This window comes from Amaranthus tricolor, chromosome 8 (assembly GCF_026212465.1).
Source record: "Amaranthus tricolor cultivar Red isolate AtriRed21 chromosome 8, ASM2621246v1, whole genome shotgun sequence".
In the NCBI taxonomy this organism is placed as follows: Eukaryota; Viridiplantae; Streptophyta; class Magnoliopsida; order Caryophyllales; family Amaranthaceae; genus Amaranthus; species Amaranthus tricolor.
In genome coordinates this window covers 23,527,862-23,672,040 of record NC_080054.1, presented here as the reverse complement: position 1 = coordinate 23,672,040, position 144,179 = coordinate 23,527,862, and the positions used below count along the sequence as shown (strand labels likewise).

The window sequence follows — 144,179 nt, the reverse complement described above, 5'->3', positions numbered from 1 at the left end:
TGAAACTTATAAGCAAAAAAAAAAAAAATCCAATAACAATCAACTTTTGAAAGTATTTCCCAAAGTAAGCAGTTTTTACACGAAATTGTGGTCAGGATAAGTTCGTTGTTAATAAGAGCGGGCAAATAAGTCAGGAAATTAATGGACCGCTGTTATTAACAGCGGGAGATTAGTTACACCGATTTTTCACTAGTCAGCATTCGCCCGCTGTTAATAACAACGGCTCATTAGTTGCATGACTTCCACTTTATTTTTGAACATATCCTCCATTGTTTATATATATATATATATATATATATATATATATATATATATATATATATATATATATATATATATATATATATATATATATATATATATATATATATATATATATATATATATATATATATATATATTATATATAAAAGTTAACATTTAAATTCATGTATGCAAGAAATTTATTAAACTAATTCAGAAATAATTAAATAAAATTGTAAAATCTTTAAAAACTATTAAATAAGTAAAATCTTTATAAACTATTAAAATATTAAATAATTACGTCATTAAAATCTAGGGGTGTTACACAGGCGTCGTAGGGACACCATTTGCCTGGTCGATCGAAATACTCTGTCGTAAGTACTCCTGTCTATGGTCCCATAGCGTGATGTGGCGCGCATTGATGTCGCTCCAATTCTTCAGCATTGGACCCATTTTGTTAGATCGATGAAGATGAGCATCCGTGTTGCACTCTGGAGGAATGCCCTGTACCATTTAATACTGGTGCAATACGCGCTTAGGTAGGTGTAGCTCGACAATGTCGAAGCATATTAGTGGTGCAACGCTCCTTCAAGTGCCCGTCAACATACCTGAATGCTCAGGTAATGCTGCGTATGCTGTAGCAGGGTACGGATCCCAAGAAAAATTTACAAATAATATTAATTACGGATATTTCATGATATACCACTGAGTTTCTACGAAATTCACCATATATCACACAAAATGTTTTAATTCACCATATACCATTGAGTTTTTGTCCGTTAGCACAGAATACCATTAATGGCAACTGCCGTTAGTGTGTCGTTTGTGGTAAATTATTAATTCACCATATACCATTAATTTTATTTTTTTTGCGTCAAATACCATTTTTTGCGTCAAATCTGATGATAGCTGATATCCGTATGTATCAAGAAACGGCACACTAAAATTACATTGGTAACAATATCTATGCTATAGAAAAAGGCAGATATCCGAAGATACTATATGAATGTTTCTAACTCATCATAACTCATCAAGGCAAACGCAAGTATACATGTTTGTGACATCGCGTGGCTAAAATAGGCTACATTTACAAGCAAATTCAAAAGAAGACATCACTTCAAGCAGGGAAACCCTAGATAAGTTGGTAGTTTACAAGCAATAAAGATGATTAGAAAAATTTAGTCTCTATGCCCAGCATATGAAACGCAAGTTTCAAGGTGTGCAACCATGGATGAGTTCGTCTACAGATCATGCCTATCCCTCACCAAATTTAAAAAACTAGTTCAGCCCACAAGTCATCAGAGAACATGCAACATGCCTCTTTAGCCGCAAGCTTAAAAGAGTCGTGACAAGCAGCTTTGAAGATTACAATCTTATTATTGATTAAGTTATCTTGATTAAGAATTTAAGATGAAGCATATTGAAAAACGCTGCAACCATGGGCACATTAAGGATTACGGAACATGTGCTCCTCTGTAAAAATGGGCAGTAGATGTCATGTTTTATCAAGATATGAACCAAGATCAAAGCTCATTCAAGTCAATTGCTCGTAAAGCACTCATTTATCCTACAGAGATGCCCTATTATACTAAAAGCCTTATTAAAGAGATAGTAGAAGAAAGGAAAACAACAAAGAAATCAACCAAAACGGATCACGTTCAACCCCATCACAGACTCGTGTTCCACCAAAATGGTATTTGACGCAAAAAAATAAAATTAATGGTATATGGTGAATTAATAATTTATCACAAACGACACACTAACGGCAGTTGCCATTAATGGTATTCTGTGCTAACGGAAGAAAACTCAATGGTATATGGTGAATTAAAACATTTTGTGTGGTATATGGTGAATTTTGAAGAAACTCAGTGGTATATCATGAAATATCCGTATTAATTAATTCATTAGAAGGCAAACACATATCTCAACAAAGTGTAAGGAGAGAATTGGATACCTGATCAGCTCAAAGCAGATCTAACTGATCGCGGTAAAAGCCCACACCACGTGTGTGTCCGCGTACGCTTGTTAAAAAACCATCTTGTTCCCCATGGAACATCTTCAATTGGCTTCTGGGGATGAGCAAAGACCACGACCAACAAACCGTAATGGCTGGACAACGCGTATATGTTCCCAAGCCAAAAACTGTTCACATATAAAGTAAAAAGTTAGAATAATAATCAATTATTTGACTTTAAGTAATTCAACGTGCTTACCTGAAGGAGTACTAGTGGTATAAAACATCTACACGTTCTTTCTCATGCACGGCATAGGCTTCTGTATAAGTATGCCAGTGTCCCAGATCCCTAACTATATGATCCAATCTGGATCTCGCCGCTACTCTTGTCGGCGAACAAAACAACACTAATCAAGTAGAATAGGTACGCCTTAGCGTACCTCTCAATAGAGACCTCATCCGTATCAACGGGAACCTCACAGAAATTGCCAATCAGCCACATAGCCCACAACGCACTACCTCGACTACGTGGAGGGAGTTGTCCCAATACCCGCTCAACTATGTCTTTCCAGCTATGCAGCTGGCGACCAACTGTGGACACAGCATGTCCCTCGATGGGAAGCCGTGACAGTACAACGATGTCCAATAAGGTGACCGTTGCCTCACCTAGGGGGAGATGGAAGGTATATGTCTCTTGGCGCCATCTCTTAACCAACGTCGTTATCATAGGTTGATCAACACGACCATAGGCAACTTGATGATAATCGTATAACCTAGCTCTACAAAGATATGGGATAATACGATCATCAATCTCCTATGGGGCTGAGTCAGAAAGCCTACAATACAGTGTATCAGTGTCTGAAACCTGGGCATTCCATAATAATGTGCTCCTATGGTCTGCCTGCAACGTGAGGATGTTAGGGTCACTAGGGCCTGGAGCTGCTAGATCCATCTCGAATAGCCTAGCTCTACGAAGATATGGGATGAATGGTTTTGATATAGCTTCAAAGATTACAAATGGATATGCACATTATAACCAACAAAAGCAATTATAACCAACGTAGCAATCAAGTGCTAGTTGCACATTACAAATGGATATGCACATTACAAATTGATATACATCAAGTGCTAGTTGAACAAAATCAATAATAATCAAATGTTGACTAGTGAAAATTATCCTAGATCAATTAAGAATCAATAACAATCAACAAATTCAGCACAGAGGGCACAATATCAACAAATTCAACACAATATCAACATCAAAATCAATAATAATCAACAAATTCAGCACAAAGGGCACAACTTCAACAAATTCAACATAACATCAACATCAAAAACATTATCATCCTTTGCCCTAAAATGTCGGAAAAAAATAAAAAGAAAAAGTTAAACCTTTACGCAATTCAAGTTTATCCTAGATCAATTAAGAAGCCTCCAATTGAAAGAAGGAGATGTTTGAGACCTTTGTGGGTTTTTAATGGAGGGAATGACGATTTTAAACTTGTGAAATTGGGGGAAAATGAACTGAGGAAGAGGACTGTGAATTTAAAATGCGAATGGGCCGCTGTTATTAACAGCGGGCAAATGCCGAGTGAAAAATCAGTGTAACTAATGCCCCGTTGTTAATAACAGCGGCCCATTAATTTCCTGACTTATTTGCCCGCTGTTATTAACAGGGAACTTACCTTGACCACAACTTTATGTAAAAACTACTTACTTTGAAAAATATTTATTTGCTTATATGTTTCAAATTTTCTCAATTTTCTTCATAATTGACCCATTAAAAAAATTAACAAGCCATAACCATTGAAATCGTGAAAATTTGAATAAAATGATTTTTTTTAAAAAAATTCTACAAAAAAGTTTCGGAAAATTTAAATTCTCAAAATATGCGTTTTTGCGTCTGAGCACTCTAAAGTCAGAATCTTTTCGATGTTACTAATAGCGAATAAGAGAAAAAAATTTACTTTGTACACTATTAGTCTGTTACTAACATTAAACAACAAAAGGAAGACAATATCATAACATTTGAAAAAAGGACAAAAAATAAATTACTTGTTCGCCATTAAACAACAAAAGGAAGACAATATCATAACATTGGTTGTTTTTTTCCGTCTTTTCAAAGGTTTTGACATTGTCTTTTTTCTTTTTCGTTGTTAGTAACAACGAACGAAGTCGTGACGCATGTTTTTTTCTCTTATTCGCTGATAATAGCAGCAAACATCATCATCATCATCCTACCCAGTATATCCCACTCATAGAAAAACTAAGGCCAGGGTCTGGGGAGGGAAAGATAGCGGCAACTCATACCCATAAAGGAGAGCGCGGCCAAAGGAGTCCCCCCGGCTCGAGGAAGATAACGAGACGTAATAACACGTGCAGGTAACTTAAAGGCTTATAAAAATAAAAGAAGGACCACTACAAAAAGAAAAAAAGAACTAATAGAAAGGAAACGATAAGAGCAAGAGGTTAAGGACACTAAAAGGTCAACTAAGAAGACATCAGTAATCTAAGACATGGATATGACATCTCCAACTGCTCCTATCCCTAGTCAGGTCCGCAGAGAGGTTTAACTCATGCAAGTCAACTCTTATTTGCTCATTCCAAGTTCCTGGGTCTTCCTCGACTCCTCTTACCCTCTACTATAATGCTTTCTACCCTCCTCATAGGGGCGTCGAAGGTCTTTCTCTGCACATGACCAAACCACCTCAATCTATTTTCGCGCATTTTTCCAAGATATAGGGGCTACCCCTAGTTTATCTCTAAACTCTTGGTTCTTAATTCTATCCATCAATGTGTGCCACACATCCACCTCAGCATATGCATTTCTGTAACTTCCATCATATGTTCGAAAATCTTTTTTACAGCCCAACATTCGGTCCCATATAGTAGAGCAGGTCTGATTGCTACCCGGTAGAATTTTTCTTTTAACTTACGTGGGAATTTCCTATCACATAGCACTGCGGTGGCTGCTCGCCACTTGAGCCAACCCACATGTATACGATGATTTACATCCCCATCAATCTCCCCATCCCTTTGAATGATCGATCCCAAATACTTGTACTTGGTTGTACTCTTAACAACTGTTTCATCTATGGACACCTCTGAAAGTAATCATTGATTGATTGAATTACTAGAAATGGAAGTAAACGCTATCACATGAACCTCGTCGTGAAAAAAAATACAAAATTTTTAACGTGGTTTTTCCTATCATAATTACATGGTTATGATCCACATAAGACCAGTTTGACAAATGACTATTAATTAGTGTTTTTGGCTAAAGTTATTGGCTGGTTTAAGCAAGTGAAAATATTAACTGATATCTTAGTTGTTTGAGCCAATTATTATGGTAACATTTGATAAAAATTATTTTTTGGCTCATGGTTGTTTATTAATTGTTTATTAAACCAAAAGTCATATGTCAAATGCTTTTTAATTGTTTAACTAATAAAAAGCCAAAATTTAAAATCCAAAGTCAATTTTAAAAAACTACTAAAATTCTACTTGTCAAGCATCCTATAGATAAGATGTAAGTTATTTGATCTATTAATCAATTAATCTTTCAACTATTTACATATAATAAAGTCTTAACAACCCGTTTGGTAGATAGTAATAAACGGTGGCAATGAAAATGAAAAACTAGTGTCATTTTAGTTGAAAAATCTCTTGGCTACCTTGATGGCCAAGGTTGTTCGACTCCAATCATCTCATTTTCTTCATAAAACTCATTCCAATGCATTACCATAGGGAGATGTGGTATTAGGTGGTAATGAAAATTTGTAAACGAAAAAACATTTTTGTGATCAACTTTCATTACCATAGGAATGATATGGAACTTTTGAATTTAACTCTATAAATCATTTTCATTACCATTATTTAGTATTACTAATCAAATGGACCGTAAAAGATTTTGAGAGCACTTAATGAGGGTAAAGAAAAAAAAAATGAATTGTGAACTTTTTTTTGGTACAAGTTTATAAATGAAATTAAAAATTACAAAGACCTAATTGAAAAGAATCATGCCATAATTAAATTTAAAACCCTTGTTAATTTGTAGACAAGAGAAGAGTGATATCAAAGTAGATATCCAAAAATAAGATCCAACAATCATTGGGAAAACACTATTGCTAAGATGGTGTTGTCCCTTAAAGCCCAGTAGCCCATCTGTGAAATTCAAATGATACCTATTGGTTAAAAAAAGGTAGAGACTGGAGAGAGAATTTAAGTAAGAATATCTAGTTCTTTACATGGAAGTCATTTAGGTTAGAAGTATGGATGCAACAAATTATCTCGGGGAATGAATTAGATTCGAACCCGTGACTTTCCGTCACATTGGCTTCTAATACTATATTAAGGAATTAACTCAACAAAAAATTTAAACTGATGGTTAAAGCCGTAGATCTCCAAGAATTAGCTAATAAGTTTAGCTTGACTTACTTCATAGGCCAAGAAAATATCATCCTAAAACCATATGGCGAGAAAGGACTTTAATGATTTATAAGTTATGGACACCAATATTTTAATTCAAGATAAATCATCCTAACAGTAACCACTAACACTAAGCTAATAACAAATCCCCCCCAAGAAAGAACTACTGATATTTCAGTGATAGAACAAATGCGCACGAGTTTCATCGTGAGCTAAGCAAAAGCAACAAGAAGTTCTATCATAGGTATATTGTTTATTTTTTGTAGACCTGATCATGGGCGGCCCGGCCCGAAAAAATGAGGGTTTGGATACCAAAATATGGTTCGAAGGGCGGGTTTGGGCAGAAAATAAGTGGCCTGAATTTTTTCGAGACGGATTTGAAATTGACGTTTAGCCCGCGGGCCGGCCCGAAAAGTCATATGGGTTTTGGCAGCTGCCTTGTCTCCTTGAGACTTCAGATACTCTTGAAATTCACACTTGGTAATTGGTATCGATAATGCCAACTCATGGGTAATGAGCACCCAGCTTTATTTTATCTAAACTATCTAATGTCCATATCTGATCATAAGCTTCTCAGTTTTGAAACATCAATTATGAGCTAGTGTACTTTCTATCAACAATTTTTAGAACAAATTATTTTAAAATGGAAATGGTATGAATAATGATAAGTTTATAAAAGAGTAGATGAAATTTAGAATAAGAATTTATAGCTATTTATTTTCGAGTATAATAAATTTATTAATTTTAGAATATTGTCTAAAATCATCATGTCTCTTATTTTGATGGGTTAGTAATTTATAAAAATTTTTACAAATTAATGAACTAATTAAAATGATTAATTAAATTATGTACACTTTTTATTTGACACTAGGATAATTATAACGGAGGGAGTATATAACATAGGCCCGCAAGCCCGCATATTATGAGTTTGGGCAGGAACTTTTAGGCCCGCATTTTGGGTCGGCCCGACCCGGCTCGCATCAACGGGCTGATCTTTCCTACCTAGCCCGGCCTAGCCCTGTGTTTGATCAGGTCTAATTTTTTGTTAATCCAAAAAAATTGTACTTGTTTGATAAAATTTTCACAAATTCTCTCAATTATATTGTTTCAATTTACATTCTCTTCTATCTATTTTACTTTAGCTTTTGGAATGAGCTTCTACCGAATAGAGTTGTATTATTAATAGTCATGTTCCTATGCGTCTACACTAGCACCTAAGTGTGTACAAAATAGATCCCACTAAAAGGTGCGTCAATCAATGAAATTATGTTCTTCAATGTGTAGCGATCAAATATCCAAATAGATCCTACTAAGATGTGCATTGGTAAATGTAATTTTGTAGCCTATGCTTCACTGTTGTAAGTGAGGTAGAGGATGAGAATGATTTCAACTCCTATTAGCTAGGAAGCAATGGGTTTGATAGAATTAAGTAAGTGTTTAGAGTCATGAAGTAAAAGATCAGTCTCTTATAAACAAGATTTGATTTATTGTGAAAACACCTAAAAACAAAAGGATTTGAGGGTGCAAACAAGTCTTCAAGAATAATGAAGGATCATCAAAAGATATTAGGCCCACCTACAAAGCTCGAATAATAGCAAAGGGTTACTCCAAAATTAAAGGCATTGATTTCCACGTGGTATTCTCTCTAATAGTAAAACACTCTCTAATTAAAGCCCTATCATCGGTGGCAATGGAGATTTTATTTGGTTTATAAGATCTATATGCGATTGACATCAAATAGGATCTATTTGTTTTATAAGACCAAATGCATTGAAATCAAATATCACTTCATTTGCAATTAAATAAGATCGAGTGGGACCGAATTTGAAGACCTCCATCTCCATTATATTATTGCCTTATTGGTAGTCATGTTTAAGTAAAGCACAATACAAGATATTACAACACTTATCTAAAATAAATTGTGGCTCAAAGCGAACCGCACATTGCATGTTTGCATCTTCATGGTAACTTGGTATATGGTACTTCTACTATTTATCATGCGCTCATTCCAAATTCATCCCTTTTGAGGCAGACATTCACACGTGTGATAGCTTTTCTAGTATTTTTTTTTTAATTTTGAAATTTTCACATTTTTCTATTTTTACCTTTACCCTCTTTTGTTATATTTTGCTCCTTTCAATTTCATATCTTCTTCTTAAATAAAATTTACGAATTTCAGTGTCAAACTTTGAATATAATTTCACATCGATCTATATGGAAAAACATATTCATGTGGGATCTTAAAAGATTCGTCCCCATATGTAATTTCTAAAAATCAACTTTTTAGAACTTTCAATAAATCACAATTAAAATTATTTGATTTTAGGTTTACATTGGAATCTGCGAAAAAAGTGAATTGGAAAAACAAATGAAAACAGAGGGAGTACTTTTATAAGGATCTTGCTATATGTACGTCTGTCTCAAGGCGAGAAACTCTTTAACCGCATCTTTTTTTATGAGTATGGGTATGAATTATCGTCTTTTATCCATTCCCAGAACCCGAGCATAATTTGATGAAAAAGATATAGTAAGTAATGATAATAATATCATAATTTTCTTTTATAAAATATTTCTATTACTTTCTTTAGTTATCATCTATGAAGTTAATGTATTTTCTCTTTTAATACTATATTATCCACAATTATTTTATCGATTCTTAATCTTAAGATAAATGTCTTTGGTGTAATTTTAATTTAACCTATTATCTATTTAACTTTTTAATATTATCTGCATAAATTAAATAACCTCATTAATTTTTATTCTTTATAATAAAATGTGAAGCTCATATTGGAATATAGGGTCTAATATTTTGATCAGCAAGTATGAAGGACATTAATTGTGCAAAAGTTAGTGTGAAGGTCAGTAGCAGTAGCTGTACAGCAGGTAGTGTGGAGGTCAGCAGCTCAATATAAGAATTCACTCAGAAGCATATTCATAGTGAGTGCAACAATGGATGAAGTTTTGTGCAGCCTGCAACCTATTAGCACATGCTTATTTTAGGTTATTATAGTATCAGTTAGTTGAGTTTGTCATAACTAACCGATTTCATATATCTAGGATAAGTTCTTGTAACTAGGATTAGTTCTTGTAATCATGGTTAGTCCCATTGGTGTTTTCTTTTCCTATATATATAGCTTGTACATTACTTAGTTGAATTAATAAAAAAAATATTCAATTCTTCATTACTATTTTGTAATCTTTGGAGTAACTTTTCACATGGTATCAGAGCAGTACCTTACTTGACCTGTGTTCATTCTTTTTTTTTCAAATCATTCTTTCCATATTGTTGCATGTTTAGAAGAGAAGTAAACATGGGAAATAAAGGAGAAAAGAATCAAGATCCTACAATGAATCCTTCATCTATCTATTATCTACATCCCACAGACACTAGTCTCAAACTAGTAACCAACATCTTTAAGGGAGTTAGTTTTAAGTGATGGAAAAGATTAATGTCCATAGCATTATCTGGAAAAAATTAAAATGGAATTTGTTGATGGTACGATCAAGAAACCCACCACCAATAGTTCTCTTGGAAAAGCCTGGGACCGTGTCAATGACACTGTGATAGGGTAGATTATGAATGTTGTGGATGAAAATATCACCAAAAACATCTTATGGTTAAGAACAGCCAAAGAAGTGTGGGATGAATTGGAGCATCGCTTTGGACAGTCTTCCTTAGCCTAGCTCTTTCACATTGAAGACGAACTGAGCAAAGTCACACAAACAAGTGACATGCGCATAGAAGAGTTCTATACTAAATTGAAAGGCATTTGGGATGAACTCGATGCCCTTGATCCTTATGAATTGCTTTATGGTGTCAAGCCAAATTATAATACCCTTAGAGCCTTTGGATGTCTTTGTTTTGTATCTTCCTCAAACAAGTCCAAAACAAAAATTGATCTAAGAGCTTCTTCATGTGTGTTCTTGGGATATTCACCTCATAAAAAGGGATATAAACTCTATGATATGCAAACCAAATTAGCGTTTGTTTAAAGGGATGTAAAATTTTTTGAAAGGTTCTTTCCTTATCACATTGACCTTAATCCTTCTGCATGTACAAAATAATTTTTTCTTCCTCTTTACAGTAGTGAGCAGATGCCATATATGCCTAACACACCTGATGGTTCCTCACTTACTGGTAACCCTATGGTACAACAAAATGCAGATACTACACAATATCCTAAAAGACAGAAATCATCTAGAGTGACTCAACAACCTATATACTTGCAGGACTATGTGTGCAATCATGCTTGCACTACACATTGGTGTAATATTGTTGACTTTAAAGCCTTAAGTGCTAATCATCATCAGTTAACAAAACCTTATGAAAACCACAATGAACCTAAAGATTATTATGAAGCCAGTCAACATCCCAATTGGATAGAAGCAATGAATAAAGAGCTACAAGCTTTAAAGGCTAGTCAAACTTGGGAAGTAGTTGATCTCTCTAAAGGCAAAAATGCCATAGGTTCAAAGTGGGTTTACCAAATTAAGTTCAAATCAGATGGTTCATTAGAAAGGTTTAAGGCAAGGCTTGTGGCCAAAGGTTACAATATAAAGCATAGAATTGATTATGAAGAAACTTTTTCACCAGTTGTAAAGATGAAAACTGTTAGATGTATGTTAGCTATCGCTGCAAATCACAAATGGATTATTCATCAATTGGATATTAATAATGTTTTCCTTCACGGTGATTTACATGAAGAAGTATACATGAAAATGCCAGAGGGCATTCCTAATCCTAATAACCAAGTGTGTTTGTTAAAAAAATCTTTAATATGGCTTGAAGCAAGCCTCAAGGCAATGGCTTGCTAAGTTAGTTGGTGAGCTAAAGAGTCTAGGGTTTGTTCAATCAAAAAATGATTATTCCCTTTTCACCAAAATTACGTCTCATCATACTACCTTAATAGTTGTCTATGTAGATGAAATTTTGATAACGGGTAATGATGATCATGAGATCACATTTCTCAAACAACATTTACATCATACCTTTACTATCAAGGACTTAGGGTCTTTACATTATTTTTTGGGGATAGAGATTAGTTACTCTCCTCAAGGTCTCAATCTTACTCAACACAAATATACAAGGAGCTTCTCAAAGACAGTGGCATCACATCATTCACCAAAGTGGTCACCCCCCTGCCTATGAACTTAAAGTTACTTGCCAATGAAGGGGCTTTGTTTGATGATCCTGCTTTATATAGAAAGCTTATTGGTAAGCTTAATTTCCTCACCCATACAAGACCTGATTTATCTTTTACTATACAGACCCTTAGTCAGTTTATGCAAACTCCAAGACAACCACATTGGAAGGCCTTACAACATACATTGAATTACATATATTCCATATGTGAGCAAGGGATTATTCTTAATGGCTTAAGTAAGCTTGTCTTACAAGCTTTTATAGATTCTGATTGGGCAGCTTGCCCAAATATAAGAAGGTCTGTTACTGGCTATATCCTCATGTTGGGAAATTCTCAAATCAGTTGAAAATCTAAAAAACAACAAACTGTCTCCATATTAAATTCTGAAGCAGAGTATATGGCCATTGCAAATGCTGCCTCAGAAGTTATTTGGCTCATCCGTTTACTCAAAGATCTTGGTCTTACTGATTTTCCTCCTGTTACTGTCCACTGTGATAACCATTTGCTATCCACATTGCCAAAAACCTTGTTCTCCTTGAGAGGACTAAATATATAGAAGTCAATCGTCATTTTACCAGGAAAAAAATTATTGAAGGGATTCTAAACCTGACTTATTTGCCTACCAAGAATCAGCTGGCAGATGTTCTTACTAAGATCCTACCCTCAGCTCAATTCAAAAATTTACTAAGCAAACTAGGTGTCTCTTATCCGAACTCCTAGTTTGAGGGGGGTATTGGAATATATGGTCTGATATTCTGATCAGCAAGTATGAAGAACAGCAGCTGTGCAAAGGTTAGTGTGAAGGTCAGTAGCAGTAGCTGTGCAGTAGGTAGTGTGGAGGTAAGTAACTCAATATAAGAAGATTCACTCGGAAGCACATTCATAGTAGGTGCAATAGTGGATGAAGTTTTGTGCAGCCTGCAACCTATTAACTCGTGCTTATTTTAGATTGTTATAACATCAATTAGTTGAGTTTGTTATAACATCAATTAGTTGAGTTTGTTATAACTAAATGATTTCATAAATCTAGCATAAGTTCTTATAACTAGGATTAGTTCTTGTAATCATGGTTAGTCTTATTAATGTTTTCTTTTCCTATATATATCTGAATTAATTACTATTTTGTAATCTTTGGAGTAACCTCCCTATAAGGTTATTCTAAGTGTCCATCATGGAGAATTTCATCGATTGAGAAAAACAGAGGAACTTCTGTTGCAGCACATGCGCCGACCCCTTCTACCATGTAAACCAGTTTTTGAGCGCACGTGTGCATCAACATCAGCTGTGGGGTCCACATGAACCGATGTTGGCGTCCACAAAGGTGGACCGTTCAATCTGTTATTATGACTACTCGTTACGTTTCAATGTTGAAATGGGCCTCCCATTAGTTGGACTAAAACACGTAGCTTATGACAATGGAGTGTTATTTATTCCAACAACGATTTCATAAATACTTTAATTGACAATGATGGCCTATCTTTACAATAAAATTTTGTATAAAGTTGGTTTATATTATTTGGAAAATTACTTAAAATAATTTAATTTTTTATTGACTTTTCTATTATAATTTCAATTATTTGTTACATATGAAGAATTTTAATTATAAGAAGTGTTTGATAAGATTGTATCAAAATAACTTCTTATCTATATAACATTTTGCATAAATAAAAAAGAAAATTCAAAATTAAATTATAAATAATTTAAAAAATAAAAAAATAAAAAAGAGAAATCAAGTATGTGTATTTTTTTATTATAACTTTTAACTTTTAATATTTTTGATATTTGATTTGATTTTTCTATTTTTAGTAAATAGCCTGTAAAAATCGGTAACTATTTGGGCAATAATATTCTTGGACAGGGGACCCTAAAATTGAGTATTTATGATTAATCAAAAGTTAAAATTATTGTACAAAAAGGATAGTATTAAAATTATAAGTATTTTTGTCTGATAAGTACAATTATTAAAAATACTTATTATTAGATTTATCTACACTAAAATAATGTGAACTAAGTTCATACAAAACTTTTATAGTATTCTATTTTTTAGTTTTTTTCTTAGTAGGTGGGCAATTAATAATCTCTCTTTCAAAATACTAAATAAATCATGTACACTAATAATTAAATTTTACAATTTTTATCACTTTTTAAGAGATTTTCTATAGGTCCCATTTAGGAAACACATATCCAACGAGTTATTACGATGAAAAAAATAGGAATTAAAAGGATATTCCAAGAAGCCAACCTTTTAAATAGGTTTGATTTACTAGCAAGAAGAGTTCGTGCGTGGGGGTACAACTCAAGAGTCAACAGAAATTTCGTGGAAACATGTTCGTTGTCTATTGACTAGTCTAAAACTCTAATTAGCTTTTATTATGTTCCATTATATTTATTATATATATAACTTTTTATTCAATTTAACTTGTTATCTAAATTATTTATATATTGAATTTTATATGACAAAAAATTCTAAAAAGTTAATATCATGAAAATATATGATTAGACAATTTAAATAAAATTTTACTTGATTATATTTTTCTTACGCATTAACTGCAATCTGAACGGTGATTTATATCAATAAGCAATATAGCATGTATTTCAAACCACAGAAATTATAATTATTACTCTTTCCGTCCTTTAAAGAAATTCTTATTTGCCATCTTGAGTGTTTCCATAGAGAATCTTTCTATTTTATTTCATAAATTTTAGATAAAATTAACATTATTCATCATCATTTTATATTTAAATATATTTTGTTATTCGTGGTCTCTATATTTTTTCCACCAATTTTCTTTTAATATTTTTTTAATACATTTATCAACATTTTTTTGTAGGAACTTCCTCATATAAATAAAAAAAAGTGATAGAAGTATAAATAAAAGAGTCTTTCAAGTAATCTTCTTGTTTGATTGAAACACTTCCCCACAATTTCCACAAAACCAAATACACAAAATAGCCATCTTAGATGTTACATATCTATATGTATATATAAAGTATAGATTAATTATAACAAAAATACATAAAAACAAATGGGATTTTCAGAATCAGATTCATCAGAGTGTAGAAGACATCTAAATCAAAGACAAATTCCAGGAGTTTGTTCATCATGTTTAAGGGAAAAGCTAACAAAGCTAAGCACATCTCCTTCTTTCAATAGAAGTTCTACTTTTATTTCTTATACTTCTTCTTTATCTTCTTCTCCTCCTTATTCAACTGCTTCATCTTCTTCAACCACCACTACCACCCGAACCCGGAAATCTTCGGGTCCACGTCATCGGAGAAACGGGTCGGAGGCGTATGTATCAGTTGGGATGGTGTTGAATAATGGGTTGAAAAAGAGTAGGTCTGTGAGTTGTGCTCCACTTTCTAAAAATAGAAACTTTGATTGTGTTAGTGATGAAAAGGGTATTATTGGTAAGAATAAGAATAAGAATTTGAATTTTGTGGATGGTCATGGTGGGAAGATTTTAGAAGATGGGGATATGAAAAAGAAAGGTGGGTTTTTGAAGAAATTGATTCATTCTACAAGTAGGAAGACTAAAGGGGTTTTAACGCATTCCAAGACCCTCAAAGAAACCCAAACTTCTCATAATATGATTACTAAAATTACAAAGACTAAGAATTAGGTATTCACATCATATCATAGGAGTTATGATCAACATTTAATAAGAGATATATGAAAGACGACAGTAAATTATATATACTTCTTAAGAAGGTTGCGGTTAAAAACCCTCAATCAAGAATCAGGTATTGTGATCATTATCATTATATCGGATGTACCTTATTCATAAAAGTTATGATCAGGATTTAAAGATGAATATAAGACGACAAATCATATATAACAAATAGGTATTTTGATTCCTATTAATATTGTTTCTTTTGGTTTATTACTTTGATTATTTATTATATGTACTATATCATAAGAAAAAAAATTGTACTAATCATGGAAAGTTCTTTTTTGGGTACATTTTCCATAAGCTTCACGCGGGGGATAAAAGGGGTAGGAAGATGATGAGTTATTGTGTGGTGTTCTTGAAGTTGTATAGATTTTTTTAATTATGTGTCATGATCATGACCAAAAATTTGGACCATTTGACATGTAGAGTTCGACTTTATCTCTTCATTGTTGTGATATTGCTTCTTATTTTTTTTCTTTGTCAAAATAATGTTTTTTTTCTTTTAATGGTAATTAATTAAGGTGACTATTTAGATATTCAATTGAATTTTTTTCGATTATTCTAGTGAATTTACTTTAATCTAATTAAATCTATAATTAGTGATAATATGAGTTTTAATAAGCAGTATAGTTTAAAAATACAGTTTTGATCACGGTCGTAGTAATAGTCACGAAATAGATTATATGGTCAATATGGATGATTTTGTAGTCAATAAAGTCTATATTTTGATACGATAAACTGAAAAATCTTTATTGTTTAATTTAATTCTATTATAATCAAGGAAAGCACAATTTTTAGTTGGGAGGGTTTAACTTCTAAGCAAATAAGAAAAGACATTAGTGAAAGAAATTAACTTTTTTTAAAATGAAAGTAGATGAAAACCTGGGAGACTCCAGAAAAAGAATTAGTAAAGCTGGTGACACCAACAGATTTATATAGTAAATCTAGGTTAAAAATGAAAAAACTAAACGTATATGAAAACGGATAAAATCTCCTAACGAGTCGCGATACATAGCTGTATAATATGTATGTACAAAAACATGGAGAAGACCAAGTCAGGAGATCAAGAATAGTTGGTTAGGTTTGATTTGATTTCTTCTACCAATTGCTGAATTAACCTTGAATTTTTATCTGTGCAAAAGTAATTGAGTACACCTGAAAAAAACAAGGTAAAAAAGAATGCACTCTGAGATGTATGGAAGCTGTTGAGTTCCATATTGTGCTTAGTACTGCTTAGCATCCTAGATCATCTTCAGTGATGTATACTTTAGCATATCTTATTGAATGACAATTATCTTAGGGACCTCATTTGGAAACCTACCTAATTGCTAGAATAACATGATTAATTAGCAAGTTTCTTATGGCTATCTTTTTCACTCATTATTAGTAGGGATGATAACAAGTAAAATCTAACCAGATCTAGATCTGTTTTATAAGGCTAGATACAAACCCATCTCGAATTTGCTGATCTAAAAAAGATGAGCCCCGATTTAGATATGTGGATTTTATGAATCTAAAATCAAACAAAAGTATGGTTCTAAATTAAATCTAAAACTGATCCTAATAGATAGAGCTTGTTTTTTATACGGTCATATAGTTGCTAGAATGTTATATATCGTTATAAATGGATGTGGTTCCTTTGTTCACTTATTTTTCTTAGCTTTCTTACCGAATACAAAAATTTGTAGAATAGCAGGAGGATTTTGTTGAGAAATTTGAGAATCAAATAGAAAGCTTTGTGTTCAAAGTAAATTTACATTAGACGTTAAGAGTGTTTGGTCTTTTGTGACAACAATTACTCAAGTTGAAATTTTATTTCCTTTGTCAACTTATAAACAAGTGTAGTTTAAGTAGTCGTCTGTTTATAGAGTTGCAATATTTTCAAATACACATCAAGTGTAACAACCTTTAGCGAGTGTTGAAACATATTATTACATCAACCCTTTTATCCTTTATTTGTTAATGATTAGCTCATTAAACCTTCCTAACTCAGAAAATTTGAATAAAATATGATATTTTAATAATTTAATTTCAAAAATAAACTTCGTGAAAACTTAATTCCCAAAATAAACATTCGTACATCTAAATTTAGCCTTGGAGTAAGTCGCTGTTACTAACAGCGACTTAAAATATATATATATATATATATATATATATATATATATATATATATATATATATATATATATATATATATATATATATATATATATATATATATATATTATTTTTAAGTCACTGTTAGTAACAACAACTTAATGAATTTTAAGTTTTCAAAGATCAGTTACTTCCTCATTCCAACCTACGAGATTAAGGGGTTGATCAGTTAACCTTAAAGTCGCTGTTACTAACAACGACTTACGAAGTTGACTGGTCAACTCACAGCGACTTATGACTTTTAATTTAATTTAATTTTTTTTTTGTCTTTCGCTGTTAGTAACAACGACTTACACCAAGGCTAGGTTTGGATGTACGGACGCTTATTTTGGGAATTAAGTTTTCACAAGGCTTATTTTTGAAATTAAGTTGTTAAATAATCTTATTTTATTCAAATTTTCCCTAACTCATCCCTAAACCATGCCCATCAACAACAAAGTTCCAAGTTATATACCTATTTTAATTCTTAAGAATTAGCTCACAAAGTGAATGTAGAGGGTAAAACATACTCCAAAGATTAACTCTCGCTTTGGAAAAATTGTCTAAATCCACACGAAGAGAAGAATTATTCAATTTATAGGAAATTGTGTTGAAATTTGTTCAAGAAATTTGCTACCTCTAAACCAACAAGATTCAAAGAGGTAAACTTCTCCAAAGAAGATCCCACTTCTATAAACAAAAGAAAACTAACGGTCCATCAAATGGTAAAAATAGTAATGAAAAGTTGGTGTAATTTAAGTACGTTTATCTTTTGACAAGTTTAATGCTCATGCTTATTTTTTTCAACAATATTATTTTCTTTACAAAATTTATTCCATTACATCATCATTTGAAAATATGATACTAGATGGTAATGAAAAATTGTGACAAAAAACTGTTTTATGATTAAACTTTCATTACCATAAGAATGATACATGGTATATATTATGAAAATTTACACTACAAATTATTCTCATTTCCACCAATAAGTACATATAACCAAACGGGCCATTAGGTTACAAATTGTCTTTGGTTCATAATTCAAGTTCAAACCTTGCAATGCTTACCAGTTCAACATGAAAATTCTAATCTCACAATGCAAAAGGTATGACAAAACCAAAAGTAAAAGATTCTCATACGAAAGGCCTCGAGAAATATCGACACTCCTCACTATAAAAAGAGCAAGAAAAACAAGCCAAATGAGGCAGAAACACGATGCTTTAGGGGCGACAACTAGATGCCTAGTGTAGGCAGCAACTCAGCCCTAAAATGCCAAGTTGTATTACAGCTTGACCAAGGCTCCTAAGCATTAATTTGTCGAATAACAGCAAACACAAACTAAATTACATTATTAAACAACGTACTAGTCAGTATTCCCCAAGATTAACACAACAAATTCGCTCGAGAGTCCATCCAAGATCACGTGTTTGCCCCATCGTCTTACAACCCTTCCTTGATTAAGCCGAGAATTTGGATCCACTCCACCATCAAAAAAATTCATTCATGTAGAAGAGAATCAAGGCATAATATAGACTCCAGCATACATACAGTAAAATAGATTCATAGTAATTCTTGTCAAGATACATGTTCAAAATTCACTAGACTTGACAAATGGCCCATGACCTAAACTTATACAGAAGTATACAAAAAGATTTTCTTGTGTGTCGGTTTTCTTTGTGGTAAGAATTAACTCATACATGTGTATATTGTGGCCTTACGAGTCCGTTTAAGTTGATTAGGAGCAAGGCAGGATCACAGGGTGCAAGGTGCGATCAAAGAATGCAGCAAAAGAATGTGCTCATCAGTGGACACTTGACCCTTTCTCTAGACCTATACAATCATATTAAGCACTCATACCTCCATTGTGGTTCCTGTACATCTCTATAATCAGACAGAAGTGTTATCTATTTGATTTTGAGTCTCTGGCTTCCGTATCATCATCATCATCAACATATGATGAACTGTCTGAAGGGCGTTTCAATCTCTGGAATATCTCATCTAGAGATTCAGAAGAGGAATCATGAGAGAGAAGTTTTGTTTCTTGTGATTGTCGCAATGGAAGAAATTTCTTTGACTCAAGATTTGTCTTGAAATTCTGAAAACCCGCTTTCATTGACTGCCATGTGGAAGACATACCAGATGATGTGCGTCCTTGGTCACTTGCAGAATTAGTAGTCTCGGTATTCAACAATGACACCTTAGCCGAAGCTATAGTATTCTCTGATGGTTTTGCGCTGGATGATTGCTTATTCTGCTCTCTCAACACAGCGTATTTGTGGCTTATCGCTTCCCTACTCCCACTATATTGACGAGTTTCAGACTTCGATGTTTTCACCAGACTACCTTTAATATCGTCCGTGGATGAAGACCCTTTCATCTCAACAGCATCCTAAAATAGGAATGAACAATTTTCCTTATAACGCAACGTAATCCAAAGGCATTGAAAACTATAACCCTACTTCCATAAAATATTCTATTGGAAATTCTACAAAAACAAAGTGTGAAAAAACAACTACCTTTCTGTTTATGCCAGACTCAACATCACCACTGACATTGTTAAAGTTCCTTGCAAGTGGTATAACTTGCTCGCCAACCTTGTGTCCTTGTTCAAGCCATGAGCGTTCTACACATGGGTATCATAAATCAGTTTTTAAAAATACAACAATTATTTAGTGCAACTAGAACTCTTAATTTTAGTCCAAGTATCCGTGTACACTCAGACAAGGGTAAGACACTGACAATTCATTTTGGACCAAAAATAGGAAATGTGTTTCAAAGAAAATCATTGTTTAATGAATGCACTATGTAGGATATGAGTTCCCGGTAACATTGTAAATGTCAGAGTGTGGCACCAATATAGCACCAATCTAGTTGACTATTTGACTTTGAAAACTAGTTCTTGTGCAATTGAACCATGCGATATGATAGCGAGTCGATGAATAAAAATTAAAAACTTAAGTTCTGCTATATTTACCTTTTTGCAAGATCATCATTCCAGATGGATCAAAACCATCCATATCGTCAGCTTCACTTTGGAACCTGAGTCTCTTCCAACTTCCAAAAAAATTCATCACCCGATCAAAGAAATTGCATGCAACCAGAATTGTATAGATAACCATAATAAGAGGGAAAATTTTGTTGAATCTCTTTCCGAAAAAGGGAACAGCATCATCAATGTTTCCCATTCGCTGTAAAATAATTCATAAGAAAATAATGGGTAACTCATGTTGATGCTGTAAGCGTATCACCAGTTGAGCAAAGTATGCAAAACGTGTTACGATACATGTCAATGAATAAGAAATAGCAAACAAGTCGTACGGGGTAACTCAGGCTAGACAATCAAATAAACAAATAGCATGTCAGAATGGTTTCATATGCTAGGAGAATCATGCATCCATTTTTCGTAATTACAGTAAACTCAAAATCTTTCTCCTATTCTCCATCAAAATTAATCTTTCTGCTATTGAAAGTGTATACAATACTACTACAATCAAACTTTAGAATTGCATCTCAACCATCAGAAAGCTTTAAGCTCCTAACACTAGATTTATAACCAATGCGAAATGTCTTGCATTATGACATCACAGGAAAACCAATGAAATCCTTATCTATGTCAGGGATCAAAGAGTGTAAGATGGTGCTCTCAGTGTAATGTCCTACCAAATGTATTCGCACATTAGATGAATCATAGGTGCCCCCACTGTATCCAGAATGCCATGGTCAATACACTGTGCCATTGTAATGTGAGGCAAAAGCAATACTTTCCCTTCTCCACCCCCTCCCAAAACCCAAAATAAAAAATGTATGACCTCATTATTGCCATGCAGGATCTCTTTGCTATGCAAGTTCATTGTGCTTTTAGTTAGAAAGAACCACAAGTCATGAATGTCAGAAAAGGCTACTAAATGACATTTACCTTCTCAAAGATAGTTTTAGCATTCCGATCAAGACGGATAAGGTTTAAAAAATTGTAGGAAATCGGAGGAGCATAACGAGCAACCATCCTGGAAAAAATAAAATCATTGTAAAGTTCACTGAAAAGGATACTTATTATGTAGCCATATCCTCATTAATAGTTTCCAATGCTCATGCTCGAGAAATAGAGAATGACTTACGAGCAAATCATAAGCAGGTTGACAGAGCTTGTTTGTCTTGGCGTCAGAGAGTAAAACATCAGCATTCCAATTTTTAACAGTGAATAATAAGTACATATACACATGTACATCAGAGGAATAAATGCAAAAACCTGCAAGCAAGCAAAGGATACAGTTAAATGCATAAATAAATTATCACGGCTACAACTAAACCTAATTCTCAAAACAAGTGAAGCCCAAAATAATTTCGGAAAAATTACTCGGAATAATCTCATCTTTCATCAGTTTTCCTACAATAATTTCACCTATTTATTAACCATGAATAATAACAGAACTATAGTGGTTGTTTACTCATAACATTCCAACCACATTTATCACATGCTATAACAACACAGCCACAGGAATTCATCCAAAAAAGGAAAAAGAAAAGTAAATGAGAATAAGGGGAAAAAAGGTGCTAGAAAATCAAAAACAAAAACAAAATCCCTTCCCAGCCTCCTCCCTGTCTTACCCCTCTTCATTCCTCCATTGAAAACCCCGAGCAGCTGAAGGTAGCATTTGATATTTATGTTTTTACACTTTCGTTTTTATGCTTTAGTTCGAATATATTTACTATTATTGTGATATTGTCTCATTCGATTTTCTTATACTATTCATCGGTTACTCTTAATTTGTATTATTTCTTATTTGTAAGTTAAATCACACATTTAAGTGGGATCTTACATTGATTCGTCTCAATGTAAATTTTATTAATATCAATTTTTAATAAAATCTCAATTGTACACTATTAGTGATATTTAAAATTGAATTTGTGTATAGGCAAACGTGCAAAAATCAAATGAGACATTAATAGTGAATAAGAGGGAGTATAAACTATTACTCGTATGAATATTCAGTATATCGACTTTGTATACAGATATAGTGTTCTATTTTTGTCTCATATCGCTGAGGAAATTAGTGAAATAAGAAAAGGGCAATTTTTTTACCCAAGAAGCAATAATCAGATTAGGGCTCTGTGTACATTATCACTATAACTGCTGATCAAATAGGAACACTAATACCTTAAGAGAAAGATGGGGAACAGGCAGCTAGGTGAAAAGATAGAAAATGAGATAAGCAAACATGAGCTGAGCAAAAAATTCCATAATAATTGTAAAGCAATCCAAAGAGGAAGGATATGTAGTGAATGAGAAATATAGTCAACAATGTGCTTCATCCTTATCATAATCATAGCAATATTTATCATTATTATCAACAACACTTTTCCCAAATTTTTAATAGCAGGGTAGGGAACAAGAACACTACATTATTATTGTTGCAAAAGCCAGGAAGAATTAAGAGGAATATTTTTGCTAAAATGATAGATTTAAGAGATTCAACAATGGCCAAAAAGGATGAGAATAATAAGGAAAGATGAACACAAATGTTTATGAGGGATCTTGGATACCTCCCCTCAAATGTAGTTTTATTTATAATTGGATTCAACAATACAAGTATAATTAAACCTCCCCTATCTTGAGACAATCCTCTCAAAATAACAAATACTAGAACAAAGTAAGAACACACTCAATTTTCTAACAATTGAACTAGCCCTCTCACAATATGTGTGTTTGTGTGGTGTGTAATTCTATGAATGATGTACCCTATTAATGGGCAAGGCATACATCATTCATAGAATTTCCTCATAAATTACCATAAACTCACATTTACATCTCACAATTGACTATGATAATATACATAGCAATTAATATAGCATTAAACAAGAATTGAGCAACCTTTCAATGCCTCACCAGAAACAGAATCCAATGTGCATGCTCGAACGAGCCAATCATTTGCTCGAACGAGCCATCAAAACAGAAGCTACTGCCTGCTGCAGCCTAGGCTGCTCGAACGAGCAGGGCAAGTGCTCGAACGAGCAGCAGCCTCTGAGTCCATCAAGCTTTTTCGTTGCCTTGTCCGAGCAACCATCAAGCCATGCCTTGACTCGTTCAAGGCATGGTTCCCACCTTTAGTGAAGCCTCATTGCCTCACATTAAGCACCTCATCGATCGTTCCAAACCTTAAACCAACACAACTCGACACATCTTCATCACTCTTCTTCAAGTACAAGACAAAGCATGTTCGATCAAGTGTTCAAAGTCATGAGTTTTGACACTTTCACTAACATGTGCGATTATCCGAAACTAGTTAAACGGTCATTTTTTATCAGAAGTGAGTAAAACTCCACCTTTTGGTCCCACCAACTCGCATTATTCCCACTGTTCTAATTTGTTATTCTTGCTTATATAACAAGCAATTCAAAAGTTGTTTTCATTTTGGATCTTCACTATGTTAAAAATATTTTTTGGACTATAATATGGTCATCAAATGCTTTTGGATACAATAATCCACATCACTTAGCATTATTTTCATCTTTAACCTCTTATTATTCCCCACTTGGTCCCTGTTGATAAATACGTATAAAATAATATTTCATTAACTAAATAATTATTACGCATTTACATTAAAATCCTTCAGATTCAATAAACCTTAATATTTCTGTAGATTCTAAGTGGGACAAGAATTTGGAACAGAGGTAGTAATAATTTATCTGTCTATGCCCTTTACCAAACTATATGAAAATTATATTACTAATACATCATCTTGCATGATTTGTGTGGCTGAGAGATGAGACGAAGGGACTAGCATTTTGCCTTTGTTCTTCACCGAAATCATAGATATTATAGAATATATAAGTGATAGCATCCCTCATTTAAGCATGGATATTACAGAATATACAAGTGAAAAACCAAATAGCGTCCCTCATTTAAGCATGGATATTATAGAATATACAAGTGAAATTAACCAAATAGCATCCCTCATTTTCACAGTCTAGAAACAGTTTCTAGTTATTGCGTGGATCTCATTCCTACTCAAGAGCTACAAAGTAATTGCACCAACCAAAAGCAACCCCAAATAGAATCTCCATCAAAACATATCAATTGACCTCCAAAATGATTGTACCTATGTAGTATAACGGGTTTCTTCGAACATCAATCAGAAAAATCATTGATTCCAAGAAATTAATTTTAAGAAACCTGATCCCCAAAATTCCAAATCCACCATTACGAATATTTTCAAAAAAAAAAAAGTCTTCCTACTTTTTGTCTCCTTGAGGGGAGATTAAATAGAAGACAGAAAAAGCAATGATGAAGAAAGGAAAAGCATAGTGAGGGTAGAAACATTTAACAACTACAATATCAGATTACCTGCACAAATAACTCTTGTCTTCCCACAGATTTGATGAGAATTGAAAAAAGAGATAGATCAACATTAGGAAGCAGCGTTGCTTCTGCCAAAAGAATTGCAACTGACATGCAACCAAGTACAATAGCCAAAAGTTTTTGTAGTTGCTTCCTCAAGATACAGCGCCATAATAACTCTGGAAAAAAGCACATTTTGCTTTTAGATTTCAATGCTTTGAACTATGAACAGCCAAAATAAACATAGCATGATGATATTATACAGTTTAAAATAAACACGGAAGAACCGTATTCAAAATACTAACACTTTACATCTTCAGCAGCATGAATCAATTGAGAATCATCAATGTTTTATATCACAATTAAAAATATGGCTCACATTGCCAGCTATAGCTATTCAAAAGTTAAAGGCGTCGGAAGTTCTAGATAGTACCAATAGTATCAAAGATGGAGCCAATTGTGCCAAGACGACTTCCGCGCAGGCTTGAAACATATTTCCTGCAGATATTAAGCCGATTGTTACTAATCTATCAATGAGAACTTGCCTAGATAACTAAACTTGTCACATCGATCGAATCGGTCCCAACAGATTGCAGATTTATTATTAATTTATGGGAAACTCCACATAGTAACCCTGAGGTTTTGGGTTTTCCGCGTGGTAACCAAAGCGCTAAAAAATCCACGTGATAACCCTGAGGTTTACCAAATTGTTCCACCGTGACCTTTTTGCACATAAAACGTTTGCAAATGTTGATTTCGAAGCTTTAAAGCTGTTGTACGCCTATTTATGCGACTCACCATTTCAAATGCCATCAGTCTCAACTTTTTCCCCCGAAACATAAACCCTAACTCTACCATCTTTGGGTTTGGGGGAAAAAAATAAGATTTAGATCAAGGATTGTATAGTTAGGATTTATGTTTTGTGGAAAAAGGTTGAAACTGATGGCATTTAAAATGGCGAGTCGCATAAATAGGCGTACAACAACCTTAAAGCTTCAAAATTAACATTTGCTAACGTTTTATGTGCAAAAAGGTCACTATGGAACAATTTGGTAAACTTCAGCGTTACCGCGTGGATTTTTTAAAAGTTTTGGTTACCACATGGAAAACCCAAAACCTTAGGGTTACCACGTGGAATTTCCCTTAATTTATTCTTATCACAATAGCATGTAATTTGTTTCGTTAAAATAGTTTTAAATGTTTGTCTTATTATGAAGGGCCAAAAACAACATTTCAAGTCATAGTAGTTGAATATTAACTCAAAAGATAAAAAATGACGAAATAATAGTAGGTGGTAACAAGAAAATATTAACGTAAAACTCAAATTTTCATCAAATTTTAGGAAAATGGATCGGGTTGGTTGGGTCGAGTTCGATTCTGGTTTTCGGGTTAGGTGTATAGAAAACCAATATACGAAAGCAATAATAATAATCAAACTTCATTAGACATCCGTAAATTAAAACCATTCTGGCGAGGAGAAAGACAATCTTTTCATTTATGAACTTTCCACAAGTTGCAGCTACACATCAGTCCCAAAACCAAGGAGGAAAAAAACGACTACCAACAAACAAGTAAAAAGAGTCCAGCAGATTAGAGCTAATCACCAGGCATATATGACACAGTCTAGTCTCAGACATACACAGAGCACAAAAAACTCAGTCTGGTCTTAGTATAGACCACCTTATATAAATGCATAGGTCATTTACTTCCGTCTTTGGCTTACCTTAAACTTACCATCAATACACGGGAATATGAACACTCAACTTTCAGCTCCAAATGCTCAATTCACATAAACATCTCCATTACCCCAATATTCACAGGACAAATACCACAGGATTTTCTCACTAATAGTCAACCTTGAGAACTGACCTCTTTTCTATAGCTCGCTTTTCTGTAAAAACATCTTGCTACATACTTCCTCTGTTCCATTATACTTGCTACATTTTCCATTTTTGGCAATTTCATATTACTTGCTACATTTCTATTTTTAGTAATAAAACAACGATAAAAATATCTACTTTACCCCTATTTTTATCCTACTCTATACTTCATTAACTTTAATATGTACTATATAAATATCTACTTTACCCCTATTTTTAGTACAAAAGTTGTTTTCCTTTTTTTTCATGTTCAATTTAGAATTAAAATGGAGGGTAATTGTCTTTTATATGTTGTAAATACTTTTTCTTAATTCTTGTGCCCATGCAAATGTAGCAACAAAAACAGAACAGAGGAAGTATTTCTTTTCTCGGAGTCCAATTAATTTTCACATACACCTTTTTGGAACACTCACTTCTGAAGTTCTCCCCTATTCACCCACCCACTTTATTCTATCTCATTTTTCACTTCCTTTAAACTTTTTTCGAAAAGAAAATGGAAAAATTCATTTAAGACAGCAGGAGTAATAAGTAATAGAGATATCAATTATTAGAAAGGAACCAATATACAAAAAGCATTAAGGAAAAAAAGAATCATGCATTCAAGCCACTATGAAGCAATTTATCTACAAAATCAAGATATGCCAAATGCCAAGTGTAGCTTAAAAGCTAAGATTGAACTTTAGCTATAAACCAATAACCTCAAAACAGAATTTTGAAAGCTTTTTCTGATCCGTTCATAATGATCTTTGCTTCATGAATTTCAAATCTTATAATCATCATGGAAAACTCCACATCTATAGAAAATCATGACAGCTGGAACCTCCTGGGCCATTCATATTTTAGACAATCTTAAACACGATTTTGGAAGAAGTAACCACAAAGACTTTAATAAAAGGGAGTTTAGGCAAATACAATTTAGACTAAAAAAAGTAGATTCAATCCTGGGTACTTTTACTAATTAGAGAGGCATATTGAAATTTACATTTTCCTTACAGAAAATAGAAACCCAGATACTCATTGTTATATTAACTATTAACTATATGATAAAAGAAACCTAATTATCTATAAAATAACAAACAGAGAGCTACTAATTTACAGAAAAACTTCTACTAATCAGCTATCCACTGTAAAATGCAATATGCCGTGATCAAATCTGCCAGAGTTTGATATCTACTAGCTCAGTAAGTAAGATATTACTAGTAAATTTATATCCTAAAGAAAGTATATCCTATTCAGATTGTTGTCCCTTGCATCAAAATCAGACAGGTTGCTGCCAAATCCAGAGTCATACTCATAACTCACAGAAAGCCATACAGCCTAAGCATCTACTCACAGTTACATTTCATGTTTCAACAATTTTTTTATCAGCACTAAAGACAAATTGGATAGATCAAGTTTATATGGAAAGATTAAGGTGACAACATACCATCCTGTAGCATGGCGTCGCTCAAAATTCTTAATGGTATCTTCCACCTCAAGGGCCTCCAAGACATACGTCATATATTCACTGCAAAAAAAAAAAGAAAAGAAAATATTATGGAGAAGCTGATGGAAGAGAACATTACATAATGACACTTATCAACCATACGTTACAACCTGAACAGTTCCAAAAACAGTTCAGGAGCTAAACCAAGCAAAGCTAAATTGTAATTCATTCATGTTTATATAAACTGACAACAGGCAAGAAATCAAGATTAAATACTGATTTAGTCTTAAAAAGGAAAATGATTGTATTCTACTCAAACTTGGACTAGCTTAATGACTGAAACAACCTCTTGCATGACTTCCACAATCTTAAAGTTCATAATATAACTGCACGCGTTAATATAAATTCCACCCAGAAACTATGAAATTAATCTTCAAGTTTATTGTCTGAAAGTATGATATCAAAACTCATAATGCAGAATCAAGTATAAAGGAATCATTGTCAAAGCTTATCATGAAGCACATCCACAACATAAGTTGATTTATGTTCTGCACCCTTGGCACAGGATAATATGTTCATGCAAAGATATGTTGCATTTGATGCGTTTGGAATAGGGACTCACACGTTCAGTCGATCATATACATCAAGTTAATAAAATGCAACGTTGGACTTCTAAGAAAAATTAAGCTCGGAAGTTAAAAAACATACAAAAGTGTTGAAGCAAGTCCCAAATCACCTTGTCATGGAGAAAACTTTGATCACATAATCGAACATGGTATGTCTTGTAGTTTGGAGAAGGAAGATGTGGATGTGTTGAATTCTGATCAGTAGAGGTTTGGATCACTACATGAGGGGATTGACGTGGAGCAAATAAGATGCATTGGACAAAGCAAGGAGGCTTTGATCAAGACATGAAGAGGCTTTACTAAGGGTGTTGGACCATGCCTTGAACGAGGCAAGGCATGGGGGAAAGGTTGCTCGATCCAGGCAACAAGGAAACAGCAAACAGGTAGCTGAAGCTGCTCGAACGAGCATGGTTATGGCATTCGAGCAGCATAGTGTGCAGCAGGCAGAAGCTGAGGACACAACTGCACGTTCGAGCAGCCAGTACAGAATGCCAACTGTTGTTTCTTACATTACTTTTTTCTTTAAGGCTGCATTATAGCTATGAGTTATTGTTGAGTTATTGTTGTATTATTCCTGAGTTATTGTATGGTTCTAGAATGTTGTATGCCCACTATTTAAAGGGCTTATGGCTTCATAGAATAATACAACACACAACAAAGAGTAAGAGCTAATACATAGAGAGGAGCTAGGGTGAATACCAAGAGAGGGTTCTTTCTTTTGCATTAGTATTGAGGTTCATCTACATTGTCTGTGAGATCTGTATCTTGAGAGTTTGTTTTCAAGAGAAAGGTTTATTTTATTAAGTGTATTGTTGAATCATTAATAAAATAAACATTTGAGGGGGAGGTATCCAAGATACTTCATTACATTGTGTGTTCTTTCTTCCATTGTTTTTTTCTTGTGTTTTCTATCTTGTTTCTCACTTGTGTGAGGTCTTAATAGCTTTCATTTCAAAAAGAAATGTGTTTATAGAAGTAGGTGAGTGCAAACAATATAATGCAAAACGAAAAAAATCACAATAGGGACTTAGGGTCTCAGTGGCTGTTATCAATGATACCATGCAAATAATCTCTGGTGGTATGGACATATCCAAACTCGCCCATCATCCAATACTTCAAGAAGAACCGATGAGAAAACTAAAGGATCGGGATGAAAGGGGTTTCGAAAAACGCAAGAAAAATGGAAGGTGACTTGTATGGAGGGTGTAAGAATGACAAAGGGAAAAGTTTGACATTCCATTTTACCCTTGGTAGCAAACATCATCGGCAACTTCACATCTATAAAGGTGCACATGATTTAATGAGTCGTTTTGCGTAGTCCATTATAATCTAAAACCAAAAAACTATAAATATTTTTCCCCACAAGATAAGGGACATTGTATAAAAGCGTAAGCCATGTCGATTATACAAAAGGAAGAGTAAAATGTTAATCATATCACCGCGTCGTGACCACCTTACAAAAGACTTTTGAGTAAGCCATGATCGCCGCAAAACCATAGCCTTGAATGTGGTTGCGTAACCATTATCATTATAGAGTTCACATCCATGATTTTGCATTAAGCTTAGTATTGATACTATTTATTCATACCAATGCCATCATCATACGGCTCTGATGGTGTAGAAGTTGCCTAAGTTACTCAAATACGAGTATGAATGTCGAGAATAGGAACATATTCAAGTGTTGACATGTCGATGTTGTAAACTTAAGACACAAAGACATTGTCCTAAATTTAAACACAACATATAAATCACATATTCCTATTTTGACATCTTTATTATGAACCCTTTACATTCATATACGTGTAACACCCTTCAGCTTAAATTGTTGCTAGTGTGTATCAAATTTCAACTTTTTAGCTTGCTGTGAGCACATATCACATAAAACATCTTCATATTTTCTTTTGTGCCTCAGAATATGTTTTCAAGATAATTGGAGTGTCAATTTGACAATTGAAGTGACGACTAGGGAGTCCCGATAGCAGTAAGGCAAGACGAAGAGTCAAACCAGCATAGGGTAGTTGCTAAAGTGTCTTCCTACATAAGGCTCTAACTCGACCTAACACTTTTACCTACTATGTTTCATCAAGCCTATTCTCATTCTTGTTATTTAATTTGTTGCTTTTCAAATTTTTTTCAATCTTCATATCTATAACATAGTAAATCTCTAAAGAAAGTTAAAATGCTTATAAAATCTCCACAAGTAATCTCGGTCTATCACCAGTGCAATTGTGTTTAAGAACCAAAGAATGGAGGCATCCAAAATTATGATAGTTGACAACAAAAACTAGCATACTACAATAATTATTACTATCACATAAAACATAGAACAGCAAAAAGAAGACCAGACAGAGACCAAAATTTATATATTGTCATATAAAAGACTCCTTTCTTTCTTAGGATAATCTACCTCTTGTATCGATAATACTCCTCGTAAGCTACTCTTAGCTGACGCCTAAGCTCAGCCATTGATTTATCATCTGCATCATAATCCATGTCATTTTCACCCAATCTCCCTCCTTGTGGTTTGAAAGATGGATCTTCTTTGAACTGAGCCAGATAATAGAAATCATGAGATACATCAAGATGTGTACTATCATGAGATAGTAATGAAAAAATAGTTTCTATACCATTTCAGCCAACATCTTATCAATGACGTCCATATAAGGCCTTAAAGGATCACGTTTTGACATTTGAGTAGATGTTGCTTGAGCAACCTAATAGAGAATAGTATCAATTAAAAAAGCAAAATGAGAAAACAATAAGGGTATTCTACACAACGAAATAATAGATTAAAGCATGAAAACACATTGCACTAAGAAAAAATCTCAGATTTTACTATCCCTCTTTAATAAGCTATCTAGAACAAATAAGATGTCAAAGATTGGGAGACAAAAAAAATATATATAACCTATCTACAAAAACAAAGGGGAGATTCAAGACTCTTCAAACTTCATGGGAATGAAACTTATCAACCACGCCATAAAGTTATGGAAAAGGGTGATTAAACAACGTCAAGCATTTTTGAAACCACTTTGGTTTTATGCCAAGAGTCAATACGATCCACCATGAAAGTTATTTAGTACTATATGATTAAACAATTTGCACATATTTTTCATTGTAATGGATAAGGCACATGAAAGCTTACAAACAGAATTACTTTTGTGGATTATTATATCAAAAGTGGTATGCCATGCAAGTATTTGGTAGTTCAAATCAATTAAACTACATCTGAAGGAACGATAGAAAATTTCCCAATCATGACTAGTCTACATCAAGCTTCTTATTTCTTTCCTAAGATCCTACTTGTGCATGAACTTAGTGGCCTTAATATTTTTGCCACCGCACGTCCATTTATTTACGCACAGGATCTACAACTAGACGATAGAGATCTTTCAAAGTGAATGATAAATATCTTGGGATACTAAAAACTTTGGGCAACTTTACGAGAACTAAGATATTGATCAAAATACTTAGATGTTAAATATCTTAAATGTGAGAAGTCTTTCCAAGTGAGTTTAAAATATATTGGATTTGTTAAGTATCTTAAATGTGATAGAGATCTTTCCAAGTGAATGTTAAATATCTTTCATCTATATTTTACGAGAACGAAGATTTTGATCAGAATACTAAGATGTTAAGCATAAGAATGAAGAATGAAGAACGATTGAAGAGTGAGATTAAAAATTGATATTTGTGTGAAAGTACGCACATATGTAAAGAATATTTTATGTAAATGACCATTGAAAAGATTTCTTAGCTACAATCCTATGGATTGGTAATAAATAAAGTTGAACAAAGTATTATATTTGTTAGCGATCCATGTTCATTTGTTTTGGTTCATGTAGTTGTTAGGATTAAAATTTTGGCATTGTTTTTTGAAAATTATCATATTAGATTCCATGATGGAAGAAATTAGCATTATTAACACTTTTTTAATCAACCCTAAATAAGAAATAGTTGTAGCAGTCATCATATTAACTTTGAAAACATTGTGTCTAAAGTGCAGAAAAGGATTTAGTTCACCTCATGAATGATTATAGAATTATAGATAGTGTTTCTCCAAACTTAAGCCTAAAGTGAAGAGCCTTGGAACACCCTTCGGGGTGGGGATCCCATCCCCTAAACACAAAGAGTGAGTTATATCCTTCTTCAATTCTCCATCCTTGGAATCAAGACACAAAATTTATCATAACCTAACTCTTAATCCCATTAGGTATAAGGGTTCCCATACCCTAAGCACAAAGGGTGAGTTTTGACTTTCTTGAATCCGCATCCTTGGAATCAAGAAAAAGAATTTCATCATAAACTTAAACTTGTAACTATCCATGTCATCATATTCCAACTTCAAAAATATAATGCCTAAAGTGCAGAAGGGAATTTAGTTCACCTCATGAGTGAATACAGAATTATAGATAGTGTTTTATCAAAGCTTAAGCCTAAAGTGAAGAGTCTTGGAACACCCTCAAGGGTGGGGTTCCATTCCCTAAACACAAAGAGTGAGTTATAATTCTCCATCCTTGGAACCAAGACACAAAATTAATCATAAACCTAACTCCTAAATCCCATTAGGTATAAGCGTTCCCATACCCTAAACACAAAGGCTGAGTTTTGACTTTCTTGAATGCCTATCCTTGGAATCTAGACAAAGAATTTCATCACAAATCTAAACCTGTAACTGTACGCACTCCCCTTCCCTGCTCCCCTCACTCAAGATTTGCATGTTACTCCCATTATGTGCTCCTCCTTAAAGATCTTAGGGATCATTTGATCTAGAGATAATTAAATTCAAAAAAAAAAAACTCATAATTGTCCTTTTGGAATCCTCTCAATACTATCAATATCAAGGCCCGATTATCTCTACATCAAGCTCTAATTGCCCCTTCATAAAGTCCTAATCTCTTCTAGGCCTCTACATCATCTCCTAACCCCATCCCTCCATGGAACTTGGCAATCCCCCAAAGTCGAAAGCAAAGGATATGATGTTAGCTAGAAACAACATTAAATAGATGCATGATCAACAAAATGAGGGACTTCGCTAAAGTAAGTGATTGGAAATTCACCGATGGTCCAAAGCATATAATATAGGAAAAGAAACTCAATAATAGATCTATCATAATTCATAAAGGCTCAAAAATTAATGATCTATAAGGGATATTTTGTATCTTAACAGCCCATGTCAAGTACTTACCCCTCCTACATGTGAATTATGTACTGATACCACATTGCGCCCACAAGGAGCTTTTTACACTCAATGGAAAAATGGCATAAACTAGAGAAGTTCGAACAACATTTATTCACATCATCATGTGTGAATAAAGTGTCAGTTCCAAGTAATGCAGTTTAAGCTTACCACAATTGCATTTGAGAAGTTCTGATGAGCATCGTCCAGTTTCACAGCCATTTTCGCAATCTTATGGGACAATTTTTTCTGCCGAAAAGTCCAGTCTGCATTTTTCCAGAGGCTGCGGGGAATTTCACTTAAACCAAAACCAAGTAAAAAGGCTCCTGTAACAAGTCCGAACGTATTGGAGCATGCCATCGCAAAACCAAGGACACCTCCTTCCCTGGTTCAGACACAGAGGAGTGTCGACCAAAAGTCATAACACTTTCGCATGAATTCAATGATGAAAGAAATGAACAAAAAAAGAACGCAAAAATATACAGAGGTCGCAACTGACAGGTTCCTGCGCATAGTGATAAGGAGTATGAGTCCAATAAGACCAATGGATCCGACGATTAGATAAAAGACAAGGTTCACATGCACACTGGTTTTCAATCTTTCTGTCATTGTAAAGTCCCCAGCATCTTCATAACCTTGAATAAGGGGGACCACAGCCCTGCTTAGCAGAATCATATAGCCCAAACATATAAGACTATTTGTATCACTTAGCTTCCACCAAAACTTTCCGCAACAACCATCATCAGAAATTAATATAACAGTCATACCATGTTAACAAAAACGTGCTCCAATATGACCAGCTCCAAAAGAACGAAATGACTTGATTGTAGTGACCAATAACAGTCTGCAGTAACATTATTATCAACTTCGAGTAAGTCCTCTACGAAGCTCTTATCCTATTTCACTCTACAAAAGCAGTTTAACAAGTCCAACACTAGAAACAAAGTCAAACAAAAACATCTAGGAGTATAAAGCACAATTTCAAGAAAGTCCTGATAGACAGGATGAGACTCCCATTTGCTGGTGTTGCCAACTTGAGTTATTGTGTACTAAAAAGGGTCAAAATAGCAATGTGATATATGAACAGCACAAGTAACTAATCTATAACTATTACTAAAATAAAACATGCTCACATCATGCACCTTAAAAAATGCATAGGTGTCATTTTATCATGAAAATATTTCCCTTCAATTTGATATAATGATGTAATCATGATCTTTTAAAGTTAAAAAAAATTAATATTTTCGTTTTATTAAAAAAAAAAAAAGAAATAATACATTTAATGATTTAATAGATATTTGAAAACTACAATTCAGTTACATCAATGAATTTAGAAGGTACTAACAATTTTTTCTAAAATTTTTATATTTTTTAATTTCCATAAATATGTCGGAAAAGATTAATAAATTTGTGCATCGCACAAATGATTTCCTAGTTCTAGATATAAAAGACAGAACAAAGCAGATATCAAACAAACGTTGTAAAGACCTTGACTTAAATATCTTGTAAGTCAGTACAATGAGGCGAGTAAGGTGGCATTGGAGAGCTAAAATCATAACGTTTAATATGACGATTGAATCACTGCATTATCATTTGTATATTGAATTTAACTTTGTGTTTTATATAATGAACATGTATTTCAAATAAACTACTAACTTACTCAATAGTTTCTCTAACTCTAATACTCCTAAATTTCTCTACAAATCATGAATATAGATGCTTAATTTAGAGAAGACTCAATTTAATCTAGTCAGTCACTATGATTATAGATGCTTAATCTTTTATTTTTTCTATTACACAGGACCTTACTTTCTCCAATTTAGACAAGACTCAATTTTCAAAGATGCGCAATCATCATCACAGCTTTAAATATACAAACATTAAACGGAATCGACATAACTTCAAAGTACAAATTAGACCATAGCCATTAAACAAGCCCAAAACGCATACAAATTATGCCAAAAGAGAATAATATAACCTAGAAGTGTTAGTATTTATCACCGATCAACTTACACATGTATATATCAAAGTAAAAGATAAAGAGAGGAATCGAGTGATCTTGTTCGTCATTTTGATCATCAACCTTTTTATATTTAGGGGGATCATAAGAACATAACCCATTCGACATCCACCATTTTCATCCAAAAATACATCTCACTCTCTTACCGTCACTCGTCTACCGGCCTGCCCTCCACCGGTCCGCTCAGCTGGTGACAGCCACAGCTGCCATCGACTCTTCAATTTCTAATCTTCATTGATGTCATAGACACATTGCATTTCTCTGAACTTAAAAGGTATTTATTTTGAACATCCATCGTAATTTGTATATGATTATTTACTTATTCATTCATCTTATTGATAATTTGTATTTGGTTATTCTGCTCATTTAGACTTTTCATTGAATTAGATTGACAATTGTGCAAGTTAAGGTTTTTTCAAAAAAAATAAGGGCTTTTTATGCTATTTTAATAATTATAGATACATTATTCAAATTAGATGATGGTGAATTAGAGTTACACAATTTATGAATGTGTAATTTCGAGCTAGTGAAATTTGCACGTGTTTGCTGTTGTATGAGATATTGATCATCTGATGAGGTGCTAAGGATTGGTGTGCACCTTGCACTGACAGATTGTTGCCTACTGTTTTTGATGTTGCTTATGGTGATGTGACATACTTGATCTGGTGCAGTGGATGGTGTGTCAAGTTCCAATATAGTGCATAGGTTTGCGTAGTTAGATGCTGAGATTGGGTTTGCTATTGCACTGAGTTGTTGGTGATTGGTACTTCGTTGCTTGGATATGCTAAATGTGTTGCAGATGATTATAGTTCTATACTTCTATTGAAGTTGCTGGTGTGTGGATAATCATGATCTATGCATATATGTCACTGGGCTTGTCATGCTTTTTGGCTCATAATGCTGATATAGGCATACAAAACTTTGTGCTTGTATATGCCTAACTTTGCTAGACTTTGTATAGGATAGTCTTAATTTTGTGATGTAAAGTCTTGTAGTTTTTAAACTCTCTTTTAGGTGTCCCTCTAAAGTTTTTAAGATAGCCCTGGCCTTGATCAAACGCTGGATGGAAGTTTTTTACGTTGTTGAATGTAATTTATTTTATTTAAATTATCGAAATCACTAGTTTTTTTCTTTTTTCTAGATCCTCCCTAGTCAAATCATCTCTATTCTAAGTTCACTATGCAAGTATAAGCATTCCCAACTATCCCCAACTAGCCATTTCAGACTTAAAACCCCACAAAATCCAAGACCTATGTTAATCAGAATTCTCACTTCACCCCTAGTACTCGTGTCATATGTTCGAGATCCAATTAACATATAAATCAACATGCAGATGCCCCAAGACTCTTGAATTGGCATTTTCCCCCATACCACATTTTTGGTGTAATTCAGATCAAAACATCAGCACAACACTATAATCAATTAAAAGCTAAATCCCTAAAAGATCAAACTTCTACACAAACTGCTACCCCCCCCCCCAAACTAACTCAATCGAGAGTTGGATCCCGGAATAGTTTCAATCCCAATCACACACAAAATAAAACCTAATTCGTGAAAATTTCAAAAAAATTCAGTAAAATCAAACAATCAATGAATCAAACAAAATCCAACAAAAAATCAAAATTGAGAAAGCAGATATAAAATTACCGTCCAGATGTCGGCAGGGACAAGAATAATAATAGAAAGCGAACAAAACCAAGCATAACCGACGGTAAAAAATACATAACGAGGAACATGAGGTCCTGCGAAGTATTTTAGGGTTATAACCACCATCCCCAATGTCATTGGCAATGATATCAAATAAAACACCCACATCTTCCTCTTCTTCTTATCCTCTTTGACAAATTGGAGATGAAAATTTGAGCTGAAATCGTGAAATTAAAGCTTAAAGAAGAAACAATCAATGGAGTTTACTTGTTCTTCGATCTTCGTTGTCGTGGACGTCGTCCTCTTGTATCACAGCAAATTGCAAGAAAAAAGAAAAAAAAAAAAAAAAAAAAAAAAGTGTATTCCTGCAAATTGGCGTGTTTTTGCGGATGTGTTCATTTTTTCTACTTAACGCGATGAATTAGTTGCGTCTAGTCAGCAGCACTTTGGACCCACTTAGGTTTCACCAGTCACCACGTTGTGTTAGTGGTCACTGCCTTACTAGACTAGTCTTCTTGCAAATCTAGCTTTGTTCATAGATTTAGTCCATATGATTAGTAGTAAAGAAAAGTAATTTGTTTTTCAAGAAAAATATAGATATTTGGTATTAATCGAAGAAAGAATAAATGGTGTAGAAGAGACTCAAAGAGAATTAAAATGTATAGATGAAATTAAGAGAAAGTGATATGCGATATCTAAAAATAAAAATGATGAAAATGAGTGAGTCGATCAAAATCAATAATCAATAAAATATACTAATGAAGAAACGACTTGAAACAAGTGTCACGCCGTCATTAAAAATTTTTCCAACTTTTTTCTATTACTAACAGGAAAACTTTTGATATTTGACTTGATATTTAAGGAAATAATTAACTCATTAAAACATGTAATATTTATTGATTGACTATAAATAATCTATTAAAATACTATATTTCCTTATATAAACCAATTTGGCTATTTTCTCAAGTAATCCTCCCAACTATCTATCATAGTTAAGACTTTTTAAATTTTATTTGTCTCAATTATCAATAATTACTATAAGTGTACGTTTTAATATTATTCTATTATAAATTATTTATTCCCTTTGATAATGATAATATCATAACAAATACAAACAATAAAATGATTAAGTTTATATTATAAATGAATTAATTTTATAAAATAACATCATTATTCATATCAGTAAATATTTATAACATCCGTATTTTACAAGAAAATTTATCTATTTACAAATAATGTTAAATGTATGAGACAAAGGGGATAAAACTTAGTTGTATCTAGTTAGAATAGGTATTTCTTCAAGAAAATTTTGCATCTTTTCATATGTACCAACTCTCGATCCTTAGACCTGATTTAAGAAAATTTTTCAAACCACAGAACCAAGGAAAGTTGGTAAATAAGGTTTATATTCAATTTTTATTACCCTTTTCTTTTTCATATTGAAAAAAGATAAAAATTTACTCCAAATTAACAACATATTTAATAGCACCAAAATGTTGGCGTTAAGAGAGAAATGTAATGAAGCAGGGGAGATTTGCTAAGAATCTTATCATCTTTGAAAAAAAAAATCTGACGATGCATCAATTTCAATTAGATCCAGAAAAGACGAGAATTTAAAGGCTTGATAGTTATTAAGTTTAATTAGCAGAGAGAAATGCACAACAATGGACATTAACCATTAAGATCACATACAGACATACTACAAGCTGCCCACAAAACTCGACCCTGTATTCAGTTATAATCAACAAAACTAAAGGGGTGTTAGCAGAATAAGTAGAGTCAATCTGCAAAGCTTGGTTGATCTACGAGACGCCATTCCATAAAAGGAGGAAAAAAAAGAGTAAACTATGCAGGACGTGGAGGAATAGGCTTAACAGAAGTATCTATTCGTCGAAATGCTGTTTTTACTCTTTCCTTGAGAGTTTCGTTTTCACTCTCCACGTCACCACTCTTTTTGTCGAGATAAGCTACATTGCTGTCAACGGTGATAACCAACCTCCCGTCTTCGCCTAGCTTCACGTCTCCAAACAAAGACACCAGTAGTGCATTAACAACCTTCTCCATCTTCTTCTGATTTTCTTCTTCGCTTTTTACATAATCCGAATCTGATTCTACTACAATCTTGGACATCTCTTTGTTCATATTCAGAACCATAGCCACTATAGAATCCGAGACCATGTCACTGATTGGATCAGCAGTCCAGTGTAATGATATATGCTTTTCTGATTCTTGCTTTATAGTGACCGAGTCGTGTACCCGTAAAGTTGGAATGTCGGAATCTGCATCGACCCCAGATTCAACACTCTCGTATATCTGCTTGAGTCGGTGCTTCAAAACAGCAAGAGCACCTGAGTAAGGAATAGTAATCCGTTGGTTAACGTTAGCTGTGCATAGCTGAGAGAATACATGAAGATCTTCAGGGGCCATGATCTGGTAAGTGAAACCTTTCTTCACCAATAAGCCACTCACGGTTTCACCGACTTCTGGGGTTTTTTCAGCAAGCCTTCCTATGGTTTTCGCCATTTTTTCAGAACTGAAATGCAGTTCAACGGACTGGCAGTTCTTAGGAGACATAATTTTAGTGTTCCCGTCAGAGAACATGCTGATTAGATTCTGCTTCAGTCTTCCCATTTCATTGGCTTCTCCATGAACAAGTATAATGTTGGGAGGCATAAGTTCCTTGAGGAAAGCACTTGTTTGGGCAAAATCAGCATGAGCAGAAAAGGATATGTAATGGACCTGCATATTGAGAGGAGCTGCAAGACCGTTCATAAGGGTAACTTCTTTTGGTTCGTTTATGATAGTTTTCGCTAGTGTTCCTTCAACAACATACCCAGGAATGACACATGCATTCTTCTTGTCAGAACACCACGCGTCAAATAGCTGTCTCGATAGCCCACTTTGAAGCCCACCAGGGCTGGCCATCACCACAGATGGACCAACATCCTCAAAGTTTTCGATGCTCTTGAGTGGAGATATGTGCTTGAAGTCAAAGGGGTTTGAGTTTGCAAATTGGCTGCGAATCCTATCATTCATCGCATTTATGTAGGTCTGATAGACAGCCATGCATCTTTTGGCAAGAGGAGAAGCATAATATATGGGGATGTTATGAAGTTCAGGGTGATTCGCCCAATACTCGTCAAGAATTAACAATAATTCTTGGGCTCGACCAAGAGCAAATGCTGGAATAAGGACACGACCCCCTTGGGCAACGGTTGAGTGTATAACATCAGTGAAACGTTTCTCTCTAATGTGCCTAGGTTGATGAAGCTGAACACCATAAGTGGATTCAATTATACAGATATCAGGAGAGAACTGCGGAGTCTCAGCAGTACGCAGATGTCTATCTTCTTCACGTGAATAGTCACCTGTATAAAGCACTCTCACTCCCGCAATGTCCACCATGAACATGGCTGCACCAAGGACATGGCCAGCGGTGTAACACCAGAAACGAATTCCATTTACTTCCAAAGTTTGATGAAAATCAATAACCTAGAATAGATGCATGTTAAGTTCATGTCAGACTGCATTTTCACAATAATATATGCTACAGAGGAATGAATAACAAGGCCTCGATCAAGTACACTACAATAGTCCAAGTTTGGAGTGCAAATAAAACCATGTAAATATTACCACTTGTTAACCACTTATTTCATCTCCAAATGATATAACTACACTTATTCAGGGTCCAACCTCTAGTAACATTAAGAACACTACTGGGAATAATGACAAAAGCGATGATAAAAGAGACAACAAAAATACCAAAAAATAATAATGATCGTGATATTATCCATGAAGAGATCACAAGCACGATGGTAATGATAATGATGGTAATTGAGCAGAACAACAGTGTTGAATAAATAATAGCAATATTCAGAAGCAATAATAAGGCAAGGTGAAAGGTCAAAAGAAGGTATAGGGTCGATGCAGGAAAATAGTCAAAAAAAAAAAGTTTTGTTTTCAATGGAATACAATCTGAAATACTCCACCCGTCCAAAACAATTTTATACGTTTCTTTTAAGGTCATCTCAATTAAATGATGCATTTCCTTTACGGGTGAGGACCTACGTAAGAGTCACTTAATGACAATTTCCATCTATTTTTCACCATCTTAAACCTAGATATTATCTTTGCTTAACTACTGCATTTCACTCATTAAGCCAATCAAGTTCATTCAACATAATTTAATACATTTACACCACATATTCTAATTAGGTACAGCAACTAAAATACAATTATAAGATACATCCCTAGAATTCAACCTCTAACCACAACATTTCACCGGCCAACCCTACAAATCTAAAATTAAGCCAAAACTATTATATGAATCAACTAATGTGGGACAGAATGAGTAAAAAGTAGACTCTATGCATCGTTAGATGTTCTAAAATGCAAACAGCACTTAATTCAGCCTCCATTTGCCATCAACCTAGGGTCAAACTCAGTCAAATACTTGATCAAATAAGCAGTGGCAGAAAATGTAGCCCAAAAGGCTATCACAATAACAGCATCAAAAATGCCTTTACAAACTCAATTCATTATTTCTGGCTAAGAATATAGAACTAAAGGAAACGATTTTTCTGGATAACACCAAGTGGCATTTTTTTGGAGAAACAATACTTCTTTTCTTTTGCACCCTTCGCATTTATTTTTGCATTGAAAGAACAGATAAAAATTTTAAAAAAATTACGCAGAATAATTCAACCTTTTACTGATTTCCCTACAATAATCCTAACTTTGGAGTAAACATGAATAATCTCAACTTTAGAGGGTGTTTGCTAAGAATGTACCAAGGTAACCTCTTACCTATAGAGCAAGTCATTTTGCATAAAAAAAAAAATAATTAAAAATTAAATTATAAAAAATTGTAGAATAAAAAAAATTAAAAATCAAGTAAGTTTATTCTATTGATTTTAACTTCTAATTTTTAGGAATTTTGATTTTTTATTTTATTTATCCTTTTTTTAGCAATTAATGGGATTACTCATGGTTAATCAAAAGTTGGGATAATAAAAGGTTAGATTATTCTTATTGTGGAAAAATGCGATTCAATTTTGCATTTATTTGTCTAATGTAGCAGACAAAAGCGAGGAGCTAGAATTGATTGTTTTCTATTTATAGGAGCCAGCAATCATCGATATGCTCATATTGGTGATGTTATTGTTTCTGTGATCAAAGAAGCTATCAAAGGCTTAAACACGATATAACCATATTAGTAGCCATTTATATTCAATCTATTCCTAAAAAGACTAACGTCAATTGAAACAGCATATACATGAAGATCAAGCCAAATGAAAAGGAGTTGCCGAACCGGAAGTAAGATGCACGTTAGGTACCGTACCAAAAAACACTGCAGAATTATATCACACAAAAGTAACATAATGGCAAACGCTAAATCATTTTGATAATTCCCAAAGATTATCAGATTGCAGTTTAAAGAGAAAACCAACCTCAATTCTGTCCATAGAGCGAAGAATATCTTGCTCATCAAACAACATATCTTCAACTGAAATTTTGCTGACTTTGATATAATCAGACAAAAGCAATCTGTAGATAGCTTTAGTTGCATGAGTCATGTAAACTTTGCCTTTGAATGTTGTCTGATAATAGGTCGAAAAACAGCAACTTAATACCAGTACAACAATATCTCAAGTAAAATAGTAGAGTTCACAATATACAGACCTTTTCTAAAAAATATGGAAGGGATGCCGCATGATCTAAGTGAAAACTGCAGAAGTGAAGTAGCAATGTTTATAAGAAATTAAATAAAAATCTAGTACCATAAAGAAAGAAACAACAAAAAAGCATGTATCTCCCTGACGGGCCCAAAGGCACCATGACACCATCTACCAAAACGAAACACAACCACAGTAGCTAAAAAAACTAGCAAAGAGAACATACTGTGTCACCAGAAGAACATCGATTGTTGAAGGATCAATCTCATCAAAGTAAGGCAAAGCGGACATGCCGGAATAAGCAGGGTGGATACCACAATCAAACTGGAACAGGGAATAATAGCAGGTATAAGAAACCATAAGAAAATAAATAGAGAAGGTAGAACCATCCAGTTCTTAAGATGGTATAAACTATTTAAGTAGCTCTTACCAAAACAGTCTTTCCCTTGTAGGACATATAAACACAAGAGCGCCCCACTTCATTGCCTGCACCTAGCGGAGTAATGATGAGTTGGTCCCCTTCTCTTGTGGCTGGAGCATCACGTTTCTTTACTGATGATGGTGGTTGACCAATTGACGCCATGAGTGATTAAAAGATGTCCTTCAACAACAAACAAGTAGTGTTTTCGGAAAAAAGTTTCAATTTTCATACTTTTCACGTGAAACTCAGATAACAAAATGTTATTAAATTCTTTAGGCTAGCAAATCGGCAGTGCAACAACATAACATTTCATTACTCCAATGTCATTTGATAATAGATCTTGTCATGCCCAAGATAGATTTCCAATAAAGATAAGTCCAAAGGTGTCTTAATTCAAGAACACCAGACTACATAAAAAGGGCAGCAAACATAAGAGACAATAGCATGGTTACATTACAAGTCCAAGAGGCATCAAGCACGACTCAAAGTAAATTCGACGTCCATAGAGATTGGTGCATCCAGAGGAAGAAAAAGGAGCTACAACCAGATACATAAGTTCGTCCAAATTGTTTGTTACCTAGGGAAGTTTTTTTTCCGATTATAATGGACTGTAGTAAAACGACTTATTAATTATGTGCACCTCTTATTTCTGCGAAGTTGAAAATGTTTGCTAAAAAATAACAAGGGTCAATCAAAAACAACCTTTTTGTTATCACTAACAAGTGTAATGTTGCATACATCCGACTCCTAAAAGCCCAAACTCCATCCTAGGTGAGAGCCAATTAATGGCATTGGGATAATCGAATGTTGTAAAAATAGAAGCTCTAGGGACTACAAGCATTGGGCAATTCATGGCAATACATAGCAACATTCAAATAAACATATCGTTTACAATCATCAAAAACAATAGGAGTTATAAATGATGCAATGCGCGTCATTATAGAAATAATTAAAAAGGTATTACAAGCTCTAAGGGTGCAACCATTTAGACGTCCAAAGAAGTTCAAAAGGGGACGTCTATTCACTCCTTACAAGAAGAAGAGACATGGTGTGATTTATCATCAATGTTGGATTTACTTGGGCGGTTATTTAATGGAAGAAGTCATCATGGTGTGGTCTTGAATAAAGGCGTCTAACTTTAAGATGGAAGAATGATTTTCACTTCCATGATGGGAATCATACTTGGTAATCGATCATCATTGAAGTCATTGATATGGTTGTTACTTCCTAGCTTGAATGAAGTGTTTAATTTCATATTTAATCCAATAACAATTCATGTAATAACTTGAAATATGTGGGTTGCTACAACTAGTTTTAGGCATCATTTAGGATGGCAATTAAGAGAGGCATTAAGGAAGTATTGAAGGGAGAGTTAAAGAGTTTGAAAAGCCTCCTTAGTGGATGACTCAATGCAATGCCTTATAGTTGTAATCTTCTCTTGATAAACTTATAAAAAAGGACAAGATACAAATTTGAATCATTAGTAATAAAATTTTAGTGTAATTTTGCAAAGAAAGTTACATATGAAAGTTCATGCTCATGCTTACCTAACTCCAAAGATTTCTTTTTCTTTACAATAAAAAATTTCATCCATTACCGTTTGTAGTATTTGATGAGAATTAAATATTGTGAAGAAAAGCACATTTTTAAAGATAGAGTTCTATTTCATGAGAACAACATGCTACTTTTCATGTAAACTTACACAAAAATTTAATCATTGCCACTGTTTATCACTTGTTACCAAACAAGCCACAAGGACTTTTAGACATTTTTCTCTAAAGTAGCTTTAAAATCCCATAGTTTTCTTGAGTATGTCTAAGGAAAATTGTAGACTAACCTTCTCTTTGTGTCTAATCAATGCTAAATAGGAGATATCATCTCTAACTTCACATAAAAAAGAAACGTTCATGATTAAAAAGTCATTATAATATCAAAAAACCAAACTAATATGAATTTTTGACAACATCAAAGTCAATAACTGAAAGTCTAGGACCAAGGTAAGGTAGACACATTATCTTTAATAATTCCTTCCTGGAGGTTGACCTTCTGCATGGTTCCTAAGCCACAACTTGTAAAGCAAAAAAGGCAAGGTACTTGCAATTGCAAACAATTGGTGATGTTACTTTGCAACACTTTTCGTCACAATGTCCTAACTCCTAAGTTTTAAAAGGACCAAGTCAAACAAGCCTACTATGCAAGAGGATGACTATAATTCACTTTTATTTATTCATCAAAACCAGATTTTATAATCAGTACGATGCCAAACTAATGATAACTTGAATTGTATCTCCAAAACTTTGTACTAGTTCATGAGCATTGGTGTTACTAGCAAACCAAGAAGCCTTAACCCGAACCATCCACTGATCCTAAGGCTCAAAATATTTGTATAGCTTGATAAACTCTTGCTATTCCAAACCTTACTTTTACAAAAAAAAACACAGAATGACAGAAGACAAGCTTAACTTAAGAAATTTCCATGTATGAATGTACTCAGTAGCAAATCCAGAAAAAATCAAGTGACGTCTACAATATAAATAAAAAAATTACCTACAATAACGTTTTATTTATGCTAATTTTTCACGCCCATTCTTCATATTTTGAAAATGGTGCATAATATATCATTTGCCAGTTTAATCCACTATTAAACTATTAGGCCTTCGAATTTATTCAAAATTCACCATTAATCCACAAATAACTACCCATTTTTTCAGTTCAATCAAATCAAAAAAAGAAAATAGACCCTACTGTTTCAAATTGATGATGCAATTAATTTACGCAGCACACCTTTCAATTAAATCAAATCAAATCAAAATTCATCATTATAGTTTTGCTACATTTTAGAATTCTAATACCTACTGAAACTATTATTACCAATTACCAAGAACTATTATATATCAAAAAAACAAATTGAAAGAAAATGGAACTAATTCAATATTAAAAAAAGATAAAAACGCATTACAATGTGGATTGAAACAAACTAAGAAATTGAACAAATTGAAAGATTTGAAATAGATGGAAAAGACTAGAAATTGAAACAAATTCAATCAATAGAATTGAGTATGAGTGAAAACACATATGGCCTGTTACCTGTACCCAGTGGCCCTGCAGGACGGAGAGCGGAGTCTGGAGACTGGAGTCTTTGCGAGTGGCTACCAATGAGGCGGTGACCGGAGCCTAGCCGTCTGCGGAAGAAGGGAGGAGATCAGTAGGAAGTTTGGGACTTCAGAGTCATGAGTCCGGGAGGGGGAAGTAGGCAAAATCTTAATGAGGAAATGTTAGGGTTTTACTCGTTTAGAAAATCAAAAAATAAAAAATAAAAAAAAAAACTCTGTGATAGACCGTCTCTTAAAGACACAACCGTAAAACGTAATTGGGCTATTTAACTCATAAATCTAATGTGTTTTTCGGAGAGATTGTCTGTCACAACAATTTGTGAAAAAAAAAGGCAAAAGTTGTCGTAAGTGGGATTAGATCTTAGTTGCTTTAGATAGCAATAGCATAAAAAAATTTAGCAACTCATCTAACTTATTCTCTTATTTTATATTATATCAGTTTTTCTAACAAACTTAAGTGTTGTGCAGTGCCTATCCGAATACCCTTAATTCCGCCTCTGAATATACTAAAGTTGTTTCCAAAACGGCAAAGAGCTCAATGCCCATTACCATGAGAATTACAATCATGATTTGATTACGACATACTATACATAATCACTTAATTAAAACACATACAATTAGCATCAAACGAACGAAGTAACCTTTGAAAATTATACTGATAACTGATACTAGTCCATTGCGCGAGAAAAATTAAATGACAGGAATTAGTTTGTCGAGCAGTTCTAGAGTGTTCGGCAGTCAAGACCAAACTAGAGTGCACTATATAATGGACCAGTCCCGTGCGCTAGGGTTAGCCAACTTAATAATAAAAGAAGCAACATAAAACGACAATGATTATCTTAAATTTAAAGTTTCTGTGTATTATGGCTTATGTTGTGCCACGTGCACACGCAATATTAGACATGAAAATTTTCCTATCAGCGAAAATGAGATGTCTGATGTATGCCTAGATGATAGAGAACAAGAACACCCTAATGATGGATGCTTTATAACAAGTTGGACATGGTCATCTCATCCTACCTTACACTTCATCTTCCCACGCATTTACTTCATCGAGAAGTATTCCTTCTCTTAGATTACGAGCTCCTTATCCACGCCCACAATTCTCATATGCTCTATCTCCATTCATTACACACGCATGTATCTCCTCCACCTCATCCATCAGCTATTGTACCACGCGCTTACTACCATATCGACATCAAGCACCATTACTTGATTCAATTAGGTAAGGATCTACATTGAGTTCCTTCTCCACTAGCCCAAGGAAATGAGGACGTCGACTTTCACTTTTAGGTTTCTATGTATTACTCGAAACTATAAACAATTTGTTTTTGGGTTATCTATATATAAACTTTTAATAATTTTTCTGTTGTATGAATTTATTTATAACTAGCTGATACTTTATCATTACGCTTTAAAATGAGGTGAAAATAAGATATTATTTTGGTTCTAATGTGTTGTAGGATCACCTACATCTAGTCCTGCTGAGCTAGCCAAGATCAATATAATGATGCATCAAATGGAAGACGCTCAAATTCAAGGTCCAAAACTGAAGTCCTTTAATTTCGTAGTCATAAACTAAGTCTTCTTATTTGGGTCGTTTTATTATTTAAGTCGTTTATTTTATTTCGAATATTTGGGGTCTTTTGTTTTCTTCGAGATGATTAAAGCCAGGTTTAGGATCAAGCTTAATCATCTCTCATGCTTAGTTAGTCGAGTTGTACTTTTCTTTTATTTGAGTTTAGTATTTAATTTTGCTCATGGGTCGAATATTATGCGATTGAAACGCAAGCAAGCAGCTGAAAATATCAAGCAAATTAACCAAGGAAATATGAAGAATATAAATATGAAAGTTCAGCAAGTGGATGATTAAAAAAATATATTTAGCAAAATTAAGACGTTGAGACACTACTTGCAGCTGAAATTTTCAGCATTATTTCTTGAAGATTGTGAGGGATATATCATGAAGATCTTATCTACTTGTCAGCCCCAAAATATCATTTGAAGATTAGTCAAACATATTGCAAATAATAGCTGATTTGTAGCTGTTGCAAGTGGGTGTATAGCTGATTTGTAGCTGTTGCAAGTGGGTGTATGGCTGATTTGTAGCCGTTGCAAGTGGATTCTTTGCTATTTTTTTTCTTGCTGGCTTATCTCCTTATAAGTATAAATAAGGCTTAGCTTGTTTCTGATAATATTCAACACTTTCAATACAAACTTCCTATTGAGCAATTTTCTTTGTTCTTATTTGCAATTTACTTTAACTTGGATTAGTTTAAGTAATTTGAAGTTCCTATGCTTTTCATTCTTTTGGCTAAAGTTTGAATGTGTTCTTAGGAGCCCTTAGATTTGTTTCGTGGTGTATCTGTATCGAAACAACCTTTGGCAAGCCATTTTCAGTTTGAAAAATCAGCACATACATTTCATTTTTCCCTTGTTATAAAACCACAAAAAAATCACAAAAACAAATTCATTAAACGAAAACAGCAAACTACGTGTGCTTATAGCTTGGTTTTGTTTTGAGGCATACCAATCTATATCATCTTGGTATCAGAGCCAAGGCTACGCTCCGAGCCTTAATTTCGTTCATTCACAAAGCATAACACCATGTCTCAAAGTGGTGAAGGAGAAACAAGTGATTTGAGCAGAATTGTTGAAGAGCAAAATGCCACCATTAAATACCTACAAACCCAACTTAAAGAGTATCTAGACCTAAAACGCACCTTAAGGGAAGGTGGGGATTATGAGTCTGAAAGTCCTAAAGTTAGTAGGCAAACAAGCCGTGGAGATGATCTTAGAGTCGACATTCCATAATTTGAAGGAAGATTAGATGGAGACGAGTTCCTTGAATGGGTAAGAACCGTTGAAAGAGTATTTGATTACAAGAATACGGATGAAGAAAAGAAGGTAAAGATAGTAGCATTAAAATTGCGCAAATATGCTTTTACTTGGTGGGCTAACAAATGTGCAAAACGAGAAAGAGAAGGGAAAGACAAGATTAGATCATGGGAAAAGATGAAGAAGCAAATGAAGGAAAAGTTTCTGCCTTCATACTACATGCAAGAGAATTTCACCAAACTTCAACATCTACAACAAGATGGCAGGAGTGTAGAAGAGTATGGTCGAGAGTTCGAGACAATGTTAATGAGGTGCGACCTTAAGGAGGATGATCATCAAACTTTGGTAAGATTTTTAAATGGTTTAGATTCAAAAATCAGAAACATTGTTGAATTACAACCTTATGCTTGCCTTGATGATTTAATTAACCTTGCACATAAAGTGGATAAACAACAAAGAACTAAAATGAAGGAAACCTCACGTTTCACTTCAGCAAGAACGACCAATTTCAATTCCTACCAAAAGAACACTTCCCATTCCTATTCTAAAGCCCATTCACAAGATTCAAAAGCTTTGCAAAACAATAACTCAAAGCAGCCCCTAAGCATGCCCAATACACCCAAACCAAACACCAATTCATTCACACCTAGGAGATGTTTTAAGTGTCAAGGCCTAGGACATATTTCTTCCGAATGCCCAAACCGAAAAATGGTGAACTTGGTTGAGTTTGAAGATTATCAAGAAGAAAACGAGGAGGATTTCGTTGACAATGAGGAACTTGATGAGGAAATGATATATCCGGATGAAGGAGAACTACTGGTCATGCGGAGAGCTCTTAGTGGGGTCAAAGCCAAAGATCCAAACCAACAAAGGGAAGCAATATTCCACACAAAATGTACGGTTAAAGGTAAGATCTGTTCGCTTATCATTGATGGAGGAAGTTGCACTAATGTCGCTTCAAAGACTATGGTGGACAAGCTTAATCTCACCACCACTCCACACCCCGAGCCATACATGATTCAATGGTTGAATCAAAACAAAGGTATTCCTGTAAACTCTCAAGTTTTACTATTGTTTTCAATAGGCAATAGTTATAAGGAGAGTCTTTTATTTGATGTTATACCTATGGATGCATGTCATGTTTTATTAGGAAGACCTTGGCAATATGATAGAAAAGTTATGCATGATGGCTTTAAAAATACACATACTTTTGTTTTAAATAAGAAAAAGATCACGTTAGCTCCATATGCACCTGGCCATAATTCTAAATTACAAGCAACTTTAACAAATTTTCATTCTTTGATTCCTATACTTAAAAGTGAACAACATGAATTTGTGGAACGAAAAGAATTGTTATTGCTAAATGATGAAACCGAATCTGTTTTGCATGATCACCCTTTGCTTGTGCCTTTACTTGATGAATTTGCGCATGTTTTTCCTATTGAGATACCTAATGGACTTCCACCAAAAAGGGACATACAACATAAGATTGATTTCATTCCCGGTTCCATATTACCTAACAAACCAGCCTATAGAACTAATCCTAAAGAGACCGAAGAAATTAGGAGACAAGTTGATGAATTGTTAGCTAAAGGTTTGATTAGAGAGTCCCTAAGTCCTTGTGCCGTCCCTACCTTACTTGTGCCTAAGAAAAATGGAGAAATGAGGATGTGCGTGGACAGTAGAGCCATTAATAGAATCACCATCAAATATAGATTTCCAATACCTAGACTCAATGACTTGTTAGATGATTTATATGGTTCGAAAGTTTTTTCTAAAATTGACCTTAGGAGTGGATATCACCAAGTTAGAATCCATGAGGGGGATGAGTGGAAAACCGCATTTAAGACTAAGGAAGGACTTTATGAATGGTTAGTTATGCCCTTTGGTTTATCTAATGCACCTTCTACCTTTATGAGACTTATGAACCAAACCCTGAAGCCTTTCTTAGGTAACTTTGTAGTGGTTTATTTTGATGATATTTTGGTATATAGTCAAAGTGAAGATGAACATGTTGATCATTTACGTCAAGTGTTTAGTGTGCTAGCTAAGGAGAAGTTATATGGTAACTTGGAGAAATGTCAATTCTTTTCGGAGTCAGTTAAGTTTCTTGGGTTTATTGTGTCAATTGAGGGGATAAAAGCGGATGAAAAGAAAGTTGAAGCTATTAGAGATTGGCCTGTTCCTACCACCATTCACCAAGTAAGATCATTTCATGGTTTAGCTTCTTTTTATAGGAGGTTTGTCCCAAACTTTAGTTCAATCATGGCCCCTATCACCGAACTCACAAAACATAAGACCATAGAATGGAATTCCAAAGCACAAGCAGCCTTTGACACCATCAAAGACAAACTTACCACCGCACCTGTTCTAGCTTTGCCTAATTTTGAGGATATCTTTGAAGTAGAATGTGACGCATCTGGGGTAGGTATTGGAGGTGTTCTTACTCAAAACAACAAACCCCTTGCTTACTTTAGTGAAAAACTCAATGATGCTAAAAGGAAGTATTCTACTTATGATAAAGAGTTTTATGCTATTATTAGGTGTTTAGAACATTGGAGACATTATTTGATTGCAAAAGAATTTGTGTTACATTCTGACCATGAGGCCTTAAAATTCATTCAAAGCCAACACAAACTTCAATCTAGACATGCTAAGTGGGTCGAGTTCCTACAAACCTTTCATTTCACCATTAAACACAAAGCGGGTAAATTAAACACCGGAGCTGATGCTTTATCTAGGAGATACTTGCTTTTGAGTACTTTGAATACTAAGGTTGTTGGGATGGAATTGTTAAAAGAATGTTATATTGATGATGTTGATTTTGGAGAAATATTTGAGAAATGTCATAACAAACCTCAAGGACTTTTTTACCTCTTTCAAGGATATCTCTTTCGAGGTAATCAATTATGTGTGCCCAGACATAGTGTTAGGGAGACCTTAATTAAGGAATATCATGAGGGAGGACTTGGAGGACATTTTGGGGAAGAAAAGACCATAGCTCTAGTGAGTGAGACCTTCTTTTGGCCGAAACTTGCTAAAGATGTCATTCATATTATTAAGAGGTGTGTGCAATGCCTAAAAGCCAAAGCCCACAAAACGTCTCAAGGTCTTTACCAACCTCTTCCTACACCACAAAACCCATGGGAAGATGTGAGCTTAGACTTCATAACTGGACTTCCTAGGACCTCTAACAATAAGGATTCCATTATGGTTGTTGTTGATAGGTTTTCTAAGATGGCCCATTTCATTCCTTGTCATACTACACATGATGCTGTTAACATTGCTAATCTTTATTTTAAAGAAATAGTAAGACTACATGGGATAGCAAGAAGTATGGTAAGTGATAGAGACTCAAAGTTTCTTAGTCATTTTTGGCTTACTTTGTGGAAAAAGATGGGAACCAAGCTTAACTTTAGTAGTTCTAGCCACCCCCAAACTGATGGACAAACCGAAGTGACCAATAGGACCTTAGGAACCTTGTTGCGTGCCCTCATTACTAAGAATCCTAAACAATGGGAACAATTGCTACCACATGCTGAATTTGCTTATAATCGAGTTCCTAGCAAGACAACCGGGTTTTCTCCTTTCTTTATAGTTTATGGCCTTAATCCTTTAACCCCTATAGATCTTACGCCTTTTCCTACACCTTTGAAGTTTAGTCATGATGCCGAGTCTAGAGCTAATGAGATCCAAAAGTTGCATAAACAAGTTGTGGAAAAGATTGAGAAAATGAATGAGAGGGTTAAGGAAAGAGTGGATCAAAAGAGAAAAGAAGTGATTTTCAAAGAAGGTGACTTAGTATGGATTTACTTGAGAAAGGATAGGTTTCCCACACAAAGGAAATCAAAGTTAAGTGCTAGAATTGATGGACCGTTCGAAATTTTGGAAAAAGTAAATGACAATGCTTACAAACTAGAGCTACCTAGTAGCTATGGTGTGTCTTCTACTTTCAATGTTGCAGATTTGATTCCATTTCATGAGGAGGACATGTTACCAAGCTTGAGGTCAAGCTTTTCCAAAGAAGGGGAGGATGTTGTAGGATCACCTACATCTAGTCCTGCTGAGCTAGCCAAGATCAATATAATGATGCATCAAATGGAAGACGCTCAAATTCAAGGTCCAAAACTGAAGTCCTTTAATTTCGTAGTCATAAACTAAGTCTTCTTATTTGGGTCGTTTTATTATTTAAGTCGTTTATTTTATTTCGAATATTTGGGGTCTTTTGTTTTCTTCGAGATGATTAAAGCCAGGTTTAGGATCAAGCTTAATCATCTCTCATGCTTAGTTAGTCGAGTTGTACTTTTCTTTTATTTGAGTTTAGTATTTAATTTTGCTCATGGGTCGAATATTATGCGATTGAAACGCAAGCAAGCAGCTGAAAATATCAAGCAAATTAACCAAGGAAATATGAAGAATATAAATATGAAAGTTCAGCAAGTGGATGATTAAAAAAATATATTTAGCAAAATTAAGACGTTGAGACACTACTTGCAGCTGAAATTTTCAGCATTATTTCTTGAAGATTGTGAGGGATATATCATGAAGATCTTATCTACTTGTCAGCCCCAAAATATCATTTGAAGATTAGTCAAACATATTGCAAATAATAGCTGATTTGTAGCTGTTGCAAGTGGGTGTATAGCTGATTTGTAGCTGTTGCAAGTGGGTGTATGGCTGATTTGTAGCCGTTGCAAGTGGATTCTTTGCTATTTTTTTTCTTGCTGGCTTATCTCCTTATAAGTATAAATAAGGCTTAGCTTGTTTCTGATAATATTCAACACTTTCAATACAAACTTCCTATTGAGCAATTTTCTTTGTTCTTATTTGCAATTTACTTTAACTTGGATTAGTTTAAGTAATTTGAAGTTCCTATGCTTTTCATTCTTTTGGCTAAAGTTTGAATGTGTTCTTAGGAGCCCTTAGATTTGTTTCGTGGTGTATCTGTATCGAAACAACCTTTGGCAAGCCATTTTCAGTTTGAAAAATCAGCACATACATTTCATTTTTCCCTTGTTATAAAACCACAAAAAAATCACAAAAACAAATTCATTAAACGAAAACAGCAAACTACGTGTGCTTATAGCTTGGTTTTGTTTTGAGGCATACCAATCTATATCATAATGCAAGATTTTTTACAACTTCAGCGAGATATTCTTATAACTTTTACGTCTCAATAACATGACATAAACCGCTATCTGACATAGCGAATTTGTTTCATAATGAACCGCTATGTCGGTTCAAATAAAGAAAATTTAATGTTAATCTTAGGTGAAAAATAAATCGTTGATCGAGTGGCGAGATCCCCACCTTTGAACTTCTACGGACTAGCTACTTAAAGCTCTTTTAAATAATCGTCAAATTTAAGAATTTTTTTTAAATTTTACATTAAATTAGTTATGTCAACATTTTTTATGTCAAATTTACTTTTTATATCGCTTTGAAATACAAATAAGTAGAGTTTAAATTGGGAGAGTTTATTTGAGTGAAGTTAAAGAGATAAAGTTCATATAAAAAAGGACAAAAGAAATAGCAACGCACTCAAAAGAATGACAATACTGTCTGCCCAATAAGTTCCGCCAAAATAGGGTATAGGGGGTGAAAAAAAGACACACTAATACCCTAATTAAATATAGGTCATAATTGAAAAAACTCACTCTAATATTGTATGACATATGAGGTTCCTGGAAAAAAAAATATTTATTAATATTTTTTATTGTTGACCTTATACTCTTCTTGTATTAGATGTACATGTATCGTTTATGATTTAGAAAATGTTGATGCAGTTGTTGGCCTCATGTCACCTGCCATTTCCATAGTAGTCTGACAGACGACCAACCACCTTAATTGCGTATTTTTTCGGAAAAATTAAGTGAAAGTAAGAATTTAGTTGTATAATTAAATAAAATATAAATAGCTGATGAAAATGAATAGTTAAAATGAAAAGAGATAATAGATTTATGAATAAAATTAAAAAAAGAAAAGTGAAATTATTCTAAATAAAATTAATTTAAAATAAGTTGGACAACTAAAATAAAAAATGATACAAATCGAAAAAAACAAAAGGAAATACTTTTTAGTACTAAAGACTAAAGTACTCCCTAACAAATTGGAGTAAATTCTACTACTTCCTCATCTATATTTGCACAAAAAAAAAATTATCAAGAAAAAAAAACTAAAATAGCCTCAATGATGAGATAGGTTTAAATGAATAAATAAAACAAATTTATAGATAAAAGAAAATGTAAGGGCAAAAAAGACTATTGTTATTTTTTTGCCAAATTTAGTAGTATAGCAAGTGAAAAAAGTATAGTAGCAATTAGCAAATAAGTATTGTGGGACTATGTTTTTGTTAATTAACACTATTTTCATTGTAGTAAGTTTTATTGATATTGGACTTTTTTTTTTTAGCAATGATTTTATTCTTATTCCATTAATGTTATGACAAACTTAATACTTTTTTTTTCTCACCAAATTTGCCTGTAAGTATTTGTTAGGAAAATTAAGAAAAAATGACAAATATAAATTATTCTGTGGTAGAGGATTTACATGTGAATGAGATGAAAATGTAACTTAAATATATGTAACCCGTCTTGTATGAGATCGTCTCACCATGACATGGGTCCATATAATTAGCCCATGATTTTAATTAATTACTTTAAGATCGTAAGTGATCGTTTTAAGATTATAAGTAATCACTTTGTAACTATAAAATTAATTATTTTAAAATTATAAGTAATCACTTTAACGTTATAAGTAATTATTTTAAGACAAAAAATGTATGAATGAGAATTAACGTAAAATTGTGGGTCATAACCAAAAATAAAAATAAGGCAAATTTAATGAGACGTATTAGAAGGAAAAATGAGACAAAATATATGGGACAAAGGGAGTATATCTCTTCATCTTAACATTTCATTTACAACATCCAATAACTTATTTTGTCTTACCATTTAACTCAATTTTCCTTTCTACTAATTAATTTTCACCCGAAAAACAAGTGAGACTAATTGAGAGTACAGAAAAGTTACGTTACAAAATATTTAATAATTAATTAAATAAACCAAGGTAAACAATTGTCTTCATTATTGTATTTTTTCCACTGTTTTCGTTTAATTTTTTGATTGGTCTGGTCTTTTACATTTGGTCCAAATGATATGATGATTTGTTATCAAGAGGACAACTCAACCCACCACATATTCCCAACTAAGATCCATGTGAAGTACAACGCTTATCGGCTAGAACAAGTCGACAACCAAACGAATTGATTTATTTACTTTCCTATTAATGATTCATATATTTTCAATTTTTAAGTTGGTTTTATCTAATAATTAACCTTGTCTTTTTATTAAATTTTTACTGTTTTAATTTTTCCAAGTGTATTTTTTATAGGCATTATTACATGTTGTCAGGTTTATTATAGATAAACAGTTCAAATCAGTATATAATTACATATTTGAACTAACGTGATAGTTAATCCCATTAGTCTTCATTGCACTTGTGCTTCTTATATGCAAAAGTACGGTCATTTTACAACATTGCTTGTATTTAGCAAATAAGCATAATTACGTGTTTGGACATAAGTAGATGTAGATGAATAGTTAACAAGACCCCATTCAGTTTGTGTGTACATTCAACCTCGAACGATAACATCTACAAGACCAACAACAAGAAGTGAATGCTACGTAAAATTGATGGTATAACACTAATAAATTACAAATTCTTGGAGTTTTTCTGCTTGATTGAAGATGAGGTTGCGGACTCTGACACTAGGGTGTTAGAGAGGTTCAAAGATTTGCGTAGGGATAGTCAAACTTAAGCTAATGGTGCCGCATTCGCTTCCTATACCAGATCAAGAAATCAACTCAACCAAAAGATTAATTTACAACTCGTCTTGTGTGAGATCGTCTTACCATAAGACAAACTCATATAATAAGTCTAATTTTATAATTTATCATCCTAAAATTATAAGTAATCACTTTAAAATAATAAATGTACATCCACCAGCTTAATAGAAGTGATCTCATCATGAAACCATAATATTTAAGAATTTTTGTGATTAATCAAATAATTAAGGTCTCGATATATGTTACTTGAAATGAACACCAATCATTAGTTTATAGTTGTTCGAAAAGAAATACTCCTATATTTTTCTTTAAAAATTTATTTTAAGCAAATATTTTAGTGTAGGTTGTTGTTGATAATTTATTTATTTTTTTATGTAATTTTGATAATTTTTGATTACTTAAATCATGGTAGATACAACACAACTTACACACACGAAAAGAGTGGTTCCTTTTCGTTGTCCTTAAGCCCTTTTTCAACTCCCTGAGAAACCTGACCAGCTTACCTCAAGAAGTCAAGTATCAACTCTAATCATCTTTTCTATACTCTTCTGTTCAACTATTTTTCTATGTGAATTCTCGAAAAAGCTTACGAACCTTCTAGAAATGACGGTCTAATGCCACGTGGCAGACCTCCATGGCGCTACTACATAACGGCGGACTTGAACATACTCACACTCAAGAAACAACCCGAATTTTCCGGACCTTGGTTGAAAAAGCTGACCGCAAATTCGCTAGGGTTCGAGACCTTCCGGCATTCGGACCCGGGTCTACCCCTGCCCGATACTTAAACAAGGTGTTTAAAGCTTACACTAAGCTGTGGGATTTCCAGCGAAGAAACCGGGCCAAGTTGGTGGAGTCGGGTCTACAAAGGTGGGAAATCGGGGAGATCGCTTCTCGGATCGGGCAATTGTATTTCGGGCAGTACATGAGGAGTAGTGAAGTTCGGTATTTATTGGAGTCATATGTATTTTACGAGGCAATTCTAAATCGTGGATATTTTCAAGAAAATGGTGGGATTAATGTCAGGTTTAAGGAATTAAGGTTTTATGCTCGATTTTTGTTGGTTGCTTTGATTTTGAATCGCCGTCATGTTGTTGCTTTGCTCATTGACCGTTTTAAAGCTCTTGTTGATGATAGCCGTTCTACATTTCGGGTATATCCTTCATCTTTTTCTTTTTTAATTATGTTAGGAAGAGGAAAGGGGAGCAATGATGAGAATCAATCCCATGATCTTACCCGAGAAATGTGTTAATCTGAGACAAGACCCTATTCTCGTCTTTATCTTATCCTTTTAGTTATGATTCATAATCAATAAAATTTGAAATTATGGGTTGAATCATATTAATTATTGGGATTATTAGTGTCTAAATTATAATGTTTATGTAATTGTGGTGGGTAATGGCTAATGGGACATGGGGTGTTATTGTTTTAGTTGATGGATTTAGCCTTTAGGAATTGTTTTTGGGCAATCGGCTTTTGATGTAAAAAGTAGCTAAAATCAAGTTTAATTATGGGTTATACAGTGGGTTTGTAATCATTTTTGTACTTGAAAGTTTTTTTTTTTAGTTTCTTTTTGTTCTTGTGTTTTTTTCCGAAGCTTCCAAGAACCGGAATATTAGCTTTAAATGTTTCATTGTAAGGTCAATTATGTTTGTAGTTCATGTGAGCTAGCTTCAATGGTAAAGTCTGTATGGATAGTTTTGAAGATTTGTGGGTGTTTGCATCATTTGTTGATGTTCATTGTTTGTTGTTTTAAAACATAGTCCCAATGTACAGTTTCGTTTGGTATCGGTTGCATAACAACTATCGCGGTCAATACCAACGATTTCTTGGTTGTCTAGGCCCACAAAGTAAAAATGTGGTAACGAAACAGTGATGCGGTAACAGGAGTGATGCGTTTATCGTAACGTCTAAATATTAGTTGAAATTACAACGTGGGAAATTTCGGTTTTTTTTTTTTTTTTTAAAAACCTTTACAACGCGGCCGACGCGATGCAATGCGGCCTTGTTTTTACACTATGTCTAGGCCTATATTCCGGTCGCAGTAAACTTTGTTTAGTATTTATCAATTTGTGGCGCTTTGTGGGGTTTGAATCTGTGAAATTTATTCAATTGAATTTCTTTTAAAAATGAAAATGATTTTTCAGGAAACTAGCTTCCGAGAATGGAGACAAGTGGTTCAAGAGATTGTTCGCTTTATAAATGCTGAAAAGTCATTTTCTAATGCGCGGCCTTTGCGGTACTGTGCTATGTTTGACACTCATCCGGACTCATTGCCGTATGTGGCTCGCTTCCATGCAAAGAAGATTCTTAAGTTGAAAGACGCAGTGTTAACTAGCTACCACCAGAATGAGGTGAATTATTTATTTGTGTCATTTCCGAGGATACTTGAGATTAGCTCATATGTTTATGTATGTGTTTCAGGTTAAGTTTGCAGAATTGACTTTAGACACCTACAGAATGCTGCAATGTTTAGAATGGGAGTCGAGTGGTTCTTTTTACCAAAAACATCAAAATGAACCACTTCAAAATGGTATTCATCACAAGGATTTTTCTGGGACTTCTGGTTTGATCGACATCAATTTGGCTGCTGATTTGACTGATCCTACGTTACCCCCAAATCCAAGGAAAGCCGTTATCTATCGCCCTACAGCAATGCACTTTGTTGCAGTGAGTACTGAATATTTGCCTTGACTTTTGTTTTTTCAAGTTCCTGAGAATTTATGACTGAACTGATGAGCATTATGTGAATTATCTATCCTAAGAAATCTATAACTTTGATTCAATGAAGGTATTAGAACCTGGTCTTTGACGTGAAAACCTTTTGTTATGAAGGCATTAAGTTTCATTGTCTTGGATTCAGAACAAATTACTTATGTTGTTCCATTTCAATACCTGTACTCATTCATTTAGCAAGGCACAGAAGCACAGTATCATTTCAGACCTCTTTACCGTTTGAAACTTTCTGTTAGGAACCCTCTTGATGACTATGCTTCTTCGGCAGGTGATTGCAACTATGTGTGAGGAGCTCCCGATGGATAGTATTATTCTGATATATGTGTCATCCTCCTTGGGTAAATTGGGTTCTTCTGTACATTCTTTGTCATGCATTTAGTGTATGTCACTTCTTAATGTTTTGTTGGCTCTTGACTTTCGCAGGAACCTCTAGTCCTGTTAGATCAGAAGTTTCTAGCGGTTCTAGAAGATATTCAGAGAATAAAGTGTTTCTTTCGGGTAACCATGATCAAAACATGTCTAAAAAGGGATACTTAAGCGGTTATTACGATAATTCTTTGTGTTTAAGTCCACGTGGAATCGGAGGTGGGCACCATGCAGATTATTTTTTACTTCATAAAATCTTAATGCTTTGGCTGGTTCAAAATTTTAGTACTTAGATATAACTGTAACTTATGAGTCCACTTTTCCTGTTTTTCCAGGTTCAAGTAATCTTTACCCTGGAGATTTACTACCGTTCACCAGAAGACCTCTCTTCTTTATTATTGATAGTGATAACAGCCATGCATTCAAGGCAGGTTTGTCAAAACTTTTTCTGATCAGATAAGCTAACTTCGCTGATTAAATGGTTAAACTTTTTCTGTTATAATGATCATCTAAAACGTGATTTATGCTACTCCTATGTTTTCTTGTACTTTTCCCTTTTAAATAGAATAGAAGAAACAAATTTCTATTTCATGACCTTGCTATTCAGATAAGTGGGTATAGTGGACACAAGTCTAGATTACAGATGCCTTTTAAGTCAGGAGACGTGAAAGAATGTTTTCGTATTCTCCTATCCGCGCTCACCCCCAACAAAAATTAACCTCGTGATTAAAGTTTGTAAATTGATATGGGGCACAAGTAGTTTATATGTTGAATCATCAAAGTTCTGAACTACTTTTCACAACCCATTTTTTTTTTTTGAAGAATTCATTTGTTGTAGACATTTGCAGATTATTCATGGTTCAGAAAGAGGGGAGCCTTCAGCACTGTTACTTTCTCCTTTAAGGCCATCATTCAAGAACCCTCCTAATGTTGATGCCATTGAAAATGGGAGTCAATTTACTCTGTTTCTGACATCTCCTTTGCTAGCTTTTTGCCAATTGGTTGGTCTCTCTGAGTCTGATAGAGAAACGGTAAGCTTTCAACTTATACATCAAACAAATTTTATTGTGTTTGGATTCTAAATAAAAACAAACATTTCTTCAGGACACTTACGATGAGGCTGAAAACATAATTGCGAATGCACTTGCTAAATGGGAGGTCATGTTATGCTCGTCCACAAAAATTGATCTTGTTTGGGCTCAAGTGCTTCCAGATCCGTTCCTTCGCCGTATTATTCTTAGGTATGCTCCCTGATATTTGCCATGAGGTGGAGGAACTATAATAGAGGCATTAGCCTGAATAAACTGTGCTAGTCCAAGCCATAGTTACACGTAACGTGGAACGTAGCCACATTCCACGATCCGGGTACGTTCGTCCCCAATCACCACAAAACGTGACCCAAATCGCTCAAGGTTATATCGCGGTGTGGAGACCTTTTTAAAAAGGAATTTTGGCCTTCGTTTATGAATCAAACAAAAAAGAGGGGAGGAAAAAATCAGACGAAACCTAGAAAGCTAAAAAACTTCCACTTCCCCGTTCCAAACCGAATGTCGTTCCCAAGTCAATCTAGGTTTGCTCCTTGTTCTAGTTTCCATTCCCCGTTCCAAACCGAATGTCGTTCTAGGTAACAACGTTCCAAGCCAACCTATTACTTAGCTGTTTAATTGTCATCTTGCAAAATGGAGCTGGTCTTTTACTGGTTTGATTACCATTCATCACAATATACCCACCACCAAAGAAGAATGCACACAGGTCTTAGATTTAAATACCGTGTAATGAAAGCAAATGAAATGAACTATGAAGAAAACTACTACAAACCCGTTTACCTCCTCTCATTTTAAGATTTTTTCTTCCTTGCCTTTAAAAAAAGTTGAAAAGGGCTAGTAAATGCAGATTAGTTTTAACTTTCAATAGATCACATATAAATTTAGAAAATTGTTTCAGTTGAGAAAGCTAGAACGAATCCAATAAGTTCATTTGCTAGTATTTTACTACACACCTGCATACTTTTCTATGAAGGGGAACTTTATAAGCTTATGCTGTTTTATCGCTCTGCTTGATGCCATTCAGATTCATCTTTTGCCGTGCTGTGCTCACTCTCTTCCACCCCGCTGAAACAAGAGAATCGTACATACCTGAATGCTTGCCACATCTTCCCGGTTTTGTATCACCCGATTCAGAAGCTGTTGGTTCTTATGTTCGACGACTTGCTGATCACCTCAAAGTTTCTAACTCTTTCATTTACTCGTAATCGAAACAAGGCTTCTCTTCAGGCCTACAAAAATTCGAGTTTTGTTCAATATCAGATGAATAGAGCTACCGAGGAAGATTTGTGCACCACAGACTATTCTTCCCTTTACTGTAGAGGATGTTTTGGGTTTTTTTTAAGGGTACCGGAACTTGATCCACATCGATCATCATGCTTTCTACTGATTGGGTCGTTGGGTGGCTCCTTGTTTTGGTATACCATGTGAAAATAGTGTGTAGGTTTTTTCTTAATACCCTTATTTTAAATAGAAATTTTTTTTTCTTGCAATTGTATTTAGTTAGCAAATTGTTGTGAGACTCATAGTGTTGTATTTCTGAATATTCACAATTACGCTATATTCCTTCACACTTATGTACCAAATAAGTTGTTCTTGCACCAATGTAGTGGAGCGGCTCAAAGATCATTGCTAAATATGCGTGTGTTGGGTCATTTAAATGTTTTTAAGCTCTAAAGTAGTTGTCTTTAGACCTCGTTAATGTTGTAATGACTACATGATAAACAAACCTAGCCCGAGGGTTATCGGGAATCCTCTTTCGGTGCCTTCGTCAGTATATGACAACAAAGAGGTGATTTGGTCTGTTCTACAAACCTCGAGCGAAGAATAAGTAATAATGGAGTGTTTATGTTGGATGTGAGTTGTGACTTGTGAGGTTCTTTTGTCTTAAAATTTAGAGTCTTTAAGTTTTGATAATGGCTGTCAGAGAAACTTAATATAGAGAATTAAATGTGATTCTCTTCTTCGTGGGTCAAAGGAAAGTATTTATAAGAAAATTCTAAAAGGTCAAGAGAAGGATTGGGCGTGTGATGCGGATTTTTTTTGAGGTGTTGGCTTCTTTTATGACATATCATGTTCACGAGCCAAATGTATGCAAGCTTGGTTAAGGAGTGTAAGCCTAATTTTAAGTTTGACAAGCATGATTAGGCCTCAATGTAAAGTTTAATTTTATGCCAGAGTTATGCCATACTAAACCCATTTCCTAATATATAAACGCCAAAATTTTGATTTCCACCCATAGTTCACATAAGATTGGATTTTTGGGAGAATAATGTTGCATACAATGTCAGATTGTTTGTAATTTTCTAAATGATAAATGTTGAGAACTTATGTGATTCTTTTTGGAATAATAAACCTTTTTATATTAGATGAGGTAAAATCGATAACATTATCAACATTTTTTAAAAAATTAAATTCAGTTTACTACGACAAAAACCGTTGAAATCTTTGATGATTCTTTGTCTTTAGAGAATTGGTAAAACCAGCAAGGCTCTTGGTAAGCTTCCTTAGATTAGTGGGAAAAGCAACTAAGTTGTTCTAGTAAGGTAATATTATTGAGGTTTTTAGTGTATACGAAAATAAAATTGTCAACGACTTCAACGGTATCATATTATTATAATAGGGTGTTTGGTAAAATAGATTATTAGACAATTTTATTTTATATTGACATCAAATGATCTAATGCTAATGTTTATAAAATTAGCTCGTTGAAACAATAAGATATTTTTTAACAAACTACCCTTAGTAGCGTCATCAAAATCATCCATTCAAGTCAGTTGACAAATTAAAATCAATCACTCCAGTCAACAAACAACTATGAGTATTTACCTCTCCGGTTCAACTAATGTCCAATTTGACATAGAAAGTATTTTTCAAAAACAATAAAATATAGGAAAAATGTTGAGAATAATCTCTATTTTTGAAATTTTGCTGTGAATAACCGTTACGTTTATTCATAAATAATCTAAACTTTTCACCTTAGTTGCTCACAACACCCCATTGAAAATGTAACCGGCTACAGCAGGTGATAGAGCCGTTTCTAACCTGTTCTCTTCCTTCTTAATGCTGCCATCATCTTCCCCCTTCTTACTTCATATCTCCATTGTTAAACCCAATTTTAGGAGAGAGAAAATTTATTTTATTCTTATTTTGTTTTTTTGTTTTTTTTTTTACAAAAATAAATTCTCATTGTTATTTAGCATACAGTAGAAGTTTAAATTTGAATAAGAATATGAAATGTAAGCATGAATTTGTTGCAAAATTGACAATCGGCTCATTAACAATCCACCATTATATACTTGGAAATTGTGAAATTCATTTTATGTTTATTAAACAATTGAAAGTACATATTTTTTTCTCAACCATTTTCGGCTTCTAAATTGAAAATTGAAATTAGTATTCTTTTGCGATGAAATCAATTTGCTATTGATCGACTAGTTTCTAGACCTAATGATGTTGATACCAAATTACCTAGTTATTTGGGGTTTGCATTTGAAAATCATGAATGTGGATAATGCTCTCAATTTTTGGTATGTTTCTGCTTGTTATTTTTGGATTTGGATTCTATTTTCAAAAGTTTGAATTGGTGAGATAAAAAAAAAATTTTAATTAGGTTTATGGTTTTGGATGTTGGTTTTGCAACAAATTTATGCTCACATTTCACACTCTTATTCAAATTTGAATCTCTATTGTATGCTGAAGAACAACGAGGATTTATTTTTACAAAAAAAAAAAATAAAAAGATGAAATAAATTTTTTCTCTCCTACAGTTGAGTTTAACAATGGATATATGTAGTAAGAAGGAGGAAGATGATGGAAAGAAGAGAACAGGTTAGAAATGATTCTATCACCTGCTGTAACAACCTAACAGGTTACATTTTTAATGGGGTTGCTATGAGCAACTAAGGTGAAAAGTTCGAATTATTCATGAATAATCAAAAATAAGGATTATTCACATCAAAACGTCAAAGCAGAGATTATTCTCAATAATTTTTCCTAAAATTTAGTGACATCATTTGGAGAATTCAAGTTAATTGGAGCATCATTCATTTTTAGAAAAGTAGAAGAGTACACAAATTTTTGTATGACACGGTTTCATTGTGAGACGTGTTTTCACTTAAGTTAAATAACCCAATAACAAAACTTTTAGCTTATGAATTTGGGTTGCCTCACCGTGAGATGGTATCTCACAAGAATAGGCGGATGCCGATGGGTTGATTTTTTTTTTTTTTTTTAGATTTGGAAGAGTATGGCCTTATGGGTTAATTTAGAAATAAATAGTGCCTCCAATTCACTGCACACTGTTCATCTCTTATTCTTAATTTGTATTTTATTATCAATCTATAAATTAAAATATAATCATGTGTGATCTTTTTTGATTCGTCTCAATGCAAGGATTATTTATATGAACTTTTTATAATTTTTAATTATGCACAATTAAAAATATTAAAAATTAAATAAATGTATTAGATAGAGTGTAAAAAGCAAATGGGATATTAATAGTAAATTCGCGACAGTAGCTATAAAAAAAGGGAGATGAATACTCCTATATTTGTTATCTGTCGGGTACCGATAAATGATAAGAAAGCAGGATAAGATGTGATTGTCCATTTGGACGAAGATTTAGAGATTACAAACCCAACCAACAACCTCACATACCTGTATTACTACTCAAAACCGCCATTGTTATTCATTTCTCTTCAAGTTCAAGGTATGCATTCTATCATCAAATTCTCAGTTCAATTCTTTACTAATTAGAGTACTGATTTTAATTTTATGGGTTTTTTAGGTTTTGGTTTATGCAAGTTATAAAGCAGTAAAAATGGTGGTTCTAGCAAGCAGCAGTGTTAGTATAAATTCATCCCCAATTATGGGGACGGGGGTTAACAATACCCTTTTTCATTCTCAAAAACCCCAAAAACCCTTAATTTTTATGCCAAATGCTAAACCCATTTCTCAATTTCTTTCTCTCCCCCCCTTATCGATTGATGCTGTTTCTCCTTCTTCCGCTAGAACTTCAGCTGTTGCTGTTGCTACCGATACCAATCAGCCCAGTTCTTCTTCTGATCAGGTTTGTTTTCATCATTTTCAATTAGAGCTTTATTATGATTTCAATGGTTTTAGGAACTAGGAAGAATTTGTTTTTAGTTCACTTTTTGCTGGGTTCTAGAATCATCACCATCATACCCGGTTCATAGAAACTATGATAAGGACTCAGGGTATGGGGAGGGATGGAAGACGGCACACCATACCTTACCCTTATACGAGGAGATAAGGAGGTTGCGGCCAAAGATGCCCTTGAGGCCTTGGTTTGACAAAGACCTTCAAAGAATGCTGGGCACTAAAATGTCTTATGAAACTCTGAACAGATTTGTTATGCAAGTACTTGTTACTAGAATTGCATCAAGCAAATAACTGTTTAAATTGCAAAATTCAGTTTTTAAGGTAAGAATCTTACTTAATACCATTCGTCATCCGAATGTTATTAAGTGTCTGTTACCTAGCCTTTCACCAAAACATGTTTGTAGAGATTGTGACTGGGTGCACGCAACTTTACCTTAGTAAAATAAAGAAGTTGTTTCCGATTCGCCTTTGATAGCATGGTACATATCATCATCAACTTTTCATAAATAAGAAATGCACATGATATAATCTGAAATCAAAACACTATAAATTTTGATTCCATCGAGACTCATGAATTGTGTTTTAAGTTAAATTTAAATAAGTTGAAGAACCATCTTTAAATGGCTGTTAGAAGATAGGATGTCGTTTTGTTAGTAGTATGTAGCAGAAAGTTGGCTACTTTGTTTTAGTAGTGTTAGTAGGTATCTTCTGGAGGTATGGCTTGGCTCTATGTTTATATGAGTCCTGAGGGCATAGAAGTATAACTTTGGTACAATTTTGTGAAGAAGTAGTGATATAAAAAGTTGTTTAGCAGACTGAAACACGAGAAGAGAAATCTTTTTGATGAAGCGACTTAGTATCAGCCTCTTGGACATATATACTTGGGACATTGTCTAGTTCTTTTTTATCATCAACGAAACTATTATATGGACTTTCCTGGCCGTTTTATTCCTATGATATATGAACTTTTATAAAGTTTCTCTAAAGTATAGAAAAAGATACTGTGAAGTGTACTTAGTGTTTAAAGATTTTGATATGAATGACTGTCGTCCGTTGAAGTTTGTTGAATCGAGGTTTGAAAGTCTGAACGGATATATAAGCTCTTAGGTTTTTGACTCTGCATCATGGGCACTTCATTTGATGCCTGTTCATGGAATGTTCCGGGTACAAGGATGATATGGGATGCTTCCCTTAATAATAAGCCATACATGCTTGATCCTATTTTTAGATTTTGTCTATTTTGTCCCTGTCCCTGTCGCCGTCCCCGTCACCCAACCTGACTTATTGCAACCTAATTGTTTGATTATAAGGTTGTTTCATTGATAATCGGGTATTTGGGTGTGTACACCGAAAATTCGGATCTATACAATATATGAATTATTTATAACAAACCATGCTTGACGCTTCTTTGTCCATCCCTTCAACACACACAAACACTTTTTTGGAATAAATATCAGATGCAATGCTGCAGAGACATTTTCGCTGTTGCTATATGTTTGAATTAATTCTAAGTAGAAAGTGAAAAGTTTATGCCTGGATTTGAGTTGCTTCCTTTCTCATGTTAGTATTTGTTATCATTTATTGTCTTCCATAGTTCCATTGTTCAGGATGATCATTTAAATTATTCTTTATGCTTGATAATAATCGTCACATTTTACTGCGTGTTTGCCTCACATCCCACTCGTTGCCAAGTCGATATATGCCCAACAAATTTTGAACTACTTGCTGAAATGTTTCTATAGGTTTCTGTTTCTTTTATTCATTTTCATTTTACTCTATATATTTTATTTATCTTTTTATGTATAATGTTGGGTTAAGATATTGGGTGTTTTGCAACTTTAAAATCTCTATTATCTTATTACTCTCGGTGATTTCGCTTGTCTGCTCCAATCAGAATTCTTTTAATGTGCAGGATCAGACAACTAAGAAGTATTATTTTGTGGTTGCAAATGCAAAATTCATGCTTGATGAAGAGGAACATTTTAAAGAGCTTATGAACGAGAGGCTTCGTCTTTTCGGCGAGCGTAACAAAGAGCAGGACTTTTGGCTTGTTATTGAACCTAAGTTCCTGGACAAATTCCCTAACATTACCAAGAGATTAAAGAGACCTGCTGTAGCTTTGGTTTCAACAAACGGTCCATGGATCACGTAAGGGGTCCTTCACCCATGTTTCTCATTTCCTTTAGAATACTTGCAAACATAATACATGTTCTTGGTGTACTACTCCGTCCCACTCAATTCGCTATATTTGCAGTTTCAATGTGCGCTTTTTTGTAACAAATGTAGCAAAATGAACAGGACGGAAAGAGTATAAGTTTGTCATGTTTTTTTTATCTAAGCTCTGGTACAAGTGATCCTTGCGCTGTTCTATAATCAGTAGTCATGTACTTGGCAACAGTAGCCCAACTTTTCACAACCTTAGCATGGATTAACAACATTCAGATCACCCCAATGTTGTTAAGTGGCTCCAAAATTCACACTAATATGAGCTTGTTTTGGATTGACTCTTGATAGCAAAAACTATCTACAACTTCGCACCAATAAATAAGTTCACATGATTTGGTGAGTCATTTTACTATAACCCATTATAGTCTAAAGAGTGAAGACTAAAGCCAAAGAACTATAAATCTTTTGTCTCATAGAGAATGAACAACACAATCCTGCAAACTCCCATTGCCACTATGTTTATACCTTCTATAATCGTCCACTAAACATGCACCTAGAGTTGTAAAGCAATACTGGTTAAGTTGGTAGTATGTCTGTTTTTTTAATATGGAGACAAGGCTACAGATTCTCTACGAGCAAGAGGAGAGAGGGAATTAATCTTTCATGTATGTAGTGAGAATTGAAACTCTTTCACTGGGTGAACGAAAAAACACTCGACCTCTAGGCGTTCTTTGATAATAGTTGTTGATATGACACGATTTTCAATATGCATCTTGAAAGATTTGTATCCTTACTCTACTATCTATACGAAATTCAACCTTATATGACACTTGCACAATTTTTTCTTGACAGGTTCATGAAACTGAGATTGGATCGTGTTCTAGCAGAAAGCTATGAAGCCAACAGCTTAGAAGAAGCATTAGAATCAAACCCAACCAAATTAGAGTTTGAAAAGCCAGAAAAGTGGGTAGCCCCATACAAAAAATATGAATATGGTTGGTGGGAGCCCTTTTTGCCACCAGGACCCCCGAAGCCCGAGGCTTGAAGAGCAGTCGCTAAGTAGTGTTTACCAGTTTTTGTGTTAGATGAATCGAATATTAGTGCATAGTCGCATCTCGCATCTCGCATCTCGCATGGATACTTGAGGTCGATCTTGTTCAGGTACTAGACGAAGCCCTATATCGATAATACAAAAGACCGACTTATTTTGAAGCTGGTGCAGTGCAATAAAGCATGCAGCAACGACAAGAGTTGAAGTAGAAAAGAAAACAATGCATACTTTTTGTGTTGTTTGCTGTGTGGCTAGTTGTTTAAGTATGTCCGTATGTGTTTAGTTATAAATTGTATTTGTAGGGTTGGTGTATTTGCTCTAGGTAATGTACTCATGTTTGCTTACTTTTCTTTACTTCCCTATATGAACAGGTATCCCTAAATATATTTTTCGGTTAGATACCTTGGACATGTTTGAAACACTCTTGGTTTTGTTGTGAGGAATATAAGCAAAAATTTAACTTTTAAAAATGTATTAAAAAAAGAAGGGATGTGTGGATGGAAATTAAATAATTGGTGAAAATTATTTCAGAAATTGTTGTGAGAGACGGTCTCTTTGAGAAATGCATTATAAATATGGGTTAAATAGACTAATTAATACAAATTAAAAAGAATTGTAATTAACTCATGAGATAGAGGGAGTATCCAATATCTAGCCTTCCATCATTTAGAGAATTGTCTAGAGAGGTTATATATTTGGAAGACTTAGCTTAAGTATTATTCAATCATCCACCTGACAAGTCGCATCGCATGTTCTATGACTCCTTTGAAATTGTCATATTTTTAGTTTTTGATCAAAAAACAATTACTTAACTTTGAAATCCAAAGAAATAATTATGGAATTTCTCATCTTGAAAATGAGAAATATTTAAAAATAGGCATAGAAGAGATGTAAAAGGGTTGATACATGAGAAAACTGTGTAACTATAGAATGATGCAAATATTAATTGTAGTTTTTCATGTCACAACACGGAAAAATTGATGTGATGTTTATTTCAATCGCAAGCGTATGATATACATGTATCTAACAGGTTGATTTTAGAATGTATGAGATATTTTCAAACACTAATACTAATATAAGTACAAGAAAATTTTGGTTTAAACAATAATAGAAGCAGTCTAAGATATCGGGAATTATCTAATCGAGTATGAAATTGAGTTACTTTTCTACTTATATAAAAATAAATCTTTATAAGACTTAAAGCGGTTTAATTGTATTTTATTCTTAATCAATAAGTTAAAGCAGAGCCAAATAATATCTTGTTTGATTCTCTGTTTTTTTAAATAAATTTCGTTATAAATTAAACTTCCTCCGTTTTGTTACTTCCAATGAAACCAAGTTTTGTATTATTCATCATTGTAATATATTTTACATATAGTGGTTATTATACGACGAAAAAGATAATCATATGAGATCTTGTTTATTCGTCTTCTAGCATGTTTTTATAATAATAACATTAAATTTTTATAATATTTTTAATTGTATATAAATATAATAATTCAACCAACATACACATTTTAATGCACAAAAAACGTTCAAATGTAAGTAAAAACCGGAGGATATATAGTAATATTTCTAGATTTAATATTAAGAAACTAAATAAATAACATTAAATGAAATTAAATAATTAACATTCAATGACGTGCAAAATGTGTAAAGATAAATCTTGTTCAATCCGACTCAAACACACATCACAAATCTCATCCGTTCACTTCTTCTTAGAAAACACAACTATACCTATTTCATACCGTTGATCAGTTAACTGTTAAAGCACACGGATCACAATACAAGCCGTCCGATTAAACATAATTAGTCGGCTCCATCTCCTATATAAAATACTTCACCTCCAACAATAATAAAGTTTTCTGCTAGTTGTCTTCACCAAGAAAGAGAGAGAAATAAGGAGGAGAAAAACGTTTCAAATTCAAGCAAAGAAATTTAGCGCAGGTAAAGATTTTCAACCAATCTTCTTCAGTTTCTTTATTTTCCTTCTGCTACTTTCGATTTGTATTTTGATTTCTTTTATTTGATTTTAAATTCTTGGTCTCATCGATCGATCGTAATTTAGGGTTTTCTTTGTTTGCAAATTAGTTTTTGAGTTTGAATGTTTTAAAACTTGTATTTGCCTTGGAAATTTATTTAGGGTTTATGATTATTTTTTTTATTCTTTCTGAAGTTGTAACTATTGATTTTTCAATTTAATTGGGGTTGTCCATTGATTTCATCCTTTTAGATTGTTTAGGGCTTTAATAATCTTTTGATTTATGAAATAATTTTTTTAGAGATTATGTTTATTCGTCAAAGCTGACAATTTTTTATTCACGTACTTTTAAATGTACTATAAATTACAATTTTTTGACTATAGTTTTTTAATTTTTAGTACTCATTTTGTAAAATACTTCGCGTTATTTTATATATTGAACTGTATCCATCTATAAGTTTAAAAAATATAATATTATAAAAGTATGCTATTAGACCATTTAAACAATTTCTCACTTTGATTGTATTTTGACTATTTTTTTCTTATATATTAGCTATAATATATAAAATAAGCTTGAACGATAAACAACTTTTACGTATGAATATTTCAGAATTGAGGAAGTATTTGAGTTGGATATTTTTTTTATTGATTGAACGCCTTCAAAATCGTTAATTCGCTCATGTTTTAAAATTTCTTCATTAATTTCTTGATTTTCGATTCTGTACTTATTCTTGATCAAGTGTTTTCAAAAATACTTGATGAAACTAATTAATGAATGGTGTACCTGTAGATGGCCCGTACCAAGCAAACCGCACGTAAGAGTACTGGAGGAAAGGCTCCCAGGAAGCAACTTGCAACCAAGGTTTTCCTCTTTTCCAATTGAAGCTTTTGTAATTTAAATTTGCTAATCTCAGTTCCGTTTTGATTCCTAAACTTGTATCGGTTATATCTAACAGGCTGCCCGTAAATCTGCCCCAACTACTGGAGGAGTGAAGAAGCCTCATCGTTACCGTCCTGGAACTGTGGCACTTCGTGAAATCAGGAAGTACCAGAAGAGTACTGAGCTTTTGATCAGGAAACTGCCATTCCAGAGATTGGTTCGTGAGATTGCCCAAGATTTCAAGACTGATCTTCGTTTCCAGAGTCATGCTGTGTTGGCTCTTCAAGAGGCTGCCGAGGCTTACCTTGTGGGTCTATTTGAGGATACTAACCTCTGCGCCATCCATGCCAAGCGTGTGACCATCATGCCCAAGGACATTCAACTTGCTCGTAGAATCAGGGGTGAACGTGCATAAGCTTGCCTTTTCAAGCTTCTTTTGCAATGTCGTTGTTGCTGCTCTACTTATTACTATAGTTATAGTTTGATCTAGGTTTAATTCAGGACCAAGAATAGGTGTTGGTTTTTGTTGGGTATGATGAAGATTGTGGGATGATTGTGTTGGTTGATGGTGATGGTGATGGTGATGGTGGTGTTACAGAGAAGAAGTTGAACTCTATATATTTGGTGTTTTGTTATTATGTTGCTGATTTCTGGCTTTCTGGGATGTCATACTGATTTTGTGTGGAACATTCATCTAATGTAGTTTATATATTCAGTTGATCGTTCGTTATTCACAATGTCAGTTAATGGTACATTTTTTTGTTTATCTCTTCCCATTATGTGATTCATCTAAAGAGCTTCTCTATCGCTCAGTTGTAATATCTGAAGGAACAGTCGAATTATCTCAAAATTAGACTGTTGGTTAAAAACTTGGAGTGAGATTCATATTTGTTGATGCTTAATGGAGTTTGAGTCATACATGGGTCTTGAATGATTTTTCATATTATTGCTGTATTATTTTATAAAGTAAAACTTTTTTGGTTTTGGTTCTAAAATGGGTTATATTTAGAAGCATAAGTATGACTCAACATAAATTTGCACAATCATAATTTTAATTGAATCATTATTTCATTAGGTTTTGAAAAATGCAACTTGATTTGTGAATCATGAATCAGTTTTTAAGATTTTATTCGAGTTTAATACATGTAATAATATATAACTATGGATAGAATTAAGAACAGTTTTTAAGATTTTATTTGGGTTTAATTAATACATGTAATAATATATAACTATGAATAGAATTAAGAACAAGGAGAAGTTAGGTGTTGCTTATCTTAGAAAATGCGTAAAAATAAATTAAGATGGTTTGGACATATGCAAAGAAAGACTCTCGATTCTCTTGTTAGAAGGATAGAAAGCATCATAGTGGTGGGTAAGAGAAATCGAGAAAGACCTAAGAAAATGTGGGTCGAACAAATAAAGAACAATTTGAGTGAGTTGACCCTCTCTGCGGACCTGACTAGGGATAGGAATAGTTGGAGATGTCAAATCCATATATTAGACTACTATCAGTTTCGTTAACTGCCTTCATGACCTAGTGTCTACTAGCTTTTTGCCCACTCCGTTTTTGTTTCTTTTTTCTCTCATCATGGCTTTATTTTATCTATCTTTTATCTTTTATTTGTATTTTATTGTTATGTTATTTTATGTAGACCTAGTCTTTCTCTGCAAGCAGGTGTTATCTTAGGACAACGTTGCCACTCATATCCTCTTATGCAGGGTTTCTTCTGTTTGGGGGTAAAATCGACCACTTTTCTCTAGTTTTCCCCGTGAAGGGAGTACGGGTATGGATTGTCCGTCAACTTCTCTCACCCAGACCCTCCTCTCGAGCGGGATGTTAGGTATAATGATGATGATGAACAATATATAACTAGCATAAAAAAGTTTTAATATATCAAAGTTGGTTTCATAAAATAGTGATGAATTTTATTATTTTGATTTTTCAACTCAACTTATAAAAAATATGTTTAGATATTTTCTACTTGTGACGTTGAGATTATCTCTAAAAATTTTTAATTTGAAAAATTAGTCAATAAGTGCTTGCAAATAACTCCCTTTGTTCCTTAATGAAGTTTCCGAGTAAGTAATGTTCATCTAGGAAAAATGGGGATCATAAAAATTAAAAAAATATTAAAATAACATTAGTGGAAAAAATGTAGGAACCACAACTAATAAAAAAAATTTAAAAAAGTTATTGGGAAATATGTAAAGATCATAAGAAATACAAAAATGTTAAAATAAAGTCGGTGGAAGATATATGGAGATCATACTATTTTTTTATCCAAAATTTATAACTTAAAAAGAAAATTTTTCATGAAAACAATTAAACACCCTAAAATGACAAATAAGAACTTATTCAAGAAACAAAGAGTATAAAAATTAGTGGTAACATTGTTGTTTGTGACTAGCTACCGCAAGCAACCACCAACATAGTACTTCCAATTTCCAAAAACTAAAACTGCCAAAAGAAAAATGCTACTTGATTTATGTGATCTGACCCGAAAATTCAAATTGAAAGTTAATCGATCCGAAAATATTTTTTTTAGGTTTATCGACCTGACAGTATCCGAACCGAAGTTGCACCCGAACCAATTTACGGCTAAAAATTGGTAAATCGAATCCGAATTGCGACCGATTTTTGTAACCGACGTATAACCGTTAACCGAGATGACCCGAATATAATAGTGACTGACCCGAGTCATACCCGACCCAAATCATGTTCAAAATCGAACTCGATCCGGCTAAAACTGACTTAACCCAAAAGAATTTTTAATCGAAATGTTATAAACCTGAACCAATTTTTAACATAGAGGTGTGATCGACTCATATTCAATCATCTTATTACTTAATCTAATAAAGTAATAGAAATTTTAATAAATTAAATTTTATACATACATGATTTCATATATTTAGAGTTAATAATCAATGGTCAATGTTTATTTAACTATTTTTAATCAAATTAGATGAAAAATTATAAAACTTTAATTTTAATTTACAGTCAAACAAGTAAAAGTAACAAAATAATAATCACTAACTGATTTGCATTTTAACTATTTTGCTTTAAATAAAGGGAATCTTATCATCAATTAAAAAATGTCTAACAATTTAATCTGATATTGACTTGATCTATAGTAATTAGTAATTCGTAGCCGAATTCAACTGGAAAATAATACCCGAACCCAACCTGTACCCACTACCCAGTAAAATCGAACCAATTATTAACCGATGACAGTCCGAGACCGATTGACTACTCGACACGAACTTCAATCGACACCGAACCGATGCTAACTCGATAGCTCAAATAACTGATCTTCAATCGAACCGTGACTAACCGACCTGATTCGAGTGTGACCTGCCGTAACACGCATCCGAAAAATAATCGATCCGAAATATAACTGAATCGAATGACACCCATCTAAAACCGGCTCGATCACTCGAATAAACACCTCCACTTGATTTGTTGATATGGTGATACATTTCATACTTATTTCTATCACTCGTTGACGAAATTTCATAGTATGACTCACAGTTTATTCCTCAATAGTCGGAATATTTGGACATCTTTATTACTTTATTAAATAGATATTTCTCATTTTTGAATATTTTATTTATCCTCTAAATCTTATTAAATAAGTCGATAAGTTAAACATCTCCAATTGACTCTATACATTTTCATACTTTCCCGTTCTAAAATACTCGCTACATATTGAATTTTGATACTATTCGTCATTCAAGCTTATTTTATATATTGTAACTGACGTGTTTGAAAAAATATAGGCAAGTGAGATCTTGTTTGAATCGTCTAATCGCATACTTTCATAATATTATGTTTTTATAATTTTTAAATATATATTTTTCAATATATAAATGATTAAAATAACACGTTGCTTAAACAATCAAATGTAACATGTAATAAGTACAGTGAGAGGAAAAAAGTATGTCTTATCATAACATTTTGTGCGACTGTTTTTTTTTTTTTTTTAAATTTTATTTTTGTTTTTTAAATTTTTTTTATTATTATTGTTATTATAATAATAATAATAATATTAATAAGTATTATTATTATTATTGTGGTTTAATAATAATAATAATAACAAAAATAATAATAATTATAATAACAATAATAATATAAATAAAAATAATAAAAGAAAAATTTTAAAAAATGAAAATGAAATATTATTAACTCCAATGGCATATTTGTAAATTTTTAAAGTTCAGGGGCAAATTCGTAATTTCATTAGAAGAGGGGGTGGCGATGAAATGAACATGGTGGCGACAAATAATATTCCCCATTGTTTATGACTAGCTACCGCAAACAACCACCAGTAGTTCCAACAACCAAACTAAAAAAAGAAAAATTGAGCCTTGAGTTGAGATTCTTGAAAGTCTCCAAGCATTTTCAGTTATGAAATGATTACTTTTTTCAACTTGCGCACAAGCTTCCATCTTCAGGGTGCACTTTTTACTGCAGTTGATCTTCACAACTTTCTCCAATCTACCCTTTATTCAACGCAACATGTCTCGGACTACAATGCAAAGATCACTGCATTCTCAAAAGCAGGGAATATGGGGGGTGCCCGCCAGCTGTTTGATCAAATGCGTACAAGAGATGTTGTCACTTGGAACGCTCTCCTTACTGGCTACTGGAAAAATGGGCTTTTTCATGAGTCTAAGAAACTTTTTGAGTCAATGCCCGAAAGAAGTGAGGTGTCCTGGAATTCTATGATTGCTGGTTGCATTGAGAATGACAGGATTGATGAGGGATTTCGGTATTTTCGCATGATGCCAAGGAGAAATGTGGCTTCATGGAATGCAATGATATCAGGCTTTGTAAAGTTTGGTATGATAGAGAAGGCAATTGATCTATTTAAAAAGATGCCATATATGAATGTCGTCTCTTGCACGACTATGATTAATGGGTATCTTCGAAAAGGAATGGTTCGGGAAGCAAAAGCTTTGTTTGATCAAATTTCTCAGAAAAATAGTGTAACTTGGACAGTGATGATTAGTGGGTATGTGGAGAATGCGTTATTTGCCGAAGCTAGGGACTTGTTTGAGCAGATGCCATATAAAACAGTAGTCGCAACTACTGCTATGCTTACTGGTTACTGTAAAGAGGGGAAAATGGAGGATGCCAGGAATTTGTTTGATCAGATTTGGCCGAAAGATTATGCTGCTTGTAATGCTCTTATAACCGGTATGCACTCTGATTTTTATTCAACTGCAATGTTAATGTTAGTGTTTTGTCTATCAATATTATCAGACACTTGGATTTGAATTGTCTGTTGCGGACAGCGAAAGCAATTACCCAAAACAAAAAATGCAATATAGATTTAAGACAAATAAATAACGCACCAAGAATTACCGTGGTTGCAATAGGCCGATTAACTTCACTATTGATGGAGATTACAAAACAAGATGAATCTAATTATCTAAGAAACTCTCTCTTAGAATGGCGGCTCACTTTTCTCTCTAGTGTTTCTATGCATAACCCTAAACCTAATTAGAGGGGTTTATTTAGTAAGCCTCATTTACAAAGAAATTAGGTTCAAAAGAAATTTGAGAAACCATAACCGCCGAAATCTGAAGTGGAAAACGTGCCGTGCTGCCTAATCTCGGCCGAGATTAATGTAATCTCGACTGAAGTCCCTTTGAGTCTCGCCCGAGACTCAATTTTGCCTAAAGTTATTGTTTTCCACGAACTCTAATCTCGACCGAGATTAACCAAGTCTCACCCGAGACTCAATGTGGCTCAAAGTTATTGTCTTTTCTCATTTGTAATCTTGACTGAGATTAATATTGGTCTCGACAGAGATTATAGAATGTTGCTGACAGAAACTTTTTCAACTACTCTTGTTCTTCCCATGATTTAGACTTAGTTCAAGTCATCAAACATCAACATTGTCCTGGATGATCAATTTTTTACAGTTAGTGGGAAACCTTTACAATGTAATGCAATGCTGGTAATTGAAAACGCTTTATTAGATACTGGGAGCAGGAACTGATTATTGGCTCTACAGGTTATTCTCAAAGTGGGAATGGAGTAGACGCTCTTGAAATTTTTTCAGAGATGCTTAGACTTGGTATTCGACCCGATAAGACAACTTTTGTTGCGCTTCTGACGGCTTGTTCCACTCTGTCCTCCTTGAAAGAAGGCCGGCAAACTCACTCACTTATTGTGAAGTTTGGATTTGAATCAAACTTATCCGTATGCAATGCTTTGTTGTCTATGTATAGCAAGTGTGGAAGTGTTATGGATTCAGAGTTGGCTTTTGCAGAAATTCAAAGCCCGGATGTTGTTTCATGGAATTCACGCTTTAGCGGCTTAGCACAACATGGTCTATGTGAGAAAGTGAGTGTACTATTCAATGATATGTGTGCGAGTGGTATCACTCCTGATTCAATAACATTTCTTTGTATGTTGTCATCTTGTGGTCACACTGGTAGGGTTAACGAAAGTATGGCTTTGTTTGATGCAATGACGAAAGACTATGGAATTCACCCTTGTTATCAGCATCATGCCTGTTTGGTTGATATATTATGTAGAAGTGGCCAATTGGAGAAAGCATACGAAACGATTCAAGAAATGCCATTTGAAGCAGGTTGTGATATCTGGGGAGCTCTTCTTGCAGCTTGCCTTGTTAACTTGAATGTAGAATTTGGAGAATTGGCAGCAAAAAAATTATTGGATTTGGATCCCAACTTTTCCGGGGCTTATATAATGTTATCAAACATATATGCTGGACTTGGTATGTGGAAGGAGGTTACCAAGGTAAGGTGCTTAATGAAGGAAAAGGGTGTTAAGAAGCATAATGCATATAGTTGGATAGAAATTGGTGATCAAGTGCATGTTTTTGAGGGTTGGGCTGTGTCTCATCCAGAGATTGATGAAATATATTCACAGCTAAAGCAAATCAGGTTGCATATGGTGACTGCTGAAGATGCTTTGAATAGATTGTAAGCATTTCTTGTTCTTGGATAATAATATGAAATAGATTGTTAGCATTTCTGGATGTTCTATGCATATGAGGATAAGGGATTTCGAGAGCTTTGCTATCAGCAGCTGAGATATCTATTGCTGCAACCACGAGACAAGTTCTGGTTATTGTGCGACTCAAAGAGAAATGTTGTATACGAAGTGGTTGATCGCCTTGATTCAACTGGTCCTCTATAGCTGGGACCCCCGACCTGTGATCATCTCAAAATTGAATAGCATGGTCTCACTGAAAGGCTCTCATCTGGATTCTTCGGTTCAGAGCTGTGGAGAATTTAATGGCTAAAACCTAGTGGATTATGAATGGTCGTCTCCCTAAAGGGTTCTCATCTGGATTCTTCGGTCTTTCAAAACCCATTTAGGTTCGAAGTTTCTAACTAGATCAAAATGCTTGATCTTGATGGAAAACTGTCTAGATAACGATATTCAGCTCAGTGACTAGCAAATTACTCTAATTATCACATCTGCTTTGTCTCCATGTCGGCTTTATAACAGCACTGCGGTCTGTCCTTCTGCGGGCTATGAACTTGATCAGGTAAGCCCTGTTACAGATTTCTATTTAATGGTTCATCCTAGTCTAATCTAAGTGTCTTGAACATTAATAATTCATGTTATATTCTTTCCAAGTTTCATGAATTTTTATTTCTTACATTTAGCAGTTTGTTGTTGCCCATGAATATAATCATATTCATGACATTAAGAACCTGAAATTCTGATTTTTGTGGGAATGCAAATACAAATACAACTTAAACAGGTCAAACAGCTCATGACATCACAATCAACAATCACCAGACAGATTTATTTTTCAAATTGCCAGTAGTCTATGACGCTGATTTGCATTTTTCATTTTGCATTTTGCATATTGGTAAAATATTCAACATATGCATTTTACATGATTTTCTAATCTAGCTAATGTCAATTCTATACAATCTGATTCATGTATTCTGGTACTCTTAATGACAGAGATTAAAAAATGTCATGGTTGCCTCTTTGAATCTTTGTCTATTCATGATATTATTTAGCTTATATCAATTCTAGTTGTTGCTAGACCTTGGTCATGTGCACTGATTAATGCTTGATGAGCAAGGATAATAGTACATTAGCTACAGCTGGAAGATGTCTTTTAAAGTAAGGGGGGACCATGAGTATGCGTAAGAGCAAGTGTTGAAGGATGTAGACACCAGAGCCTGACTGCTCGGACGAGCTGGTATAGTGCTCGAACGAGCATGTTGATCCATCAACCCGTGTTCGTCTACTATGGCATTGTTGTCGGAATATATTCTAACCCTACCTTGGGCTATTTAGGTAGAGCACTCCTTTGTACATCAGTGTAGAACCAAGCAATATGCTTGAGCCTCCCATATCCTATCCTTATCATACTTGTAATTCTCTACTCATGTTTAGCTTTCTTGCAAACACTCATGTACCTCTATTGATGTAATTCTTTCAAGTTATATTGAGCTTTTAACTCTTATATCCTTTAAACGCATAATGAATATACTACCCTAGGATGGTGGATGTAGCCTCAACAATGGTGAACTAACTCAAATCATAATGTTAATGTTTTGATTAGTTTTTCTCATGTTAAACGCCTTAATACTTACAAATAACCTTGTTTAATTAGTATACCTTCAAGATTATTCTTGGCAAATTTAAGCTTCACTTCCGCTCTCATTAGGCCTCTCCAACAGCTCAAGTACATAGTATAATTATATTTCATTATTATTAATTAGGTAGATATAATACTTTCAGTACACATAACACACATATTCTTTCTTTTTCGGAGAAAACGAACATTGTTGTTTAGGCTTTAAATATATATGTTCTTAAGTGTTACTCATATGTTTTATAGAAATTGGTACGTTAGAGACGGAGGAGTAGTGTTTAAATATTACTACACATGCATAACCAAAAAAGCCAAATTTTGTATTATTATTTGCATCGGCACCAGGTTTGGTAATTATTTGAATGGCTAGAAGTGAAAAATATTTTCTTCTTTGTTAAGCAATTTTCAATATTGAAAGTCCTCCCAAGTTTGTTCTCTTCCCCTTAACTTATTTACTAAATATAGAAGATTCATATTACCATTGATTTTTCCTAATTTTAAGATTGTGACGTTGTTAAATATATATCCTGTTTTCTCTATCCTTCTCTTTTGACTAATCTGATTCTCCTCTCAAGGAGGACTTGAAACCCCAAAATAAATTTTTTATACAAAAAAACCAAAAAAATTGAAATTTTAAAAGGAAAAAAAAAATTATACTTAAATAGAAGATTCATATTACAATTGGTGGGGTTTATTCTTTTTAATTAGGCTATATTCATTGTAATTAAAGATTATTGGGGCTGATTTTGCATTTTCATTATCATTATTGCATATTTTCCCCTGCATAAAGTTTTTTATATTTTAAATTTATTTTTTCAATTGATCAAGACTTTAAATATGCCAAACTTTCGAGGAAACTAAAAGTGGTCAATCTTTGCAGGTATGATATTCATTTATCTGCATGGAGAATATTATTCCCTTTTAAGATTAGCTGTATTATTATATATTTTTGGAGAAAGCTGATTCTTACCCAATCTTTTTAGAGAAAATTTTTTCAGCAGTCAAGAAATGCAACAAATGAGTCATGAAAATATCATGGAGGAGCTCAATGAGGTGAAAGCACAATTGGGTTCAACCGAGAGGGAGAAAAACCATGCTCTTAATGAGATAAAAGAAATCAAAAGCCGGATAAGCAGTTTCGAGTTAGACGATTTGAAGAAATCGCTTCGAAATGCAGAAACAGAACTGCGGGACAAGGACATGGCCATCGAATCCCTGAAATCTGAACTCGATAATCTGAAACAGCTTGAATTGAAGTTGAAAGAGAAGGACTCGTTATCTGACGATAGCAGAAAGAAGGTGGAAGAATTGGAGGATGAAATTCGGAAAAGGAAGGATTCTGAAGCGACGTTGTCTGAATCATTTGCGCGTCAAACAAGTCAGATTGAGGAATCGTCGATTTTGTTAAAGAAATTGAAACTTCAAATCTCTTTACTGGAAGAGAAAATGCAAAAACTGGTGGAGGAAAGCGAAAGGAAAGATAAAGAAGCAATGGAAGAGAGGGAGAGACTTATGAATGAAGTGTCGGTGTTGAACAAAAATGCCTCTTGTGCTACTGAGAGACGTAGATCTGGATCTTTAGAGACGGAAAATTTGTTGGATGAGATTGATATTCTAAAGAATGAGCTGAAACGGGCTATGGAATCAGAAGTCACAAGCAAGAAAGCCATGGATGAACTCGCGGTAGCTTTGAAAGAAGTTGCCGCGGAATCCAACCAGGCTAAGGAGAAGCTTATATCTACCGAGCAACATCTTGAAGCGGTGAAGGAAGAAGCAAGCATTTTGAAAAAGATGGTGAAGAGCAATGAAGAGAATTATGAAGCACTCTTGAAAGAATCGAAAATAGAGAATGATCGGCTGAAAAATACAGTTAATAGATTAAGATTAGAGGCAGAAGAATCTCTTTTAGCCTTCAATGACAAAGAAGTTCAATTTGTCAATTGCATAAAGAAAACCGAGGAGGAGAAAAGTATTGCCCATAAAAAATACACGAAAATGGATGCGTCTTTGAAAGAGGCCGAAGAGATGAGTGAAAAGGCGAAGGATGAGAATAAGAAGTTGAGAGATATACTTAAGCAAGCTTTGAATGAAGCAAATGTGGCTAAAGAGGCTGCTAATCTTGCTAAAACCGAGAATTCTTATTTGAAGGACTCTCTTATAGAGAAGGATAAAGCCCTTGTTACCCTTGCACAGGAAACTGAGCGCCTTCGGATCAATGAAGCTGAGGCGAATGAAAGCATTAAAGAATTGAAACGGGTAATTTCGTTAGGGTCTAAAAAGGAGGTTGCAAGACACGAGAAGGAAAACAAAGAGCATAAAAAGGAGAAAGAGAACAAAGATCATAAAAAGGAGAGGGATAGCAAAGAGCTTAAAAAGATAGCGAAAAAAGAAATTGCAGCCGAAAACACAGACAAGGAACATAAAGAAGGCCGCAGATTGAGTAACACATTTAGTTTCGATCTGAACCATCTTTGGCCTTCGATCCCTGGTATGACGTGCAGGTCGAGCAAGGATTTTGATGCAGATTTCGAGGAGGATGATGTGCTGGGCGGTTCCATTTTCGACGTTGTAGATTCCCCGGTGAAGGATATTGCATCATTCCATCAAAGAACTTCATCAGCTTGCAGCAGTGAAGACAATCTGAATTTAGATCATTTTGATGAGGATGCACATTATGATGATTTGGAGATCGATAGCCATGATAGGACCTCTCATGGGCCGAGGAAAGCTCTGTATAGGAAATTTAGCGACCTCTTGCGAAGGAGAAGCTCTCACCCTCCTAAGGACTTACCTCACCCACCAAAAGATGTCTCACATTCGCCTAAGGAAATACCAGCATAATAATAGCTAATTCTAATATCACATTTCCTCTTTTGGCATATTCACATGAAATGTATCATTTCCTTATATAGTAACCTTTTTCCCTTACTTATGCCCTTATTGGATTTAACTATTTATACAATTGTCATTAAATTATCGTTGTTTCCCTTGCTCACTTTTCCTATGTGATCCATGTGAATCTTCCCCCATGGTGCATTTGATTAGAATATGAGGGAGTAATATTTGTATTTTTTTTTTCTTTCTGTTTTACTGTCAATCGTGTGCATCTACTTTGGATCGACGACTTAGGCCCTTATCTCCACCATTGGCAAAAGTTTGTGCACATATTTTGAATGGTAAGGTTTGTTTTACAGATTTTTACGCGCTAATGGAAGTATCGATCAGCACGTTTCTGGTATGCTATGCACCAATGAGGCATCAACAATGCAAGTTAAGTATCGATCAGCACGTTTCTGGTATGCTATGCACCAATGAGGCATCAACAATGCAAGTTAAGTTATACCAGTTCCAGCATGTACGAATTTGTATGTCAAACTTGATCTCGAACACTTATTCAACGACAAATTGTTGTATAGTGAATTGAATAGTGTTATCTTGAATAGTGTTATCTTAAATTGCCATCAGTAAGACAGAAGCAACCATGTACAGATTGGGAAGTCCTGTGATGAAGCATCTTGATTATTGAGTTTCAAATCTTAACTTTCATTATGACATTATCATACTTTATACTTGAATCTGCCAATCGCACCAGGACATAAAAAGATGACTCGAATTTAGTGGAATTTGATCTGATCTGTTTGACATGACTAATTTTAAATTAAAAATAACACTTAATCTATATTTAAAATATTGACAAAAGTTGTCTGAATTTTAAGATTATGCTTGGAGAATCTTGGTTTAGCCTAATAGTATCCTTTCACCTTTGTAATAGAGGTTTAATTCTCACCATTTATAAAAAAAATTAAGTCATTTCTCACATTGCATATAGAAAGTCTCTAATCTACTCCAAATCCATCAAAGTTAAGAAGTCCTATTAGATATAGTGCACTTTCGCTATAAATGAGTTAAGACAGAGTGCAAAATATTTCAGATCGTCAAGCTTGAGTTGTGTGAGCTCAACTCAAAGTGAAAAATTAATTTATGATATTAAAATGTCAATTTAATTTAGTCATTTGTCAACTCCAATTGCTAGCGAGAAGCTTAACTGTTTTTATTAAATTAAAATTAATGTAGTGTTTTCTTATTGATATTTAATTTAAGGGAAAAATTATCAGGAATAATACAACTTTTTGCTTATTTTCTATAATAAGTATTAACTTTTAATTAACCATGAAGGAGTACCAACTTTAGGGGTGTTTTCCTAGAATATACCTAACATGTTAAAAATCAAACTATAGAAGATTATATGACAAAAAAATTTAGTAAATTAGTTAATAAACTACAGTTGGTATTATTCTAGGAAAAAAATTCCCCTAAGTTGGTATTATTCATGGTTAATCAATAATTGATATTATTGTAGGAAAATTAACAAAATGTTGTATTATTTACGGTAATTTTTCCTAATTTAAATTTGCATTTTAAGTTTAGTCATGGTCGAAATTTACATATCACAGTCAATAAAACAAAGGGTGGAACTATTAAGTTCAAATTAATGTACTATCTAAAATAACCATGACTAATCAAAATTAATACAATTAGGTAAATCAAGGCAGATAATTAATAAAAGAGAATATGAAATACATTATATATAACAAGTCTTGTAAGAAACCCATCTCACCATAAGACGAGTGATCTATTTCTTCCTTACTCTATCAAGTAAGCAAGTCAACTAGTCTACACAATCAGTCCACCTCAAAGTTATAAATGGACATTTTAGGGTCGTAATTGCTTATTTTAAGATTATTATTTGAAACCATATAAAATAACACTTCAAAGTTATAAGTAATCACTGTAAAGTTATAATTAATCACTTTATAATTATAAGTAATCCCTAATCACTTTAATATGTAAGCATATATTAAGCCAACCTATGATGAACTCCATAATCAATTTACAATCTTAAAATTTTCATGGAAAGAAAAAAAATATTATATCTGAAATTGAAAATTCCATAAAAACCGCTAAAGAATTTTCAAAGAGGTAAAAAAAGGTCGGATATATGGTCATTTTGTCATTCAAGGAGTCACTCACTTCTTTACTCAGTAGTCAGTACAGATTGATTTGGATTGCATAATTATATAAAGGAAGTACGGAACCAATTGTTCTGTAATGACTAAAGAGCATATTTCATGTAGCTTGAATGTGTACTTTTGAGCTTTGTTCAATCAAAAATTGGGTCAGATCCTATCCTGTGATTATTCACTTGCACCAAAAATTCAAAGAAAAAAAAAATATAGTGAAGTAAGCATCAATGCATCATGCCATTTGAGATATTCATGAAAAATAAGTTTTAGTCTAATAATACTTAGAATCAAGATAACAGCTAGGAACTGTCAAATAATTCAGCAGCACCCTCAACTTTAAAATTAACCATTTCAATCCTAAAACCTAGTTCTAAACAACCAGCTCTCACTTTTCTTCTTCCTGCTTGCTGGACGCTTCTTTGATCTCATCAGCTCCATCCTCCTGAAAAGGAAAATTAGACCCATTACTGAATGAAAATAAAGCACGGAAAAGTACATTATACAAGAAAAATAACAGTTTATTTTATACCTGCATGTCAGAAGTCCACAAAGTCAGGTTATCCCGGAGAAGCTGCATGATCAGAGTACTGTCTTTGTAGGAGTCTTCCCCTAGGGTGTCCAACTCGGCAATCGCTTCATCAAAGGCCTTTGGTAAGGCAAAATACGACAATTTATTAGATGAAACCAAATGAAACACAATCCATCCAAAGCTCAAAGATATCACAATAAATTATATAGTGCTGCCGAGGAAAAAGATATGATTTGTGAACTGAACACTAGCCTATATAATACTGTGACGTTGAAGTTCTAGCAATTAACAAGTCATCAACAAATTTCATTTCTATGATACATAGAAATACTACTACTAGTATCTGATTAATGCAAAATGAAGGGGAAGACTCTTAAAGATGTCCCATATATGAGCGTCATACACACCAATATACTTCCTCTGTTCTGTTTTAGTTGCAACATTGGAATTATACAGAGTTTTTAAGAAAAAGCTTTTTCCCATTCAAAATGACAATTCTACCCTTTTCTCATGGGCTCCAACAGATCAGATTTTATTCATGCAATGGGACAAAAAGTTGGGTTTCTTAATGGGAGAGATAAAATGATTACTTTACATAAACCCCATTTTTTTCTTCTTCAAAGCCCCATTTTTTACATTGAATTACAAACTTAAAATCAGATGAAAATAAGATCAACCGAAAAAACCCCCCCAAACTAATCAGAAAAAGCACAAGGAAGTGAGATCAACCAAAAAAACCCCCAAAATCTAATTAGAACAAGCACACGAAAATGAGATCAACCGAAAAAATCCCCAAAAACTAATTAGAAAAAGCACAAAAATGAAGATGATACAGCCAAAAAATCATACAAAAATAATCCCAGATTCAACTCTTGTATCAACCAAACAAAACCCAACAATAATCCATATGAAGATTAAGAATGCCGATAAACCCACAAAAACCATATTCAACTCAAGTAATCACATGCGTAAGAGTTAAATAAGGGTTTGATTGTGGGATTACTCAAGGAAGATTGCTAGAGGAATAGGGGCGATCAGATCTAGGGTTTAATATCATAGGAAGTAAATAAGGAATTTATAATGGGGTTGAGACATGGGTTTATGGAGGGTAGCTGAATCATTTTTCCATTTAAGAAAAAAATCTATTAAAGTAATTATAAGTAGATAATGTATAGGTGAATTAAAGTAATTGAAGTAAAAAGATAAGATTGATAATGATATGTGGGGAAAGGAATAAAGTAGGGGTAAAATAGAAAATTGTGTAGATGCTTTTTACCAAAAGGCGTAATGTTGCAAATAATATGAAATATCTAAAAATGGGAAGTGTTGCAAGTAATATGGAACGGAGGAAATAGGAAATACTGCTTGGCTAGCTGGTTTACTGCAGAATGTAGGAAATACGCATTGTATAACAGTAATCATCTAATATGAGAAGCAGAGCTTAGACCTGCTATGGTAGGATAAAATCCTTTTATGCAACATGAATTCAGTGGGACGTTGAATCACGACACAAACAAAAAGCACCAACAACCAATTGACATTTGACCGTATAAAATAAGTGAGGCAATGTATATCGTTCCCAGCTAGAGCCTATAAACTCACCTGTTTAGCCAGGTTGCAGGCACGATCAGGAGAGTTGAGAATCTCATAGTAGAAAACTGAGAAGTTGAGTGCAAGACCAAGCCGGATGGGATGGGTTGGAGGCAAGTCAGCATTTGCAATATCCTGGTAAAATGAAACGGAAGCAGATTATCACATTAGTTGCCTATTAGTATCTCAAATCTACCATCCATCCTGACCAACTTAGATGACAGATTGATCAAAGCAAAAGACTCAACAAAGAAACAAATTCACAAGTATTTACGCTTTACCTTCAAATTAAAAATCACAGCCACAATAAGAAAGAAGTCCCATACAGAGTGAAAACAATGCCAACATCTAAAGTAACAATCTATTTAACCCAAATCGCAATCAATTAATAAGACATTCCACTATGAAAAATTTAAAATTGATATTACATATTGGTTTACCTATTAATATTAAGACACCTTATTGTTTAATTGTCGGTAATAAAATGGTGAGAATGATACTGACAATTTAATGTAATTTAACTAGAAAATCGATTCGACAAGCTTCATACTAGTTTAAATGTTAAGAGCATATTAGGATATACCTAAAGTACTACAAATTTAGTGGAGCTAAATTTCCTGGGATAAGTGTTCAAGTGCTTAATTATACAAAGCAAAGAATGATAAAAAAGTAAACTTGTGCCCAATTACAAGCAACAGTGTACTAAGGACTGGATCGCTCGTTCAATCAATTTGTCACTTGCTCGAGTATAATGTTCTGCACAGTCCTTTGGTGAAATTGCTATGTTTTGTAAAAGAAAGTTGTGTTTCGTAAGATTGTGGTGCTTCATGAAAGCATGTGATGAAAGAATGCAGTAACTTTAGAAATAAGTGATATTTATGATGGTTATAGACACCAATAATCAAGAAATCATTCTTGCTATTTCTCTCTAAACATGAACAAATAATAAACTTGATCAAACTCTTTGTTTAGTTTCTATTGACATCTTATTCTACACAATCATTTTTATTGCATACTTCGTACTTGGTACGTAACGAGATTGTTTGTATCTCATTGTGAATTTCCCTTATTATTCTCAAGTATCATTATGGGGGAATATCACAATAGAAATGTATTTATATCCAAGGTTATTAGGATCGGGATTCTACATAGGATCGTTGAAGGGGTAGGATCGAAATCGGTAAAATCGGATCGTAGGATCGTGTGATCCTACAAATATGCATCAATGTGCTTTGAATTACTGATTATCTTTTATATTGTTCTCTTTTTAAGTTTTAAGGTATAAGTAAAAACTTATTTGACTTCATCTATTAACTTTTGAACAAGAAATACTTTTGATAATCATTTTTAAACTGCAAATTAAGAAAAACTTGAATTTTATAAAGGTATCATAATTATTTTAATTATATATTTATACGTAAGTGAAATCTGTTTTATATGAAAATATTTTAAGATTGAAAGCACCCATGTAGGATCGGATCGTAAAATCGTAGGATCGCGTTATGATCATATCACCTAAAATTTTGAGCTAAGTAGGATCACTCGATTCTACCACATTAAGATCATACCTACGATCCGGATCAGTCGCCCATTTTTAGATTGTAAGATCGTAGAATCGTAGATCAGAATCGAGATTCTGATAACTATGTTTATACCCCTATAATTTTTAAAAGATTTCCAAGCGACATAAGAGTTCCAAATCAATCTTTAAATTTTATCCATTTAGTGATCAACAAAGCAAGAATAAAATTGTCAGCCATACAACAAAAATGCAAATATATACTTGTAATTTATATTATCTTCATTTACTTCATTTGTATAATAACCATTTTTGTTAAATTATAATCATTGTTCATTTGTACAAAATTTATTCTCATTCATCACCATTTGGACATAAGGTAGTAAGAGTAGTAATGAATTAGTATCACGAAAAATACAAATTTTGAGTGAGATTGTATTACCGTAGGAATGTTAGGGGTTCAGACATTTAGCTTCACTAGCAAGTAGCAATTATTCCTCTATCAATACACTAGTAATGAATTAGTATCAAGAATAATAACCATTTGATTTGCAAATCAATACACTACATGTTGTAAAAGGAAAGAGTTCCCCTAAATACTTTCTCCATCCATCGCATAATGAAACCAATTTATACTTTTCTAACACATTTATTCTTAAGATTAATCAAACAACAAATTAACAAACACGAAAAAGAAAAAAATCAAACGAGGGAGGAATAATAAGATCCTACAACAATTATCAAACACCACTATGAACAAATAAAAAAGATCGTCCAATCACTTTAGAATCAAATGAATAACAATGATCATCTTATTCAATTCACATTTTCCCTCACAAAAAAGATCATACCATACACGCACTTATCCATCTTTACAAGGAGATCGGTGAATGTTTTCATTCAATATCATAATTAAACATGTAGGAAAATAGAATAAAACTAAATTATAGTTCTCTATATTAAGGACACTAGAATATCTTTTTCTTACATTTAGATTATTACTGTTATATTTCTTATACTTAGATTATTATTATTATTTCCTTTTTTTATTGTTGTCGTTAACGTTCTTCTTTGTTTTAGTGTAGTCCCATAGGCTTTAAGTCATTTTTATTGGACCCCATAAAACATTTTACGTTAATCTTATTTGTTTGAGTTAACTTAGATTCTTCAGTTTCTGTCGGGAATGAGACCACATCCTTCCCTGAAATAGCCAAACGTCATTGTTTGTCAACGTCGAAAACTGTTAGCTTCTTCTTCATTATTATCTTTGCGTCGATATCATCACCATATTTCTTTTTAAGGAACTCAATTATAAATGCATCTGATCTTATAATGTTGTTATCATTATCATTAGTTATATCATTTGATTGGCTCAAAAAGGCTCTTGTAAATAATCATTTCTTGAAAAGTAGTAGAGATATATGATATATCATTGAATATTATGATGTCATCAAAGTGTTTCATCAGATTTTGCATCCGACAATCAATTTGCTTCCAAATAGTATTGGGTTTGCCGAAAAACACTTCAATGCAGTCTTGATTTTGTTTTAAAGTGGCCAACTTTGAAATCAGATCAAACATCTGAAGTTTGTCTCGACTGCTACTCAAGAGATTTACGATCCCCTTTCATAAGGCTCGAGGGGTGGAATGATTGAGAAATTGATTAATGAGATCTCTGTCAATATTTGTCAAATCCACAAGATTATCATTGAATCTTATTGTGCCCATTGCTGGTAAGTTAGGTCGGTTGTTGGAGGAAGAGGGGTTGTGATGTGGTTAAGCCTCCCTCGACCACTAATGGCAATATCCATTATTCTACACCATGTAGTGTAATTTTGGTAGTTAAGTTTTTCGACCACACTAAGTTCGGGCACTGATAAGTACGCAGATGAACGGATTGTCATTTTGCATTTGTTGTAACAAGTGAAACATTTCCATTCGTGCCATGGTTACAATCTGTTGGTCTGTCTTTATGTGTTTATGGTTTGTTCAGGTTCCACCATTGCAAATAAGCTTTATGGAGTTTTTTAAAATCCTTATGGAAGAAGAGGGACGACTTAATTTCAAGAAACGATCATTTACAAAAGCCTTTTTGAGCCAATCAAATGATATATTTCTATCTCTAATAACTAATGATAATAACGATATATTAAGATAAGATGCAGTTATGATTGAATTCCTTTGATATCGACGCAAAGATAATAATGAAGAAGAAACTAACAGTTTCCGACGTTTACAAACAAGCATGTTTGGCTATTCCAGCAAAGGATGTGGTCTCATTTCTGAGAGAAACCGAAAAACATAAGTCAGCCTAGAGATTAATGTAAATTATTTTATGGGATCCATTAAAAATGACTTAGTGTTAAGCCGATTGGATTACGCTAAAACAAAGAAGAACGTTAATGACAACAATAAAAAGGAAATAACAATAACAAAAACATTCTAAATATAAGGTAAAATAACAATAAGAAAAAAAATATTCTAGTCTTCCATAAGAAAAATATTCTCATTTTATTCTACTTTCCTACAAAACAACGTCAATCGTGCAATCAATGATCCACACACACAAAAAGACCTAAATTAATTTACAATCAAATCGCATAACAAAAATCACAAAATCTACCTATCGAGAAAAAATGCATACCTGAGCAGATTTGTAAGCAGTGAGAGTATTCTCAGCAGCTTCTTTTCTCTCAGATCCAGTCTTAAACTCAGCCAAATAACGATAGTAATCACCTTTCATCTTAAGATAAAACACCTTTGAATCGGCATTTGAAGCAGCAGGAACAAGCTTAGAATCAAGCAATTTGAGAATACCGTCACAAATATTAGAAAGTTCAGATTCAATCTTAGATCTGTAACCTCTAATGGTTGAAACATGATCTTCGTTTCCACGACTTTCTTCTTTTTGCTCGATCGATGAAACGATCCTCCAAGAAGCACGGCGAGCACCAATTACATTTTTGTATGCAACAGAAAGAAGGTTGCGTTCTTCAACAGTAAGTTCTTCGCCTTCAGAAGCAGCGGAAACGACTTTCTCCATGAATTCCACCATTTCTTCGTAACGTTCAGCTTGTTCAGCGAGTTTCGCCATGTAAACATTCTCATCTCTTGCTGATGATGCTGCCATGGTTGGAGACTAGAGAAGGATTGAGATTTGGGATTTGATTTTGAAATTTGAATTCGGTTGATTGAGAGTTTTTGGGATCGGGAGAAAATGGAGGAGGAAAGTTAGAGTTGGGTAAGACAGTAAGGACGGTGCCAGCTATTATAATGACCGTATCACGCGGTCTTTTGTTTTCTTTTTTCAGTTTCTTATTTTCTTTTCTCGTCCTTTTCTTCTTCTACGTAGAATTACTTTTTTAAATTTATTACTTTTCACAAACTTTAAAGTTAAAAAATGGAGTACTTCATTCTTTATTCATACATGCAACACTTTGACATTTATATAATAATGTATCAAGTGTTTTGTTTTATTGATTAATCAGCTTTATAAAAAATTTAATCATGTAAAATTTTGTTCAATCCATCTTAATATGTAGTTTTAATATTTGTTTTTTTAACTTTTACTTATGTATAAGTTTAGGAGAAAATGTATTTTGTGGTTTACAAGCTTTTTTGACATTATTTTGAAGCCAATTGGGATGATAAAGGAATTGTTGGGATACATTATTCCATTATATAAAACAAAGATGATGCTCAATTATACTGAAATTTTAAAGGATTAAACTTTTCAACCACACAATAACAATGTGGGAGAGAGTAATGAAGAGGAAGCTCAGGCAAGAAACAACAATCAAAGAGAATGTCATTAATCTTGATGGAGAAGATTGATGGAGAAGTATAGGAAAAGAAATAAGAATTTGCATATGGTGCTCATTAATCTTGAAACTCATATGATAGCGTACCGAAAAGGCAAGGACCATTATATGGAATAGCTTTGAGTTTAAAAGAATGTCATTCAAGTATATTAAGATAATACAAAATATGTAATGGAATCACGACTAGCATTTAGTCGCTTGTAAGATAACTGAGCCTTTTTCAATAGAATTGGTCGGGTTTGCACCAGGGATCAACCTTACGCTCTTTTTTTATTTGCTATAATACTTGAAGAGTTATCAAAACATATTTGTGAAACTCTTCATTGGTGCATGTTATTCGCTGATGCCAAAACTGGTGAAGAAGTCAATATGAGACTAAAGTATAGGAAAACGACTCTACAAGGAAAAGGGCTACGAATAAGTAGTTCTAATACGAAATACTTAGTAATTTTAGTGGGGGAGAATAAGTGAGAGAATCTAAGGTGACCAATGATGAAGATGTTGTGAAAAATGACCTAATTTAAATATGTAGGATCAATAACCTAGAGTGATGGGGAGATTGATGAAGAAGTAATCCACCAAATTCAAGCTGCTTGTATTAAATGGAGAACAACAATTGGGATGTTATGTGATAGAATTTTTCTAGCTAAATTAAAAGGTAAATTCTACTGAATTACAATTTGATCTATCTTGTTGTAACGGAGATGTGAATGTTAAGGTAGAGGTGTGCACACATTCGGATAGATAAGAACCTAGTTTTGAGAGATAAATTGGCTGCGCTCATCTCTGCAAAGATACGTATAAGTAGATTGAGATAATTTGGACCTACGCAAAGAAAATCCATTGACACGCCAATAATCCAAAGGGTGGAAAGCATCACGATTGATGAAAAGAGCAATCATAGTAGGCTTAAGAAAACGTAGGAAGAGCAAATTAGGAATGACATGAACAAGTGGCACCTATTAAAGAATTTAACTAGGGATAAAACTAGTTGCAGACGTTGTATTTGTGTCTTAGACCTTGGATACTCAACTGCGCATACACTTATATGCATTATTTATTATTTTGGCCTTCTATGATTGCTTTATATCTATTTGGTTATGTTATTAGCTAATTGTTTATCTTGCATTGTCTATCATATTTTTGCTATTGTCTTGTCTTGCATTGTCTTCTATTGTAGGTCTTTCTCAAATTAAAGACCACTTTGGCCAAATCCTCCTTTATAGGAGTTATGTGCTGCCTTTCATCTCTTTCTAGATCCTAATCATAATTTTATAAATTTTTCTACAACATTTATCAATCAATATTATTTATCATGTAGGAAACATTCATGTAGGTCTCATATTCATTGGTCACTTTTTAATTTAAAAATTTCAATTATATAATATTAATATATTCTTTTTTCAATTATAAAGTTTATATTTCATATTAATAAACTAATTTTTTCACAAAAACTATTTGTGACTTTGTGCTTGGCACAGGTAAGTATAAGCAACTGTTATATCTGAATCTAATATTAATTATTATAATATTTTTATTACAAGGATTTCCTTTGGCTGATAAGAGGCGAGTATAAGGTGGGTATGGGGCGAACATTAAGTGTGTAAGGCGGGCAAGGATGAGGTTGGTAATCTAGGTGGAGGAGTATTAGTTATATACCTACGTTGAAAGTGTAAGTATGAAAAATTTATCCGATCGAAGTAGGTATGGAGATGAGGGAGGGGTACTCTCGTCCTCCCGCGCATTTGGCATACATACACTGATACGCATTACGTTGACAGGGTGAGTGTAACATTTGGGAAATTAGTAATATTTAGAATTGGGACCTTGAAATAAATATTAAGATTAGAATTTTATTGGGTCAAACCTTGAAGGAATGAGAAGTGGTAATGGACTTAGGGATACCCAACATAATAATTCTTTTATTATCCCTTGATATTTTATTTTATTTATTCCCTAAAAAAATCAGTTATCTTTCCCTTACATGTACTACTCAACACCATCTTCTTCAAAACTACTTTTTAAAGCCCAATTTCATGAGTTTTAAGAACTAAAACAACAATGGCTTCCTTCTCAAGCCATTCGAAACCTTTCCCTTCTCATTCCTATCCTTCTTTGTCTTTCGAAGCAACAAAGCCCTAATCCATCTTCTTCATTTGATTTTCGAAGCAACAAAGCCCTAATCCATCTGATTTCTACCTCTAATTTTCGAAGAAACAAGATTCTTCTTTCTCTTCCTCTGATTTTCGATAGAATGAAACAAGTATAGTCCTTTTTGAGTTCCTTTCCCCTCTTTGCGTTTCTGTGTAGCATCAATTATATTAATTCTTTAAATTCATTTTTGTTTTCTTCTTTTGAAAATTTCAAAATTTCGAGTCGTTGGTCTTCAAATTCTACCGAAAATAAGGGAAAGCCAAAATCAATTTATTTTGTCTCTGAATTCTGCCAAAAATGATGAAATCGAATTCTATTTTGCTTCTGTTTCAATTGTGCACCAAATCTTTATTTTGTTTTTGATTCTTGCCGTAAACAAGGTCCACTTCTTTCCTCCTTTTCTTTTTATATTATTTGGTTTTATTGTTATTCTGTTTTTCTTCTTTGTTTTTGGGATTACACTATGAAATTAATAACTGATTCTTGTGAATTTTATTTCATTATGATACCTAATATTAGTGCTCATCAAGATCTTGTAGTCTCATGGAAGGATGTGATCTCAAGAATTAGTATGGGTATGCTTATTCATATTAGAGTAGATGGAATTTTTGATGTTTAATATTGAATTGGTAGACTTGTAGTTTGAAGGGTAGAATACTTATTTCTGTGGTTAATTAGATGTGCATATTGGAGGAAAATGATTGTAGATAAATAACATTAGATAGCTTAGTAAAATAATTAAAAGTGATTAAAGAAGGGATAATTGGTATTCTTGATTGAATTATGCGATTGTTGGAAGTATTGTTAATGGTGAGTTAAATGTTTGTTTTACTTGTGATCGGAATTACAAAGAAAAATCATGGAGGTTGTTAATCTTGAAGATAAGTTGACAATTATAGGTCATGGTTATAAAATCTTGATGGAAAATCGGGAGATTAGAATAAAACATGTGAGATTTATATTAATTCAAAATGTTAGAATAAATTCTTGGTTACGCTACGATCTTAGGAGGAGATGTAATAAAGTTATATGTTAAAATTAAGTATCGAACACCCTTTGGTGATTATGTGTATTGTTATGCTTCAGGAGACAATTTCTCGGCGGAACCATTCTAGCTGATATCTGCGAATTGAACCCAACTTTTTGAAGCGTCATCTTTGGTGAGTAGTAGTAGTCCCTTAAAAGGTCTGATCAGACTACATTTCTTGAAAATAAACTTTTTACTAAAGCTCTTTTGAAATTGAAAATTGTTGAGACAAATATTGTTGTAACTGCTTATGTTGATATTATGATATAGTCAATGGATCGGGCTTGCGAGCCGGTCATTGACAGAGTTGAGGAACATTGTTCCCTGCTACTTGTTTTTGAAGCGAGTTTTCATTCAGATATTGACTAGCTTCACCCGAGAGCGACATAGCCATAGAGCTATGGGGCACCTCTCAAACTAGACTCCCTGTGCGCATATAGATCTAGGAAACTGATGTTGCTTTTAAACCCTTATTTGGAAACTATTGTGTTTGTTGTTTTGGATTGTTACTTCTCATTCAGATAATTTGACCCTCTGTCGTTTCCATCTTTTAGTTTGATCACAGATCGAACCGGTCGGGAACGATGGGTTAGCGATGTTGAATAGCGTTCCAAGGATGTACATTGAGCTAAGCACGTGGGAATCTGTAGTTTTGTATTAGGTTTTTAGATGAAAGTATATTAGTCTTGGTTGTGTTGGTTATATTTGACTCGAAGTGAATTGTATGATTACTTGTGTTTTAGTTAGATGTTTGGTTTGAGAATTAGCTGAGTTAGTTACGTTAAAGAGCTGGTGACCCCTTTGCTCAAGTTTTGGAAGTGTGATTTAAGTTTATTGGGAAATGAACCCCGTGATGACCCTGTTTATTCAGTGAACGGTAGGTCGGGTTGTTACAGTGAGTATGAAAAATTTAAAAGAAAGTGGTGTATTATTATCCAAAAAAGTGATGCAAAATGGAAAAAACAATCCAAAATGGAATATGATGTTGAATGATACTTCTTTCGTTCTGAAATACTTGCTACATTACGTTTTTTGCAATATTCATTGTTCAAGCTTATTTTATATATTACAGTTAATGTGTAAGAAAAAATTATAGTTAAATATAATCTTGTTTTAATCGTCTAAACAATCAATATATAAACAATCAATATTATAAACAATCAATATATTGCTACATTACTTTTATAATATTAACTTTAATTTTTATAATTTTTAGATGTACATATTTTAATATATAACAATTAAAATAGAGAAATTATCAATGGTGCCCTTGTACTATTGAAAAATTACAATGGTACCGAACTGCATTTCAGTGGTACCCCCCAATTACATGGTAATTACAACCGTGACCTTAATGATGAATTTTCCGTTAAATGTCCGTTAAATTTGAAATTTAACCTAACCATGGTTACTTTTTTCATCTTCTTCCCTTTTCTCTTTCATGGCTGCTCTTCTTCCATGGCAGCTCTTCTTCCATGGTTAGTATGGAATTAGTCTTTGAATCTTTGCATTAGAAATACACTTACAAAACCCCACAATTCCTTCTAATTCAGTGTAATCCTAATTCCAGTACAAGCTCTTTCTCGGCATTAAATTTCTGGAAATTAGCTAATTTCTCGGCATTAAATTCAGTGTAATCCTTCCATGGGGTTGCTAATTCCTCAAAAAAAATGTGAAATTGTAAAACATGAACCCTAATTTAGTTCATGCCATTTTTGGGTAAATTCTTTGTCTCTCTTTTAATCTGTATTTTTTCACTTTTGGGTAAATTGCAGCAATTTGAGTTCAGCTCTTCAATTTTCATAGTGAATACCCAAGAATAAATAGACAAATTAGGATAAACTAAGAACCTAAAAATTAAAAAGTGCAGAAAAATGTAGAAATTAAACCCCAAATAATTATATAAATTAAACCCATAAAATTGCAAAAATTGAAACCCAGAAATTGAATAACATTAAAAAATAAAAAATATCAAAATTTCAATAAAAGTTGCATAAATTAAATGATAAAATATCAAAGAGTCGTCGACAAACCCACCGTCGATCGGTCTCCTTCTTCACCATCAGATGTCAAGCTAATATGGAACACCAATAATCTTCAACGGTCAAATTAGAAAATGGAAGAAAAGTTGGGTCTCAATCCCTCCTTCATCATCTTCAAACAATTCAAATAAAATATTTAAAAAAGTGGGCAAAATAATTACCATATTTGGTTCAATTGTTCAATCCCTATATATTTGCTCAATATAAATTGCAAATTCATTCATACCGAAATGTTGAATATTGAAATTCGATAAATCGAAAAAATTCCAGATTATAAATGCAAAAGCCTTAAGCCTTTTCTAATTTCATTTTTTTCTTTTTCGAAAAATGGAAGCTTTTGGTCTTTCCATTTATTCTTGGGTATTCACTATGGAAATTAAAGAGCTGAACTCAAATTCCTGCAATTTGTAATTCCATACTAACCATGGAAGAAGAGCTGCCATGGAAGAAGAGCAGCCATGAAAGAGAAAAGGGAAGAAGATGAAGAAACTAACCATGGTTAGGTTAAATTCCAAATTTAACGGACATTTAACGGAAAATTCATCATTAAGGTCACGGTTGTAATTACCATATAATTGGGGGGTACCACTGAAATGCAGTTCGGTACCATTGTAATTTTTCAATAGTACAAGGGCACCATTAATAATTTCCCTACATATTAGATTTCTTAAAAAGTCAAATATAGCAAGTATAATAAAATGGAGGAAACACTAAGTTAAAACAATGACCTCGTCCTTCATCATTGATGCATATTTTTTTAGTCAAATCATTATTTCATGTTGAACCAAGTCCTCTATAATCTTAACAATTTTAATATTGTCATACTTTTTATTTTAGTACTTTGCAACATTTTAATTTTAAGTTATCTTTCCATTTCTTATCGATTTGTTTAATTCATATTTGCAAATACTTAACAAGTGTTACAATATCAAAGAGACATAAGATACTAATTTATAAATTTTTATTTAAGACGATCTCATAGTTAATTTCACTCTCTGACAACTTACAAGAGTAGCTCATATTTTCTCTGTTTTCATTTGTTTTTCTCATTTATTTTTTTCACAGATTTCAATATAAACTTAAAAGTCAAATGATTTTAATTATAAGTTTTTAAAAATCTTAAAAAATTGATATTTAAAAAGTACATATCGAAACGTATATAGCAAGATCCCATATCAATAAATTTTTAATATAGATCGATAAGAAATCATAGTCAAAGTTTAATACTAAAATTAAATTGTAAATTTGATCAAGTTAATGTTATATTTTTGCAAGAAAGACGGTGAAAACTCTCGGTGGAATCAAACGGCCAATATTTGTCCAATAAATGGAGTTCGGTGATAAATTGGCACGTGTCTAATTTTATGCTCTCACTTTGTATTTTCTTTATTTTTTTATTATTATCATTTTATAGTTTGATAGAAAGTGTGATTTCCCCCTTTGTGTTATAGAAAAACAGAGGAATCTGGAAAAGCTTTTCATTCCGTTAATGAAACGCCAAACACGCAAGCATTAGCAAATTACTCACTAGTCACTACTCCTACTCCTACAGTTTCTAAGAACATTCAAGAAACTTCAATTGAAGAGAGAGAAAGAAGCCGGCAAGAAAATGATGTCGCCGTCTATACTGGAACGTGTATCTGATGATGATAAACATGAAGAGCGAAATCAATGGCTGCAATCCTTAGTTGCAAATAATGATCAGACGGCAATGGAGCTCTCCAAATTCGTTCTTCATGATCATTCCTTTTTCACTGCTGCCGTGGCCCTTAAAAACCAGGTATTTCAATAATTTTAGCCTTAATTCAGTTTTGAAAGTAAGTATTTAACTGGCTAAATTGATAAAGTTATAAAGAAAATAAGAAATGCTTAAGCAGATTATCCAAAATTTTTTGATAGCTTTTTATATAATATTACAGGCCAACTTGATAAGGGATCAAGAGTTCGAATTTTATATTTATAATTATATCCGGTTATCAAAGGGCCAAAACGTCCACGTAGAACTATGATAAATTTAGCGTGGCTACTCGCTACTTATATCAAGCTGTTTTGGCATATGAAAAAGAATTGCAGAACTAAAAAGCCAAAGGTAAAATTAGAGCTCTTGAAAGTCCAAAAGTATAAAATTAGAGCTCTTGAAAGTCCAAAAGTATAAAATTAGAGCTCTTGAAAGTCCAAAAGTATAAAATTAGAGTTCTTGAAAGTCCGAATGTATATAATTCAATTCCTGTATAATAATTAAATCAAATTATCAAAAACAACAGTGAGGTGTTTGGTTCTTAACTTACTTTTAACTTAATTTTTTGGTTGATTTTTAGCTTTTGGCTATTGGTCGTTCAAACAACAAAAAGTATATTTGGTAAATGACTTTTAAGGTAGCTGAAAATAAAAAAAGCTAATTCAGCTAGTTTTTTTAGTTGAGATTTGGCTTGTTGATTTACTTTTTCTTTAATAAACAGTCAACAGTTAATACTCAAATTTATCATACATCTACACAAACAGTTAGCCAATAAAAACATTCAACAATTCCAGCTAATCTAACAAACTAACTAAAAAAACTAACAACTAACAACCAACAATCAATTGCCAAAACTCCAAAAATGCGGCAAAGAGATATCAAGAATAAAAATATGTTTTTCCATTTCAATTGAAAATGAGAGATTTAACGAAAACCTCATAGATAGGGAAAGGGAAACCGTAAAGGTTGATTGATATTTTTTAGTTTCAAATTACTTATTACAATATTGGAAATATACTATGCCATTCATTTGGTATTTATTTTTTATTTTATAATTATTCATTTTTTTATATATTCATTTCAAATAGAATTTACAAATTTTAGCATTAAATTTTTACTATAAATTCTCATCAATCTATATGTGGGATCTTGATAGATTCGTATTAATATATATTTTCTAAAAATATCAATTTTTTAGAATTTTTAAAAAATAACAATTAAAATTATTTGACTTTTAAATTTATATTGAGATCTGTGCAAAAAGTGATGGGAAGAACAAATGAAAACAAAAAGAATACGTTTTAATAATATAAGTTAAAACACAATTAAGTGAAATTTTATTTGATTCGTTTGAATGTAAAGGTTATTAATATTAATTTTTTTTATTATACATAATTAGAGATATTAAGGATTTAATTGCATGATAAATTAAATCTTGTAAGTATATAAGAACGGATAAAATATTAATTGAAAAAGGGTAAATTAATGTAAATTAGTTGTAATTAGTAAAAATTTATTGTAATTAGTAAAATTCAATTATAATTATAATAAAAAAATCAGTTATAATTAGTAAAAATTAATTTAAAAATTAATTTTTACTTATAAAAATAAGTTATATAATCATTGATTATCGGTTAGGTTATTGAAGCGACGTGGGAAAAGGAGAGAGCAGTGGCAGCATGTGTGGACAGTGACCCCACCATTTACACAGGCCTAATGGGAACAGCTTTAACTTGCTTACGCGCATACCAGGCCAGCAATTGTTACCAAGACTTGCTCTTTTGTGCTCATATTGTACGCTATTGTGCCTCCATTGCGCATAACTCCAGGTTTGCCTTTTCATTTTCTTTCACCAAGCTCACCTTATGGATAGTCATACAGGACATAGGTGGACCTAAAGTATTAATGGTTTCACTATGAGACACCAAATTATGTCTCATTTATAATTTAAATAGTCCAACTAATACATTCATATTATGAAATTCATATTATAAAAATATAAATTTTAAATAGTCTTGCACAAGAATAGTTAAAGTATTAGTTATGTTTTTAAATAATAGGTGCTTTACACAAATAGATCGTTATGTGCAACTATTAGTTTAGTACCTTTTTTGCATGGATGGATTCGGAATTTGAAGGATAAGGTTGTATAACGTGATTAAATCTCTATTTTAATATATGCTTAAAATAAATTTTAAATTTACTTCAATAAAGTGTAAGATAATTTTGCTTAAATATAGTAAAATAGTAAGGTAAAAGTTTACTAAACTGTTAAAATATTTCAATATATTATTCATTTTATGTCCTCATCAATCCCAAGATAAACACATGCATTGGTGTATAAATTATGTTCACATTTTACTGAAGTAGATTTACAATTTGTTTTACGCCCTCAACTTGCATATGAATATGAAATGACAAACGTTAAATCGGTTCAATCATGTTCACACGTTAGTTGTATATTATTATAGAAACTAAACATTGAGGTAACGAATCTTACAAGATCTCAAGTGATTATATATTGAATGTTTTTAAGCTTAAGTTTTTATCACATTGATTTCTAATACCATGTCAATAAACGACATTTGAATGTACCTAAGATATTTTTAGAATATATCGAGTCATTTTGTCGTCTGTATAAAGACAAATCATTAGGCCCTTCGTGGCTGGTGTGCTTGTCAATGTCTGTGCATATTAGTCTTAATATTGTACCATGTACGTGGATGTGGGGTAGCAAATCATGATTCACGTGTTAGAATACTTCCATTTCTTTTTCTTGCAATGTCTTTGTTAAGAGTTTGATGGTGTGTGGTAATTAGTTTTTCACAAATTTTTGTATGAGACGTGCTCACTGTTAGACATATTTTATATTTGAGTTAAATATATAGCTTAATAATAAAAACTTTTAGTTTATGGGCTTCTTGTTTTGAAGTTGTTTCACCATGAGACGACCTTACACAAGATGAGCCGTTAGCTTTTTTCTTTTACTTTTGGATAATTTTTGAGTTTTGACTATTTAGTTGGTCTCATAGTTAAAAATTAATTTGGTAAATGATTTTTAAGTCCATTAACAACTAAATTTCAAGCTAAAAATTTACTTTTGGCTTTTTGACCTACTTTTTGTCTCATAAATAGGCAACAACTACAAATAATGTTTGCCAAACATTTCTATAAAATCTACTTTGAACAACTAGCTTAAATAACTGATTTTTCAGCCAATATTTTAGGCTGATTAAATCTCAAAAGCTTCAATCAACGCTTCAGCTAATAGTCGTTTGCTGAACAAGCCCTTTGTGATATTTTAGATTATACCTTTAGTTGAATTGATTCAAGTGGTGAATCCAGATATTTAGGTGAGGGAGGGTGGAACTACAAAATTATATTTGTATGTATGAATAATAAATTTGCCACGATGAATTTTTCCTTTTAAAAAATAAAATAAGTTAATATTGTAATGAATTATTAGAGTAAATATATGAGGGAGCAATAATAGCCAGTTGGTGAACGTTATATTATTGAAAATGCGTCTTTACTACACTTTTATTGAATCATCTATTGAACAAGAAACATTGTGGACTAGAGTACTCTTACTACTTTGTTTAGCCTTTCAACTTTCAAGCCATTCAACCGTTTGTCTTAAACCAATTATTATCTTTTGTACCCGATTCGCTATATTTATTATTCACTTTATATTGAATATAATCTAATGAATATTTTAAATACCCTTTAATCTTCATCCCGTAAAATGTATAGGCATACAAAAATTAGTTATATATATATTGTAAAGTGATTTATGTCATGTTTGGAAACATTGATTTTATTTGAAAATTTAAAATTGGTTCAAATTTATTGTTTGGCAAATCAAAAATTTTCAAATTTGGATTTAGATTAAATTTCACAATTATTTTTTAAGTAGTTAAAGTTGAGAAATTGAGAATAACTAAGCAAACCTTGTTATTCTCAAATTCTTCATTATGATTTCATAGTTAAAATCCATAATTTGAAATGAAATACTTATTTCCAAACGTTACACTAAGTAATTTGTAACATTTGGTTATGCATATGATTAGTGATTAAATCCTTAAATTAAATTGAATTGTGGACAATTTGATTGGGAAAACCCTAATTCAAGTACATAAAAATTATGCAAAATTATGTAGTTCTCTTAGCTACTTTCACACTAAGCCTAGATGTTTTATTAATGAAAATAAAGCTTTCTTAAAGCTTTAATGGATGGTGTACAATGGTGGTTTATGGTTTTGAGAGAAGAGGCGTGCAGTTAAAGAGTTTAGAATTAGGAAAGAAACTAATGTTCGCTTAATCGGAAACAATCTCTATCACTCTTTGTGAGTGTTATCGCTAACAAGGGTAAGATTGCATACGTTCAACCCCTTATCAGTATCGTAAGCGGAAGTCACTTAATGACATTGTAGTAATATAATTGTTGTGCGACAGCGGAAGTAAAGATCGAAACCAATAACGAAAAGCAAGAAAGATTCAAATAAACAATAAAGAAAATCACACCGAGAAATTAACGTGGTTCACTATCAACGTGATAGCTACATCTACCAGCACAGAGAATAAACTTTTCACTATAAACCGGGGAGATTACAAGATGAACGAGAAGCCACAACAATGGCTCTCCAAGCTTTTTCTTTCTTAGTTTTCCTCACTTTTTATTGCATGCATTTGATACCCTGATTCTAATTACAAGAGAGGTTTATATAATATGCCACTTAATAAAAAGAAACTAGGGTTAACATTACAAAGTAACCTGCTCTTAAACAAAGAAACTGCCAAAAACGTGTGAAGAAACCGCAACACCGAATAAACTCCACGCCCTACGCAAGCGCGCCACGTGTAAATCTCCGCAGCACGCGCTCCAGGCTATTCCAAGACAGAAGCTTCTCCGCGCCCCGAGTAATACTCTGCACCCCGCGCATCCGCGCCCCGCGTATCTAGCCTTTTTGACCCACACTTGATTCATCTTAGACCGATATTAGACTCGGTTCGAGTCACAAAATCTCAACAATCTCCACCTTGATGAGAACCCGTAGTCTACCGCTACCTCATCAAACCATAGTGAAACAAAATCATTCTCAAGCTAAAACCCGATGCAAGGCCCAAACATAAACCAAACATCCTGACAAGTCTCCAACCAAGACTCATCCCGATAAGTCTCCAACCAAGACCCATCAACACCAATAAGTCTCCATCTAAGACTCATTACATACTTGTCTTCAAGTATAACACTCATAATGCTCAACTAGCATTACAAGTCACTCATAATGCTCCACCTGCATCACGAGTCCATGAGGCAAGCTCCTCCTTGAGGTTGTGCACACCTCCACCTGTAAGCTCCCTCAAACCGCTTAAGGTCCGATGCTAATGAATCCAGCATAGCAAAGAATCTACTAGGACTATCAGAACATCCTACCTTCTTTAGCTCTATTTTCATGTACATGCATTCCGAATGAAATATGACCAACCGTGCTTCTCCCGAACATCAAGTACCTGATCACTAAACACACAATCGTAGTACACAAAAGCCAACCAAGGTTGATCACAAAAAACCATCACCGAGATCAAGACACAATCAAACTCAGCGAACACAACTCAAGCTTCAATCAATGTAACTAAGCACTTAACATCATTCCCGTACATAAGAAACACAACAGCTGATCCAAGTAAACCATAGAGAGAACAAATATCTACCTGCCAGTGCCCTCACCCAGGTTGAGTCATAAACCTGCAAATGACACTTCTAGCATGCGCAAAACAAGTACACATCACAACATACTCCAAATACTGAACCGTAACAATGGACATGTAGACCGACTCAGTCTCAAAATGAAGTGATATGATTGAGCTAAGTAACACTACCAGTCTATACAACAGTTCTCATACTCTGTTTATACGTAAAGTCATAGCAAGCAACTGTGCCCGCCCACTATACTCTACAACGTGCTCATAAGTTGGAGGTTCAAGTGACTCCAAAAAAATGGCTCCCAACCTTGCCAGACCCACAAGATTCAATGCATAACCTACCACACTTATAGTAACCAAAACAACACTCCCTACAACCAACCTATTAGACTTCTCGATAAAACATATAGGCTTTTCTTGAAACCCTTTAGATCGGCGGAATGTTCCCTGTATTGACTCCTTTAAACTATCCACAAAGACAAAAATAGCACCAGAAATCACAGTCAGAGAGATACCTAGGGCAACATCAATACCATCAATCTGAGGTCGAATAGAAATGGATGAGGGGTTAACCTCATACTCCACCTCAAACTTGGTACCACTATCACCATAACCAGCAGCTGCAGAATATACAACAGCACACCAAAGCTCTAACAAGGCTCCAAACATGAGATAGCACGATATCCTACTGAGCCAAACCACACACATACTGGTCACCTCTAATCCTGTGTGTAAACCCCGATCGAATAAACTAATCCAGTATCTACTCAACAAACAAGTACTAGAGAGCATGCATAAGACTCTCCCTAACAAGGTTCGATTCGCTATTCCTGTAACACCGTTCTGCAATGGTGTTATCCCATAGGAATGATGCCACAAAATACCTAAAACTCAGAACATAAATCCACAAAACGAACTATCCAAATGTAGCTAACTAACCATCTTACCATACAAGTGGTCATGAGCTTCAATGCTAAGCTCACACCCGTGTTTAAACCCAAACATCCAATGCTTGTCATCCTCAAGGTAGGCATCCTTGACACATGTAAGATGATTCCCAATGGACAATGCCAACCCTCTACACTCACCCATATGACCATGTCTATCATAAACCGTCACCTCCTGGTGACTAGTAAAAGCACCAACAGCAGAACTAAGCAGCGTAACACCCTGAAAGACATACAGGGACTTCACCTTGATACCCCTAAGTATCAAATTCGAACCCTTAAAGACACTCACTTCCCCATTGCTAAACTCACCATTGAGCCCCAAATCATCTAAGGTCCCAAGAGATATCAAGTTTTTCCCCAATGCAGGAACATGTCTCACCTTAGTCAAAGTAACCTTTCTCCCATCTCTAGTCCGAAGTCTCATGGAACCAATACCTACTACTTCACATAGAGTACCATTAGCAATCGTAACTAAACCTCCAAAACAAGACTCATAAGTATCAAACCAATCCCGACGAGGACTCATATGGAACGCACTAACAGAATCAAGAATCCAGCTATCAAACAAATCACTAGACTCAACACAACTAATCAATGCTAAGTCTTCTTCTAAATCATAGTTCTTATTCTGTTTACTTTCGACTATTGTGGCCTAAGATTTATTCTTTAATTTTGGACATTTAGACCTAAAATGTCTTGGTTCCTGACAAAGATAACATATTATGGTCCTAGTGCTGCTAGACCCATCTCTACTATTACAAGTATCCGACCTAGCACCATTATTATTGTTAGACCCTTTTTTCTTTCTAGAATTTCTACCCGACCTAACAACTAATTCACTGCCATAATTCTCATTATCACCTGTCGTCTTTTGACGCAACTCCCTAGTATAAAGTGATGCCTTCACTTCCTTTAGGGTCAACGAGTCTTCGCCAACCACAAAAGACTCCACAAAGTTTTCATAACTATTCGTTAGAGAAACAAGCAATATTAACGCTGCATCCTCATCATCTATCTTAACTTCTAAATTATGCAAATCCAGTAAAATAGAATTAAGATTTTCTAGATGATATCTTAATACCTGAATGCATACTGAGGCTAACAACTGGTGTTTCAGTAGCAATTTGTTGGTTAACAATTTTTTCATGTACAATGACTCCAATTTTAACCATAATTTCGCGGTCGTCTCCTGATCAACAACTTTCGTGATGATATGATCATCAAGACTGAGCAAGATGGTAGAATGAGCATTCTCTTCCATCACTACTAATTGTTCTTCAGTCCATCCGTCTCCAGATCCCGATGTAGACGCCGCACTTTTTGGGATCAACGGACGCCAAATCTGCAATTGCTTTAATAACGCCTTCATCTTAATCTGCCATAGCCCAAAGCTATTCTTTCCATTAAATTTATCAATCCTTATTGTAAAATCTCCTACCATTGTTTCCCTCAAAAAAACTCTTCCTAGGATTAAACCTGAGCTTTTGATGCCAATTGTTGTGCAACAACGGAAGCAAAGATCGAAAACAATAACGGAAAACAATAAAAATTCAAACAAACAATAAAGAAAATCGCACCGAGAAATTAGCATGGTTCACTATCAACGTGGTAGCTACATCCACCGGCACCGAGAATAAACTTTTCACAATAAAGCGGGAGATTACAAGATGAACGAGAAGCCACAACAATGGCTCTCCAAGCTTTTTCTCTCTCAGTTTTCCTCACTTTGTGTTGCATGCGTTGCATACCCTATTTCTAATTACAAGAGGGGTTTATATAGTATGTCACTTAATAAAAAGAAATTAGAGTTAACATTACAAAGTAATCGGCCCTTAAACAAAGTAACTGCCAAAAACGTGTGAAGAAACCGCAAAACCGCATAAACTCCGTACCCCGCGTACTAGGCCGCGCCCCGCGTAGATCTCCGCGGCACACGCTCCAGGCTATTCCAAGACAGAAGCTTCTCTGCGCCTCGCGAATTACTCCGCACCCCGCGCATCCGCGCCCTGCGTAGATCTTCGCACACCCCGCATCTGCGCCCCGCGTAGATCTCCGCACCCCGCGCATCTAGCCTTTTTGACCCATACTTGATTCATCTTAGACCAATATTAGACTCGGTTCGAGTCACAAAATCCCAACAATAATCCCCTCGCATCTAGCCTTTTTGACCCACACTTGATTCATCTTAAACCGATAATAGACTCGGTTCGAGTCAAAATCCCAACAATAATGTATTGGTTAACGTTTAAGTAAATAAATTTAGTGAATAAATAAACTGATATCTTAAGTTTTCATGATTTGTCTACTATTGTTCTGCAGACATGTGACATTTTTGAGCGGTAGAGGAGGAGTTTATGCACTGAGCGCTGTCGTTATGAACTATATCGAGGACTATCTAAGCTGTGGCCAATTTTTGGACAAATTTATCCAGGTTTCTTCTCTCTATATATTATCAGTAATGGATTTTCTTGGCAATTATTATTGATATTATTATAACTGATGCTTGATACACATTTCTATGTTGTGATCCTGTATTTTAGATGATAAACATTCACTTAATCAAATGATAATTATAACCCATTACTTTTGCAAGTCCCCTTCTCTCTAGAAGTTAGTGTTTTTCTCTCTCTAGGTTTTTCCTTAGAGACAAGCCTACTGTCCTTCTCATGGCGGATGACTTAGTCGAGCAATGCTCCAAATTAACTATCATGAATAGTGAAGATGTTGTTGATCTGGGTGAAGGTAACGATGATTCTCATGAAGAAACGTTATCCCTACGGCTGGTTGGAAAGGTCCTCACTGAAAAAGCCCTAAAATTCGATGCTTTCAAAAGAACCATGAACCATGTTTGGTGTCTCAAAGGTGTGGTCATTAGGGCTTTGGGGTCCAATTCTTTCATGTTCCAATTCTTTCAATGGAGTGATAAGGAGAAGGTTCTCAATGGACGTCCATGAAGTTTCGAACAGAGATTACTTGTCCTGCAAGAAATCAACAAAGATGTATGTCAACTGTTAGAAATGTTGTTGTGAGACCGAAGGGGGGAAATGTTGATTATGATGCTACTGTATTCGTTAGTAGTGGAATGAAGGAGAATGTGGAGAAAGTTGGTGATGCATGTATCGTTGAGGTGGATGAGGGACAGCAGGGGGATAGTGTTCTTGAGGGACAAGGCGATAGTCTCAGATTAAATATGGGAGGAGGGGCTTTCGAAGATGCATTAGGTGTTACTCATGGGGAGACAATTTCTGATTAATAACAAACCTAGAAGATACGGGTGTGGGGAATATTGGGTTTGGTGCTGCTGTCGATGCAGTACATGATGTGGGGAATATTGGGTTTGGTGCTTCTGTAAGATGTGGCCTCGAGATCCGTGCAGTTTGCTTTTAATACTGGGTCTTTTGTGTCTGATTCTAGAAAACCACTGAAGTTTAAAAGGAAAGGGGGCTCTAGAAATGTACCCAAACGTCCTCCTCAACAGCAGATTCTTTTAGCAGCAATAGATGTGCCACATGTCGAACTAGTGATGAAGAGGAAAACATGGGACAATGACATAGAGATGGTTGATTCTAATGGAGACCAAAAGCGCTCTTGTTCTGGTAATGGTATTTACTTGTTTCCTATTGAAGAAGTAGCGGAGGTTGTAGTCGCCCAACCCCGCGAACAGCAATGAAAATTTTTAGTTGGAACTGTCGAGGGATAAACAATCCCTTGACAATTAAGGCTCTCCAAGGTTGGTGTTGGAGAGAGAGGCCTGACTTTGTGTTTATCATGGAAACTATGGTGGATAGGGGCAAACTGGAGAGAGTCAGGAGTAAATGTGGTTTTACGGAGGGATTATGCTTAGATAGTGTTGGAAACTTTGGGGGTATGGGTTTTTGGTAAGACATAACAGTGACGGTAATATCATTTTCTGATCATCACATTCTTGTGGAGGTTAGGGAGGAAAGGAATGATGGCAGGGTATGGTTCACTTGTGGTATTTATGGGTGGCCTGATGGACAAAACAAATTCAAGACTTGGGACTTGATGAGGGAGATGAGAGCTGAGGTTCATGGACCTATTGTTTTCCTTGGCGACTTTAATGAAATTCTGTGGGCTAGAGAGAAAGAAGGGGGAAATGCAAGGCCTGAAAGGGAAATGGATGCTTTTCGAAAATGCTTAAATGATTGCGGTTTAGTGGATTTGGGGTTTAGGGGGAGAGCCCTTACGTGGAGTAGAGGATCACAGCCTTCAAACTTGATCCGTGAGATGTTGGATAGATTCTTGCTTGTGTAGAGTGGCAAAATCTCTTTGATTCTTTTGATATTCGCCACTTCCCTATATATAGATCAGATCATGCCCCCATTCTCTTGAGCACCAATAACTCTAGTAGAGATAACTATGGACAAAAGTTATTTCGCTTTGAGTCTTTATGGCTATCAAATGATGAATGCAAACAGATTGTGACTGAAGCCTGGAATGAGATGATTGGAGGGGATATTGATTTTCGTATCGAAAATTGTGCTGTGAAACTTGCTTCATGGTCTGAGAAAACTTTTGGGTCCCTGAGGAAGAGGATTGATTAGAGATGCTAAGAAGTTAAAAGCGGCTCAAAGATGTAATTCGAATGCCACTATGATGAACACATGCAAATCCCTTGCCGAGCAGTTGGATAATCTCCACAACCTGGAAGAGTCTTATTGGCACCTTCGATCTAGAGTGAATGAACCCAGGGACGGGGATAAAAACTCAAAATACTTCCATCATAAGGCTAGCTCTCGAAGGCGCAGAAACATGATCAAAGGTCTTTTTGATGAGGATGGGAAATGGTGGACCAGCAAAGTGGACATTGAAAGACTCATTACAGCATAGTATGACAAACTCTTTGCTACTAGCTCACGATCAGGTTTCTCCACAGCCCTTGATGGAAACCAAACGATGGTAACGGATGAGATGAAAGAGATGCTGAATGCTGAGCCACATGCAGATGAAGGTCGCACCTCTGTTTTCCAAATGCACCCAACCAAGGCCTCAGGAACCGATGACTTTCATGCTTTATTTTTTCAGAAGTTTTGGGATGTGATTGGGGGTGATGTGGTATGTATGGTTAAAAAATGGTGGAGAGGGTTGATTGATCTTAAAATGTAAATAAAACTTGTATCTCCCTTATCCCGAAATGCAATGATCCAAAACACCTGACTGATTTTAGACCTATTAGCTGTTGTAATTTCATATACAAGATAGTGTATAAAACTGTGGCAAATAGGCTTAAGGGCCTTCTAGAGACGATCATTTCAATCAACCAAAGTGCTTTCATCCCTGCGCGCTTAATCACAGATAATGCTCTCCTTATCTTTGAAGCTTTTCACTCAATGAAGCGTGGACGGAATGGAAGAAATAATTCTCTCGCCTTGAAGCTGGACATGAGTAAGGCCTATGATAGAACTGAGTGGGGTTTCCTGGAGAGGGTAATGATGAAAATGGGCTTCAGTGATAGCTGCATTCGAAGAATCATGAGTTGCATCACCAGTGTGTCTTTTTCTTTGAAAATAAATGGCACCATACATGGGAATGTCATTCCGACTCGGGGTCTTAGACACTTTATTCTGTGTGCGGAGGCTTTCTCATCTTTGATTACGCAAGCCATTTCCTGGAGGTCGATTCATGGGGTACAGATTTGTAGAGGGGTACCACCTTTATCTCACCTTTTCTTTGCAGACGACAGTATCCTTTTTGCTAGAGCCAATATTCGAGAATTTTTGGAGGTAGCTAATATAATTAGCGTATATGAAAGAGCATCGGGCCAGATAGTCAGCTTTGATAAAACAGAGGTTTCTTTTAGCAAAGGAATGTCACAAGCAACGAGAATTGAGATATGGGAGATGTTAAGGGTCAAGGAGGTTGAACGCCACTCCAAATATCTGGGTCTACCTACAATTGTGGGGGGATCAAAGAAGACGGTGTTCTCGTGCATAAAGGAGCGCATCGGGAAGATTTAGGGATGAAAGGAAAGATTGATGTCAAGAGTGGGAAAGGAGGTATTGCTAAAGGTAGTTGTTCAAGCTATTCCCTCTTATATGATGAGCATTTTCAGAATCCCAAACAGTATTATTGATGATATTCACTCCATGATGGCACAATTTTGGTGGGGCTCTTCGAGGGATGCAAGGAAGACGCATTGGCACAGTTGGGCAAACTTATGTTTACCAAAGAGTAGAGGAGGCATGGGTTTTCGAGATCTTAAATGCTTCAACCAGGCCCTCTTAGCAAAACAAATGTGGAAACTATATAATAATGCTTAACCCTCTTCGTTCTGCTGTTTTGAAAGCCCGCTACTACAAGCACAACGACCCTCTTGATGCTAATAGGGGTTTTGATCCAAGTCTTCCGTGGAGAAGCATTTGGGGGGGCGAAATCTTTTCTTATTGAAGGATTAGGGTGGCGAGTTGGCAAAGGGGACTCGATTCATATCAAAGGTGATAGATGGCTTATGTCTGACGGGAAGTTTGTGGCTCCCAATCTCCTTGATGATAATATAGATGATTTTCTGGCATGGAACCTTATTGATCATGATAGTAGACAAAGGAAGATCGACACCTTACATGTCGTGTTTGATAGCACAACTGTGGCAAACATCCTTACAATCCCTATATCTCCAAATGAAGTGGTTGACCGTCTGTTTTGGGCCTTATCAAAAGAGGAAAACTACTCGGTTAAAACCGGTTATTGGTTGGGAATGGGTGGTTTTTCGAGGCAGGTACAGCAGGGCGGTGAAGTTTGGATGAAAATTTGGAATCAAAAGTGGCCACCTAAACTTAAACATTTCATATGACACGCCTGTAAAAATTCACTACCGGTGAATGAGATATGCCATTACAGGCATATGGCCCCATCCCCAGTCTGCTCAAGGTGTGATGTAGAATCAAAATCAGTGTGCCATGCTATTGTGGATTGTCAGCTGAACCTCTCTATGTGGATGACACATCCTCACTTCTCACTCCTTCAAGATGCCCCGCGATCCTCCTTCATTGACACTTTCCGATGGCTGCTGTCTCACGCATCATCTGAGGAGCTTGCGACTATCGTACCATCTTTGTGGGCGTGCTGGATTTGCAGGAATAATGTCATGATGGGCCAAGAAAATTGTGATGTATTACAGCTCTCGACTTCTCTTGTTAAAATGATCAGAGACTACCAATTATATAGCAGATAGGGGTGTCTTATTCTCCAAGAATTCTTTCATACCAAAAGTGGGAGCCTCCGTGTGAAGGTTGGGTTAAAATCAATTTTGATGCTCATGTCGGGTCGAACTTACTTAGAGGCTTGGGTGTTGTGTTTCGAGATGCTCATGGCACTGTGCCGCTCACTGGAGCTAGAAGATTTATGGCAAATTGGAGCGTGCATATCACCGAAGCTGCTGCTGCCATGTTTGCCATTGAATTAGCTCAGAGGTTGGGTTATGGTGATATATATTTGGAAGGAGATTCCTTAACTGTGCTCAATGCTATCTCCAAGAAGGAAGCTGGTTCCACGTACTTTCATACGCTTTTGGATCATACCTTAGCTTTGATCTCTTGTTTTCCTAGTTTCAAATGTAGCTTTGTCCGTAGACATGGTAATACCGTTGCCCATATGATTGCTCGACAGGATACTGGTAACGCTATGGAAAAGATTTGTATGGCCCCTTTTCCACTAACTCTCCAAACTTTGGTGGATCTTGATTTGAGTTAATATAAGCTACAGGTTATCTTCAAAAAAAAAATCAAATTATAATAATGAAGCTTTAATATTTTACCACTGTTATGCAATCATCATAATTGCTTATAATTGTAATATAGATTAGACAATGGAATCATTCCATACTAGTTATGATTTTTAGGTTATAATATGGAAAATTTATCCTGTATCAATGTATTTGGATTAATACAGGTAGCAAAAGAAAAAGCACTGCCAGTAGGACCTGAAGAAGGGGGTTTAGGAATGTCATACGATCTTCTATGTGGAAGAGCGGGATTCTTATGGGCGGCTTTGTTCATCAAAAGTCACCTGGGAGAAGATGCGTTGTCGAATGACCTGCTCATGCCTGTAGTTGAAGCTATCATAGCAGGTGGCAGAGCAGGCGCTTCTGATAATCCATCCTGTCCGTTGATGTACAGATGGCACGGGACAAGATACTTTGGTGCTGCTCATGGCCTTGCCGGGATTTTGCATGTTTTGCTTCATTTCCCACTATCAGACGATGATGCTGAGGATGTCAAGAAGACTTTGAGGTACATGATGAGTAAAAGATTACCCAATAGTGGAAACTACCCCTCAAGTGATGGGAGCTCTAGGGATAATTTGGTTCAGTGGTCTCATGGTGCAACAGGTGTTGCCATTACCTTGTGCAAGGCCTCACAGGTTTGTAGCTTTTGCATATTTTTTGTTCTGCAGTGCTTTAAGTGCTGACGGATAATGTTTTTTTTTGCCTATACCAAACCATTACTTTTGTAAAGTGTCGGGATGTTTTAGAATATTCAAGAGAACTCACCCAAAAGACTAGCCTAGTAGGTGGAGAGCCTACTCTATACACCCCACATTAGTTGCCGATATAACCAATGTTGGATAAAGTCCCATAAACTTGTAATGACTTCAAATCCATTCCATTACTCGGGGGTGATACATGTCCAAATATCCAACTAGGCAATTTTATGAGTTCAACACATTGCATAAGCTTCTAGAGACTAAAATGGGATGTGCTTTAAAGATGTATAATCAGAACAACTTTTTGTGGGTGTTTGACAAACAGCTGATTTTGAAACCACTGTTATGAGCAACTAGTTCAAAAATAGCTTATTTATACCCATAAGTTGTTTCAACCAGCTAGTTTACCAAACATTAGAATTGGATGGTTTGGCCACTCAATTTCAAAATCACAATAAGCTAATATTGCTAAATAAGCTTTTTTTCCAAACACCCCTTTGTAAACATAATAGACGTTGATTTTTTGTTACAAGGCTGTTGCACAATTGCGTTGTGCGTTGCAGAACAAACGGAGCCTAATGCTTATTGTTGGCGATGGACATGGCAGGTGTTCCCCAATGAAAGAGAATTCCGCGATGGAGCAATAGAAGCAGGAGAAGTGGTGTGGAAAGTTGGATTGGTGAAGAAGGTGGGACTTGCTGATGGTGTAGCTGGAAATGGGTATGCTTTCCTTTCCCTCTACAAATTAACAGGAGAAGTGATATATGCAGAAAGAGCAAAGGCATTTGGAAGCTTCTTATATCATAAAGGAAATGAGTTGGTATCTTCTGGTGAAACAGATCATGCTTATTCTCTTTTCCTAGGACTTGCTGGAGCTGCTTGTTTCTTCTTTGATCTTCTTCACCCTGAAATATCTAAATTTCCAGGCTATGAACTTTGAAATTAAGGTTTACAACTCTACATTTAATTCCCTTGGGTTTTATTTGGCATGTATAACAATGTTAGTGAAAAGGTTTAGTTTACATTTTGTTTTTATTTGGCATGTTTAGCAACAGTCCTTGTAGGGGTTTAATGATACAACTCTGCTCATTAATGGTTTTGCTTTTTGCAAAACTCGTAGAACTCATTTATTGTGATTTTCGCGTTTGTCTGATCTGATGATGCTTTATGATGTCGTGTATCAGATTATGCTATACATTGATGTTATCACCATTTAATACCAACCAAGCAGGCCAATAGAGCATTGAGTGGAGAGGAAAGGGAGGAGAAGTTTGATGGTTTATCCTATATCGATTAATTATAGAGGATCAATCAATTATAGAGGGTGCACGCACTTTATAAGTTATTAGAACCCTTCCTCGCAACGCCATATGGTTTTGGGATGATTTCTCATGGCATTGGGATGATTTCTCTATGGCTTACGGAATTTGTGCACAGTGCACCTTGTTTTCCCGATGTTTTCCCGATTATTTGTTGGCATTCATAATAAGTCTAGCTCAACATAATAGGAGAGTCAATTCGAAGTTCGGAAGGTGGACATCTAGGGGTTCAAATAGAGGATGAAGAATATAAATTTGTTCAAGACTAGTAACTCGGTAAATGAAGTACTCTATATGCTATGTTATTAACTTGAAGAAGTACCTAGTTAATACAATATCAAAATGTGAGCAAAGGAAGTTTATCACAACTCTTAGGGTTATTAACCACCCTACAATTCCTCCGAACCTCACCGGGCTGGCCCGACTGTAAATCACCCATCTTCAACATCCCCTTCACAAATTCATCGAAAAACGCCTGCTGATCACGACTAAATTTAACCACCCATTTCCTTGTTTCCTCAAATGTGTATAATGTTTCATCAGAATTCAAGAATCCTCTTCCAGAAACCAAGTCTTTAAAATACTGATTATCAAACAGTGCAGGAGTTGCATCCAAGTTTCCTGTCACATTTTCATCCCCACCAACAGGACACAACTTATTCAACTCCTTCCTGTAATGTGGCTCGATTGCAGGATCAGGTTTTCCTGAACCGGATTGATTGTAGAGACGGAACATGATTGAGAAGCATCGACCTTGGCCAATGGAGTGGGACCCAGAAAGGGATACAAGGTCCTCAATCGAGAGGTCGAACTTGGCGAATAGGTCTATCAACGAGCTCGCATTGGCTCTTGGGCTGGGCATGATGTTGTCTGAGTCTTCTTGACTTGCATACAAACTATCCTTTCTTCCTAATCTCACCTCCCAATCTGGCCCTCCACTCTGTTGCAGTGAATGACAAAGTGATTAAGTTTATAGTGCAACTTGCATACTAAAGACATTTGCTTAATGTTTGTTCCAACAGGGACAAAAAGAAAGACATGTTGGAATAAAAGAAGTGTGTTAATTGTCCACATATTCTGTCCCTTTTGTTTCAAATTGTTATTTTTTAGAATATATTCTGGGCCCTAATTGCTGAGGTCTCAAAATATGTCATACTATTATTTACAGTTTGCTCTTAAATTGTATTTTATTTTTAATCTATATGTAAACATAGTCAAGTGGAATCTTATTTGATTCGTCTCAACACAAAAATTATTAATAACTTTTTACAATTTTTAGTTATGCACCTTAAGAGATATTAAGACTTCAATATATATCTTAAAAAACGTGCCCAAATAAAATGAAATAAACTCAATGAAATGGAGGGAGTATATTCTAACATTAGTGATAGAGTGCTAGTGACATTTTTCCTCAATCCTCACAACATGTTAACTATGAACTGTTACTATTAGTAGTAATTTCAAAGGGATTTTTAAAGTTATTAGCCCATAACTTATTTAATCTTATTAGATTTCATAAAAATTATTTTCTTTAAAATGGGTGAAATATGTGTGAGATATTAATAATATTGCTATAGTCTAAACTTATTTTTATTAGACTTTATTTGAACTTATTGAAATTTATATAATTTATTAACTCTTATTTTAACCTTTTGTTCCTAAATTAAGCATGTTGAATATTTGTTTGATTTTTTCTGAAACTACATTACTTAACTTAAATAGCATGTTTTTATTATCTAATAAAAGCAGTATTTAATTTTCCAAAGAAATCCACCTTTACTATTCCGTTAACATTCTGTTCACACAAAAGTAAATTATTTAGGGATATTTTTAGTTAATGTCTTTTCCTTTTATCTCTAAATATTTATAATGGTTGTAATGTAATGGTTATGTTTCACAAAAGATTAAATCTCATAAAATCAAAAGTATTGTAAATTATTGTTCAAATTAAATTGGTAGAAATAATTAAAGATTTTGGAAAATTTAAATTAGACTCTACGCTATAGTTTTATGGATTTTAATCAAAACAATATATATATATATATATATATATATATATATATATATATATATATATATATATATATTTGGTAAAATTAATCGCTGTCTATTTCTTAGAAACAAAATGTGGATCAATATAAGCTCAAAAGACCATGAGTAAAGCTTTGTGAAGCACCTTTTTTGGGCATAAAAGACATTTTTAGCTAATTTAAAAATTATTTGTCAATTAAGTTTTTGAATAAATGTTTCAAGAGATTTTATTTTGTAAATCCTCTAATAAACATCTTTAGAAGTGTTCTTTTGTAATATCTTTTGAGATAGTTTTACGTTACTTCTATTAATTACCTTAGCTTGTAAATGCATATACTAATAAATAGAAGTATTAATTTTTCTGTTTCATTTTGATATTTTCATAATGAATATTCTATTTAAGAAGTTATAAATTTGTACATCTTCAAAAAAAAAAGTTATAAATTTCTACATGATTTTTCATAAATATTATCTACAAGTTTTAATATATCCTTGTAAAATACTTTTAGATTCAAGTCAACATATAAAATATAATAATATAAAAATACTATTATAATTTTTTATGAAATAAATTCATAGGTATTAATCTTCTTACAAGTGTTTTAATAACTGTGTAAAAAATAAATGAAGACATCAAATAGGATTATATTACTTTGACTTTGTGATATATTTTATTTAAATGAGACCAAAGCTTTATAGTTTTTTATGTAAGATTGTAATGGATATCTAAAAATGGCTCATTAAATTATATTCAGTCTATCTATATGAAGCTACAAGTAAAGCGTTGATTGATAACACTCTTTTTATTATCACTAACGAGAATAAGGTCGCATAAATTTGACTCTAAACTCCGCTTACTTGAGAAATATTTTATGGCTTGGAATTATGAAATATTATCATAGTATAAATATAAAAGTATAGTGAATAGAGAGAAAAAGGTTACCAAAGCAACAGCATCTCTAGCCGCCATGATAATAATATCGGCACAGGACACAATTTGGGGACATATTTTTTCGAGACCATCTTTAATCTCATCAATAACTTCGAATGATCTTAACGAGTTTATATTTGAGAGTGCGAGTTTCTCCCCTAACATTGTTGGTGTGTCATCTAACAATACCGACCCATCGCATCCCTAATCAAACAAATACAATTTAATTTATCATTTTCTCATTAAATTCCAAGTATTAAATCTTTCATCAATTCAACCAACAAAACTTAAGGGCTCAAATACTTATTTATGCATAAAGAAGAAAAAGAAATTATAAAAACATAAAAGTAGTCTTAAGTACAAATAAGATGATCAAAATTAAAAAAAAGTAAAAATGATAAATAAATACTTCCATGGTCACTTTTAAAATGCAATAGAATGAGTCCAATTAAAGTGTATGAAGATATTCATGAAAAGTTTGAAATATCTAGATAACAATAAAAGAAAGTGATGCAGACATTTTCAATAAAAAATATAGCCAAAAAAAAAAACGAATTAAAAAAGAAAGTATAATATGCAGAGACAGAGGGAGTAATGTATGTTATCATGTTATGGAAAGTTAAAGAAATGAGTAGATGAAAATATAATTTAAAATGTGTGGATAAGAATTAAAAATAGAGTATAAGTAGGGACAATTATGAATCAGGTCAAGTCCAACTAAAGCTGACCTAGACCATTTAATTTTTAGTTGACCCAGAATTAAATTCGGATCCTTAGGATCCAAAAATTTTAGACTTAAACTCCAACCTGATTTGACGGGATTTATTTATAAATTTTATATTTTTTGAAAGTTTGATTAGTAGTAAACTAGGTCAATAGATTGTACATAATCTAAAATTAAATCCAAATACATATAGAATAGACTTTGAATGAAATTTAGAATTTAGATTATACAATGGGTCCCTAGAGTGAAATTGAATATCGCTCTTATATGGGTCTAGTGATGGCCACGGGGCGGGTTACCCGGAACCGAACCGGTCCCGAACCGCTTGGAACCGGATCCGAAACCGGAACCGTTTGCGACAGGTTCCGAACTGCCCCGAACCGCGGAACCGTGAAACCGCCGGAAAAAAAGTTGTCGGAACCGTGAAACCACCGGAAAAAACTTCATGAACCGGACCTAAATACCGCGGTTTGGAACCGGAACCGTGAAAAACTAGCCGTTAACTAGCCGTTGCAATTTTTTTTATAAATACCCACCACTTTCAATCATTTTCATTCACAACTCATCTCTTCTCCTACTCTCTCTACTTACGCTCTCTACTTAATTCTTTTATTACGCAATTATTCTCTTAATTACATTATTAGTCTTTTAATTATTTCTTAATTTAGTTAATTACATAATTAGTCTATTAATTATTTATTTATTTTTTATTTCTATTATTATTTCAATATTATCAATCATGTCTTCATTTTTGAAAAAAGCCTCAAAAAAAGTTACTAAAGTGGTAAAATCATTGGGAGGTTCCAGCTCCTCCAAAAGAAAGGCCACTTCTACTCCGTCGGTATCAACAACACCTTCCATTAGTAATTATTATTATGAACCAAATTATCCAGAAGGGTACGACCCAGAATTACATAATTATGCAGAAGAAGTGGAATGAGAAATACAAATTGATGAAGAAGAACAACAAGAAGAGGAACCAACGACCCCTATTAGGATACATATATCTCGACAGTCATCAACAAGATCACATTAAGAACAAGGAGAACAACAACAACAAAGACAAGCTCGTGGTAAACGAGTCAATTTCCAAACTATCGGTTAGTTTTATAATTTTATTCTTCAAATTAATTAAATTTTAAATTATTTATTTATTTAATTATAGTTTTATAATTTTAAATTATTTATTTAGATGAAGATGAACTAGTAAGACAACCTTTTCCGGCAATGCCACCTCCTGGTGGTAGAGTTGTTTCACATGTGTGGTCGTATTTCACAAAAGAACTAACCGACAATCCAGATGTTTTCTTATGCACTTGTCAAATTTGTGAAAGTTAAGGAGTAAAGCCCTTAGTTTCATACAGTTTCGCCAGAGCTAATACTTTTAAAGTTTTTTATACATACATTATATATTCATATTTTATAAAAATTTATTTATTGTGTTTTGTGAATACGTGTTAGGTGGTGGTACGGGATCCTTTAACAAACATTTGGCAAAGAAGCATGGAATCACAAAAGAAACTCATGCAGCAAGCGGCAGCGGGACCACAAGTGGAAGCCGACAGACACAGTGGGACATTCACAACACAGGTATGCCTTTTAGATATAATCGTAATGATATGATTGATGAATTTTCTAAGTATGTAATTTGTGATGAATTGCCTTTTAGCCACGGTGAAAGTAGGGCACACGAGCGTTTCGCTAGAAAAACTTTGCAACCACAATATAGAGCAATCCCTAGGAGCACTCTTAAAAGACGCACAATTAAATTATATGAATCAATGCGCTATGAATTAGTTGAAATGTTTAAATCTTTTAATGGTAGGGTTAGCATAACTGACATTTGGTCTGCTCCCCCACATTTAGAGTCTTATATGTGTGTAACAGCACATTGGATAGATCAAAATTGGATTATTCAAAAAAGAATAATTGCTTTTGAGACAATGCCAGAAAGACATACCGGTGAAAACATAAAATATAGATTAGTAGAGATATGTAGAGAATGGAACTTATTAGATAAGATATTTTATTGTTCAACTGATAATGCAACTGCTAACATTAAATGTATAGAATTTTTGTATAACGAACCTGCATTTAGTTTTATCCTTGGGGGTAGCTTATTACACATACGTTGTTGTGCGCATATAGTTAACTTATCTTGCCAAGCAGGTATAAAACAATTAAGCGATTTATTAGAACCAATTACAGATATAGTGAAGTGGCTTAGGATTGGAAAGATAAAGAGACGATATAAACAATTATGTGACCAATATCAACTAAAAAAAGTGTATTGGTCATTAGATACTCCTACACGTTGGGGCTCAACCAACGATTTATTAAGAAAGGCGATTGCTTATCGTCCAGTTATAACACAACTGTATAGTGAGTGTACAGCTATATAACTGATGACACTTGGGAATTAGCTATAGGTGTACATAATATATTAGAAGCGTATGACCACGCAACTAAGATTTTTTCATATGTTTAAGAACCGAACGTTCACTTAGTAATAAGTGAGTGTATTACTATTTTTTATCATTTCCTTAAACATACGCATGATGATACTAACCCATATTTGAAGCCGATTCTTGCAGATATGATGGAAAAATGGAAGACATATTTTACCGATTTTGCTTATATTTATGGAATTGCAACCATTTTAGACCAATGTTTTAAAACTGAAGTCCTTACTAAAGTAATAGGATTTTACTACCAATCGTTAGATCGCCCGCCTACTGATGTACATAATTATGTTGGAACATGTAAAAAATATTTAGCAGAACTCTATGATTATTACGCTAGTGTATATAACCCAAATCGCGATACGTTTAGGCGTGCTAGCGTTTCGGCACGTCCCTCTTATTATAATTCGATAATAGCTAATATAATGAGTCAAGATGATAGTTTTATAGGATCATCTTCTTCTTCACCCTCCACCTCATATTTAGAATTAGATAGTTATCTTAAACACCACTTCGAAATTGACCAAGGTAGCTATAATATTTTAGAGTGGTGGAAAGAAAAATCTGTAAAATTTTCCATTTTAGTGCAGGTAGAAGAGTTTTGGACGAAAAGAGATCTCGTTTTGCTCCACATAGTATTCAAATATGTGTTTGCAAGAAAGATTGGGATCAAGCGGAGATTCGAACACAAGGACTAAGAAGCGATGATGATCAAGACGACGATGATGATCCATGGATGATGATGGATACATCTGCATCATCGTCAGGAGGAGAGTCAGCGGAAACATCTAACCAACCAGATGATGATGACGAATACGAATAGGATCAATCGGACAACGATAAATCAACATTCAACAATTATAAATAAAAGCTATGACAAAGAACTACATGAGCTTTGATTCCTTCGGGATACGTAGGCAGCTTAGTATTCCTTTGGGTACTAGGTTCAAGTCCATTTTCTCCCTCTTTTTTTATTAATCATCTTTATCGACATTATCATTGATTCGTTTCTTATTAATTTATTTTTTTCATTCTTTTTAGTAAATATTTTAATAACGATAAAGTTCGCTAATAATCAAGTAATCATCAAAGGTACGTCCGGAATATTATAGTATTTTTTTATTATATAAATATTTAAAGAAAAAATAAAAATGGAACCGATGGTCCGACCCGCCCGTCCCGTGAGTTGGAACCGCCGGAACCGCCTCATGAACCGCCGGAACCGCCTCATGAACCGCCAAGGAACCGTTTGGAACCGCCCGGAACCGGAACCGGTCGCGACAAGTTCCAAATGGAACCGGAACCGGGTGGAACCGGAACGGACCCGGACCGTGGCCATGCCTATATGGGTCTAAAGAGAAGATCTGAGTGGATAGTGGATGTTGTGTCAGAAAAGTTTCAACACCCACACTCTATGTTTAAGGGTGGTTCTGAAGTGAGTCCAGGTCTATTAGAGTCTTCACTCTTTACTATCTCTAAGCAAGGGTCATAGAAAAAATATAGTTTAGCAAATTTAATAGAACCAACTAGAAAGAGAAATGAGAACAGAGAAATTACTAACATTTACAAAGCAATCATGGAACTGCAATCTCATGACAGACGCGGCACTTCGAGTTTCTCTGATCATAGCCTTCTTCATGATCTCTCTCACCGTCGATTCTGCTTCTGGGCATGTCTTAGAGTAGAATCCAGGCTGAAGCTCAGCTTCTCCGGAAATTATATGTATGAAGAATAGACACAGGATTATGGAGCTCAACATTTTTTTGGGCATCCCACAACTTTACAAAGTAGATCAAATCAATATTAATACACATAATATAAAAATTATCTTCTGTTAAAAATAATTGTTACAATTAAATAGTAACTACTGTTCATCAATTAATATTGTTTTCCTTTTTGTTCTTTATATATATATATATAGAAGGAACAACGTAGTTATATGTGTAATGTGTGATCTTATTTTAATCATGCTATTGTATTATTGTATACTATCATAATATCATTATTTTTTTATTTATAATAAAAACTAATAACCCGTTTGGTAATCGATACTAAATGGTGCAATTGTTAATGAAAATTGAGTGTAATTTTAATAGAAATATCTTTTGACAAGTTTAACAGCCATGGTGATACTCTTCAACAATCTTATGTTCTTCATAAAATTCAATTCAATGCGTTACCATTTAAACATGTGATATTAGGCAGTAATGAAAAATTATAAAAAAGAAAAACTTTTTTTATAATCAAACTTTCATTATCATGGAATGACATAATACAATTAATGAAAATTTAATCAATTCTATTCCCATCATTTAGTACTCCCTCCGTTCCTATTTGTTCTTCCTATTTGGGTATTTCACAAAGATTAAGAAAAAGAGAATCTTTGGTGGTAGTGGGTATTATTTTAATTATATAATAGTGAGAAGTAATGATTGTATTGGAAGTATGAGGTTGTAGTGGGTATTATTTTAATTAAATAGTAGTGTGAAGTAATGATTGTATGGGAAGTATAAGAGAAAAAATATTTATAAATAAAAGAAAATGGGTACATTAAAAGAAAAGGGGGATTTTAAGGGGTAAAAGTGAGATAAAAACTTTCTAAAAATAGAAAGTATTCTAAAGTGGAAGAACTTTTGAAACTACCCGTTATAGTAATGTGAAAGATCAAAAAGGAACGGAGGGAGTACTATTTATCAAGCGGACCATAAATACATTTACATCAAACCAATGTATTGAATAAAGTGAAAGTAAGAATTACATAATTAATTTGAACAAAAAATATAGTAAAAGCTTTCATATCAAAAATGCAAATACAGAATTGATTATGTGAGTAACCCAAGACAAGGGAAAAAAAAGTTTTAGGAGAGGAGCGAGAAATATCGGATGAAAAACTGAAAACACAGAGTAGTTTTAGTGAACAAAAATACATTTTGTGTGTCAACTTTATTTGATCACTAAATTAATTGATTATTGGTAGTACAACACTGTAACTTCAGTTCTCTATCTTCTCGAATTATCTCTGTACTTTTGCCCATGTTACTCTTAGTATTGATGGGTCAAAATCATGAACTGAATAAGGAAGGTACTCTTATAATTTCATCTGTTTTTCAAATAACTTACTCATGATTTTTAGTTTCACATTCATTTTTAATTTAATCCGAATATTTTTAGTGAAAAAATTAATATGAATAAGAATAATTCACGAATTACGGCCTTAAAATTTAGTACTTTTGTAAATTACAGTCTCAATATTTATTTTGCAAATTACAGCCAACAAAATATCAAAATTTATAAGTTTTAAGCCAAAAACACAGAACTTTCATCACTTAATTTAAACTTCTGACCAACAAAAAGGTTAGAATTTTGAGTTTTGGCCTTAACCGATAAATTTTGATATATAATGGTTGTAATTCGAAAAAATAAACATTAAGTATGTGATTGAGTGTTAAATTTTAAGGTTGCAATTCATAAATTATTTTATAAATAATAAAAATTTTCGCTAATATTTATACAATAATATTAATTTTTAATTAAATATCAACAATACCAACTTAGGCATGTTATGACTGTTAATCATCAATTACCTTTATTTTTCAAACACATAACCTACTATAAATAAGAAAATTAGTAAAATAGAGAAATTAGTAAAAAATTCTATAATGGTAATTTTTCTATATATTAGTATTTTTCAACCATCTTTTATTTTTTTTCCATAACTATTCATTTAAAATCATATCCAATAAATACCGCTTGTAAAGCGATAATTCAATTTGTATATTATAAAACTACTCGATGTTAAATAGTACTGCAACTTTAACATTTACGTTTAAATTGAACAGTTCTGACAAATACAGCAAAATTAAGGGAAAAGGGGAGTAAAGCAACAAATAGAGGGATGAAGATGCAGAATTTTTGTTGAAGCACTAATTACATCAATATATTTTTTTTTAATTTGAAGTAGGCTAAAAAAAATTTAAAAATATGAAATTAATCTTTTAATTAGTGGTGATAGATGATTATAATGAAATGAACAGAGATGAAATGCAAATCATCGATCACTAACTTTATGATTTTCTAGATACAATTTTATTTTTGTAATAAAAAGTAATTTAATAAAGTGATTGAAAAACAAATAGAAAAGATTTACAAACCTAAAATTATACTCCAAATCTTAATTAGAGAAGAAGGGAGGATGTAAAAAGTACCTGAGGATTGAAGGAATGACGATTCGAGACGAGATGAGAAAAATTTAGGAATTTTTTTTGACACGAAGGGTTTTTATAGATGTGATGGTTTTTTAGTGTTGAAAAACGAAAATCGTCAATTAATTGATATTATTTTCGGTGTTTTAATTTAGGGAACATTTGTTTTTCCCCATCCTTATATTCCGCCACCCTTTTCATTTTATCGCCACCCCCTCTTGAGTAAATTACCATTTTACCGTTAGTTTATAAAAAATTAACAATATTGCCATTGAGGGTGAAATTCCTATATATACCACACTCCACCTAAAATTATTCTCACTACAACTAAATACAACTCACTAAAGCTAAATCTCGGAGCAAAAATTAAGTACAATCCCCAAATTATTAATCGAGGTAAGTTATTTTTAATTTAATTAGTTGCAAAAGAAAAAAAAAAATTTCAAAACGAGGCGCCCAGATCTGGGCGCCTCGTTTTTAATTTTTTTTTTTTTTTTTTCGTGTATTTAGGATTAATTAATATAAATTTTGAATTATTATTGTAAATTTGTATGTTGTAATGTGTAATTTTTATATTTTTTAGTAAATTTTATATATTGTTTTGAATGCAAAAGAAAAAAAAAATGAAAAGGAGGCGCACAGATCTGGGCGGCTCTACCCCGGTTCAGGCGCCCAAAATCAGGCGCCTGAACCGGGGTAGAGGCGCCCAGATCTGGGCGCCTCGTTGTGAATTTTTTTTTTTTTTCGTGTATTTATGATTAATTAATATAAATTTTGAATTATTATTGTAAATTTGTATGTTGTAATGTGTAATTTTTATATTTTTTAGTAAATTTTATATATTGTTTTGAATGCAAAAGAAAAAAAAATTTGAAAGGGAGGCGCCCAGATCTGGGCGCCTCCCTTTTTAATTTTTTTTTTTTTCGTTATATTTAGGAATAATTAATTTAAATTTTGAAGTATGTTATTATTTTTGTTAATGTTATTATTATTAATTTTATTTTTATTATTATTGTGATTGTATTTTTTTTTTATTAAATATATGTTAATGTTATTATAATTAATTATGTTATTATTAATGTGATTGTTATTTTTTTTATTATTATAAATATGTTCATGTGTTGTTTTATAAATTATTAGTGTAAATTTGTATGTTAATTTTTTTGTTGTTTTATTATTATTATTTATCTTTGAATAAAACTGTAAAAATTGTAGAAAATGGCTGGTAATCAAGGAAAAGGAAAAGGTTTTTTTTAGGCAATTGTTGAGAGGTAATAGTTCAATGCCTACTTTACTTACAGGGGACCCGCATGAGAGGGGGGTGACGGGTTCTGCTAGGAGGGCTAGGCATGAAGAGGCTATCAGACACAGTGAGGCCCAAAGGTCGAGTACGCTGAACCAAGTGCGTACTCCTATTGATGACCAGGCTGACAGCCTCCAGAGTAGTTGGGGGGTTTATAGTGATGATGATAATGATGCTGATGATGTTCAGTTCCAAGGTACTGAGTGTCGCCAAGTGGACTGGGCTGTTGTTCGCGGCCCCGACGGCAAATTTGCGCGGGGCGGCCCGAGTTCTTCTGCCGCATCTGAGCGCGCAGGACGTAGTTTTGTCGATAATCAGCCCTCACAGTCCACTAACACGGACTGGTTAGTGACATCACCCCAGCCCGGTGGGCCGACAGATACGCGACTGATCCCTAGCTATGGCGGGCACATAGCTAAACTTATTTATGACGGCTCCGAGCGTACGCCTCCGATTCTAGAATGCCGTATTAGGAAGAGACCGGTGGAGTCCATCATCGGATTGAAGGATATGTCCGATGCGCTATATGATGTTCTACCTGCCACTTCCCTCGGCCGACTACCGGTCATTATGCACCAGCACATCGATTGTGCTTTGATATCTGCGTTCGTCGAGAGGTGGCAGCCGGATACGAACACCTTCCACATGCCCTGGGGAGAGATGACGATTATGTTGCACGACGTGCAACGCATATTGGGTATTTCTATTGAAGGTTCTCTGTCGGCTGAGCCTTCGGAGGCGGAGTGGGAGGTTGGTATCACCAATCTGTTCGGGGAGCCTCTGTCTGAGCTTCGGCGTAAAGGTTCATTCACCGGCGGATGCATAACCGTTGCTGAATTGATGCGGCTGTGTCATAGGTCGCAGGCCATGGATACCCAGAAGACAGCGTACTACATGGCTGTCATCGGCTCTACCTTGTTGGCGGATAAGTCCAGAATTGGCATGCGACCTCACCCGATACTTGCCGTGAACGACGATCAGCAGGACGTGGCCTGGGGTGCGGTGACCTTGGCGTTCTTGTACAGGCAGCTCGGAATGGCATCTAGGGCTGGTTGCAAGACCATTGCTGGATGCCTCACATTGCTCCAGACATGGATCTATGAGTACTTTCCCGCTTTCCGCCCTCATGCTCGCCGAGAAGATGTGCCAAACATGACTAGGGCGGAGATGTGGACACCGAAAAAACCATGTAGTGAGCTGGACATGTTGAGGGACTGCCGCAAGGTTCTTGATTCAATGACGTAGACTCAGGTACTGTACATTACATTTTGTCATGCATGTTGTTTTCAATTTATAGTATTTTTTTGTGAACTTCGCTTGTATGCAGGTTGAATGGACTCCCTACAGTTCTGCTGCTGGTGCGTTGCTGAATGATCACCCACGCACCACCGTAATCGGGGGTATCACGTGCTTTGATGTTGTGGAGGTGTATTTGCCGGAGCGGACATTGCGACAGATTGGGTTCGTGCAGGCTATTCCTCTCGCTCCTATTAGACCAGCCAAGGCTGTCCGACCGGCACACGGTACCTACTACGTGACCTTTCCTTCTGCTGCTGTATATTTGGAGGCATGGAGTAGGTTCCCCTATAGTGCCCGCTTTGTTGAGCAGGGACTTCGTCGGGCTTCTGTTCCTTTTGAGGCTGAACCTAATTACGTTGATTGGTTTAAAGTGTGCTCACACCCGTAGATAGCCCCGGACGAAGGGCCTACTTCCGGTCTTGGTCCTTCTCAGAGCAGATCTGAATACGTGAGTTTTATTATCATTTTTTTTTTAGATTATTTTTTTAATGAATTAATAACGGACATTATCCTTTTGTGTTTTCAGTTCCTGAATGAATGGCCCAGTCGATTCGGTCCACTGGCAAGACTACCTGCTAAGGTTGCGGATTTGAACCCCCGTCAACGACATGCGTTAGAAATATACCTTAATGATTGTAGAGATTTATTTGAAGAATGGCAACTTTTTAAAGGGCATGACCCTGCATAGTCTGTACTGAAACTATTTTACATTAATTATTGCATTTCTTTTCGTCAATGAATGTCATTCGTATGCACAATAGTATAATTATGGATTATATACAATTTATAATGAATGTCGTGTATAAATTTTATGGAGTATCTAAATTTACAGCATCATCAGCGGTGGTATTAGTTGGTTGTGAACGTGGCCCGCATAGATTATTCCAGAGCATAATCCTCGTACTAAAATGTGTGTCAAGATGTTTGGTGAAATTGTCAGCTGCTTCTTTCCAACTTGGATGGATCGGCGGTAGAGGGGACGAATCGTCGTTCATTAAAAGTTGAACAAAATGATTTCTATTAACCCAACATATATGTATTACTTTATTTACACTATTCACGCCCGATGCTTTCCTTAACGGGAGAATCAAACAGTTGTATTGCGGATTACAGTCAGCAGAACCATAATAAGCAATGACAATGTTTAGAAATGTTGCTGCAGAGTACAAAGCCATCGGTGCATCCATCCAGTGCATGAAAAGAGCAGGTCCGTTTGCGTGTGCACCTATTCGGGTATCGTACTCCTTCATCGGTTTCGTCTCCTACCTCGGTGTACCTCAAAGTACTCCAGAATTCATGAATGTCATCCAAATACAAAGCACCATGTGATCCGATGGACATATGTAAATAACATGCACACGGCAATCCATGGGTTTGTTGAAGTACACAACCACATTTATTAAACACAAAATCACCGAGTTCTAACATGCGGTTATACTCAAGCTGGAGCTGCTCCAAGGCATAGAGAGATACGTGGCGATATAGAGGTCTAAAGTAATGCTGTCGCATCGATCTTTGTACAGAAGACATGGAATCCTGTAGCGCTTGTCGGATTGTAGCTTGCTGATTTGTAATCTGTGTGTGCGCCCTTTTGAAAAGGGTATCGAATGAGCTATTACCGCTACCAAGGTAATACTTAAAAGACGAGTGTTGGCTTTCGACTCTGCTGGTAGTCCGGTTACCCAAGTGTAAACAATCATTCGTCCACGCACGGACAAATTTCTCTCTCAGTGGAATCCATGTTCCAGTCAAATACCGAACGACCTTTTTGTTCCTAACCGACCACGTACTGATGATCTCTTGCCATTTATCTTCATATTCCTCGATCGTAGAACTTTCAACCAAGGGGTTCCATCTACTTAACCTGAATACCTGCCCTTGTTGATTTTTCTTGCCGCCACACAACTTGTCCACCATGTTCTCAACGTCGTTGCCAATATGCCAGATGCATAACAAATGCCGCACATCTACATTAAACAAAACATTGAACGTAATTAAGACATTATCATTAGATATAACCACAATAATGAATCAGCAAAGCCTTTTTACCTGGGAAGACGTCACGAATAGCTGCAGATAAACCTTCGTCTCGATCAGTTACAATGACGCTAGGAGTCTGAGCAGTGCCAAAAATATCTCTCAATCCCTGCAGCACCCACGAATACGACACAGCCGCCTCATCTCGCATCAAACAAAACGCAACCAAGAAATTGTGATTGGTTGGCGTCATTCCGATCACTTCACATAGTGGCCACTTTTGTTTGTTCGTTTTGTACGTTGTATCTATCAGCACAACATACGGCCACGTACGTATCATTTGGATAGAGGTAGGATTTGCAATTAATAGTCTGCTCAATTGCCCTTCGTTATCCAAGTCTGTCCATACCACATAATTAAGTTCTGTGGCCATATGAAGACAGTGTTGAAGGGGAGTCCTACCCTCCATCTCTTCTCTCCTTATTGATTGTCTAATATTATATATCTGATTCATACTAGCATAAAAACCAGGAAAATTATCTCTAATAGAATTCATAATAAAGGCCGGTTGCATTCCGGTTGCACTAAGCTGTCGTATGTGCTCCCGAATGTCTACATTAATCCTATTTGCCCTTACATGACCATCTCTGTACACCAAGAACGGGTGGTTATGTTTTCCCTTTTCACCAGGACACACCCTTACCGTCTAAGGTCTTTCTGGTGGTTTACGACTACTTCCTACAATCATAAATTTACACCCGCAACTTCTACTTTTAGAACCAGGTCGGGCAGTATTATCTAGATTATGTACATCACCCCTAATATTACCATAGCGGTGACATCTTAAATAGACACTAACTCTAGAACGTCCTTCTTTCTTTTTATAAGAAGCACGTGTAAATTGAAAACCGATTGTTATTGCTATCGCATCGGCCCAACTATGTAACTCATCTAAGGAGATAAATTCCCTATCCGTAACAAAGCTACCGGAGTAGTCTACGTTGTCTCCAAAGTTTTCAAACTCCTGCAAATTTGAAATATAAATAATATAAATTAAGTACATTAATGACTACAATAATAATAATAATAATAATGACAACAACAACAACAAATTAAAAACATTACGTAAATAAAAAAATCTTAAAAATTTAAATTTATCAACAATAAAAATTTATACGGAAAATAAAAAAAAATTAATACGGAAAATAAAAAATAGTACTAACAATAATAATAATAATAATTTAAAAATAATTAATACGGAAAAAAAAAAAAAATTCACAGGCGCACAGATCTATGCGCCTGAACCATGGTTCAGGCGCCCAGTTTTTTGCGCCTGAACCATGGTTCAGGCGCCCAGATTTGTGCGCCTTTTTTTTTTTTTTTTTTAATTTTCCAACGACAACTTTACGTACCGCATCCGACTCATAGTCGCTTTCGTTAGCCATATTTAACCAATTACGGGTTACCAACTTACCACTTCTTTAACACTTTTTAGAGAGATAATACCAGTTTTTAGAGAGATAGTACCGTGTTTGAATTCGTATTTCATACGCATCTCAGAATTCCATATATATAGACAAATCTTACGCGTTAAATTCTTATTAGTGTTATTAAGCGTGATTTACATTTATTAATTAATTTTTAAGTATAGTGGCAATTTTGTAATTTTTTTAAATACAGGGGTAAAAATGTTATTTTACAGGGGGGGTGGCGATAAAATGAAAAGGGGTGGCGAAAAATAGCATCACCCTTGTTTTTTGTTAGCTTACAGAAGGAAGTGTATTGGAAATTGAAGTTCAAGTCTCGGCAGGATTATATATAATAATTTCAATTCACTCCTAAGGTGTTTGGTACGAGAACATAAAATGTAATGGAAAGGGAAATGTTAAAAAGGAGTAAGGGTAAGTGTATGGGTCGTAGTTATATGTTGTTTGGTATGAAAATGTAAGAAAAATACTTACTTGATTATACAAGGGGAATTTTTTACTTGACATAAATGAGTGGTAACAAAATAAGGGTATCCATTACCCTCAAAAAAGGGATTGAATTAACCTAATATCATACCAAACAAAAAATATGGAATAACGGTAATTAAATCTCTTATTTGGTATCAAAAAGTTCATACCAAATATCCCCTTACATGTTCCGTTGCAATTTACTTAGCATTAATTTTTTTTTCACGCAATTTAATACACTAATTTAATTCTTAATATTTCTAATTATGTATGATAAAAAATTATAAAAATTTAATATAATAATCTTTGCAATGAGACGAATCAAACAAGATCTCACTTGACTATATTTTAATCTATAGATTAAAAACTAATCACAAATAAAAGTGATAAATAAATAGTGTTATTATTACCAATATTACAACTAATATGAAAGGGAGGAAGTATTGATTTGATGTAATATTTAGACAGGATAAGGGTTAGTCTAAATAGTAGAAATGATTTACCTAAATAGTGTTGAAAAATAAAAAAATTGTCAGATTGGTGCTTACCAATATTTATTTCCCAAACTAGTCTTCGTTAAAAAAAATTAACTACATTTATTTGATTGTGGTTTGGGAAGTTCCAAACCTATTAATTCTCTCCCAAACAAAACTAAACCAAAACTAAATTTATTCCAATTTCAATAGCAAGCCTATTAATTTTTTAAAATCCTTAAACTAAAAATCTGTAAAACTGATGAGGGGGACTTGAAGAGACCAACGACAGCCACTATCCATGCCAACCGCCGACTTCCCACCACAACCGCTACCAATCACAGCATTACACTATTCTAATTGTGATTTTTTTTCATTGTTCAATGGAGGTAATTTTCAAATTTTCATTTCTATTTTTTATCGTTCTTCGTTTAAATATAATGGTTGTCATTATAAATTTAGGGATTTGCGTATTTGAAACAAGAAGAAATCTAATTGAGAATTTTATTTGTTCTTTACATTACAGAATTTTTTTAGGATATTTTACTCTTTCTGTAAGACTTGTGAAATTTTTTTAATTTGTTTAATGCATATATTTGCTTGACAAAACAATTTTATTCTCTTGTAGGTTTGGAATTACCAAATCAAAAAAATATAGCTTATTAAAACTATTTTTTTATATGAACACCATTTTGGTAGTTAAGTTTTAAAGAACACCAGAGTTGAAATTATATTATTTTTCAACTCCAATTAGGCAAATCACTCAAATAGTAGATGATAAGTATATAATTTTAAGGGTAAATTGGTAAAAAAAACATGCTTTTTGAATTAAAATGGAATTTTTTAAAAAGGTGAATTGGTAACAGAAAAGACACTTTAAATGGCAATGGGATATTTAAGGTGAACTTACCCAAAAAAATAAAATATTATTTCTGAATTGAAGGGAGAATTTTTTGTTTTTCTCATTTTCACTTATTAAAAATTAGGTGAAAGTTAATAGAAAGAAAAATTGAGCCAAAGAGTGCAAAATCAAGATAAGAAAAAGTAAGCGAGGAATAGAAATGAGTTGTTTAATATGAAAAGAAAATGTAAGTTTGTAAATAACATTTAAAAAATGAAGTTATGATCATTGCCAAAAAAATAAAGAGTATAAAATCAGTTGAACAAATTACAATGAAAAATAGTGCAAAATGAGAAGGACATATAGAGTACAAATTCTCGAATTAGACAGTTTTATGGTAAGAATATTTCTATTAGACTAATTTGATGTACACTTATAAATTTAAAGCGATTAATTACACTCTAAGTGATAAATTATAACATTAAATTGATCACTAATTGTAATAAAAGTTATTTTCTTATAATCTTAATCGTGATTATTTATAACTTTAAAGTGATAACTAGTAATCTTATAGTAGCCAATGATAACCTTAAAATGTAGTTTTAAATTGATAAGTTTTATGATTTAAAGTATTAGGCAGAGGGGTCTTTGAGGATGTGCGAGGTGATCGACTTCATATGGCCCCTTCTTTCTCCCATTTATGAAAAATTAGTCAAAAAAGAAATATGTTAAGTTTATTAATAAAATAAATATATTTACTATAAATAAGGCGCAAAATAAAAATTTTGCACATTGCCTCCAAAATTTTCAAGACGGCTTTGATATTAGAAATACATGTAACATTAAAGTAATCACTTACAACTCAAAGTAGTAATCAATTTGAAAAATAAACTAATTGTACTTTATTTTACAGTAAAACGGTCGTATACAAGACTCGTTGAATATGGTATTTGCCAAGACCCAATCCACAATATAAAGAGTTATTCTACCCATTCATTGGGTTGATACTACTCATATATTGAGTTTTGATCTCTCTCTTCGTGAGAGTTTGGAGTTATGAAGTTTGGTTTGTAATTGATTTGTTGGTAGAGATTAATTCAATAATGTAGTAGACACCAAAATTGCAATTACCATCAACTACATCAAATTCAATTCTATGTCAAGACTACAAGAGATCGAAAGATTCCCTCGTAGAAGGTTGTGTCAAACAGCGATGTGAAAGAGGATATTCAGAATTGTGAGATCTCATATACGAATCATTGTTTTTTTAATTTTAATTTATCTTTAATTACAGTTGTTATGTATTTACTAATTTTTATCTCTGATATAAATATTATATGACTCTCTATTAATGAATAAGATATTATTTAAAAAAATACACAAGATAGAGATGAATTGATTGAGCAGTAAATGTGTAATATTGACTTGACCAAAAAATATAAGCGCTTATGCTACCACTTGGACTGTTTAGCTAGCTGATTTAATCATTTAATAGCTTAGTAGACTGGTCGTCTTCCACTTTGGAGTATGGACTCTGCACCAAAAACTACGGTACACAATTAGACATCTTTTACCACTTATTCCTTTTGTACCAACTACTTTGTTCTGTTTGTAAATCACTCGCTGATTAAAAAGTTGTGTATAGAGTGTTTAAGTTATGGAGTGTTTAGGAATAAAAGAGATAATATAAAGACTAAACGTGTTAAAGACGTAGGATTATATCAATAAATAAAAATAGAAAAATAATATATACAGTTATAAGTTATAAGGGCTGTATTTATAAGAAAGAACCTTGTATTTAATTTATGTAATTTAATATTATTTTTATTTTGAAAACATAAACATTTAATTATATTTAATTATTTTAACATTTATTTTTTCTTGGAAAGTTGAAATGATTATTTAAAATATTTATTGTTTCTCAATTTTTAATTTGGATTCTCTTGAAAGTTTAAAATTATTAATAATAAAGAGAATTTGTTAATTTTTATGTATAGTCCTAAAAGCTATAAATATCATTACCCTAAAAATAAAAACAACTAATATTAAAAGGAATTAAAATAAAAACGTGACAAGTTTATTAAAATGGAGTGAGTATGCTCTTACACATTATGATTAATATCAATACGGATATTGCAAGATTCGCTATTGATTTTAATCATAATGTGTAACGGATTAGTCACTATATTCAATGAATTTGTGTCATCTTCATTTTAGTTAGAGAGGGTCAAAGTTATTATCCAAATTTAAAAAAAAATTTATAGGACCAATATTTAAACTCTCCGCCTCTTAATATTTTAAAATTATATTCTTAATCACAAAATAATTGTAACATCAAATTTTATCATTCCATGTCGTGACCCTAGGTTTTCGATTTTTTTCAAGTGGTTGAGAGACTTTATCTTTAGGGATATTCTATATGGTAAGTACGAACTTTTGCAAAAGGTTAGTGATAGCAAATCTTAAAAAAAAGTTCCACAAAACAGCATTGTGCTTTTGGAATTTCACAACTTAACATATAATCTAACATTTTTTGGGCATTAATGTTACGAAAAATTAAATTCTAAAAGTACAATGTTAATTTGTGGAATTTTAAGGAAAGAAGGTTACTGTATTTTAGTGAAAAAAGATAAGGGCAAATGAAATTTCACAACTTAACGTATAATAAAACGTATTTTGGGCATTAATATTACAGCAGCTTAAATTCCAAAAGTACAATGCTAAATTTTTTAAAAAAATTTGCTACCACTAGCCTTTTACAAAATTCCATATACCTATCATGTAAAATATCTCTTATTTTTATTTCACATGGTGATCCAAAACTTTGTCATATTAAATCTGTGTAACCTTATTTTGATATTTCTCTTTAACAATGTTAGCTCTAATAAATAAACTACAAGGATCATAAAATTTTCCCAACAAACTAGACAAGAAATGAACAAAAATCAAATATTTAAAATTGAAGTTAACTTCAATGACACATCTATCAAAAAAACAATAAATACAAAATTCAACAATATTTAATTAATTATCATATCTAGGAAAAATGAAATTTGAATTAGCATTCAAAACTCTAAATTGGGGTAATTGTTTTAACATAAAAAAGAAAATAATATATCATGGACATTGTTGTGGCCGGTAACTCGCTTTTTTCTTCAATTGAGAAAAATTAATTAATAGGTAACGACTTTTAAGGTTTAAAGTTTAAACAAGGATATATTAAATTAAAGTACAAAAAATAACTACAAATGTAGTACGTGTCGAGAAATAAATAACATGATGAAATAAAAATAAAAATTTACAAAATTTGAAGGCAAAAAAAAAATTAAAGGGATGAAATATGATCAGATTTGGCGCACTTTTTCATTTTTTTTGAATCGAGTGTTTTAAGGATTGTGAGACAAATTTTTTAAGCTAGTAACCACTGATACTCGATTGGTTTTGGCTAAATTACGAGTTCATAGAAAAATGGTAGATCCAACAAAATGTGTTAATGCTACGTATTATGTCAATTAAATTTATGTTATTTTTTTTCTCGGTGTAAATAGGATTTTTTTTCAGTCTTATAAAAATTTTAAATTATTTTTTACTGGGTATGATGATGATGATATGAAAAAAATTTCTAATTAGCATATTTCCTTAGGAATATAATATTTTCTATTTTCTTTAAAAAAATCTTAATCTCTATAGTTGGTTTGGAGCTATCGTCAACGTTTTGGTAGTTGGTAAGCCTTTAATTTTTCCGTTTTAAGCTCTTTCAATATGATTAGAATAAATATTTCTTCTCTTCCTACAGGAGAGCTGTTCTACCAATTTATTATGTTGATTCTACCCATATATTGGGTTTTGATCTCTCTCCCCGAGAGAGTTTGGGGTTATGAATTTTGGTCTCTAATTGATTTGTTGGTAGAGATTAATGTGATAATGCAGCAGACACCAAAATTGCAATAACCATCAACTACATCAAATTCAATTGTAACTCAAAACTACAACAGATCGAAAGACCCCCTCGTAGAAGATTGTTCAAACAACGACGTAGAAGAGGATATTCAGAATTATCAGATTTCATATATAACAATCGCAGTTTTGTTAATTTTGAATTATATTAGGTTAAGTTTTTATGTACTTGCTAATTTTTATCTCTGATTTAGATTTCTTATGAATCTTTATTAGTGAATAATGTAATATTAAAAAAATAATAATAATATTTTCAATTTTAGTTAGATATTATCTTATATCATATCTTCTATTTTAGTTAAGATATAATATTATAGAATATCAAATCTTCCATTTCAGTTAGGGAATATCTCATTTCTATTTTAGTTAGGATATTTTATCAAACTCCTAATTTGCATATAAATAGGAATAATATTTGTAGTCATTCCCCTTAATTAAGGGGTTTGAACCTCTAGCTCATGCTATGAAATAACATGTGGTTTACCACTAAGCTAAAAGATGTATTCTTGTGAGGAAAAGTCATAAAATGTACTCCCTCCGGTCCTTTAATTTAGTCCCATTTTCTTGGGCACGCATATTAAGGATTGTGTGGGGTCCATGTAAAAGGTGGTAGTTGGGTATTTTTAAATAAGGGTATTTAAGGGTTTACGGGGGTAAATTCGTAATTACGTGTGTGAACTAAGGGTATTTAAGTAAAAAAGGATTACCAAAAATAGAAATGGGACTAATTCAAAGGTTTTGCCAAATAAGAAAATGGGACTAAATTAAAAGATCGGAGGGAGTATTTCACATAAGTTTACTTTTTATTTTAAATTTTTAAATTTTGAAGAAAAATTTAATTACTCACACCTATTGCTTATTGACTTAAAATATCTTTAATTATTATTTAACCAAAGTCAATTCGATTGAACCTCATAAACTCAACCAATTTTTAAAAAGTTTATTAAATTTTTGAGTTTATATCAATATTTTTTTAGTTATAAACTTATAATCAATTAATTTTTTTTGCCTATTTTCACAATTTGAGTTAATATTCCACTAAGTACAAATTAAAAAACTCCATCTTCAAAAAAAAATTTAAAAACTCTTTGATTTAGTATAATATGAAAAACTAATTTTGAAAATTATAACAAAAATATACTTCGTATTTTGTAGCTATTTAATAACAATAAATTAAATAATAATAATTTTATGAATTTTTAAATCAAATTTGCATTATTTAAAATTTTAATTATGTAGTATTCGTCCGTTCTAAAATACATGTAACGTTCGACTTTTTATGCAGTCTAATACACTATTTTAATCGCTAAAATCTCTAATATGTATAATAAAAAATTATAAAAATTTAATATTAAGGATTTTTGCATTAAGACGAATCAAACAATCTCACTTGGCTATATTTTAACTTATAGATTAAAAATAAATCACAAATCAAGGGTGATGAATGAATCATACAAACATACAATATTATATTGTTGCTACTAAATGACAAATGTCAATCTAACAATCATCTGTCAAATGCAGCATAATTATTGGATGTTATAGTATGACATGACAATACATTTGTATGTTGTAAGATTATAATTTTATACTAAAAACATTATAGAATCTCACTTTTTACTTTAATATAAAATACAATATATTATCATTTTCATTTTCATTATAAGGTTGTTTTGAGAAAATAATATTCATTTTCAAACATAATATTTTAAAATCTAAAAAAATTAAATTTGGGGCAATCAATTATTTCAGTAATAGCACATTAATTTATAATATTGGCAAATAATTTTTATGTAAAGAATTTAATAGAGTGAGGCTTTTAAAATTTTAATTTATTTTTTTATTTTATTTACTTTATTGATATTTAAATTATCATTTATGATAATTTATTGATATTACTTTTTTTGAATGACACTTGCTCACATGCATGGTAGAAGCATTGGAAATTACTCCTAAGTCCTAACAACATCATAAAAAAACCCATTTCTTATTTGTCGCCACCAATTTCATTTTATCGCCACCCCCCCTTGAATGAAATTACGACTTTACCCCTGAAATTTAAAAAATTACGAAAATGCCACTAAGCTTATAACTTATATAAAAACACTTCAAATCCACTCAATAACACTTTCATCACTTCCATAAAATCAAATTCTTCACATAAAATTAAGCGGAGCTAAAACTTTGGAATCGAAATCGTCAACAAAAATTCGAGGTAAGTTTTTTTTAAATCAATCGAAGCAAAAAAAAAAAAAAAAAATTTTGGATTCGGCCCAGTCGCACAAAACGTGCGACTGTACAGTCGCACGTTTTGTGCGACTGGGCCAAAACCAAATTTTTTTTTTTTTTTTTTTTTTTTTTAAAATTTTTGAAAGAGTTTGTTGTTAGTTAATGTTATTTAGTAAATGTTGTAATAATATGTATTATGATAATGTTGTTGTAAGAAGTAGTTATTGATTTACGTATTCGAAAAAGAAAAAAAAAAAAATTAAAACCGGTCGCACGAACCGGTTGCACGAACCGGTCGCACAAAATGTGCGACTGTACAGTCGCACATTTTGTGCGACCGGTTCGTGCGACCGGTTTTAATTTTTTTTTTATTTTTTTTTTATTGTAATGAATTTGTTTAGTGTAATTAATTTATTAAATTTGAGTTGTTTAAATATTTATGAATATAATAATTGTTTAATTATTTGTAAATGTGAAATATTTTACGTGTTGCTTGTTTTTAATTTATTTGATTTTAAGTAATTTAAAATGTTGTCTTAATTTAAATTATGAAAATTCTAGTAAATGGCTGGAAATCAAGGTAAAGGAAAAGGGTTTTTTAGAGGTTTATTAAGCGGCAATAGATCTAGGCCTACTTTACTGAGAGGTGATCCCCATGAGAGGGGGGTTACGGGATCTGCAAGGCGAGCAAGGCAAGAACAAGCGGCCATACATAGTCAGGCCCAACGTTCAAGTACCCTAGAGCAAGTGCGTAGTCGCTTTGAGCGCCAAAGTAGCCTACATAGTCATACGGTCGGCTCAGGTGACGATGATACTGATTACGACGAGTCTCTTAGTCGGGAAGAGTCTCTTGGTCAGGATGAGTCTGCATGTCATCCTGTTGATTGGACGATCGTAAGAGGCCATGCTGTTAAGTTCAAGAGTAGAGGGCAGGGCTCGAGTGGCACTTCTGATCAGGCAGGAGTAAGCCAGGCTGAGGATGCGGCTCCACGGGGGAGGAGGCGATCGCAGTCCGCGGACACGGACTGGTTAATCACATCAGCCCAGCCCGGGGGCCCTGTTGATACTACTTTAATACCCAGCTACGGTGGGCACGTAGCAAAGGCTTGAGGGATCGGAGCGCACCCCTCCGATTTTGGAATGTCGTGCTCGGAAGAAAATGTTGGATTCAATCATTAGACTTCAGGACATGTCTGATGAATTGTACAGAGTGTTACCTGGTACTCCCCTTGGTCGGCTGCCGTATATAATGCACCAGCACATCAACAGTGCTCTCATTACGGCATTTGTGGAAAGGTGGCAGCCTGACACCAACACCTTCCACATGCCGTGGGGGGAGATGACCATAATGTTGCACGACGTGCAACGCATCTTGGGAATTGGCATTGACGGTTCACTTCCCGTGCAACCGTCTGATAATGAATGGCAGCTTGGCCTGGCCGGCCTTTTTGGTATGCCATTGTCGGAGCTGCGTGCGAAGGGGCACTTCACAAGCGGCAGCATTAATGTTGGTGCACTGTTGCAGCTATGCCACCGTTCTCAGTCTATGGATACTCAACGTACCGCCTACTACATGGCTATAGTAGGTTCCACGTTGCTCGTGGATAAGACTAGAGTCGGGATGCGTCCTCACCCTGTTGTTACTGTTACCGCTGATGAGGCTGATATTGCTTGGGGTGCAGTGACGCTTGCTCACATGTATCGCCAACTGGGTATGGCGACAAGGACTGGGTGCAAGACTATTGCTGGTTGCCTGACACTGTTGCAGACATGGATTTACGAGTACTTCCCAGCCTTCCGCCCCCATCCGCGTCAAGCTGACATGCCGAACAAGACAAGGGCAGAGATGTGGTCCCCGCCGAACAATTGAATTATATATAAACACTATGGAGAATCTAAATTCACCGCGTCTCCGGCGGTGTTATTATGCTGTTGTCGTTGTATGTTGCACATTCTACTCCAAAGTGATATCCTATTATGATATTGTCTTTCTAAATCTGCACATGAATTGTTAGCTGCTCTCCAATTTTGTTGGACTGGCGGCAGTGGAGATGAATCATCGTTCATTAAAAGCTGAACATAATGATTCCCGTTTACCCAAAGAATATGTATAAGTTTATTCACGCCATGCATTCCCCCTGTTCTTCTTAAAGGAAGCACTAAACAATTGTACATTGGATGACCATCCGCAGAGCCATAATACGCAATTGCTATGTTTAAAAATGTTGCTGCAGAATACAGTGTTGTCGCTTCCAACCAGTGATCGTACGGAGCAGGTCCTTTATTGTGGGCACCAACTCTGAATATAGCTTCCTCCATCGAATCTGTTGATAAATATAAGCGTGCATATTGTTCTCTATGCGTTTCCATTTCCAAACTCATTGCACGTCGTAACAGAGG

The 144,179-nt window shown here is 33.8% G+C and overlaps 11 protein-coding genes across 16 annotated transcripts; 7 read left to right on the top strand and 4 right to left on the bottom strand.

Annotated features, from left to right (window-relative positions):
• Positions 1–14,642: 14,642 nt before the first annotated feature.
• Positions 14,643–15,989, top strand: LOC130820473 (uncharacterized). The gene has a single exon (XM_057685862.1). It carries the CDS (start codon positions 14,796–14,798, stop codon positions 15,390–15,392), a length of 597 nt encoding a protein of 198 aa, XP_057541845.1. The 5' UTR covers positions 14,643–14,795; the 3' UTR covers positions 15,393–15,989.
• Positions 15,990–19,120: 3,131 nt separating this feature from the next.
• LOC130820472 (uncharacterized) lies at positions 19,121–38,072 on the bottom strand. The gene is made up of 14 exons (XM_057685860.1): positions 37,694–38,072; positions 34,794–34,870; positions 34,526–34,684; positions 34,198–34,411; positions 31,475–31,561; positions 31,255–31,394; positions 28,222–28,302; positions 25,349–25,413; positions 24,922–25,094; positions 21,695–21,825; positions 21,496–21,583; positions 20,554–20,767; positions 20,096–20,202; positions 19,121–19,968 (listed from the first exon to the last, which is right to left on the bottom strand). The coding sequence occupies exons 1-14, from the start codon at positions 37,859–37,861 to the stop codon at positions 19,480–19,482; spliced, it is 2,193 nt and encodes a 730-aa protein (XP_057541843.1). The 5' UTR covers positions 37,862–38,072; the 3' UTR covers positions 19,121–19,479.
• A 1,175-nt stretch (positions 38,073–39,247) lies between these two features.
• On the bottom strand, positions 39,248–47,065 carry LOC130820471 (cleavage and polyadenylation specificity factor subunit 3-I-like). Its single transcript, XM_057685859.1, has 6 exons — positions 46,877–47,065; positions 43,799–43,969; positions 43,595–43,692; positions 43,376–43,421; positions 43,144–43,293; positions 39,248–41,185 (listed from the first exon to the last, which is right to left on the bottom strand). The coding sequence occupies exons 2-6, from the start codon at positions 43,949–43,951 to the stop codon at positions 39,539–39,541; spliced, it is 2,094 nt and encodes a 697-aa protein (XP_057541842.1). The 5' UTR covers positions 43,952–43,969; positions 46,877–47,065; the 3' UTR covers positions 39,248–39,538.
• Positions 47,066–58,010: 10,945 nt separating this feature from the next.
• LOC130820470 (uncharacterized) lies at positions 58,011–63,682 on the top strand. The gene is made up of 9 exons (XM_057685858.1): positions 58,011–58,740; positions 59,735–59,941; positions 60,012–60,257; positions 60,592–60,661; positions 60,747–60,908; positions 61,025–61,116; positions 61,538–61,720; positions 61,794–61,930; positions 62,760–63,682. Exons 1-9 carry the CDS (start codon positions 58,222–58,224, stop codon positions 62,938–62,940), a joined length of 1,797 nt encoding a protein of 598 aa, XP_057541841.1. The 5' UTR covers positions 58,011–58,221; the 3' UTR covers positions 62,941–63,682.
• Positions 63,683–66,286: 2,604 nt separating this feature from the next.
• Positions 66,287–70,543, top strand: LOC130820469 (uncharacterized). The gene is made up of 4 exons (XM_057685857.1): positions 66,287–66,443; positions 66,522–66,803; positions 68,769–69,004; positions 69,875–70,543. Exons 2-4 carry the CDS (start codon positions 66,555–66,557, stop codon positions 70,065–70,067), a joined length of 678 nt encoding a protein of 225 aa, XP_057541840.1. The 5' UTR covers positions 66,287–66,443; positions 66,522–66,554; the 3' UTR covers positions 70,068–70,543.
• Positions 70,544–71,789: 1,246 nt separating this feature from the next.
• LOC130820468 (histone H3.3) lies at positions 71,790–73,664 on the top strand. Its single transcript, XM_057685856.1, has 3 exons — positions 71,790–72,020; positions 72,845–72,916; positions 73,011–73,664. Exons 2-3 carry the CDS (start codon positions 72,845–72,847, stop codon positions 73,347–73,349), a joined length of 411 nt encoding a protein of 136 aa, XP_057541839.1. The 5' UTR covers positions 71,790–72,020; the 3' UTR covers positions 73,350–73,664.
• A 3,588-nt stretch (positions 73,665–77,252) lies between these two features.
• LOC130820466 (pentatricopeptide repeat-containing protein At4g02750-like) lies at positions 77,253–80,463 on the top strand. The gene is made up of 2 exons (XM_057685854.1): positions 77,253–78,131; positions 78,955–80,463. Exons 1-2 carry the CDS (start codon positions 77,345–77,347, stop codon positions 79,893–79,895), a joined length of 1,728 nt encoding a protein of 575 aa, XP_057541837.1. The 5' UTR covers positions 77,253–77,344; the 3' UTR covers positions 79,896–80,463.
• On the top strand, positions 80,322–85,024 carry LOC130820464 (putative WEB family protein At1g65010, chloroplastic). 6 transcript variants are annotated; one of them, XM_057685851.1, is made up of 3 exons: positions 80,336–80,463; positions 80,892–82,414; positions 82,518–85,024. In XM_057685851.1, the coding sequence occupies exon 3, from the start codon at positions 82,543–82,545 to the stop codon at positions 84,373–84,375; it is 1,833 nt and encodes a 610-aa protein (XP_057541834.1). In that variant the 5' UTR covers positions 80,336–80,463; positions 80,892–82,414; positions 82,518–82,542; the 3' UTR covers positions 84,376–85,024. The 6 variants fall into 6 exon arrangements, with proteins under 6 accessions (XP_057541831.1, XP_057541832.1, XP_057541830.1 ...); XM_057685852.1 differs by having other exon boundaries at positions 80,342–80,463; positions 81,024–82,414; XM_057685848.1 differs by lacking the exon at positions 80,892–82,414 and having other exon boundaries at positions 80,322–80,463; positions 82,533–85,024.
• A 1,744-nt stretch (positions 85,025–86,768) lies between these two features.
• LOC130820467 (14-3-3-like protein) lies at positions 86,769–93,470 on the bottom strand. Its single transcript, XM_057685855.1, has 4 exons — positions 92,841–93,470; positions 88,690–88,812; positions 87,088–87,204; positions 86,769–87,000 (listed from the first exon to the last, which is right to left on the bottom strand). Exons 1-4 carry the CDS (start codon positions 93,324–93,326, stop codon positions 86,944–86,946), a joined length of 783 nt encoding a protein of 260 aa, XP_057541838.1. The 5' UTR covers positions 93,327–93,470; the 3' UTR covers positions 86,769–86,943.
• Positions 93,471–100,636: 7,166 nt separating this feature from the next.
• On the top strand, positions 100,637–117,528 carry LOC130821449 (lanC-like protein GCL1). The gene is made up of 5 exons (XM_057687236.1): positions 100,637–101,020; positions 102,617–102,807; positions 109,954–110,065; positions 115,543–116,013; positions 116,684–117,528. The coding sequence occupies exons 1-5, from the start codon at positions 100,850–100,852 to the stop codon at positions 117,014–117,016; spliced, it is 1,278 nt and encodes a 425-aa protein (XP_057543219.1). The 5' UTR covers positions 100,637–100,849; the 3' UTR covers positions 117,017–117,528.
• A 148-nt stretch (positions 117,529–117,676) lies between these two features.
• Positions 117,677–127,886, bottom strand: LOC130821450 (peroxidase 17). Its single transcript, XM_057687237.1, has 4 exons — positions 127,749–127,886; positions 125,105–125,321; positions 120,370–120,561; positions 117,677–118,335 (listed from the first exon to the last, which is right to left on the bottom strand). Exons 2-4 carry the CDS (start codon positions 125,312–125,314, stop codon positions 117,733–117,735), a joined length of 1,005 nt encoding a protein of 334 aa, XP_057543220.1. The 5' UTR covers positions 125,315–125,321; positions 127,749–127,886; the 3' UTR covers positions 117,677–117,732.
• Between the last annotated feature and the right edge of the window lie 16,293 nt (positions 127,887–144,179).

Coding starts and splice junctions, on each gene's coding strand:
- LOC130821450 (XM_057687237.1), bottom strand. CDS start 125,314: ATGCCCAAAAAAATGTTGAGCTCCATAATCCTGTGTCTATTCTTCATA. Junction 120,562..125,104: donor TCCATGATTGCTTTGTAAAT/GTTAGTAATTTC, acceptor TTGTTTGATTAG/GGATGCGATGGGTCGGTATT. Junction 118,336..120,369: donor CTAGAGATGCTGTTGCTTTG/GTAACCTTTTTC, acceptor TCACTGCAACAG/AGTGGAGGGCCAGATTGGGA.
- LOC130820473 (XM_057685862.1), top strand. CDS start 14,796: ATGGGATTTTCAGAATCAGATTCATCAGAGTGTAGAAGACATCTAAAT.
- LOC130820468 (XM_057685856.1), top strand. CDS start 72,845: ATGGCCCGTACCAAGCAAACCGCACGTAAGAGTACTGGAGGAAAGGCT. Junction 72,917..73,010: donor GGAAGCAACTTGCAACCAAG/GTTTTCCTCTTT, acceptor TATATCTAACAG/GCTGCCCGTAAATCTGCCCC.
- LOC130820466 (XM_057685854.1), top strand. CDS start 77,345: ATGATTACTTTTTTCAACTTGCGCACAAGCTTCCATCTTCAGGGTGCA. Junction 78,132..78,954: donor TTGTAATGCTCTTATAACCG/GTATGCACTCTG, acceptor TTGGCTCTACAG/GTTATTCTCAAAGTGGGAAT.
- LOC130820469 (XM_057685857.1), top strand. CDS start 66,555: ATGGTGGTTCTAGCAAGCAGCAGTGTTAGTATAAATTCATCCCCAATT. Junction 66,804..68,768: donor CCAGTTCTTCTTCTGATCAG/GTTTGTTTTCAT, acceptor TTTAATGTGCAG/GATCAGACAACTAAGAAGTA. Junction 69,005..69,874: donor ACAAACGGTCCATGGATCAC/GTAAGGGGTCCT, acceptor TTTTCTTGACAG/GTTCATGAAACTGAGATTGG.
- LOC130820471 (XM_057685859.1), bottom strand. CDS start 43,951: ATGGCGTCAATTGGTCAACCACCATCATCAGTAAAGAAACGTGATGCT. Junction 43,693..43,798: donor ACAAGGGAAAGACTGTTTTG/GTAAGAGCTACT, acceptor TCCCTGTTCCAG/TTTGATTGTGGTATCCACCC. Junction 41,186..43,143: donor GCTCTATGGACAGAATTGAG/GTTGGTTTTCTC, acceptor CATCTATTCTAG/GTTATTGATTTTCATCAAAC.
- LOC130821449 (XM_057687236.1), top strand. CDS start 100,850: ATGATGTCGCCGTCTATACTGGAACGTGTATCTGATGATGATAAACAT. Junction 101,021..102,616: donor CCGTGGCCCTTAAAAACCAG/GTATTTCAATAA, acceptor ATTATCGGTTAG/GTTATTGAAGCGACGTGGGA. Junction 110,066..115,542: donor TTTTGGACAAATTTATCCAG/GTTTCTTCTCTC, acceptor GGATTAATACAG/GTAGCAAAAGAAAAAGCACT.
- LOC130820472 (XM_057685860.1), bottom strand. CDS start 37,861: ATGTGGGTGTTTTATTTGATATCATTGCCAATGACATTGGGGATGGTG. Junction 25,095..25,348: donor CTCCATCTTTGATACTATTG/GTACTATCTAGA, acceptor GCTTTTTTCCAG/AGTTATTATGGCGCTGTATC. Junction 21,826..24,921: donor GACAAGAGTTATTTGTGCAG/GTAATCTGATAT, acceptor GCTTGCTTGCAG/GTTTTTGCATTTATTCCTCT.
- LOC130820470 (XM_057685858.1), top strand. CDS start 58,222: ATGGCGCTACTACATAACGGCGGACTTGAACATACTCACACTCAAGAA. Junction 59,942..60,011: donor CTAGCTACCACCAGAATGAG/GTGAATTATTTA, acceptor TATGTGTTTCAG/GTTAAGTTTGCAGAATTGAC. Junction 61,117..61,537: donor ATAACAGCCATGCATTCAAG/GCAGGTTTGTCA, acceptor AGACATTTGCAG/ATTATTCATGGTTCAGAAAG.
- LOC130820467 (XM_057685855.1), bottom strand. CDS start 93,326: ATGGCAGCATCATCAGCAAGAGATGAGAATGTTTACATGGCGAAACTC. Junction 88,813..92,840: donor CTGCTTACAAATCTGCTCAG/GTATGCATTTTT, acceptor TCATTTTACCAG/GATATTGCAAATGCTGACTT. Junction 87,205..88,689: donor CCTGCAACCTGGCTAAACAG/GTGAGTTTATAG, acceptor GCCTTACCAAAG/GCCTTTGATGAAGCGATTGC.